Source organism: Convolutriloba macropyga, chromosome 15, assembly GCF_964194025.1.
Source record: "Convolutriloba macropyga chromosome 15, txConMacr16.3, whole genome shotgun sequence".
In the NCBI taxonomy this organism is placed as follows: domain Eukaryota; kingdom Metazoa; phylum Xenacoelomorpha; order Acoela; family Convolutidae; genus Convolutriloba; species Convolutriloba macropyga.
Window position 1 is genome coordinate 8,823,430 of NC_134482.1, and position 144,179 is coordinate 8,967,608.

Below are 144,179 nucleotides of genomic sequence, written 5' to 3' on the forward strand. Positions count from 1 at the left end.
TATTTATATTAAGGTCTGGTCGGAAATGATATTGTTCAACAAATTGGAGCTATATGCTGTTGTATTTATCAAAATGATTCGGAAAACGCAGCGTTAATAGAGAGTATAAAACTCATACTTTAGCAGAAGAAGATAAGAAAAACATTGCTGGAAATAAGAAAAAAATAAAAATAGAAAAAAATGAAAATATATGACAGGATATATGAGAAGTGAGAGATAGAATACAGAAGAACACTTTTTCTAAACCTTTTCCTACAAAGACATCTCAATACAAGAGCTAGTTGAATTGGGATAAATATCTGATTTTTGCTTGAATAAATCAAGTCAGATTTTTGGCAGCTAGACAACTGTTTGTCGTGATACAGTTTTACAAGATACCCGTCGAAACTGAAAAATTCTTGAGATATTCTTTGCTCTATGAAGCTTCCTTACAGCAGATGATATCTTTTTCAACCCAACCATACAAATTAAAAGCTTATGATAAAACCACAACCTATTATTGTCAATTTGTAGTGTTTTCATTTAAGGTGACCCATGTGCTTGCCGATTGTAAACTGATGAAACGAAAACAATTAACTAAAGTTTAGTAATTTTTTATCCTAAAAAACACAAGCTCAATTTTGATTCTGATTTTTTGTTAAATTCCCACTTTGGATTGACGCAAACTTCTCAATCTCAATTTGTAATAACTTCCTTTGCACCTCACTTTTCGTTGAGGACTCTAATCCATCGTTATTTGAGAACAGAGTGAGATTAAGGATGTTTCTAATTGCCAATTTTGAAGTGAACTTTTTTAAAGAAAAATTTATTATATTTTGTTGCTCAATTGAATGTAGATAATCTTACCCGTTGAGAAAAAGATAAGTAAACAGTTTAAAGGTTAGATATTCCTAACTTTTTTTTGTTCATTTGGAAAGCATGAAAAAGTTAATTATCCTATAATGGTAACTGTTTTTGTAACTGCTAAATTTGATCAAAATTCAAAAGACTTAAGAAAATGTTTGCATAAAAGTAATTTGAGTTGCCTATCTGGCAAGATACTTTTTTTTAAAAAAATCCAGATTACTGTTCTCGATTCCGCTTTAAAGCTGATAAACGTTATTTGCTTAATATTTGACAAGTTCTTAGTTGCGTCAGAGGGCCGTCCCAGTTCGACAAGGAACAGAGTGTTTTATATACGAATCTCTCATATCGCTATATTTATAGCCGTGTTACATGTAAGACTGCAATATGACGTCTTTTCCCGTTTTATCTGTTGAAACTCTTTAGACGTTTTTGAAACTTCAAAAACCTCATTTAGTACAAATCGTAAATTAAGTTCGAGAAATGTTTTTCTCTATTGAGTATCTACCGACCTTCTGGCTAAACAATGATAGAACCGTGGTAAAGTGGTAGAAATATGAATAGAATTTTAATATCAACCATTTTGCGCAAAAGCTCACAATTTCGAATCATATCAGCTTATTGTCAGAGAATCATGTGATCTTTTCGATTTTGTCTCTGGATCACATAGCCTGATCATATTCGCAGATGGTCGAATCGTCGATCTTTCGGTTCATAGTCGCAAAATGTCAAATAGTCTCGCGGGTAGAAACATAAACGCGTTTTGTCGGATTACTTGGTGGAATTTCGCCTTAATTCGAGATATTTTTTTCGTCTGGATCGTTTTTTGTTCTATTTTGCAAAAGATATTGCTTTCTAGCTAAAGATTAGAAAGTATAAAAAGTACGTTGATTTCGAGTGAACAGTTCCGACATATATGTTGCTCAACCATTTGCGCTCGAACGCCGCTGTGCAAGTCATACAATTACTGTCGAAAGGGACTTTGTACTCTATTGAAAACAGATGACGTCAATAAGGAGGATCTGTCTGCTGATTTGGATGCCGAAATGGTGGAGGATGCAGAATGCGTATATGGTGGTATGGCGCAAACCGATCAGCCGCATTGTAAAGTTAGTGAGAAAATTTTTTCTACCCAGGTTTAGTTGTGCGACCCTAGACTGCTCTGATCAGACCATTTTGGTCACAAACCGGTATTTTGGTGCAACATTAATTACAGGGAAACGGCTGCAGCGCAATTCTGTAAAATGGTCGCACTACGGCCTGATCAGAGGGCAACGACTGGGAAATGGTCTTATCAGAGAGTTTTTGGGTCGCACAACTAAATCTGGGTATAAGAAATAGTTTTATATATCTCAATCAAAATATTCGCAATAAAACGCCCGAGTGAGATGCGGATTGTTATCTTGTATATTCTTGTAAGATTCCCCGGTTGAGGTGCCATCCGGAAGTGACCTCTGATCATCCGATGTCCAATGCGCACGGTGTGTTCCCAGACCATAATTACAGGGTCTGGGTTTTGGTTCCGGATGGGAATGGTCTGATCATAGGTCACTTGCGGATGGGAATGGTCTGATCAGAACCTTACAAGAGGATGCATCGGTTACAAGATTTTCTTAAAGAATCTTACAAGATAAGTGTCATACGGACTGGATATTTATCATTAAAATATCCATTACTGTATTCAGTTCTTGTTTTAGTTTTCTCATTTTCAAGAGCAGTAAATTTAGATCATTTCATTAAATCTTCTTCATCCTTCATTTGCCTTGCAATCATCACTCATTCAGGTTCCAGACAGGAAACTGTCAATTCACGTTTATAAACAAATCTAACTTCCTTTTTTGTGTATGAACAAAATATGATCTCTTTTAGCTTCCTTTAATCTTAAGTTTTATAAATTTCAATTTCGTTTTCTCATTTGCGCTCAAACAATTCAGTTGTAATTAAATCTGGTCAACTGCTTTTCAATTCTAAGCTCAACAAGCAAAGTAGTAATTCGCGTCGCGAATAACTAATTTCAAAGGTGAGATTCTAAATCAATCTGGAAGGTTTGGCAATCGCACAGCAATTGCCCGATTCAAGCAAGCAGTGCTCAATTGTGGCTCAATTGACTTAAAATTCAGCTAATCAGTATAACATGGTTCAGTCAGCTACTGATTCCCGTAAAACTCCCCTGCATATCGACGCCTTCTGGGAGAAAGTAACCATCACACCACCTCTTTCGTGGGAGAAGTGGACACAACAACGGAAATTGGCATTGTTGGCAAAAAAGGGATCCAATTGGAGATTTTTGCCAATGAACCACCCACAACTGTCACATACCCACCTGGAGCTGTGTATGAGGGATCAGTAGAAAATCGCACTCGGGCAACTGAACGCTACAGTTTGACCTGCAATCAACAACTATAGGTGACGTGGCAAAATAGATGTAAAAAGGTTAACGAAATCGGCATTTCACGCGGCGATAAACGTTGGTAGCATTATGATCAAAAGGCAAAAGGGGCAGAGGGTCGAAGGGGCAAAAGGGGCAAACTTCTGAACATAACTTATGACCGTTTTCTTTTCTTCTTCTCGATAATGCAAAAAGAAGAATCAGTGGAGAATTTCTATGGGAGACAAATATAATAGGCAAAAAATTGTAGCTTAGGAGATGAAGAAACAACACGAATTCGAGATACTTTTTTTCTGAATTTGTCGGACTATGATACTCAAAAAAGGTTCTAAAAGAAACAGTGTCACCAACAAAAGCAATCGAAGAAGCTATTCATATGGAGGTGGGAGCTCAAAACCAGCAACAGATCAATCAAACTCCTAATAAAAACGCCCAATTGGTGAACATAGTCAACAACTTTCAGGGCCCTAATCACACGACGAAATACCAACATCAACAGAAAAACTTCACTCGCTGCCCAAATGTCCCACAAAACTACCAATATAATAGCATTTGCTCAAATTGCGGTCAACATTGGAGACATAATCACCGTCAAATATGCTCCGCAAAATGCAAGAAAAGCAATAATTGCGGAATTCTAGGTCCTTTTGCTAAAAAGTGTAGAAAACCAAAGAAACTAAAATCCCAAGCGTCACAGCCTCAACAAACGAATGTCAACTAGATCGACCCAACAACGACAAAAAGTGATGACCAAGAATCTGTCAACTACATAACCAGTTATCATCAACTTTACGATAAAGTATACGACTCCAACTACGACAGTGATTCCGATTACTACGTTGCTGCTATCTTCAGTGATGCACCACATCAACTTGAGCCGCTCAATGCAAACATTCAATACCGAAAAATTACCGCAAACTCGATGATCGACTCCGGTAGTGTGTGTAGCATAATAAAAAAACTCTGGCCAACAAAATTCTACAGAGTAACCCGTCTGCCCGATGGATATCTTCAAAATGTGAGAGGGACATCAAGACATTTTCAAACGAACTGATTTTCAAACATTTTCAAACAAAGTTAGTGGCAAAATTGCAACCACTGTTATCTATAACGACTGGATATGTGAGGACGCATGCCTTAATGTTGTAGAGGATGGCCACAAACTCATTGTCGGAAGGGAGTTTTTCAGTAGTCTTGGCTTGGCGGTGGTGCAACAACAAGCAAAACGGGGTAAATGTGTTAACAAAATTGATAATTCTACAAGCAATGTAAAGCAGTATATTTAGATCATTTCATTAAATCTTCTTCATCCTTCATTTGCCTTGCAATCATCACTCATTCAGGTTCCAGACAGGAAACTGTCAGTTCACGTTTATAAACAAATCTAACTTTCTTTTTTGTGTATGAACAACATATGATCTCTTTTAGCTTCCTTTAATCTTAAGTTGTTTAAATTTCAATTTCGTTCTCTCAGTTGCGCTCAAACAATTCAGTTGTAATTGAATCTGGTCAACTGCTTTTCAAATCTAAGCTCAACAAGCAAAGTAGTAATTCGCATTGCGAATAACTAATTTCAAAGGTGAGATTCTAATTCAATCTGGAAGGTTTGGCAATCGCACAGCAATTGCCCGATTCAAGCAAGCAGTGCTCAATTGTGGCTCAATTGATTTAAAACTCAGCTAATCAGTTTAACATGGTGCAGTCAGCTACTGATTCCCATAAAACTCCTCTGCATATCGACGCCTTCTGGGAGAAAGTATCCATCACACCACCTCTTTCGTGGGAGAAGTGGACACAACAATGGAAATTGGCATTGTTGGCAAAAAAAGGGATCAAATTGGAGATTTTTGTCAATGAACCACCCACGACTGTCACATACCCACCCGGAGCTGTGTATGAGGGATCAGTAGAAAATCGCACTCAGGCAACTGAACGCTACAGTTTGACCTGCAATCAACAACTATAGGTGACGTGGCAAAATAGATCTAAGAAGGTTGACGAAATCGGCATTTGACGCGGCGATAAACCTTGGGAGCATTATGGTCAAAAGGCAAATAGGGCAGAGGGTCGAAGGATTTCAAAAAGCAAACACCCGCATTTCCTCATCGAAAAAAAGTCGAAGAAAGAACTTTGGCGTGTGATGGAGGAATCATTTACAAAACATCTGAACATAACTTATGACCGTTTTCTTTTCTTCTTCTCGATAAAGCAAAAAGAAGAATCAGTGGAGAATTTCTATGGGAGACACATATAATAGGCAAAAAATTGTAGCTGAGGATATGAGGAAACAACATGAATTCGAGATACTTTTTTTCTGAATTTGTTGGACTTTGATACCCAAAAAAGGTTCTCAAAGAAACAGTGTCACCAACAAAAGCAATCGAAGAAGCTACTCATATGGAGGTGGGAGCTCAAAACCAGCAACAGATCAATCAAACTCCTAATAAAAACGCCCAATTGGTGAACATAGTCAACAACTTTCAGGGCCCTAATCACACGACGAAATACCAACATCAACAGAAAAACTTCACTCGCTGCCCAAATGTCCCACAAAACTACCAATATAATAGCATTTGCTCAAATTGCGGTCAACATTGGAGACATAATCACCGTCAAATATGCTCCGCAAAATGCAAGAAAAGCAATAGTTGCGGAATTCTAGGTCATTTTGCTAAAAAGCGTAGAAAACCAAAGAAATTAAAATCCCAAGCGTCACAGCCTCACCAAACGAATGTCAACTAGATCGACCCAACAACGAAAAAAAGTGATGATCAAGAATCTGTCAATTACATAACCAGTTATCATCAACTTTACGATAAAGTATACGACTCCAACTACGACAGTGATTCCGATTACTACGTTGCTGCTATCTCTAGTGATGCACCACATCAACTTGAGCCGCTCAATGCAAACATTCAATACCGGAAAATTACCGCAAACTCGATGATCGACTCCGGTAGTGTGTGTAGCATAATCAAAAAAACTCTGGCCAACAAAATTCTACAGAGTAACCCGTCTGCCCGATGGATACCTTCAAAATGTGAGAGGGACATCAAGACATTTTCAAACGAACTGATTTTCAAACATTTTCAAACAAAGTTAGTGGCAAAATTGCAACCACTGTTGTCTATAACGACTGGATATGTGAGGACGCATGCCGTAGTGTTGTAGAGGATGGCCACAAACTCATTGTCGGAAGGGAGCTTTTCAGTAGTCTTGGCTTGGCGGTGGTGCAACAACAAGCAAAAAGGGGGTAAATGTGTTAACAATATTGATAATTCTACAAGCAATGTAAAGCAGTGTATTTAGATCATTTCATTAAATCTTCTTCATCCTTCATTTGCCTTGCAATCATCACTCATTCAGGTTCCAGACAGGAAACTGTCAATTCACGTTTATAAACAAATCTAACTTCCTTTTTTGTGTATGAACAAAATATGATCTCTTTTAGCTTCCTTTAATCTTAAGTTTTATAAATTTCAATTTAGTTTTCTCATTTGCGCTCAAACAATTCAGTTGTAATTAAATCTGGTCAACTGCTTTTCAATTCTAAGCTCAACAAGCAAAGTAGTAATTCGCGTCGCGAATAACTAATTTCAAAGGTGAGATTCTAAATCAATCTGGAAGGTTTGGCAATCGCACAGCAATTGCCCGATTCAAGCAAGCAGTGCTCAATTGTGGCTCAATTGACTTAAAAATCAGCTAATCAGTATAACATGGTTCAGTCAGCTACTGATTCCCGTAAAACTCCCCTGCATATCGACGCCTTCTGGGAGAAAGTAACCATCACACCACCTCTTTCGTGGGAGAAGTGGACACAACAACGGAAATTGGCATTGTTGGCAAAAAAGGGATCCAATTGGAGATTTTTGCCAATGAACCACCCACAACTGTCACATACCCACCTGGAGCTGTGTATGAGGGATCAGTAGAAAATCGCACTCGGGCAACTGAACGCTACAGTTTGACCTGCAATCAACAACTATAGGTGACGTGGCAAAATAGATGTAAAAAGGTTAACGAAATCGGCATTTCACGCGGCGATAAACGTTGGTAGCATTATGATCAAAAGGCAAAAGGGGCAGAGGGTCGAAGGGGCAAAAGGGGCAAACTTCTGAACATAACTTATGACCGTTTTCTTTTCTTCTTCTCGATAAAGCAAAAAGAAGAATCAGTGGGGAATTTCTCTGGGAGACACATATAATAGGCAAAAAATTGTAGCTTAGGAGATGAGGAAACAACACGAATTCGAGATACTTTTTTTCTGATTTTTTTGGACTTTGATACCCAAAAAAGGTTCCCAAAGAAACAGTGTCACCAACAAAAGCAATCGAAGAAGCTATTCATATGGAGGTGGGAGCTCAAAACCAGCAACAGATCAATCAAACTCCTAATAAAAACGCCCAATTGGTGAACATAGTCAACAACTTTCAGGGCCCTAATCACACGACGAAATACCAACATCAACAGAAAAACTTCACTCGCTGCCCAAATGTCCCACAAAACTACCAATATAATAGCATTTGCTCAAATTGTGGTCAACATTGGAGACAAAATCACCGTCAAATATGCTCCGCAAAATGCAAGAAAAGCAATAATTGCGGAATTCTAGTTCGTTTTGCTAAAAAGCGTAGAAAACCAAAGAAATTAAAATCCCAAGCGTCACAGCCTCAACAAACGAATGTCAACTAGATCGACCCAACAACGACAAAAAGTGATGATCAAGAACCTGTCAACTACATAACCAGTTATCATCAACTTTACGATAAAGTATACGACTCCAACTGCGACAGTGATTCCGATTACTACGCTGCTGCTACCTCTAGTGATGCACCACATCAACTTGAGCCACTCAATGCAAACATTCAATACCGAAAAATTACGGCAAACTCGATGATCGACTCTGGTAGTGTGTGTAGCATAATAAAAAAACTCTGGCCAACAGAATTCTACAGAATAACCCGTCTGCCTGATGGATATCTTCAAAATGTGAGAGGGACATCCAGACATTTTCAAACGAACTGATTTTCAAACATTTTCAAACAAAGTTAGTGGCAAAATTGCAACCACTGTTGTCTATAACGACTGGATATGTGAGGACGCATGCCTTAGTGTCGTAGAGGATGGCCACAAACTCATTGTCGGAAGGGAGTTTTTCAGTAGTCTTGGCTCGGCGGTGGTGCAACAACAAGCAAAAAGGGGGTAAATGTGTTAACAATATTGATAATTCTACAAGCAATGTAAAACAATCTATCGCATCGAAAATTCCCGACCTAGTTCCAAGAATCGGCTTATCAAAGACACTAGACGTTAAATTAAAGTTTCATCAAAAGGTTAAAGCAATCATCAAAAAGGTTGTCGCGTTTCAAATAATCTCAAACCAAGAGTTTGCGTTGAATTCGATCGATTACAAAAAGAAAGACATATCTAAAAGTTATCTAGTTGCGTTGACAAAAATTTCATCTCACGCATAGTAATTACAGTGAGGAAAGACCGATCTATAAAATTAGCCTGAGATTCTGAAGTCCGCAGCCAATCCATTCACAAAATTAAATATCAAATGCCTAACATAGAAACGTAAATAGATTCCACCTCACATTATCTATCTAATACATAAAACGGTCAGCAGGCTTTTTTCAACCATAGGCCTCAAATAAGCACATAGTCAACTATAAGCACATAGACTACAAATACACAAAAACACTGCAAAACCTTGTAACTTCAATATTAATGGAGGCGATTTTTCAGGTACATACAGATTTAAAACTGTATTTTATGGCCACACGGACATGCGAGGTGAATTTCAAAAAGCAATGGACTGCACACTTGTAGGCCTTCATAAAACATATCGTTTTCTAGATGATATCGTAGTAGTTAGTACCGGATCCGAATCTGATCATACCAACTATATCATCAAATGCCTCAAAAATTTAGACGAGGATAATCTGCGCATCAATTTCCAAAAATGTCATTTTGCTGAGACAGAAATCGACTGGCTCGGTTACAAATGTACCCAAACCGGTATATCACTACTAGAAAATAAAACTGCAGCTATTTTAGCAATATCACCAAAAAACACTTGAACATTTAAGATCTTTCCTTGGATCCGTACATTATATAACAAATTCATACCAAATCTAGCTCAACTTTGCCATCCCCTTAGACCAATGTTTAAAAAGTCTATTAATTTCATCTGAACTGAGCCCAACTAAACATTTCAACATTATTTTCGACAAAACAACAAAAAGCACCAAAAATTGCCACTATAATCCAAATTTTGACGTCCGAGCAAAGAGCGACGCCTTTTGTTCTGAATTTGGCGCAGCACCTGAAAAAAATGCTCCTGGAGGGTGGAAACCTATAGCATTTGCTTTACGATGTCTCAATACTACAGAAACCATATACAATGTAAACGAGTTAGAACGATTGGGACTCGTACAGTCAATTGATTACTCAAATACTTCCTCTACGGTAAAGATTTTACAGTAAGTACAGACCATTGAACACTATTGTCAATACGTAAGGAACGTCGCTCAAATAAATCTGAAATAGACAATATTACAGATGGTTTGATTGCCTATTTCCTTAACATTTTGCCAGGGAACACATACCAGGAGCGAAAATGAGTCATGTAGACTACATCTCTAGAAATCCCTTTGCAAAAGCAAAGAAAACTTCATCTTACAATGAGCCTTTTGTGGTGGCATTAATATCCAAAAACCGGAATTCTTTTAAACACCATTTTAAACGAAAGCAATTTGCACAAAGTAAACTAGTATAGCATTCTAAAGTCTAATTCACTCATACCTAAACCGATAAAGCAATTTGCACTGCCAACACCCATTCTCATAGGAGAAAAATTACAAATACAGAATAACTGATTTGCATAGCAATTACCACACTCTAATACATTATTGCCAATTGCATCGCAATTTACACTTCAACATAAGCCTTTTAATCCCAACTTAAAAACGCCAATTGCGTGGAAAATGTCCTCATCACATTCAAACGCACAATTTGCGCTAAATACTCTGCCATTACATAAATCATATTCCATTAACAAGTTTGCTGCAATTATATTTCAAAAGAAACACAGCGAATAACTTGAACAATCCGAACAATTAAGCCCAACAAGCCCAATAATTGAAACCAAATCAATTAACCACCCAAAAATTCTCTAAATTATGCGCGAAACTCAAAAATTCCTTCTAGAAATACACAGCACCCAAAAAAACTTTCCGATAAAAATTAATCTACAATCAATTACTCTGATAATCACTCCATAATTTCTACCTCAAAAATGCCACGAGGAAAAACTGCAAAATATACACCGAATAAAGCCCGAGTAACATTTTCGGACAATTCACCCACTAATACAAAGCCAGGGACCAACTCTTCTAATACGGAGACAACACCCTAAACGAGTGCACTGGACACCGCGGATGATCTAAGGCTCTCGGAAACAATAAGTCACATCTTTTCAGCTAGAAGCCATTAGAATGGACGCCATTCTAAACGAAATAGGGGACTGCGTGATCAGGAATGACGAAGAGAGGCTCAAGGACATCAGTCCCTCCATACCTTTATATTGGCGCGGTATGGGTATCAAACACGGGTGTTTATGCGTAAACGAACAAATAGTCGTTCAGGATAGCCTTAAATTGGTAGCTTTTATGGATGCCGTGACAGAAGACATCCATTCCACCCATCCAGGGAGCTTTGCTATGCTTTCTCTGGCTCAAAAATTTGTGGTGGCCATGTATTCATCACGACAAGCTAGCTAAAGCTAGTGAGTGCAAAGCTTGTACGGAAATCGGTAAGAACTTAAAACCAGTGATTCCGCATAGCAAATGGTCACCATTACCTAATTGCATTGAATCGAATGACGAACTCCAAATGGACTTTTTCAGACCTAATATTAACGAAAAAGGAATAGAACAATATTTCTGAACAGGCATTTATCGCTACTCAAAATAGCCCACTTTAGAAATAGTAAATAACGCGTCCAGTCCAAATGTAATTAGATTCCTAAATACATACATATATAATAACTGAGTACCTAGAAAAATTAGATTAGACCAAGTTAAATGTTTAGCAGGCAAAACGTTTGAAGACTTCTGTTTAGAAAAAATTTTGAGCCAATATATGCCCCCGCACATTGAGCAATAGGCTTCGTTGAACGTCTCCCTCAAACTATTAAACGACAATTATCATGCATGAAGCACATTTGTATAAAAAATTCAATTTACAACATGCAATAGATGCAATCATTCAAAAGCTGCGAATAACTAAACAAAAAACAAGGAATATAACACCAATTGAAGCACATTTTTGCAGACTATTCAAAACTCCAGCATCTAATCTAATATTACAACAAAATCAAATAGCGAAAACCCAAATTATAACATAAAACTAAAAATTATTTAGACGAAGATACAATACCAGGCCGATCGTACCTCAGAGATGAGCAGTGGGCCGATACCGGGATCTGCTCCGGCGGCGAGATAAAAGAAATCGTTTGCGCTGCAAATGCCCGTGCTCATGAGAAGCAACAGAAAATGAAGGACTAGGAGAACAGATTAATGTGGTCTGAAGGTATTTCTAGACCTATGCCACGAAGTGAAAGGAGCGTACAGGTCAAGATCGCCCAAAAAATGCACACCGCATATCTACAAATGAAGGCCCTAGACGTGCTCTAGGAAGTTTTGGCGCGAAGATGACAGTTGGAGAGGTCAGCCCAACACCCAGCATAATGAAAGAGCCGAATAAGCCTGAAGTACGAGTACGTAACTCTGATATCGCTAAATTTGGAACGAAAAACGAGCGAAAAACAGAATTAGCACACAACGAGAACAATTGGACAACCAAAAACAGCGAGAAAACTTTGGAGTAAAAGATCCAGAATCACAAGACGCATTTTTTGAGAAAAGATCTTGGTAGCAAAAAGATCAAGTGATCAAGGGAGCAGTCTGATGACGTCAGCGTCATATCATCAGGCCGATAATGTATCTCAAACTCAAGTAATGTGGCAAGAACTTTAAAAAAGTGAACCCCCCCAAAAACTCACAAGCACGAGGCATTTAAAAACCTACCAGATTTAACCCAAATTCTACACTCCAGTCCTGCCCAACCAATCGCAACTCCGCCGGCACAACCATCGTCGCCAGGCCCATCCGTGTCGCAATTAAAACCAATAATCAAAAAAGAAAAGCGATCAATTCAAGTTAGCGATGCGTTTGATTCGGACACATCTTCAATTAGGCGAAGCAAAAGCCAGCTCAAGAAACAAAAGAAATAACCGAGAGAGCAGACACAGAGCGTAATCCAGGAAATACAGGATACGCAAGGTTATTCGACCGAACTTCCTGTATCCGATAAACCAATTTTAGGCACGGTTTCCCCATGAAACCCTAACGAGCGTTGGACATATGATCCAAACCCAAATCTCCAACTAAGAGAGATGACTGTTATTGAAGGTTAGCAAAATCTGATAATTCTGATTAAAATTATCTCAAAGTACATAAAACTTCAAATAATCAATTAATATATTAATATTTTTTGATTTTTAACGGATAAAAAAATTATAATTTTCTGATTTTATTCTATTATTCTTTACTATTTCTTCAACAGAGGGAAATGTCATACGGACTGGTATTTAAAATACTGTCATTAAAATATTCATGACCGTATTTAGATCTTGTTTTAGTTTTCCCATTTTCAAAGGCAATTTATTTATTTCATTTCTTTAAATTTTTTTCATTATTCATTTGACTTGAAAGCATCATTTGTTCAGGTTCCAGACAGGAGATTATCCATTCACGTGTATAAACAAATCTAACTTCCTTTCTTGTGTATGAATAACATATGATCTCTTTTAACTTCCTTTAATCATAATTCGTTTAAATTTTAAATTTTTTCTCTCATATGCGCTCAACCAATTCAATTGTAATTAAAATTAGTCAACCGTTTTTCAAATCTATGCTCAACAAGCAAAGTAGTCATTCGCGTCGCGAATAACCAATTTCAAAAGTGAGATTCTAAATCAATCTGGAGGGTTTGGCAATCGAACCGCAATTGCCCGACTCATGCAAGCAGAGGTCAATTTTGGCTCAACTGACTAATTACTCTGCTAAACAATATAACAATAAGCATTTGTCTTACAAGATTTCTATGAGGTAAACATTTGTCTTACAAAACTTTTACAAGTTTAAATCAAGTCTTACAACAGATTCGCAAGCCAACCAATGGTTTTGCAGAAAAACAGGGCTTAAAAAATTTGGAGATGATTGTCATTACGAAAAACATGTAAAAGTTTTTCAATAGTAAACTTAGAAGTCAGTAAATATCTTTTTGGAAAAATACATTAATACCCGGCAGTATTTGGAAGGTAAGAATAGAGGTACTTTTTCTGTTTCTCAGTCTGAATGTTATTGGAAAACATCTATTTAAGGACTACTAATTCAGCAACTTGTTTTTCTAAAAAGTAAAATAGAAATTTGAAAAAAATGAAATATAAGGTATAATGATTTATTTTATGCTTTGAGAAGCTTCAGCTTTTGGCAGTAAATTAAAATAAAAAGTAAGAATTTTGTACTGAGGCAGTAAAATTTGAGTTTGCTAAAATGAAAAGCAATTTTCAAATAAATTTTGTTCAAATAATTACTCAAATATACGCAACCTTTTCAAAGTTTCCAATGCATTAAATGAAGAACAGGATGCACAGAAGAACCAATGAGGGTGCAACTCAACCGGAACAAGCGTGCAAGAATATACAAAATAGCCATTTATCTAATAAGATCTTACTAGATAACCACCTTTTGTAAGAATTTTGTTAGAACTTATGACATAACATTCTATTTATAAGACTCTTGCGAGATCTTACAGGATAGCCGTTCACTCTCGCCCAGGGCGTCAACACTTGAACAAACTTGAAAGATCGTGGTAGTAATGTGTATATGGGTACCTCCGCAACATAGAGCCGCGATACGGTACCCATATACACATTACTCTAATTCACTTTATATATCCACTACGCTATTTTCACTTCTTTTATATTTTAATTCTATCAATTCTTGTCTCACTTAGTGCAAACCACTAGTACAGAGTTAAGCTCGTAATCAACCGTTATCAGACGGATAGTTCGGGTTCTATCCCCACTGACTCCAGTGGACGTCCCCAGATACTAGTATAAAACTAATCAGTGAAACTGCTTCGCAGATGAGACCGTGTAAAAAGCACGTAAAACCAACTTGCGAAAAAGTTGAACTAAAAAAACCAGCTTAACTCTTTTATAATTTTTTTTTAAATTTTGCTATCATTTTTTAAAAATTAATTATCTGAGAAGCAGCTTCACTGGTAAAACCTAAATTCACCATTACTATCTCTAATACCTTTATCATCAAATGGATCAATAGGTATTTCTTATTGTTCTTTAGTTTCTAAATGATGTTTGTTACTATCAATAGTATAATTAGTTACATATTTACTGACACCAACATATATAGCATTTTTATAATCTTCCAAATTAATTTGGTTTTTAATAGTAGCCTTAGTTATACCTTTTAACTTTTTCTCTTTTTCTCTTTTAACAGTATTGTAACAAAATGCTTTAGCTTTAAGAAAACAAGCTTCCATAATAGTATCATTAGGTATTTCATCTTTCATCTTTCCCAACTGATTATTATGTAAAATATCTTTTATCTTATCCATTTCCTTTTCTATAGTACTATCTAATGGAATATTTATGTTTATAAATATACTATCTGTATCTGTGTATTGATAACTACAATCTAACTCTTTCTCAAAGTAATCATATATAGCTTTATACATAAACAGTTTAGCTTTTTCTAATATAACAAATCCAATATAATTAAACTTATCTAATTTAACATTACCTCTCGTTTTATGTACGGCTACTAAATCATCATCAAACTCGACAGAATATTTGAAACCAATATTTTCTACTAATTTAATATATCTATCTATATCATTAACTAACTCTACATCTTGTCTATTATATACATTCTCTATTGTTTTTCCATAGAAGGCATTATTCATTAACTTAAAGAATACATCCCCAAATTTATCACACTTAGCTTTAGCTTCTTTTCTTTTCTGAATATTAAACTCAATATAAGGCTTTAACCACTCACTCTTACTATACTCTAGCTTTTGCTTAATTGTAATATCTTCCAACTTCAAATCACTAGCTAAATACCAATCTAACATCTCACCATCAATTACATAATCGTTTTTATCCGTTAACTTCAACATTAACTTCTCATTGGGTTTATATCCTTTCTTTTTATTTTCATTTTGATAGTCTGTAAACTGATTAATGTTAGCTTTTGTCTTTTCAGGAAAGAATGGATATTTCTTTGTTTTCTGTTTCAACTCATCATTATACTTTATATCAATGGTATAGATACATCCAGTATTAGAGCTAGATCTAGTATATACTGTATCTGCTAAGCCAGTTTCTGGATCTTCACATGCTTTGATCTCACCAGTAGGTAAAGCTTGAACCATAGCAGAAGCATATAATGAGTTGAAGTCTAAAAACTTTAAATAATTCTCTTTACCAGCATACTCAGGATCTATCTGTTTATTCATACATTTTACTTGACAATCACCTAATACTGAAGCTAACCCACCTCTAATACCATGTTGTTTTGTATCATAAATATTAACTGTATTTTCTTTATAATACTTAAGTCTAACATTAGTATATTTCAACCCACACAACCAGGTTAACCCAGGAGTAGAATATGTGTAACATGGATCTATTTCATAATATTCTAAACAGATAGCTCTAAATTTCTCAAATACATCAAATGATAACAATACATCTGTTTTAAGATACGACATCATATAATCCTTTATTGTCTCACATTTAGTATCTTTCCAACAATCAATTGCTTGCTTATATTCTTTATCTGTAAAACCACTTTGTTTCAACTTAGAATAGATTGCTTCCTTGGGTGGTAAAGTTGTTTCATGTAGTTTATCTATACTATCAAACCATTCATATGGGAATATACCTTTACGTCTTTCTAAGCCACATTTATTTAATGTTATACATTCTTCATTACTCAATGTTTTACTTATAGCATCTAAGCTAAGTGGATGGAAGAACCTAAACATATCTAATGCTTTAGAATAACCCATATCAATACTAATATAATTCTCATCAGTTTTAAATAATACTTTTAGTCTAACTTTCTTTGCTAGTTTAGTTATAAATAGATGATTATCATAATTAGAAGAATTGAATGCATACATTGGTACAAAAATATTCTTAGCTTGGAGGTTACATTTGTTGTGAGCATAACCTCTGAATTTAACATTTAGATTATCATGATTTCTAACGATGTCTTCACCCAAGTTCTCATTACAATAATAACATCTACTATATAATGGAGTAATAGTCTCTTCTTTGAATGGAATTTTTATACTAATTATGTCTTTAAAAAATTTATTATATTAATCTACCCTTTCTACAAACCAATCAACTACTTTATCACCACAGTTACATTCATACTTATCTTCTAATATATCATGATAGTCACTTTTTATATTTAAACCACAAGCAATAGGAATGTGTTTACCATCTTTTATTATACATTCAAAATCATAATACATAGCAAATGGTACTCTGTTTTTATAATGGAACTTATCAAACTTTAAGTAATCATCTTTATGGAATGTTCTTCTACCTATATGTTTCTGTGTATTACATAAATCCAAATGTTTATTTGATGCAACTCCTGTTCTAAATGATACACAACATTTTAGACATCGATAACATATATGTTTAGATGATTTTCTTAGTGAGAATGATACATTTTTACATGGGAAGTAATGATTACCCCAGTATAATATATTACATCCTTTAGGATCGTTATGATTAATTAATACAGGGGTAATAGTTTTATTTTTATTTAGATTAAACACATTGAATAATATTTTATCTTTATTTAGCTCTTGTATTTTCTTTAAGTGATAATAATCATATGGGGGTGTAACTCCTATTGGTAATTTTATCTCATTAATATATTCTGGTTTATTATAATTACTAACTATACTGGGATTATGTGGCGCAGGATGTAGATAAGCAGTTAGACACCATAGTAAGCACTTATTATCACTATTATGTATATTAAGTATATATCTAGATGTGAATGGTAACTCAATATCACATCCGCCACTAGGATAAAACCTATGTATATACATTGTCCTTTTAACAAATCGTTGCATGCTCCATTCAGATTGATTCATTTCCGGTTCCTGCATTCTTGTCTCTAGTTCCCCATTCAATAAATCCAAGTCATGTGCACCATTATATTGCCTAGTCATTAACCTAAAGGTGAATTCGTTTTCTTCGATGTTATCATCTGTAGGTTTTGTATACTTAACTACATCAAAGGTATTAAACTTAATATGGGGATGTATGTTATGCAATGACTCCAGTATATTTAAGAATATAGGATCTTCATAATTACTACTAGTTATTATTATTTGATTATGCTTCATGTTATGATCTAATCCCAACTCACTAACTTTATCTCTCCACTTCTTATCAACAAGTTTTTTCTGTTTAACATTTTCTTTATGTTCTTTTGATTCATTGTGTTCATTTTTACTGTTATATCTAGTATTACATATATTGCAATATCCTTCAGTTATATTCTTATCTATATCCTTATCCTTATCCTTATCCTTTCCCTCTACATTATCTAGTTGCATCTTTATTTTTAAATGTTGGTCAACACTATATTGACTCAGACTTGTCTAACATATCACACAATCAAACTTACTTCCATTCCTTACTATTTCCCCAGTAACCAATCTCTCATTATTCCTATGTTTTAATGTTGTTACATGTTTATTATAAGCAGTATTATTATTAAGATACATATCACAACTATCACAAAACTTTATTCCTTCTCCTATATTGGTGTAACCACTTCGTGTATACTGTTCATCCAATTTTTGTTCTATATCTTCATTAGTAACTTTTATTCCATCCTCATTAGCACTCTCAATAATTTTATTTCTATTATACATTCGCTCATTTTTTTTATGTTTAAGTGATTGAATGTGCCTGTTATAATTCTTTCGAGTCATCTCTTCATCACATTCTTCACATCTAACCCTATTTGTTTTAGGCTTTTGAACATAGACAAAATCATCAAATGAGTCTAAATCTGAGTCCTTATCTTTATCAGAATCTACATCTTTATCAGAATCTACATCTTTATCTTTATCCTTATCCTTATCATAACCACTTCGTGGATCTAAATCTGAATAATAATTTGCTTCTGCCATTCGCAATGACTCACGCATATCTTCTTCTCTTTGTTTTAATATTGCATCCTGTTTATCATACGACTCCTTTATTTCTTCATTTACACGATTAAACCTTCTGATTGATTCTAAAGATTTTTCTAATTCTATCTTTTGTCTTTCCTTATCAGTGAAACTGCTTCGCAGATCTACTGGTTTATTTTCATTTTTCAACATTTGGACCGCCATACTAGAAGCACTAGATTGGACTTGTCCATGGGATTGAGCTTGTCCATGGGATTGAGCTTGTCCATGAGATTGGACTTGTCCACTTCCAAATTGGACTTGTCCATGAGATTGAGGTCGCTCACTTCCAGATTGGACTTGTCCATGAGATTGAGCTCGCTCACTCGTGGAATGAATGTAACCGGTAAAATCTTGTTGATTCATTTTTATATGCCAAATTTTGAAATAAAATTATTTATATAGCTTTTCAATTCTATAAAAATGATTAGTACCAAATGTGACAAATGTAAAAATAAGGCTTGGTGTTGGAGTTGTGATAAATGTCAAAGTAAACCATTCCAATGTTTCATATGTAATGAAATCATAACATATAGAGAAAAACATAATCATATGGTTGTTCTTTTTAATGATCCCAATCAATATTTAGTACGCAGAATGTGTAAAGTAAATAAACACATCTCTCAGTATAGATTTAAACATTTCTATTGTAGGCTATGCATATATCTCCATAGATATAGGTTTCATCATACAAAACAAAGATTCTTAGCACATGCAAAGAAATATAATATCTGCGAAGTGGTTTCACCAATCAGCGAAGCTGGTTTCCAAATCAGCGAAGCAGTTTCACTGATCCACAAAGGTGGTTCCCAGATTGAAGTAAAGCAATAACCAATTATATTAAGTTTATTAAAGAATTAACAATTAATGATGATAGAAAGAATTAAAAATTAATGATGATGTTTGTGATAATTTTTTTAATAAAAATGACTAAACTAGAAACACTTAAAATTAAAATTTTAAAACAATATAGAAACACAATAAAATTAAACAATCTAGAAAAACAAAACAGAAAGAATAGATTAGAAGATAAATTAAAACAACAAGAATTTTATGGTGAAATAGAAGAGTTATTTGATCCCCTAACCAAAACTATCAGTGAAACTGCTTCGCAGATAAACGCAAACAATGAACAGAATCTAGCATTAAGTGATCAAACATTAAGAGCAACAGATTGGCAAAATCAAGAGTTATATAAACAAACTAAGATGATTGGTGAAACTGCTTCGAAGATTGAGCAAGCTGGTTCCCAGTTTAATGAAACTGCTTCCAAGATGGGTGAAACTACTTCGCAGATTGGTGAAACGTTAAAGGGGACCATAAAGCAAACTCAAGATATAGCACCAGTTTATGTTGATACAAAGACAGCCAAACTTATTCATGACATGGGGGCGCAAACTAATCCTCAATTAAAATTAGAACTCGTAGACTTACCTAGTAGGAGATATAAAATGAATGGTGTTGATATAACTCTAGAGCAGGGTGCATTTTTAGTTAGGGATAAAGTATATGAGTTTTCAGAAGGATTTACTGATTTTCTTACTAAATCATATGTAACATATGATGATAAGGTTGAGGAAGCTGAAATTAAAATTAAAAGGTTTTTAAAGGATATTAGATATGATTTAGGAAAAGGGGATAAGAAAAGCGCTAGATATAGAACAATAAAACGTATAATGGAGATAAGAGATGATATATTTGGCAGATGATTAAATGACAACCCAAAAAATTTAGTAGAAAGACTAGAATTATTAATACTAGAAACAAAAGCTGGTCATGATGGGTTATATGATGAAATGCTAGATATATCTAAGCAACTATTATCTATGAATATTATTAATCAAGAGCAACTAGATAATTTTGTTTTTAACTATGGTAAATAAATACTGATAGAAAAACAACAACAACTAGCTAAAGAAGTATTCAGTCCTCAAATAAAAAAGTTTAGAAGACAAAGAATAATACCATTATATAAAGATGAAACATGGTCAGCTGATTTAATTGATAAGTCATCTCTAAGTAAATACAATAATAATTATAAGTTTATATTAACAGTTATAGATATATTCACAAAATATGCATGGGCTATTCCTTTAAAGAATAAATCTGGTTTATCTATAACTAATGGTTTGAAAATAGTTTTAAGTGAACATCCACAAGGTGGCTCTGAACCTAGAAAACCAGAAAAGTTATGGGTAGATAGAGGTAGCGAGTTTTACAATAAAACTTTTAAATCTTTACTTAAAGAATATGGAACCCGCAAAACCGCTTCAGGGATAGAGCTATATTCTACTTATAGTGATTTAAAGGCTGTACACACAGAGAGATTCAATAGAACATTATTACACATAATAAATAAACCTATGTTCATCAATGGCGATGGTAATTGGGTAAATATATTAAATGATGCTGCTGTAACATATAACAATAACTTTCACTCAACAATTAATATGACACCAGTTGATGCTTCTAATAATCCTGATAAAATTAAATACACTTTTAGTTTTAAGAATATTAAACCTAAACTTAACGTTGGTGATTATGTTAGAAATGTAGATAAATGTAATATCTTCTCTAAAGGTTACACTTCTAATTGGAATAGAGAATTGTTTAAAGTTAATGAAGTTCTAAAAACACATCCACCAACATATAAAATAGAAGATATTAATGGAGAGATAATAGAAGGCAAATATTATGAACAGGAACTATTGAAATCCGAGTTTGATTTTGAATCTAATAATAAAGTTTTAGAATCATTAAGTATGTTTCTTAAAATAAATAATGACAAGAAATAGATTCAATCAAGCTAAGCATAAATCAACATTAACATCAACAAACAACATAACACTAAGTAAGGCTCGTGGGTTATTCCTAGAAGATAATGATGATATTGATATGAAGGATACCTATAAAATTACAAATGTTCATCCTCCTAGAGATGAAAAGGATGTTGTTAATACAGAGTTTTGTGACAATAACTTATTACCCTTTTCCAATAAAATAGGCATTTTAAGTAAAAACATAACTGAACTAAGAAAAGGTGAGTTTGATAAAGTTACAACTAAAACATTACAACTAAATGAAACACAAGTTAATGAAGAACTAATTAATGAGTTTATTGAATCAACAAATGAAGTCTCAAATACTGTTAAGTTTTGTAATAAAATTGCTGCAGATACTATCTCTAAATATAATCAATTAAAGAAAGAAGTTGATAATAATAAGTTTAATCAGAATATCACTAACATACAACTAGATGAAATGTTTACTAACGGTCTGAGAGAAATGAAAGAATACAATAAGTCTCTTAGAGGTGTTATAGTACAATATATAATTGCTATACTTTTACAAAGTAAGTTACTTGATAATAAAGAGAAAGACAGACTTGAGATGCATTATAGTTTTAATCAAGAAGATATAATGAAAGAAATAGAAAGAATTTTTTACTAATGAAAATAGGCAAAGCAATGGCCAATCCAACAGCACCGAGTGAGAGATTACTATATCCAGATTTGTCATCAGTATCAGAAAGATTGATAAACGAAAAGATTCAAGCTAAAAATAAATTTAACAACAATATCAACATTATAAAATATATTAGAAATTATTATGAAACTGAAACTAATAACTATAATAAGAAGTTAAGGAGATATAAGAATTATATTAACATAGCTGAGGTAACAGAAATAGTATTATCATCTATAGCAACAACTGCAACAACAACATCAGTTTCATTAACATGTATAGGATTACCTTATTCTATACCAACAGCTTTTGCTACAGCAACTGTTTGTGGTTCATTATCAAAAACAATTAATACTAAAATTAGAAATAAAATTATAAAGTATTCACAAATGTATATTTTAAGTAAACAGTTTAGTGATAAGTTTAATAAACTATATACTAAATCAATGAATGATAATAAAATAGATAATGATGAGTATAATGAATTTGTTAAGTTATATGAGGATTATAAGAAGAATAAGAAAAACAAGTTGAGTATTTTTTTAGATTAAAGATATTAGTGCTTAGTAATAGCAATGTTTTTAGTAATAATAATATTAGTATTAATAATTATCGATAAATATATAATCATAATCATAAATATAATATAATCATAATCATAAACATAAATATAAACATAATTATAATCAAATAATTATCTTTTCTTTGTACCTAAGTATAACCCTCTACCTTTCTGTACTACTTTTATGCCTTCACCAGTAGTTGCAAACTTAATTAAATCGGGTGTGGCTGATAAAGCAGCTCTAGGGTTTCTAGATGCAGCTGCACTTCCTATTTTACTTGCTATTTCTAATGCTCTTACTGGATTATTAGCAACTTTCTTTCCAAAATTAACCGTAGCTTTACCAACACTTTTAAAGAAATTTTAAGTCCTTCTGCTTCTATTGTTGCATCAGATACTGTCATTGATTTATTCCTTCTACATAAAACACAATTATCTTTTAACATCTTAGTTCCTTTTGAAGTAATAGCTCCTCTTATATTAACAGTACCACTATAATGGCTACCTCTAATACAATATGAATTAGTTTTGAACTTATTGAAAAGAATCATTTCTATATATAAAAAATAATGGAAGTTAAAAAGTATAATCCCTTTGTTGTTATTAAGCCTAAGCCTAAGATTAAGCCCAAGCCCAAGATTAAGCTTGAAGCTAGAGGCTTGGCTCTAGAGAATAAAAAGAAATTAGACATTATTTATGCTAAAAGTTTTGTTAATACTAATAGGAAATAGTTAGGTATTAACAAGAGTAACAATTAGAGCTGACTAGCTATAAATATAAGTATAAGTATATGGTTATGTATAAGTATAAGTATATAATTATAACAATAACTATATTATACTATAATTATATTTATTGCTAGAGTTATATCTAAAATTATAATTGTCGCTAGAGTTATATCTAAAATTATAAATATCGCTAGAGTTATATCTATGACTTAAATTATATCTATGACTTAAATTATATCTTTGGCTTAAATTGTATCTATGATATTATGTCCACCATCTTATTACCATCACTATTTGCACTAATAACCTTTCTAGTTAATACTAATGCAAGACATATAACATCTGCAACTTCAGCTCTAAATTTAAAATTAAGTTGTATTGGTTGTGGACCTATATGATCTCTTTGATATCTAGTATCGAATACATATATTCTATAATTACTTTTGAATGTTCTATGATTTATATATGGTTTTATATTATGTGGTAGCCCATTATAATCTTTATTAAAGCTAACAATCTCTCTAAAAGCCCCATTATAATTATTGCTTCCATAAGTAATATTCATTCTATCCTCGGGATAAAACTCACTACCAATCTTACAATAACATTCAGTAACATTCATAACATAAAATGTACTTGCATCATGAGTTTGCTCATTAAAATTATTATTTTCAAAACCAACTATTATATATTGTGGTCTTTCCATCCCACTTTCCATACCTAGATCAAAAAAGAAGTTAGTAGCATTGGGAACATTCTTATAAAATGTCTTTCTTTCATAATAACTAAAGTCTACATTATTCTCTTTATTTAATCCTTTCTGCACAATAATTCTATCATCATTACTAGGATCAATACTAGGTCCACACCATGATATATCTCTAATTTCTATATTACCATCATTAGCAACTGCACCAGGATTAGCATTAACTCTATATAGAGCTCAATCATTACTATTTTTTTAATATTAGTTTAAATCCTAAACCATATATAATCTTTTCTGAATCATTTACGATATCAAATAGATCTCTCATCTTAAACATCATATACATATGTCCTCGTTGTGCAGCAATATGGTCACCTTTAAGTTGACTATCTCTATTGCCCTGATTTCTAACGAAACCACTCTCATATTCATCATCAGTACTAGGTAATAACTTATACATCAATAGATTAGGATGACAATGATCTATATATTCAATAGTCCTACCACCACTAGTTTCAAGCTTAATTGAACTAAACAATGCCATCATACCATAATTAACTAATCTAATATTAGCATCATTAGCAAATACACCACCAGCGTCATCTGATACAACAAACTCTATCTCTAGATATGAATCACGCAAATTTAAGTGATTCTCTTCTCTATTGAGTATGATATTAATATTGGTATTAACCGTATTCATTGTTGCCAGATTATTTGGTTTATACTTTATGATCTTACCTTTGTGTATATCATTATTGTAACCATAAGTTGTATCTAATTTAAAATCCATTTTTATTGGATAAAAAATGACAGACAACTTGATTCTATATGAACTACAAAATATACACGAAGCTTTAACAAAAACTAAAGAAGAGCATACACTTAACTTTAGAATGATAAAACCAACAGAAAAGGTTAACTTTAGTGAACCTATACTTAATACAACAAAATTAGGTTTAATTAGATTATCTGTTTATAATTCGGTGTTTAATGTGAATAGGAGAAATAATCAATTCTGATATGCTAGTACTGTTATAGAAGATGATGAAGCTTTACCTCGTTCTCTTAGCTCTGACCCTAACCTTAACCCTATCTCTAGCTCAAGCCCAAACATTACATCTATACTTAATTATAATTATAAAGGAATCCCATTGCTATATTCAACTATTACACCGGGAGCATATGAGTTAACTGATATAGCAGAATTAATAAAAGAAGAAACTGATGGTAATGTTATAATAGAACCTGATAAAAATACGATGAAATGTTTAACGGAAATAAAACAAGGAGCACTCAGCTTTGATGTAGAAAACTCACTAGCCTCATTACTAGGATTTAGAAAAATAATTTATAAAAAAGGTAGATTTATGTCTCAGAAAGATTTTGATATTATGGGTTTTGGTACTATTAACATTCATTGTAATGTGATATCTGGAGCTAAAGATAATGGTAAAGATACAGACATACTATATACTTTTAATCTAACTGAACCACCAGTTTACTTGATAAATATTATACCAACTAATATCTTGTATCAAAATGTAACTAAAGATAGAATAGAATATATAGAATTTCATATTAAAGATGAGCATGGAAGATCTATAGACTTTAATGGTGATGTATTAAGTTTTACTTTACATTTGATTTAGACTTATACTTATACTTACACTTAGACTTATCTGTGAACGAGCTCTGCTCGTGGTAAGCCAAGCAGGTTCCCTGATACTTATACTTATACTTATTTGCGAAGCAGGTTCCCGATACTTATACTTATACTTATACTTATGCTTATACTTATACTTAGACTTGTACTTAGACTTACACTTATCTGCGAAGCAGGTTCCCGATACTTATACTTATACTTATACTTATACTTATACTTATACTTATATTTATACTTATACTTATACTTATACTTATACTTATACTTATACTTATACTTATACTTATACTTATACTTAGACTTGTACTTAGACTTACACTTATCTGCGAAGCAGGTTCCCTGATACTTACACTTAAACTAAACTACAAAACTCTCCGATCCCAATTAATTCTTAGTTTACCATTAATATTTTTATTTTTAGTTTTATCAATGACAATATAATTATAAGGCTCTTTCCATACCTTATTACATATATTAGCAAAATCATTATAAATAAGTTCAACAATATTAAAGAAATCTTGATATATAGATATGAGGACTTTACCTCTCTGTTCAAATAAAATAAATAGATTACAGTTCTCTCTAACACTCTGCCTATCCAGAGAGAACAGGTTTTGATTAAGCTATATCATATTGCAATTATTATGGCTACCTCTGCAAAAGTATTCATTAATAACTGGTTCTTTGGCTCTAACATCATCGAATATCATTAGTTTTTTTAAGTCTTTGGGTAGTTTATCGGGAGATGGTAAATCTTTTATATCTTTAATAAATTCAACATCTGCTTTTGGGTTTGATTTTCTATACCATGGTACTGATCACCAGTAGGTCCAATGATGTATAGCTTATCAAAGTATGTACTAGCTAGAATTAGTTTTTTCAATAAGAATGTCTTACCACATTCACTAGGACCAGATATTATACATCTAAAGTTATCTGGGAATGCGGCTTCAGTAATTATATCATCATCATTTAGCCAAGAATATAGATCATCATTTATGTTTACAGATATCAGTGAATTTGCAAAACAACTCTGTTGAACCACTTCACGGATATTATTAGTAGGAATATTACTAATGCTATTACTATTGCTATTCCTATTAGATTTAATCCTTTGATATTTTTCATCAAATAGATATATAAAATTATCATTATCATTATCAATATCATTATTATTATCATTATCATTATTAGCAAAGATACTTCGTAGATCATTATCATTATCATTATCAATGACATTATCCTTATCATTAACATTATCATTATCATTAACATTATCATTATCATTATTAGCAAAACTACTTCGTAGATCATTATCATTATCATCTGCGAAGCAGGTTCCCTGATTAACACTAACCTCATCATTATCTTTACTACAACCTAAACAAAAACACTCATTATTTATTCCCGGATATTTACATTGATTAACTAAAATATTCAAAGCACTTTTAATTCTAAATCCTCTATCAATAAGATAGATCATATATAAACAATAAGCCCCACAATAAGATTGATCATATTGTTTTATTCTCTCATTAGAGCCTAGATCAACATATTCCACTAGGAAAAATGGTGGAGTTTCTACACCAAAACTATCAAATTAATATGTTGGACCACCTTCTCTTCTTATAACTAAAACCCAATGTGTACCTTTAGTTGGATGTAGATTTACAATAATGTTAGAGTTAGGTTCACTTACCATTTCTGGTTTATCATCTCTCATTACAATCTCAATTGGTGTTAGACTTATATCTTTACCTATAACTTTTATTCTAATATCACTCATAGCATTATTATCAATATTAAATTTATTATTGAATTCCTCAAAAGTTAGGATGAGCATTTTTATATAATAAGTTTATAAAATCTAAGTCTAATTATAAGTCTAAGTCTAAATCTAAATCAAATCTATATTTATTATATAAAAATGGAAACAGGTAGTGCAGTTTTTATTTTTATTTTTATTATTGGAATTTGTTATATAATATATGATTCAAGACCAAGTAAATATACAAAACTAGAAGAAAACTTTGGTGGATTTATGAATAGGAGTCTAGTTAGATTTGAATATGAAAAGTCACCATTACATACTATTGTTTATGGTGGAACTGGTACATGCAAAACATATTTTATTAGACAGTAATTAAAATTATACTCAGTCCAAAATCAAGATCAAGATCAAGATCAAGATCGAGATCAAGTTCAGGATCAAGCAAAAATTATAGTTATAGTTTGTAAAGATGACAGAGACTGGATAGATCCTGAGTCTAATAAGTTTTATACTGGGTTTAATAAATGTGATATAAATATGATCACAAAAAATAATATGCATAAATTTCAAAATTGTGTAATAGTACTTGATGATATGGGTGATAGGTTAAATAAGGATATAGGTTATTATTTTACTGAAGGTAGACATTATAATATTCAGATGATTCTAATGTGTCATAAACCAGCTCAAATAATTAATACAGCAAGAATGAGTTGTGATACTATTTATTTAACAACTTATAATGGGCCTGACCTATTTAAAAATTTAATGAGAAATATAAATGTGAACATGACTTCAATAAAATAATTAGTGAATTAAATAGTAACTATTATAATTGTACAGATGGAATGTCAGATGAACTTCGTTATGGTATAATTAAATATAATAAAAAGGAAAATACTTTTATTATTATTAGTAGTAATAGAACAATGATATATGATTCAAGAGTTGGTTTCCTTGATTTAAAAGCTCTTAGTTTGAAAGATGATTTAGAAAGAGAAGATATAAATAAACTTATAGCATATATGAAACCACTAATGATTAATGCAACAGATAGAAATGTTATTAATCATGATAATTATCAGTTTTATTTTAATAAAATTCTTACTTTAAATAATATTAAAATACAGAATGATGTTCTAACTAAAGAAATGATTTTGGGAAAGGGTATGAAAGTTTTATCAAATATTGGTGGAATTATAGGCACAGGTTTAATTATATTTAGTTATATTTATCCCGATTTAATATCAAGAAATGCTGGAACTGTAGCAATGGGAGCAAGCACAATGTTGAGTAGGGTAAATACATTAGTTAATGTTGGATATGGAGAAGAGTTGGAAGGTGAAGCACGAAGTGGTTATACTGATCAGTGTAACAGTGACTTCGTCAATGAAGAGATGGGAATTTTGAATAGAAAGGGAGGAAGGTTTTTAAACAAAATATATGGAAATAATGAAGAATTTAGAGAAAAGGTTATAAATTTTGTTAAAGATAAAAAAGAATTAGACCTTGATTTGATCTTAGATAAGAGATGTAAAACTAATACACTCAATACTTTAGGAAATAAATATTTAGCAGAGTGTATCACATCTAAAGATAATACTAAAGATTTAATTGAAATCATGGCTAAATATTACCCTGTGAAGGATTAGGCAAATATTAAAGTTTACCCTATTATAAATGCTTTTACAGTGTTTAGAGTGTAACTATAAATGTGGAAACATTGCTGTTTTAAAATATCATTATGAATCATGTCATAAAGATAAAACTGATAAATGTATGTGTGGTAATATAATATTAGGTGGTATTTGTGCTAATGATTTTTCCCCATGGGGTTGTTCTTTAAAAAATGAATCTAGTTCTAGTTCTGGTTCTAGTTCTAACCCTAGTTCTAATTCTAATTCTAATTTTCGTTCTAACCCTTGTTCTAGTTCTAACCCTAGTTCTAACCCTAGTTCTAACCCTAGTTCTAGTTCTAGTTCTAATTCTAATTCTGGTTCTAACCCCAGTTCTAGCTCTAGTTCTGGTTCTGGTTCTATCTATGACTATAACTCTAACTCAGATCCTAACCCCAACCCTAACCCTAACCTTATCCCTAACCCCAACCTTATCCCCAACCCTATCCTTATCCCTAACCCTAACCTTAACCCCAGCTCAGAAGTATTAACTAGATGTTGTAATAAGTGTAATTATATAAAACCACTAAATAATTTTGATGGGGGTAAGTATACATGTAGAAGTTGTACTTCAGCTAAAGTTAATTGTCCATATTGTAATTCTGTTGTGAGATATGATGGGATACGGGCTCATGTAAAGAAACAAAATCCAGATATAAAATTGACTAGAGGATTTAGTAGAAATTTAACAGAAAGATCGGCGAAGCTGGTACCCAGATCAGTGGAACTGTTTCAGAGACCTGATATTACCCAAACTGGGGAAAATTGTTCATGTAAATATTATAATTTTGTATCATTTCTTATTAATAATGGAATAAATATAGAAAAAATAAAAGAAAATATAAATTTATTGAAAAGTATAGATAATTTGAAATAAAAGTATAAAAAAATAAAAAAACATCAAAAAAGAGGGAATCACTCTTTAAGAGCGAAAAAGAGCGATCTTTTGCACTGTGGTTCACTCCGAATAAGAGTGAATCACTCTTAAAGAGTGAAATGTAAATTTTGCTTTGATTTTTTTGTTTTATTTTGATTTTGGAAGATTATACTAATGCTATATATGAAGGTAAAACTAAATATGTAACTAATTATACTACTGATAGTAATAGACATCATTTAGAAACTAAAGAACAATATAAAATAGCTATTGATCCATTTGATGATAGAGGTATTAGAGATAGTAATGGTGAATTTAGGTTTTACCAGTTAAGCTGCTTCGCAGATAATTAATTTTTAAAATGATAGCAAAATTTAAAAAACAATTATAAAAAAAGTTAAGCTCGTTTTTTTTTGTTCAAGTTTTTCGCAAGTTTACGTGCTTTTTACACGGTCTCATCTGCGAAGCAGTTTCACTGATTAGTTTTATACTAGTATCTGGGGACGTCCACTGGAGTCAGTGGGGATAGAACCCGAACTATCCGTCTGATAACGGTTGATTACCAGCTTAACTCTGTACTAGTGTTTTGCACTAAGTGAGACAAGAAATGATAGATTTAAAATATAAAAGAAGTGAATATAGAGTAGTGGATATATAAAGTGAATTAAAGTAATGTGTATATGGGTACCGTATCGCGGCTCTATGTTGCGGAGGTACCCATATACACATTACTCGTGGTATGTGTATCGATATATAAAGTTTTGCCATGACCTCATTAATTAATTGATCATGCTAACCAAAAATTAGCTTGACAAAACAAGCCCAACCCTGGTCGAGAACGGAACGCTATCTTGTAAGAAATTGCAAGATTCAAGAAAAAAAACTTTTATTGCAAGATTTTGTAACATTAAAGGTGAAATTTTAAGAGTACAAGGTTATGTAAGATCGAAAGTTACCTTGCGATGAATCTTGGAAGACAGAAGTTCGTTCCATTCGAGCTCTGATTGGTTGAATTTTGGCGTTTATTAATAATTCTTTGCAGATTCCACTTTTCCGAAATCGGCGGTAATCTTGCAAGAGTCTTGTAAGATTCTTGCGAGATTATAAATAATCGCACTAGAGTTTTCCAAGATTTTAAAAAAATTGCAACATAACCGCCTTTTTGACAAGAATCTTTCAAGAGGGACTCTAGCAAAATAACCTTGCGTCAACCTTGCATAATTTTTAGAAAAAAAACATATTTAACATTGATAGCTAATAAATTAGTTTCACTTAGGAGATTTGATGTCAGAACATCAACGTATGACATAAGAGGTGTCGCTCGGCAGTCGCTGAAATCTTGAGAAATTTGAGGCTAAGTTGCTGATTATATTGGCACACCTCCTCCTCTTCAATTCAGTGGAAACTGACAGCAAGTCAAGTACATTATTTCAAAATAAATTTACTGCTGAAAATTTTCTTATATACTCAAGCGCTGGAATAACACAGTGTCGTTCATTTAAATTGCTTAAAATGATTTCTACAATTATGCTTTGGCATCTTTGAGAACTAAAATTAACAACTACACATACAGGATCAGATAAAATTTTGACACAAAAAATGCTCGTTATGGAACTCGTTTTAGTTTCCATAGGCTACATAGTGATTTGAGAAATTTCACAAAAAAATGGAATCAACAATTTTTGTCAAAAAACAGTTATCCTGTTAGAGTTTTGCAAGAAGACGGCTGTCTTGTAACTAACTTGCTAGAGTCTGACAAGAGGTCGTTCTTTTGTGGAGAACATATGCCAGCACATTGATTTCTTCATTGTTGATATAGGTATGTGACAAAGAGACACTGAATTGTTTAGAAAAAAATTTAAGTTTTTGTGATACTGCGCATATTACAATGCAAAAAATGGTCAACAAAAAAGCTCTACCAGTATTTTTTTCACACTTCTCAGAATAGTCTAATGAGTTTATCGAACCATTCACGTAACAATTGATTTTCTTTTCAGATTTTCGCAGCCTGTACCAAAACTTTGCAGTCACTTTTTTGCTTTCAAACGCTTGAATTTATCTTCTATATATACACACGTACAAATATGTTCTATATAGTGTACACAATTCAGAGTCTGAGAGGATTTGCATACTATAGCGGGTAGGCTAGCCGGAGTTTTGAGTCTGAGCTTTCGTGTTTCGGGTCTGACAGATCCGCGTAGGTTCTCCACCAGCCGTCATCTCTTCATCGAGGGACCCTTCGCTGAATGCACTTTTCCTCCACATCTGCCAAGTCCAGACACTTCCCTCAAGGGTCCTCACCACCAGGAGTTTGCTCGTGCACTTTGGAATATCCAGATCCACAAGCAGCCTCGCTGTCTTCGGTGCTAGTGCCCCTCGCCAACTGGTGACAATTCCACCCAGACTGACTTCTTGTGAGCCCGTTCTTTCCCTGATTCAGTACTTGACCTCCCCGGGTCGAGGTTTTGACAAAAAATAATGTAAGATTAGCGGTGAATAGCGGTGAAAAAAAACTTTTTTTTCACCGCAAAGCGCCCGCATCTTTTAGCGTTGAATGCGCTGAAAGCGGTGAATTTTTGTAAGAATAGCGTTGAATTTTGCGGTGAAAAATTTTTTTTAACCGCATTCACCGGAATTCTTACAAAAAAGAAACTGCCGTACAAGGGTTCGAACCTCTACCTCATGCGTGTGACCAACTTCGTAATCCACTGCGCCATCTGTCACTTACTTCAATGATATTTCCTGTGAATATAACATAAGCGTTGAAATTAGCGCGGTAAATTTTTGTAAGATTTGCGATTTTAGCGGTGAAATTTTTTTTTTTCACCGCATTCTGCTGGTAGCGGTGAAAATTTTTTTTCACCGCATTCTGCTGGTAGCGGTGAAAAATTTTTTTTCACCGCATTCTGGTGGTAGCGGTGAAAATTTTTTTCACCGCATCCTGCTTGTAGCGGTGAAAAATTTTCTTTCACCGCTTAAGCGCTGAAAAAAAATTCACCGCTTAAAAGTTTTTTTTTCACCGCATTCATCGCATTGAACGCAAATCTTACACTTTTACTCAAATTCACCGCAAATCTTACATCTTTTAGCGATTTTTAGCGGTGACACCTCGACCCGGGTCATCGGTGTTGTAGTAGGCCGTCTTCTGGTCCGCCGCCAGTCCAGATCCGTGTTGTCGCCTGTGACCGCCGCATCAAGTATCCAGCTTCTCCCCTCTTTTGTGGCCACGAGGTCTGGTTTTCTGATGCCGCGCCCTGTCTTGATGATTGGTTCTTCTATGGTCTCATAGCCCTTTCTTTCCAGTGCCCTTCTGATCAGCTCAACGATGCGATTGTGTCGTTTGATTCTTGCGCCGCAGCTCCTTGGACATGTCTGGAGGCAGTGTGCCAGCGTCTCTCTTCTCCCACATGTGTCACAGCTTGGTTCTTGCTGGTGATGCCACCTCGTTTGCCTGGCTTTGGTCATCATCAAATTGCCTCTGATCATAACACATTAAAGACTTGTCAGACTTGGCAAGTCTTAAAACAATTGTGATAATAAAGTTCCGTACGGGGATCGAAAGCACGCTCTCCATGTCCTTAGGTGTTTGTCCTTCTTACAGCGCCACCGTGACTGTTGCAGTTTTGTCTTTTGCGCCGTAAAAGTACGCTTGAAAGAAGCAAATTTCAAGCGAAAAAGCGAGCAATTTAAATTACACGGGAGACTTGCATTTACAATTGCCCAGTACTGATTAACACTTTTTGGAGTTCGGTATGGGCTTGCACTGCTGTTTATGATTGCAAATTTCTTTTTTTATAAATTGATTCCTTTAAAAAACTCTTTCAACTCACAGCAGACAGCAGAACAGCTTTTCGAAAATCAATTATCTCACAGAATATGGGCATAGACGGAAGCAATATTTTATATTTTGGGGAGCGAATGATCAGTTTTTTCACTAGGTTTTTCACTAGGACAAAAGTCTCTAATATATACGAGAACTTTGACTAATTTTTGTTTTTTTTAAGTGTAAATCACTTGTTACAGTTTTTCATACGGATTCAGTGTCCTGATAATTCAAACCATTCCAGTTCATTTCCTGTCTAAACTGTTTCTTTTAGCGTTTTTCATACCACGTAAATTCAGTGGACATCAGCGCAATTCCAAAGATTTTCTAAGCATTTTTACATTTTTGGGATTTTTCGTATTTGTGCATACCGTACGGGGGGCATAAACGGAAAAGATCCCATTATTTTTGTATGTTTACTTGAATAAAATGCTGATAGTCTGCAGTGCCAGAATTTATACCAGAAGTTGCTATATACATGGCGGGAAGCTGATTTTCATAGACTTTCGTCATTTTAAAACGTTTAAGTTGCATTTTTTAAGCAACGTTACGTGACTCTGCAGAAGTCACTTCAAAATTGTGACTCAGCGTCTCAAACCATTGTGCGATTCTCGATAATTGCCAGAAACTCTTAATGACTTCAAGCAGAGTCACTTAACCTATTCTTAAAGTGTGGACAATATGCCGGACGTTCTCTGAAAAGTTATCAACTTTTAACTTGCGAAAGCTGTTTAACTTTAGGATAAAGGAGTTGAGATAAGTGTTCAAAACGACACAGAGAGTGCTCAAGAAGTGTGTCGTCAGATCAATTTGAAGAGGGACGATTGTTACTATGGAGATTGGGAGTTTCGTACCGATTATTTGGATAGAGCCGAAAACAACGTCATCAAGCACTTTCGCCTCAAGTGTTACTCGTGGACATATAAGTCACATGGAGGTAAATAAGATTACACTGTGGACGCACCAGGTTATATTATGTCCCATAAAGTTGCAACGCAATCGAACGTTCGAAAAACTCTCGACATAAAAGTGAACAACGAAATGATGATCTCTGCATGTTTTAAATGTGAACTTTGACCATTAAAACGTTCGATAGCGTTGCAACTTTTATGGGACTGACTATATTAAGTCTCATAAAGTTGCAATGCAAGAGAACGTTTCAAAAGCCACATGTTAGAGTTCAAAGGTCAAAGTTCAAATTTAAACCATAGAAAAAATTGATGAATGAAAACTTAATGGAGAAAACGTTGACATTCAAATGAGCTCATTTTGATGCTCAATTGCAGGTTTTTTGGCGTTTTTCAAACGTTCGGGTCATTTATTTCCACTTTATGGGACAGGACAGACTACAGAAAGTCCCATAAAGTTGCAACGCAACGACCGTTCGAAAACCTCGGGGCATGCGAATGGTCAATGTTTTGCTACATATCTGCATGTTTTAAAATCGAACTTTGACCTTAGAAACGTTCAATAGCGTTGCAACTTTATGTGACTGACTATAATGCACATAAAGATTGGATGCACAAAAATTAAAAAAATTGTCGCGCAAATTGGTTGCGCTTTTCGTGGGTTGCGCAAAAATCATTTCATCGAGCGAAAGTCTAGGAAAAAACGCTTCGATCAATTCTAATATTTGTTGTAATTTTATTACCTAGTACTTTTATTTACCACCGCAGATGCTTAAAAAGACACCCGCTAACGTTTAACAAAATTGCAACAAGGTAAGCCAGCATAAAGATGATTGAAAAGTGAAAAGTCGACCAAAAAATTAGGAACTAAAAAACAGGGAGACAATGCCATATTCATCATTAAAGGAATATGATAATTAACTGCAACAGTCTAATTCTCGATAGCCACGATAGTTGTTGCTATAACCAGTAAATAGAGCGACTAAGCGAAAAAATATTTTGTCATTCGTAAGCTTTATGTAAAAAATCAAGTATTTAAAAATTCGTCTAGAGTGTTGCAAAATGTTTCATCAAAAACGTTCAAAAGCATAAGTTGCATGTAAACCGCTACGATACTAAATCAATTGGACTCCTTTTAGGCTATTTATTTTTTTTTCTGGAAAACGTATTAATCACGGATATTAGATCTTGGAGTACGACATGTAAAAAATTTTTTAATAAAATTGCCTTTGTGCTTAATTGTTTTTGGCGCGACGTTTTCGAGTAAACCTATTATAATTATTATACCTATTTTAATTATTATTATACTTATTAATTATTATTATGATTTATACCTAATTATTATTAACCTATTATCTATTATTATAAAGCTTACAAAATTTCACTGCATCTACTTTTGTGGCAAATTAATGTAAGAAATGCGGTGAAAGCGATGAATGCGGCGAAAAAAAAATTCACCGCATTTCTTACAAAAATTCACCGCATGCGCTTTCCAACGTATACTCAATCTGATTTAAATTCACAAGAAATATCAAGGATGCAAGTGACAGTTGGTGCAGTGGAATAAGCAGTTGGAACTTTATGTGAAAATAAACAGTTCACCGCGATTAACCGCATTCACCGCAAAAAGATGTAAGAAATACGCGGTGAAAAGTATTTCTTTTCACCGCATTTCATCGCATTTCTTACAAAAATTCACCAACCAAACCTCGACCAGGTTATCAGTCAGGCCTGCTCAACTTTTTAATGTCAAAAGCTACACAAAGTTGAAACTAATGACCTAATATTTAGCATTACAAACCAAAATATTTTAAAATTGTGATTAATAATTTATTGAAAATGTTATTAAAATCTCAAGAGCGTTACTAAAGTCAACAATTATCTTTTCATAAGCAAAAAGCTTCGGTTTTTTTCTGGAGATAAAAAACTAGAGAGCAACAAGGAGGCTCAGTAATGTGCGTTCGCACATAAAGTTCCGAACCCGCTCATCCGCAATTTTGGCATGTCTCCCAAATGAGGAACAGATAGAAAACCCCAAAAATCTAAGTATTTTTCAAAAAAATGTGAACAAAAGATTGCCTCCAACGTAGATAACTCAGTAGAGTAAAAAATGCCGCATTAGATTGATGATATGAGGCATTATTAATAAAGCAAGTCGCCAGTCAAGACAAACAACAACATCAAACAACAATAACATCAAAATTTAATAACATCCAAAATTTATGTCGATCTTTTCCATGAAAAATTTTTATTAGCAAATTCAAAATAGCGTCAGATAAAAATAAAACCAAACAACCAAAAACATCCTTTACTTCACTAGAAAAGACATGCGATCACTCCATAATAAGGTTCGTTAGCAACTAGACAAAAAAACAGCAAAGTTAAAAAAATGGCATAAATTTGTACGGACAATTAGCTTCAAAGTAACGAAAACCAGTAGATGGCGATTGAAAACATCCGACAAATTTATGATCGGATATGATTCTAGGGGAGGGTATTAAGACTTGTCTTTTTTAAATTTTTCATGCGGTTACAAAAAGAAGAACAAATAGAGGCAACAAACAAAAATTCAATTAAAACCTACGAGAAAACGCTGTCGAAGCCGTAAAGGCATATTTTGACCCTCAAAAAATGTTCAATTGAGCCTTTCGCGACTGCAAATAATGTGGTATGCGGGGTCTCTTTAATGTGAATAGGTAATAAGTAGACAAAAAAGAAAAAAATTCAAAATTAATTAACACTTGTTTTTCTTAAAAAGAATTAGTTTCAAAGTCAAGAAAGCCATTAGCTAGAATATGAAATAAATAAATACGTTCATTTATTTGTCCAAGGGACGCGCTTGACACCTGTAATTGGTCAGAATATGTCTTATGTCTACAAAGGAGCGTCAAATTTAGCAAAAACATGAAAAATTAGTTTAATTATTTTTGCAAAAACTTGTCGAAGCCTTTAATTTCATAAAAACATCTTTTAGAACATTAGAACTTTTACAATTGCACTTTCTCTTGACAGAGAAATGTCATATGTGACTTGCAATAAACAAGACTAGGTAATAAATAGACAAAAAAGAACAAAAGTTAAAAAAATATATATTTTTTTGATAACAATTGTTTTCAAAGTCAAGAAAGCTATATACTCAAAAAAGAGTATAGGCTTATTTTTCCCTCACAAAAAAGCCAATAAGAGCTTTCAAAGTCCAGGAATATTCATACGACTAAAAAGACTGAGTAAAAAAGACAATTATTAAAATTTAAAATTATTGGAGAAAGGGGTGTCAAAGCCGTTAAAACCATAATCCATGCCTTTAAAGTTTTCTTTATTTTCAATTCTACTTTTTTTAAGGGCACTGGAGTAATATGTGAACTTTAAATAATGTGATGATGGGACAAAAAAACCTGAAAAATGTGCCAATGCCTAAAAATCCAAAAAAGAATGTTAAATCTAGTAGTATCAAAGCGAGAAAACCGGAACTTAGCGCGCAAAAATATTAAATTTTATTTCAGTAGATAAAAGATGAAAAAGAAGCATTCTCTCTTTGCTGACACTCAGATACAAAATTACCAAATTAGGAAAAAAAGTGGCAAATTCAAATGAGAAATTGTTTATTTAAAAGTCAATCATTCTTAAAAGTCAAAACCACCACAATCTTCCGAGTAAAGAAACTAGATAAATTAATTTGAAACTTCTTATGGAGCCAATTGGGCCTATCAACACTGAGCTTTGAGAATTGTTGTTTCTTTAATTAACAAAAAATTGATCGAAAAATTTTTGTAAAAAAAGACCGACTTATTACAATCCGAATTTTTTTGGATTGTAACAGTCCAAGATTGGACCAAAACCCGCCCTGCTATTGCTGTTTTTCAATTAAGAACACCAATTTGTATCGAATGTTATAGATCTAGATAAATTGCTAATTAAAAGATTTGTTGCGTTTTCGATAATCATGTAGTAAAGTTAGCACAAACCAAAAATATTTTAATTTGAGGATACTCTCAATAAAATTTGAGCTAAGACTAGCTCCCTTTGAAGTTTGCAAAGATTTTGTTGGTTGTTTTTGGGTTTGTACTTCCGGCAAATTTAATCAAAGTGGACTAAAGAAGCTTATTTCGGGCAATTTTTGATGAAAAAGGCTAAATTTTGAAATATTAAATCAACAATTAAATCAAAATAGTCAACAAAACTTTTTTGTCTTCAACATTAAAATCAACACTATCATTGTTAACAATGTGTACATATTTTAGCAAAATGGACGAAATGTTAAGCAAAATTTCCGAACATTGAATAAAAATGACCCCAACCCGTCTAATATTCACAAAAATTCAAACCACGATAACTCGCTCTAATTTGACGAAATTAAAAAAACCTTTTTAATTTCAAATTCTACGCTGGACAAACTTTTTAATGATACCACTCACAGCTCTCTACGATGAATATATCGATCGGTCAAAATTGTCTGAACAAAAAACCCAGTTGAGTATATAGTGTGGAACAATAAGTGGTGGAACAATAAATACTGAGTTTTTACCTAAATATATCAAACAGAAAAACTATTATAAGTCCATTCATGCTTCTAAACAAGCGTATCTAGAAAAACTTAATTGAATATTACCCCTAAAAAGTTCTAAGTTACATAACCTGAATTTCTAAGGACTGTAGATAGCTTAACAACTTTTGTGAGTCGAAACTTAATGCAATTAAAATCATGTAATAGTCATAAGCAAAAATTTTGCAAAAAAATCTGCTCGTCAATTCATAATTGTTGGAAACTAATTAATAATTATAATTAATAATTTTAATTTTGGTTCATGCGTAATCGCAGCGGAACAGCATTACCCGGGACGAGGATTTTGGCCAAAATTATGTAAGATCAGCGGCAAGTAGCGTTGACAAGTCGGAAAATTCACCGCAATTTTCTTACATAATTTTACGTTGAACTTTTGTCTTTAAATTCAACGCATTCAACGCAAAATTATGTAAGAAAATTGCGGTGAATTTTCCTAATTGTCAACGCTAGTTGCAGCTGATCTTACTTATTTAGCGTTGAATTTAGCGTAGATCTTACATATTTAGCGTTGAATTTAGCGTAGATCTTATATACTTTGGCGTTGAATTTAGCGTTGATCTTACAAAAAATCAAAGCGTCCACTTGAACTACTAACCTCCAGTTGCGAATGGGACTCGAACTCCTGACCTCCTGTTTGCTTGTCGCTTCTTCTACCATTGTGCCACAGTATCTTTGTTTTCTTATGAGCCGCAATTCTTATAAAGCGTAGATCTTACACATTTTGCGTTGAATTTAGCGTAGATCTTACATATTTTGCCTTTATTTTGCGTAGTATTTAACTTAGCATATTCAATGCATTTACCATGTGAGGCGTACTGGGAAAAATTTAAATTTTTTAAAAAAATTTTGAAAAAAAAATTGAATTCCTAAACTGGTCGGAAATGGTTTTTGTGCACCGTAAGAGAGCACTCAAACATTTTTTTTGCTGGATTCATTTTTATCACTTGTTTGAAAAAAATTTCATTTTTCGAAAAAAAAATTGAAAAATTTGAAATCGCAACAAAAATTCGTTGAAATCGTAAAATGGTTTGAAATGGATTTTGCACTATGAAAGAGCACTGAAAAGTGATTCTTTGCTGACCTCATGTTTCTCACCTCTGAAGTATAGGGGTCGAAACAGTAAAAAAATTGACTTTTGGAAAAAAAATTTGAAAAACTTTTGAAATCGTAAATTGGTCTGAAATGGAATGGAAAGATTAGCGTTGAATGCGTTGAATTTATGTAAGATCAACTCTAAAATTCAACGCTAAATAAGTAAGAACTACGCAAAAATTCAACTCAAAATTATGTAAGATCAGCGTTGAATGCGTTGAATTTATGTAAGATCAACGCTAAAATTCAACGCTAAGTATGTAAGATCTACGCCAAAATTCAACATATGTAAGATCAACGCTAAACTTCAACGCTAAATATGTAAGATCTACGCCAAAATTCAACGCACAATTATGTAAGATTAGCGTTGAATGCGTTGAATTTATGTAAGATCAAAGCTAAAATTCAAGGCTAAATATGTAAGATCTACGCCAAAATTCAACGCAAAATTATGGAAGATTAGTGTTGAACGCGTTGAATTTATGTAAGATCAGCGCTAAAATTCAACGCTAAATATGTAAAATCTACGCCAAATTTCAACGCAAAATTATGTAAGATTAGCGTTGAATGCATTGAATTTATGTAAGATCAACGCTAAAATTCAAGGCTAAAAATGTAAGATCTACGCCAAAATTCAATGCAGAATTATGGAAGATTAGCGTTGAACGCGTTGAATTTATGTAAGATCAACGCTAAATTTAAAGCTAAATATGTAAGATCTACGCTAAAATTCAACGCAAAATTAAAATTATGCTAGATTAGCGTTGAATGCGTTGAATTTAAGTAAGATCAACGCTAAATTTCAATGCTAAATATGTAAGATCTACCCCAAAATTCAACGCAAAATTATGTAAGATAATCGTTGAATGCGTTGAAGTTATGTAAGATCAAGGCTAATATTCAAGGCTAAATATGTAAGATCTACGCCAAAATTCAACGTTAAATTATGTAAGATTAGCGTTGAACGCGCTGAATGAATGTACGATCAGCGCTAAAATTCAACGCTAAATATGTAACATCTACGCCAAAATTCAACGCAAAATTAAAATTATTTTGGATTAGCGTTGAACGCGTTAAATTTATGTAAGATCAACGCTAAAATTCAACGCTAAATATGTAAAATCTACGCCAAAATTCAACGCAAAATTATGTAAGATTAGGGTTGAATGCGTTGAATTTATGTAAGATCTACGCTCAGGTGTAGATCTTACATAAATTCAACGCATTCAATGCCAATCTTACATAATTTTGCGTTTTTTAGCGTTGACACCTCGGCCCGGGTAGGCCACAGCGGTCTGTTCTCAGCTGCCTTTTTTCATATTATTCCCCACTTTTCAGACTGATCTTTTTATGAGCAGCATTGCTCTTTTTTTGGTGACGATGGCCACTTTTTTTTGCGTTTCAATTTTTAACGTGGTACCATCATTTCAGCCAACATTGGTCAGGCTATGGTCAACCTGAAGCTATGGTTAAGTAAGAGCTCATCCTCACACAGAGAGCTTCACGCGTTAGTAGGATTATTTACATAACGTTTTCAAGGTCATCCCTGTGCAACAAGCAGGACTATTCAATTCACTAACTGGATTCAGTGGAATATGAGTCATTTGGTGTCAGACATACAAGATGCTGAAGACTATTGCAACCACACGTACGGTAGCTTCTTTGTCATGGAAACCAGCACACGATTCATGTCGTTTGGTGGCATTGTAAAGAATCAACCCAACACCCTTTTCCTCGGAGCAAGGTTGGACCCGTTGTTTTCAGGTTCCTGGGTCGCAGTGTTTGTGGTTGAAATTGAACAAAAGAAGTAAACAATTGACCAACGAGTCTATTTTGCATTGTAATAAATATTTATCGCATCATATATTTCCACACAAATCAAAAAATTATATTTTTCACGGTTTTATGAAAGTTTAGGAAACAAGGAGGCTTGTTAATGTGCGTTCGCACATGATGTTCCGACCCGAGCTCATCTACATTTTTGACTTAATTGTCAACCAAATGAAGAGATAATCAAAAATAGATGTTGAGTTTTAAAAATCGTTACCCACAGCGCTGACGAGATCTGCCAAAATTAAACAAAATAAGCAAACCTAAAAAATGAACGGCAAAAACTCAATATCTAAATTTAAGAGCACCTTGTAAACAACGTCAAATGCTAGGTAACAAGTAAAAAGACGAAAAAATGAGGCGCTATTCAAAAATTAATCAACATTTTTTAAACCAAGTACTTTAAAAATCATTACCTTTTAACAAATTAATTCATGAAAAAATTACTAAAAAGTCAGTACGAATCTGTTAGGATTTGTGTTTGGTTAGACTAATCAAATGAAATGGACTAATGATGCAGAAAAATTACAAACAATATGCGAAAACACAAATTATTGAAGCCATTAAAATCATTAGCTTTTATCTGAATTTTTTCCCAAATTTTATCTATAATAATTTAGCTAAAACTATGTGAACGATTAAATGTTCACTTGGGACTCATTTGAAAATAATTGGGATCTGCTATTACGAGAATCTGCTGAAAGATGAAAAAGAAACATAAATATTGACCACTCACAAAACATTTATTAGAACGCATATTGTCCAACAAACAAAACATCAGTTACGGAGCAATATCAATAGAAAGTTATATTTTTCAATTACAATGACTTGAATGGGACCTCTCAATGACGAGAATAAGTTATAAGTTGACCAAAAGAACAACAAAAACTGAGAAAATGAAAATTTTTGAAAACAAAAATTATCATTAACTTTAGAACTTTTCGCTAAAAATTGACTGGAAAGTGCTATTTTTTTCAATCCTTGATTAGAAGCCAATGAGGCCTCTCTGCATTTACGACTATATAAAGATTAAAAAAACAGCAAAAACAGAAAAATAAGAGAATGAGAGGAAAGTGTCAAAGCCAATTAAAAAACTTCAGTGAAAACGTTTTCATTCTCAATTAATTTTCTGACAATACATTTTTACGTCTCACTTTAGCGATCAGACTTAAAAAAGTTAACAAATATGAACAAGTGTTTTAAAACCACGAAATTTTTTGAGAAAACCCGTATTATCAACGCCCTTAAATTCAATAGCATTCATAGAAAGTCAATAAATACGCCAAGTGATGCCTCGATGGGAAAACAATGACTGTTTGTCTTTCATAGGAAATCAATAAGACATCAGATTATGTTTTATGACCACCAATACAAAAAATAATTTACGCAAAAACCGAAAACTCAGTAGAAGGGTGCAAGAAGAAAAAGTCGAAGTCTTCTACTCATAAAATTTGCTCCGAAAACTTTATCGTTGATTCATTTAACGTCTTGTCTAAGCCAATGGGAACGATCAATTTTAAGATAATGTGATAAGATTTCAAACAGAACCAAAATTATGAAGAAAGTATCCAAAAACTTAAAAAACATATAAAAAACCGTCGCATCGAAGCCATAAAAGCGATAGTTAGAAGATAAAACGGCTAACCAGATAAATACTAGTTGCATTACAAAAAAGAAGGTCCTGTCATCACTAAGACAGACTTACAGTTCACAAAATTAGGTTTAAGATTTGTTAACATTAAGAAAGTTTTTGTAAAAAATCTTTTAAAATCTTAACAGCCATTAGCTGTCCACTCAAAACACTAGATGGGTTCAATTATTGCTCATCAGGAAGACTATTGCACTTTTAGTCAGCGAGTATATAACACAGGACTTCAAAAATTCCAAAAAATCTCAAAAAGAGAAACAAAAATTGGTTAAAAGATACGAACACTCAAGAGTCAAAGCCAAAAATACATGAGCGGTTCCTTGGGCACTAATTATCTGTTCATTGGGCGTCATTGGACTGTAAATGAACTTTTTCATTAACGGAGCTTCGATATAAAAAGTGACTTAAAAAATAAAAAAAAATTGTAAAAAGTTTTCTAAAAAACAGCTCTCAAATAGAATTAGAGTTTTCTTGACAGTAAACTTCCCTATAAGACCAGAACTAGTCTTTTAAATCGTCTTTCCCTACTGGAACAACAACTTGAAACATTTTGTGTGAGGCGTGAAATGTAATTTTTACCTAATAATTTATACAGAAAAAATTTCATTTCGAACAATATTTACGCTAAAAGTGAACAAAATTGAACCAAATATCCCGTGTTCACACAAAGCTTTAAACCTCGATAACTCCTAGAAAAAAACAAAATTTGAAATAAAATCTTTTTAATTTTGAATTCTACGCTGGTTGAGCTTTTTAACAATACCAATCATATTTTTCTACGATGAATATATCGATCGGCCAGAATTGTCTGAACAAAAAAAACCTATTTGAGTATATGGTTCCTCCCTCCACAAGTGGGGTCGGAATATTAAAGCTGGATAGTAATATTTTTAATATGCAGCTTTATCTCATAATTTTTTAAGAGTGAAAATAGTGAATTTACAAGTTAAAAAGTAGAAATAAGATCAAACGTTTTTGTGTGCGGAAAGAGCTGATGTCAAAATTTATTTGTCTAGTGAGAACAAAAGTCTAGTCGAGATTCGGACCTAAAAATATGGCAAATTAAAATTTTGCAATTATTTAAAAACCCTAGAAACTGTTGCATCAGCTTCAACGCGCTATCAGCCTAAAAAACTTCCACCGTCGCAAATGGTCGCTGCAATTACGCCAGATGTGGCACCTCGGAGTCTTTTGTTCGGTGAACTATATAAGCAGATCAAAGCAGTTTCATAACAACAACTTAGACCAACTGTACCAAGATTTGAAAAATTATAATATTTGCGGAGAATGCTGAAAGCATATTCGATCAACGCAAAAGTTGTATAAATAGTTAAAATCGGCGCAAAAAAGGGCGATTGTGTGTTTTAAGTGCTTTAAGCGTTGACAATGCATAATCTTAAAGTAATCCGCGTCAATCTAACAACTGTTTCAATTTTTCAGCGTTGACATCTTGGATTGGAGAGTTTCCGACGTTTGTTTTTTTTGTAATTAACAAGTTTTGAAAACGAGATGGTTAAAAATAACCACAATATTGCAGAAGCAATAAATATAGTACACAATTATTTATGTCGTGGAAGCCTCGTAGTTGGTTGGAGAAATTGAATAATTATTACTTTTATTGAATCATGGCTTAGCTACCGAATCAAGTCGTTGTTACTATCACGTGTGTTTATTTCCATTTTCATCATCGCCAATTTTGCGGTAGTTTTTAAAGGCACGATCTTGTTGGTAATAGTCCCCTCGTTTTGGCGTTTTAGGCAAAAAAAGGGTTATTGATTTGTTGAATGTTGTGAAAGTGGTAACTGCTTATCAAACTGTTTGGTAACTGGCTTGCTACGAAGTTGTGGTCTGTTTCTTAGTCATCAATTACTAGTGCCAGCTGTTCTTCTGGTCGTGTTTGTTTTCCTAACTTCTAATTTTGCACGATCTAATTTTTTCAACAATGCTGTGAAACATCTTTTCCAAAATATCGAGGGGCCAAATACCTCGTGGAGTCATGTCTTCTAATATCCATACAAGGTGAGAAACTTCGAGAGGCTTTTTATCTTTTATCCATTTGCGTCTCCTAGCCATTGTGGGTATGAACTCGCGCAGGTGTCGTGTCCAGAACTGCTGTGAAAAGGTAATACACTTCCTCCAGTCCTTGTTGTAATCATTAGTCATGTACAATAATGACGGAAAATTTTGTGGGGTCGACCGATAAGGAAATATTTTAGGGTGATTGGTTGATAAGACAAACCGTTGTCCAGAAAGTAAATCAGGGGCCTGCTGCAAAAGATTTCTTATACTTGAGTTCGGAACGAGTGCAAATTTTCTTCGATCGAAATTTAAGAGCCAATCAATGTCTAGAGAATTCGTTTTGAGGACTGCAAAAGTCTTTCCCATGCTTCCCCGAAGTGGGATGCGTATGGTGGATTAGATTTCCGTTCGATTGTCTATTTCAGTCATCGGTCACCGATTTTCTGGTGGTTGGATTGGTTTGTTTTTGTAAAAAGTTCGCAAGAGGCATCAGCGAACTTTCTACGATTATCAGAGACAACGAGGCGAGGGTTTCCTTGTCAGGCAGTAAATCTTAGTATTGCTTGAGTGAAAGAATCAGTGCTAATTGATAGATGAACGGCTCTTGTGGTAGGGCACGTGAATATGCAGGCTTATCTTTTTGGAGACAGGTTGTTGCTGGCCTTTTCTGCGAATGAACAAAAAAAAACACCTCTAATTTTGAAGAAAAAGTTTGCAGTGTTTGGATTTCTAAAGTCTGAGGTGCCATTTGTTGTTGAATATATGATGCGTTTTGTTGACGGCAGTAAAATTATTGTTTGCAATGTGTAGCGACGGCTGACCACAATAGAGGACTGCTGAACATTGAAGCGGCAATGGTGGAGTCCTTTATGTCCATTGTGACTATGAATATCTCTAAGCATAAGAAAAGTCATATGTTCTTTGCCACTTAGAATTTGTGGTGTTTGCATGCTTTCGACAAGTTGATTTGCATTAGCGAGGAGTCCATTTGCTCATATAACTCCGTAGTCGGAAATAAAAGCTAAAAAATTATTGATTTTAGTGTGCTGAACTCTCTTGTCTTTGCAAAGACACTCCAGTTCTTCCTCGAATGAAAGTTCTTGGGAGTGCCTATGTAGATAATTTTGCTTTTCGAGACTGTCTTTATGGTCAAGTGGAATCTTCTTGTTGTAGTTTTGAGAATGCTGACAAATAAAAATACAGAGGCGAAAACACTTTTGAAATTCTCGAGGATCAATGAATGGCTGGTTTGCTTTTGAGGGAGCCATTGAAGCTATCAAAAAATATTTTGGGAAGTTTGTCGAAGGCCACTTTGTTGGCTCATGTTTCAGGAAAAAAGGCCTGTTAAATCAACCAACTTCTGTTTTAATTTTTTTAGTTAGGGCCCTCTTGTTTCGTCGTCAGCTGGATTGAAGACTCCTGAAGTATTACGGCAGTCTGGCCGTGAAGATCTGTCACAAATTTTGGCAACTCTGTTTGCTACGTAAATTTTGTTTTTCTTTGGAATTGAAAATCCATTATAGTGTCATTGTGGTGTCTGACCAGAATGTCGATTTACCGATTCTCACATTGAGTTGTTGCTTTAAGAAAGGGGCTACCTGAACACCAATGACAGCTGCTGATGCTTCTAGTTTTGGTGTGCTTTGCTGTCAAATCGGGGAAAGTTTTGCTTTGTCCATGATAAAACTGATTGAACAAGTTAAATTGGTATACTCTGTTCTTAGATATGCTACGGCACATATTGCTGTTGGAGAAACTCAGCAAAAGATATGTAAAGTAGATTCTTTTTTCTCTTTGAACAGGAATCGCGGTATTTCGATGCTAGAAACGTTTGTGGTATATGTCATGAGTGATTTCAGGGTTGCATCAAAACTTAGGTGAGGAGTTGTCCCCTTGTTTTTCTAAAACCCAGTTGTCCTGCATGGTTGTTCTTAACCGCACTGTGAAGTGCGTAATAAAGCCAATTGATCCATAGATCGATGAAACACTTCAAAATCTTTCTCTGTGTGGGGTCCTCGATATCAACTTTTTAGGAGCTTTGCTGTTAATAACAAAAAGTCTATAGACACAGACCACTGTTTTCCTAAACTCTTTCGCTGTCAGTTGTTGATAGTTGTTTGTCTCTTTCTCCATGGTTCGGCATAGGCAGCAGCATTGTAAATTTTTTTGTATTGATGGAATTCTGAACTTCTTGAGGGACTGATTTTATTGTTTCCAGTGAATTGTAAGACAATTCGGTTAATATAAAACGTCCAAGCAAAAGAAAATTTTTCAGATCTTTTGAAAGGGAAATTCTTCTTTGATAGTGTCTGTTGAGTGATAAAGGTTATCCATGTGAACGGAACGTAAGACCACCTTAGACGCTAAAAGGTACTGCTGACAGCTGTCCTCTGCTGTTCGATGTAGCGCAAAAATGCACTACGTTGGCGATAACCTCGCTCCAAAAAACTGCCTTTTAAATTGGAAACAAACTGTCTTTTTGTCGTGTTTCCACAGAAATCCTTAAAATTTCTGATCCTTTGGTCCAACACCTACTTGCATCAACATGCCTTCAATGTTCGCAGATATGGCAAGCTTTGTCTGCTTGAATCTGCAGAAAGCACTGGTCTGGTTTTGCATCAAGTCAGGCCCTGGCATGAGCTTACTATTCAATAAGACTCTACGATATCTTGATGCTGCGTTCGAAACCTTTCTAATTTTTTCTTTGTTAGTGTTTATGACAGGGAGATGCGGTATGTGCTAAACGATTGAATTCGTTTTATCTAGGGGAATATCTTCAATGTAGTTCTTTTTCTGATCTTCTGTGATGGTTTTTTTGTATTTCGCTAGCAGTTTCGGATCGTGCCTTCAAAAACTCCCGCAAATTTTACAATATTGAAAAAGAAAATAAACACACGTGATAGTAACAACGATATGATTCGGTAGCTAATTTTGCAATTTGCGGGACTTTTTGAAGGCACAATCTTGTTGGTAAGAATTTATTTGATAAAATTTTGGTTTCTATTAGAACACACCATTGTTTTCTCAACCGGTGACTTTAGTGTGGTCGTTCAGGTCAGTAGTAGAAGAAGCTGTCTAGAACCTCAACGGGGGACACTATGTATTAAGATAGGGAATGCAGAAATTGTCCCCCCTAGGGGGACACTTGAGGGGACATTTAATGAAATTCGCACTAAATGTCCCCCTAAGCGTCCCACTAGGGGGACAATTTCGGCATTCCCTATCTTAATACATAGTGTCCCTCCGTTGAGGTTCTGCTCAGCTCCGAATTTTTTTTTTGAAAAATGTCTTCTATTTTACCTTTCGGCTGATTATAACTCTGTCCAATTTGTTTACAAGCATGACCCAGTTTTTGTTACGGCTAATTGTTTGCGTCGGTGTGTGTGTTTGTTTGTTTAGAACAAGATACAAATTTGCACTGTCAATGCTAGCATTGCTATTAGATGTTTGTGAAAGATAAAAGTATAGAGAAACAAATTTTCAATTCGAAAATTTTCACATAAGGGGTGTCGTCACATTTTTGAAAAACCAGCTTTCATCTTCAGGAGTCGGCTATTATAGCGCTCCTAATTTTGTTTTTTACTTCGTAGAACTAGTACATTTTCGCATTACCTTAGTTCACAACTTGTTCGACATTTTGCGTGAAATGTTTTTGACTTCTCTAGGGAGGGTAATTTCGCTCTTCACTCATTCAGCTCAAACTGCTTTTAGACTACAGTTGCTCAACAAGAAATTCAAAATGAACACAGTCAGAACAAGAAATCGAAGTCATAAAAGAAACGGGATAAAACCGTAAAGCTCAATTTTAGATGTCCGCCTCTTGAACTATGTTCTTATAAGTTATAGTTGCCATCTCTAATGATCATTGATACTATTGATAGCCCTGTAGCTTCTCACTGTGAAAAAAGGAGTATGCTCAACTACGAAATGAAATATTATATCACACTTAATAAATCAAATATAATGATGTTTTTGTTTAAAAGTCTTTTTTTTTCATTCTTTCAATCCGAAGCTTGGTATCGGTAATCAATGGCTGCTATTTACAGTAACGGCGGCTATAATAGTCTGATAATCAAAAGTCACATGTATACATTTAAGGATGAAAAAATTGGAGCAAAAAGACATTAAGCTCATTCAAGAAAAAAAATCGCCATGACGTTATTTGTTTATAATCAATTAAAACATAGTACATCAAAAAATTTATGGTTAAACAATGAAATGTCCTTATGATACGAATCATTTGAACTCTTTAATTATTATAGTTAAGAATGTGAAAAAGCAATCCAACTAAACATTTGTTTTACAAATATTTTATTCCTTTAATGAATTTTAATGCTGTGTTCAGTGATGAAGCCTTCAGCTGAGATTTTAACCAATCAGACTTGAGAAGGTTTGTTTACAACATGATGACTCAGACTTCTCGGGTACCTCCTTAACTATAGTATATGAGGTCGGCTATAACCTATCTTTATACATGTAGTGGGCCGATACTAATCTTAATATATGTACTTGCTAACATTAAAGTTAGAAAAAATTGTTATTGCGACTAATTACATTTACAGTAACTAACCCTTTTTCCGTAATCTTTGTAATAGAAAGTTGAAACTTTTCATTGTCATAGCCAGGTTATAGGGCTACAATTTGTTGGAAATAGATTTTCTTATTTCGATTGGTGGTTAGAGTTATTAATAAAAACTCAATAAAATTTGATTATTTTGACTTAGAATTCTTTTGATTTTTTTTAAGTGAAGTAAAACAGTTAAGTCAGCGAAGCTGAACGATTAGTTACAGAGAGTCAAGTAATGCAACGGTAATGTTGAGTTCAGTAACGAAATCTTCAGCTGATAATTTAACCAATGAGATTTGAAAACGTTTGTTTACAACATGATGACTCAGATTTCTCGGGTACCTCCTTAACTATAGTATATGAGGTCGGTTATAACCTATCTTTATACTTGTAGTCGGCGGATCCTAATCGCAATACATGTACTTGCTAACATTAAAGTTAGAAAAAATTGTTTTTGCGATTACTTACATTTACAGTAACTAACCCTTTTTCCGTAATCTTTATAATAGAAAGTTGAAACTTTGCATAGTCATAGTCAAGTTATAGGGCTACAATTTGTTGGAAATAGGTTTTCTTATTTCGATTGGTGGTTAGAGTTATTAATAAAAACTCAATAAAATTTGATTATTTTGACTTAGAATTCTTTTGATTTTTTTTAAGTGAAGTAAAACAATTAAGTCAGCGAAGCTGAACGATTAGTTACAGAGAGTCAAGTAATGCAACGGTAATGTTGAGTTCAGTATCAAAATCGTCAGCTGATAATTTAACCAATGAGATTTGAAAACGTTTGTTTACAACATGATGACTCAGATTTCTCGGGTACCTCCTTAACTATAGTATATGAGGTCGGTTATAACCTATCTTTATACTTGTAGTCGGCCAAACCTAATCGTAATAGATCTAGCAAGTTATACCTAATCATAACACGTGTAGGTGGTTATAAATAATCTTATTACATATACTCCGCTATTCTCTATCTCGGTACATGTAATCAGCACTCATAATTACAAACTTATAATTACTTATGCATACAGACACGCTCCAGCCCTGTTGAAAAAGGAAACAAGTTAGTGTGTAGTTGTGTACACATTTGCGATCAAGCACATGTATATTCTTGAATGCGTAATTACAGACAACAAATTTAAAATGTCTAACCTGCATGTGGCTGTTTAAATTAAAAAATGATTGACCCGAGGATGGAGTAAGCAGAGAAAGAAAAGATCGTGTTCAAACATGTTCAGTGTAAGAAACACTTTAGAGTTTGAGGAACAAAACCGACCAATCAGAATAGAGGATTTAGTTCAAGTTGACAGCCAATCATTTTTGAATAAAAAAAACTTTCTAGCTCCAAGACCAAGCGTTCAGTATACACTTAGTAATGAATACAATTGGAATAAAAGACATAAAGCTGATTCACGAGAAAACTGTATCACTGAGAGGTAATCAAAATTTTAGTCACATTTCACATCGTCAGTTATATTTTGTTGCAGCCTGCGTGTTATTAGATCCGGAAATTGACGGAGAAATAGCACTTAAATTCAGACCCTATGGTGGTTCAATGGGAGTTGATAATTCACGACTAGATCCTTTACTGAAGTATAGCAAAGTTTTACGACTTCATGCGGCCTTAAACGATGCAGCTGGATTCGTAAAAGATTGTAGGAACAAAGGTACTGCATATGTATACGCTTTCCGTTATTCAACAATAAATAATTGTCTTTTTAGACATTTGACAGGAATACTGTTTGTGCTATCAGTGAAAATTTTCCATTCTCAATTATTCCGTGAGCTGGAATGCTAAAAAATTTTGGAAGCAAGTCCGCAAATATTGTTGTTCTCGATCTCGAAGATGTCAAACTGAAGTCAATTGGATTCATTATCAAAGAACTCAGCTTGCGTTGCAGTTACTACGATACAATATTTTTCAAACCTCCAGTTAGCTATGCAGAATTACCGGCACACGATCAACAAACTGTTATTTGGTTGACAGACAACCTGCACTGCCTCGATTGGGACGACGGCGATACACCTTACAGTGACCTGAAAGTAGTTTGCTTAAGTTTCAGTTTCCAATTTACCCGGAAATTTTTTTTCTGCGAAAGGCACCGAAAAGTGTGAGGTCCTCAGCAAGTTGTTACAGAAAAAAGCTTACAATCTAGAAGATTGAAACTGTCCCCAAATTTCTGAAATACTTCCAGAGGAAACAGCTGCTTCTTGCAGTCGACATTCCAATATTTTACAGCAAACTGTCAAGTATTCAATCATTGTGCAGAACGTAAAGCCAGAATGTTTTCAGAGTGGACAAAAAGTGATGCACTGAGACGGCAACACTGACCACCTATCTGTTAGACAATTTGATGATATTTACTTGCTTGTCTCCTCTTGACGATCAGCCGATAGTAATATTCAACAGAGTTCAAGATCCCAGTGTACCAATACAGAACAATTATTCAGTTGATCAACAGAAGCGAGAAAATTTTTTCAACAGCATACTTGGCGTTGCACAACAACCCCGCTACAACCCGCTGTATAGCACAGCAGCAAAACGTTACTTCGCAAAAATTACGCTATCTCCAGAAGAACTAGACAGCTTCAGAGCTTTCCTCCCTGTGATTGATAACTTCTATCATTTCCAATTGTATGTGAAAAATAAACAGAGAGCTCGCGAACAGCAGAATCAATTTAATTATGGCTACAAACAAAACAACCGAGAAGCCACCGCTGCCACCAAAAGAGCAGCGAATTCCTCGTTGGAAACAATGGGCGGACAGAAAAGTTCCTCCCTTTAGGTTGAAAAATTTACTGCCGGAATGTGATCTAACTCTGAAAGAGATGCCAAATGAGTTGCGAGTTTATTTCTTGGAGCATCCCGAAGTTGAGAAAGTCTTCAGTCAACCATCGTATAAAGAAAACGACTCATCAACTGTTTGTTATAAACTAGAAACAAAAAGTCACATAAAAGGTTTCAATTTGTTTGAATTCTAGTATATGAAACAGTTGCCCATTGAAAACAGTGAATAAATTACATATCTGATATTTTGTATCGTTCTTGTTGCAATTAACTTTTGAGGCAAAAAATTATTTCAAATGCATCAAAGAGACGAGGCTGATGGGGGTATCAGCAATTTAGTGTTTGATGTAAGCAACAAAGAGAGACCTCCATAGCGTTGCTGTTCCAACTCATCGGTGCGGTAATATTTTTTGTTCAAGTCAATATCATAGTTCTGATGATCATCCTTTGCTTCACTATGCTCTTTTTTTGGTCAGAAAGTTGTGAAGAAAATTCAATTCGGATTGCATTGTTGTCAAGCTTAATTGGTTATATTTTACCAAATCCAAAACTATGAACAAAGTGATTCTGACACATGACAGGATATTCATGTCAATTGTTGGACCCAGCGGTTCTAGTAAAACTGAGCTGATGTTTCACATGCTGCAGTTGAAAAGTTTTTATCCGCGCTTAGAGAAAATTTATTACTTTTACAAGGAGTTCCAACCACTGTTCAGAGAAATGCGAGGTAGAATAGCACGCGTTGAATTCATCAAATATTCAGGATTGGAGATAACGAAGAATCTTTGGAACTGTCTCCTTATATTTGACGACTCATGAGAGAAAATTTTTAATGACAAAGAGTTACGTCTTGAATAGCTACATCTGGACGCCATCGTAAACTTCATGTTATATATGTGAAGCATAATTTGTTTCATCAAAGCAAATGGTTGAGAAGAATTGAACTAAACACCACTCATATAATTTTATGCAAATCAATGCGTGACATTCAACAGATTGAATACCTTGGAAAACAGTTGAACTGTCTCCAATTACTCAAGGACGCATACAAATTAGCAACAGCTGAGCCATGCGGATATTTAATCATTGATCTGTATCCAAAAACAAGTCAAGGTTTACAATTTGCCTCACAAATTATTGGACCTGATCCTTCAATACTTTACATTCGTGCACAAGAAGCAGTCATCACGCCAATTACGATTGAAAAAGAGACACTTGCTCATGCTCAAGCAATGGGCAAATAGTACAAACAAAAACTCCAACATTGATTTCAGACTATTTAGTGACAGTGACTTCATTTGGTTTCTGAGTGATTGTGTGATGAACGTACTATCTGGAGTTGTTCCAGTCAATAGAAAAGATCTGAAAAAATTTGAAAAAACTCTGCGTCAACTTTCAAACAGGAAAGTAGGGAAAACGGAACGATTAAAACTGATTAAATCTCCCTCGGGCACCAATCTCATTCAACTCATAGCATTACCCTGCATCGAGTATCAGGAACAAAATACATACTGAAGAGTTTGTGTTAATACCTAAGCAGATGCATACAAGAGAACAACCTCATATATCTCAATTACTCAGCAACAAAGATGTTCACAACCCAGCCAAGCAGATATCGCTTCTCCAAAGAAACAAGTCACCATCAGCTCCCCCTGCCTCGCAACTGGATACAGAGCAACAAACTGACGCTTCAGTGGATGATAGAAGTGCAATAAACGAGTCTCTGGAAAAATCATTTATGAAAGAGCGAATAAAATACTGGAGATAATAGAGGAATCCGATTCTGTGTCTTTGGACTCATCAAAAAGATTGCTTATCGGAGGTTCATATACAGACGTTCTTGATGCTACATTTCTCTACACTCTACAGCAAACCACTTGTAAAGTATCTTTCGAAAAGTTCAGTATATTAGCACTTCTCGATATTGGTTCACATTTGACTTGTAACACATGCGCCAAAAAGTTTCTAAAATTATCATCTGAAGAGAAACTGCTATTTTTGGAATATGAGTCAGACAAGGAAGTTGCTTCAAAATCCCGCAGAAAAAAGCAAAAGCTTCTGACAAGGACGAGGGAAGCTTTGAAGAAGCAGAAGAAGAAATCAAACCAACCAGCCTCTGGGAAAATTACTTCCTACCAAGTTAAACAGTTGGACAAGTTGTACACTAAAGGCAGTGCTGCATTTGGTAGTATTGCTAATTTAAAGAAAGCTAGTGGCTATAACAGAGGTAAAATTGTTCGCTATCTTCAGTCGAAAGCCCCCAACACGAAATACAGACAATTCAGGAAAAGTTTCCACCGACTGAAAGGTGTTGCATACAGAATTAACCAAATCTGTTCGGTTGATGTTGCGTATATGGATAAAGTTGCCCAACACAACAATGGCGTAAAATATTTATTAGTGACTGTGGATTTTTTATCGGGTTACTTACGAGTTCAATCAATGAAGGCTTTATATTCAAAAGATGCTGTTGAAGCATTCAAAAAAATGATCAAGAAAAAACAGCCGGAAAAAGTATGGACAGACAAGGGATCAGAGTTCAAAGGAGATTTCAAAAAATTTTGTGAAAAGACGGGAATTCATTTATACACAACAGAAAACGAATTCAAGTCAGCATTTGCGGAGAGGAACATTCGATCGCTTAAAAACATTATTTACAAATATTTGGAGGAAAAATGGACTTGGACGTATATTAAAGATTTGCCCCAGTTTCTAAATATAGTAAACAGTCGTGTTAACCGTGTTACCCAATTAGCACCTAATAAAGTGTTCAAAAAAGATGAACCATTTTTAATATCACTAGCAATCGACACAAAAAAGTACAAACCAAAATACAAAGAAGGAGACCTTGTTCGGATTGCAAAGCCTGACGAAAAATTCAGAAAAAGTTATAAACAAAATTACACAAATGAAGTTTTTACGATATTCAAAATTGTAACTGTGAGTCCACCAACGTACAATCTTATAGATGCAGACAACGTTATAATTCAAGGTAAATTTTATGAACCGGAATTAGTACAAGTAAACGTGTTGGACGAATAAAATATATGCCACTAAAGAATTCACAATCGACATTATATCCAACGCATCAATGGAAATTTTCAGTGAAAACACAATGGCAAAATTTTGTAACCAGTTAGCTCAGCCACTTATGTTGGAAGGAGAATGGCAAGTAGCTTTATCTTCAATATCCTTCCCATCAAACATTAACAACGTCAATTCAAACGTGTTGGTCGTTTATGTAAACTCGGGAGCCGAACTCGATGCCTCAAATAATCGAAGTGGACACCTTAGAAAAATTCGCAAAGGCATTTACACTAGCTTGGATCAACTCATGGATGAACTTAGGCGAATTGCTCATTTGAAACAGTTTGATTTTACTTTTGACAAAATTACTCATAAACTGGTTTTACAATTCGGAGCAGATGAGGGTTTACCATTTGAAAACGAAGAAGTTCCAACTATTCTCGGCTTCAAGGGTATAAGAGACAACTGTCTTGATGGATACATCCATATTGGATACAAAGCAGACAAAACTCTCAACAGACACCAGAGTGATTTCCCAGTCGATATAACCTGTGGCTCACAATTAATATTTGTCTACATAGACATCATAGATTATCAGAATATAGGTGACGTGAGAGCTCCTGTAATTAAAATCATTGAGTCTGAAAGACGTTTGAGAAACGGCAGCATAAACATCGTTACACCCATCCATCACAAGTCATTTACAATTCTGGATTACAAGCCCATACTTTCTAAGAATATCCAAAACATTAAAGTGGAGTTGAGGAACGAAGCCGGAAAACTCATTCCATTTACTGGAACAGGAAAAGTGATAGTAAGCTTAAAGTTTCAAAAAAATCAAGTGAAATGGAAGCTTACTACAGCGACCAAGCATCACAGTCAATGCCACATTTCTCCGGTCATTATCGTCAAGAGGAAGCGGCTTTGGAGCTCTCGCTGCAGGTATTAGAAGAGTTGCTCTACCATTGGCAAGAAATTTTATATGGCCCACTGCCAAAAGAATTGGTCGAGAGCTTTTAGTGCAGGGTGCACCTGAGTTGGTTGAAGTAGCAACGAAACGAAAGTCGGCAAAGCAGGCGTTGGAAAGCACGATTGCAAAAACAGCCCGCAAACAAATTGGTGGTTCTCTCCATTCACGCATAACACGAGGCCGGCAAGCTATTAGACGTCGAAGACAACACTTTGCTAAACCTCGACTGTACAAAAAACGTTCCACTAAAAAAATCATTTCTCGAAAACCAAAGCCAAGAAGGAGTCGACTGGATTTATTCTCTCGAGTCAGAAATGCTAACTAATATTGTAATACCTTCCGAAGCCACTCAAAGCTCATTGGACTTATTTGAAAAACCGCCTTTGCTTGTTACCTTTGATCAGTCATTTTAATAAAAAACTAGACCACTTTATTCTCCCTCCGGATCGTCACTTGAATTTGAAGTGGTAGGTGATCGCAACATTTTCATTGACTTGCAAAAAATTTATTTGGAATTCAAATGCCGAATACAAAATGTCGATGGAACTGATTTACGATATGACGCAGGTGATCCCGCTAATACTGATTCCGCATTTTTGTGAATAATGTCCTTCATTCCCTATTTGCTGACTGCACTGTTTCTGTAAATGGAATAAAAATCTCTTCTGCCAATGGACACTATGCTCACAAAAGTTTAATAGAAACCGAATTCTCGCACGGGACAGATGCAAAGAAGACTTGGTAAGTGTCAAGGTTATGAGTATGAAGCAAACCCCAGCGCAATTGCTAATGCATTAAAAGATGCAAGAAAGCAGGCTGCGAGAGAATCAGCTCAAAGTACCCTTTATGGAAAACTAGCTGTTGATTTTTTCTCGTGCCAAAAACAATTAGTAAGCGGAGTTACGCTGAGAATTTCTTTGCGAAGGTCACAAGATGATTTTGCCACTATAAGTGAAGCAGCTGGCAAAAACTACAAAGTAAAAGTTGACGAAGCCAATCGTTTTGTAAGAAAGTTGGCTGTATCAGACAACGTAGTCGGAGCCCTTGAGAAAACACTTTTAAGAACACCTGCAATATTTCAATACATTGAAGTGATAACAAAAACTTTTCTTGCAACAATGCGCAGCAAAGTTGGAAGCACGAAGATTTTTTTACAAAAGAACCCATAAGATGACTTATAATTGCATTGTGTGCTTGTGATGCTTTCAATGGAACTAACACAGTAAAGCCCTTCAACTATCAAAAATTTGGGCTGCGTGAGATTACAGTGTTCCGAAACGGTTTCGCTACAGCCGGCACACCAATGTCAACAATTGACAACAAGCATTTGTACTACAATTCAATGAGCGCATTAGCCTATGTAGAAAACGGTCATGGAATACCATTGAGTGAATTTTCAAACCATTTTATAATGGTTTTCGACCTGACTAGTCCGCAAGATGCCACACATGATTTTATTCATCCTGAACTAACAAGTTCGTCTATATCGGTCGAGCTAAAATTTGATACAGCTTTAACAAATAACGTTGAAGTTTTTCCTCGGCGAAAAATCATCTACGGTGTATATTGACTCTGCAAGAAACGTATCCAAAAATATTCTGCCTATGAACGCATACTAATGGATGAAGATCAAATATATATTCAAGTTCAAAAGTGCAAGCATCTCAAATACAAATTTAGAGGTGTTTATGCCGCTGACATTTATCCATTAAATTTACCTGTTAACAGTTTTATAATTATAAACGCATCACGAGCTGATTCCTTTGGAACGCATTGGGTGATGCTTGCCAAACGCTACGCATAACCCGTACTATATTTTGCGGATCCGTTAGCACTACCTCTGACTGCCTACAAAGATATTTTCTGCCGTTTACAGCAATGTACTGATTTGCATATGATGATGGATGTTATGGAGCACAGAAGAGATATTCAATCCCCCCTGCAATCAGCAGACTCACAACTGTGTTTTTTTTGTATCTATATTGCGCACTATTTTTATAGCAGGAAATTTCCTTTTGTACCAGATGTAAATGAATTGCAATTGCTAGCTTTTGTAAAACATATGGAGCAAAATTGAAATAAATTTTTCTGCTAAAACACTTTTTTAAACACTAGAATTTTTACAGAATTGGAAGTTTATTAAATAATCTGAAGTCACTCGTACAAAACTTGTCCGCTCAAAAGAATATCCATAATCTGATAGAGAGTAGATGAATTTTCACCAAGCATAAGTTGACAAAACCGTTTTATAGTTACGTCAGGATTTGGGGAAGGACGCTTGTTAGAAGTTGTAGTAGTAATTGTTGAAAGCACTTTTTCACGAACAGGTGATGGGAGTTGTTTTTTGATTTTGTTTATTGAAAGTTGATTTTGACAAATACTCCACGGCAATATGTAAGCGCGAAACAAGAGCACCAAATGTAACAAAGTTTTTCTCAGTAGGCAAATTAAGAAATTTGAAACAGGTCACGAGACAAGGTATCGGCACAGGAGCATACGGAGAAAAAACAATATGATCTTCCAAACTTGTATCCTCAAAAATAAGATGCCAATGGCTGGAACCAAAGGAACAACCTTCAATTACACTCGAAGATGAACGATGACCGTACGCATGATTTTCTATTCCAGAATCTTGCAGTTTTGGTTCTGTGTCACAAATAGTGTATTTGAATCGTTTTCGAAACTTTTCGAAGTATTCAGGACTGTTTTCGTACATAGCCTCAACCATAGTAAGACATTAAACTGAGTGAACCACTGGTGATTTACCTCTATGAATTAGTGGGTTTTAGTTGAGAACACTGTGTAAACAAATTTTCAAGGTCGTTCTAAGTTGAAAATTCATTAAGTTTTGTTTATTTTAATTGCTTGTAAAAAATTCTGTCTAGACAATAAGTAAACAAATCAAGGCTGACCGGTTTTTCCGAAGCACCGCATATAAATCAAAGCTGTCGAATTTTCCCGAAGTTCTACAATCTTTAACCTGAGGTAAACTTTTGGTTGTTTTTACTGCTTGTGAACACATTCTGTCTAGACATTATGTAAACAAATGAGTGCTGTCGGAATTTACCGAAGTTCTGTACACGAAAAATGGCTGTCGCAATTTCCCGAAGTTCTGCAAGTTTTGCTGTGATTGGTTGACGACTCGAATTAAAATCTATTTTTAGTAACAAAGAAATTTCAACTTCAATGTTCGCATGTAGTCATGAATACACTTTTAATTTCTGCAGAACTTGAGAAACATTTGTTTATCCATATTTTACGGTTAAGTTGACATTTCCTTCCGACAAAAATTAAAAAATCTCTTTGCTTCTTCCATAGTTGAACTTACCCAGTTATAACAAAATGCCAGCAAAAGATCAAAATCTACCCATCAACTGTGAAAAATGTGAAAAATCTGTTGTAAAGGCCCATGTTGCTCGCCACAGGAAGACATGTATGATGGGCACTTTTTACTATAAGAAAAGGAATTGTAATTTCGCAACAAAAAATGCTGCAGAATTGTCATACCATATTGGGAAGGCTCACGGAGCAAAAATTCGTAATACACTGAAGAAGTGTGTTGTCTGTCAGAAACAGTTCCCAAGTTTCTACTCACTTCAAATTCATCGCAAAAAAGTACATCAAGCTAGCACAAAAATTGGGTCCTCAAGTACAAACCGTGTTCGTGAGATTATGCAGAAAGTTGTTAACGATAGCGAGTCATTGAAGGAAGAACTGACAGCGATTCAGCATTTATTTGACGATATGCATGCTGAGCACGGCAGACAGGAAGTTTTCAACTTCAGTTTATCTGATTTGGACACCAAGGAGATCAATAAAAAAACTTGATAAAGTTTTTGCAAACCTCAACTGTGCTGCAAAAATTAACCTAGCTTTAGATTTTCTGTTGCAAAATATAGAGACAAACGATTACCGATTGTATTATCCGCCTGAAAATAACTTACTGTTGGACCGAGCTTTTCTGCTAAGCAATAAAAACGATTTATTGAACCTGCAGAACAAAATTGAGAAACTTGACTTGGTTGAAACATGTACACAAGAACGTCAAAACTCAAAATGGTGATTCACAGTAATTACAACGGTTACCGTTTTTGTAGCGCTTCCTGCGAATATACCTATGGGTTGCACAGATTCGCCTCTTCCAGACCCCCTGTTAAAGAATCTGAAGTAAATTGTCTTGTTTCAAATGGACACAATGAAACATGTAACGATAATTTGTGTTTATTCCGTGCAATTGCTATTCATTTATTTGGATCAGTAGATGTTGAACTACATGCAACTGAAATATTTCATAATTTTATTACTGCAAGTGGTTGCCAGCCTGAAAGTTTCACAGGTGTTTCTTTTGATCAAATTCCAATAATTGAAGAACTAATCAAACAAAACGTTTTCATCTATGATTTTGACATTGAAAACGGTGAAATTATTGGTGAACTTGTTCGACGCAGCGTTGAACGATATGACAAAAACATTAAACGGCTTCGATACAACAATCATATCTGTTATGTTAATGATATCAACAATTTCTTCAAGAAGTTTCGTTGTCCCAGCTGTGATGTCTTTTTCAACCATTCAGGAAACTTCAACTGCCACTTGAAAACTTGTATAGAACGAGTGGAAAATGTCTATCCGAGAGGTGCTTATTTTTTGCGGGAAACACTATTTGAGAAGCTTGACAACTTCTCAATCGCTTATCCAGAAGATCATACCCTCTTCAGAAATTTTGTCGTCTTCGACTTCGAAGCAATATGTGTTCAATCGGTGGAAATCAATAAAACAGCGACAACATCATGGATTGGTACTCATGTACCTGTATCGGTATCAGTTTCTTCAAATTTGTTGGACGAACCTGTTTTCTTATGCGAAAAGGATCCCAATCGTCTCATCATATCCTTTGTAGCTCAACTGGTAATACTAACAGCAAAAAACAAAGCGGACTTGAGACCCAAGTTCTTGGCGGTGGAAGCAGAGATCAAAGCTAGTTTGAGTGATATTTCCTCTAGACTGCAAATTGCTTCCGAAATCAACCGAATATCAGTAGTGAAACAGAAGATATTAATGTATCTAAAAGCGTTTTACAAATCCAGCAAAAGCAGCTCCTTGATCTCCAGCGTCATTTCAACAATTATGTTGACACTCTACCAGTTTTTGGATTCAACAGTGGAAAATATTACCTAAACTTAATCAAAGCGTATCTCAGTCCCCATATCCTTAACGACAGAGATATTCACCCTACGGTAATCAAAAAGGCCAATCAGTTTATTTCTTTCAAATTCGGTGATATTCAGTTTCTCGATATTTTGAACTTTCTTGCTGGAGCAACATCTCTGGATTTTTTTCTGAAAGCATATCAATCTCAGGAGACGAAAGCTTATTTCCCATATAAATGGTTCGATTCGTTTACGAAACTTGACTGCAATCATCTTCCACCCTATGACTCCTTCTTCAGCAAACTGAAAAATCTAAATCCTTTGGAGAAGGACTTCATTCAGTTCAAGAAAATGATGGAATCTGGAAACGAGGAATTAGATGTTCTCCGGGAACTGGGTTTGAATGAGAAGCCTTTATCTGGAAAAGAGAATTATGCTTTCCTTGAAAAGTTGAGGATGATGGTGAAAATGATAACTTTTCGCGATATCCTTTGCTGGTATAACAACAAAGATGTTGTATCAACTCTGCAAGCAATGAATAAAATGATGAAAGTCTACCACGATAAAAAAAATTGATATGTTAAAGCTTGGGTGTACACTACCCAATTTAGCAAAATCATAAATCGACTGAAAATTTTACCCTTTCATCGAAGCTGACAAAGACTTGCATGAGAAAATACGAAGTGAAATGTCTGGTGGTCCATCAACAGTGTTCACGAGGAAAGCTGTTGTAGACAAAACGATCATCCGGAGGTCAAACAATGTCTGTAAAACAATAGTTGCATTAGATGCTAGTCAATTGTATCCTTTCTCCATGTGCCAAGCGATGCCAACTGGACTCTACACTAGATGGGAGTTTGATACCAATCTTCAAAAGTTCAAAGCTCTTCAAAACAAAATCAGGAAAATTGAGAACATGGTAATATCTTTCTATCAGGCAACCAGACCCGAATGTACTATTGAGAGTTTCTATACAACTGGAAAACAGAGAAAGAATGATTCTTGTGGTCATTGCCAAACAATTTTTGAAGCTCTTGGATGCTAATACCGTTTCTGTCCCTGCTGGGAAACTCGACCAAATCTTAATGAGAATGAATTTGAGTTTGGTATCCGGAAACGTGAATCTGATAAGTTACAAAAGCTTTACCTGGAAAAGAAAGGATATAAAGTTATAGAGATGCGAGAGTGTGAATGGTGGGATCATGTTCAGGAGAACTCGATGTTGAAGAACCACATTAGAAAAATTTTCCCCTACTAGTTACCTTTGAGCAAAGAGACACTGTTGACGCGGATACATGAAGATAAATAATTTGGATATGTACAATGCGATTCAGAAGTTCCTGAGGAGCTTCGTGAACGATTTGCAAACTTTCCTCCAATTTTCAAAAACTGCGATGTCGGAAGAGAGAATATAGGTAAATTCATGCTGGAATATGCTGGAAAAAACATGTTATTGTTAAAACCCCAACGAATATTGATTTCGAGTTACAAATTAAACAATGGAATAGTCATAAAACCATTATTAAAGTTTTCTTTGAAGCTGGGTCTACGATGTACCAAAATCCACAGATTCGTTGAGTATACCCCGCAAAAATGTTTCAACGGTTTCGTACAATCTGTTTTTGATGCAAGGCGAAAAGGTGATAAAAATCCGGACTCTAACGTTGTTGCTGAAACTATGAAACTACTTGGAAACAGCTCGTATGGTTATCAGATTATGGATCGAAGTCAGCACACAGAAACTCTATATCTTAACGATGAAAAGATGCATGAAGCTATTAATAACCGTCTTTTTAGAAGGTTGAACAGCGTTTCGACAGATTTATATGAGATTGAGCTTGTGAAAAGCACTGTTGAGCATCGTGAACCAATAATTGTTGGATTCTTTCACAGTATGCTAAACTGAGAATGTTGGAGCTCTACTACAACTTCTTTGACAAGTTCTGTGATGTTCAGAATTATGAGGAGCTTGAAATGGACACTGATTTTTTGTAGCTGGCACTGGCTCATGAATATCTCTATGATTGCATTAAACCAGAAATGAGAAGAATTTGGAATGAGATGAGAAGTAATGACTGTACAGATGTTTTCCATGCTAATAGTGCAAGTATATTTTTTCCAAAAACTTGTTGCGATAAACATGTAAAACATGGCAAGCGTGAGCCTGGATTATTCAAGGTGGAGTTCCGTACTGAAATGCTATGTTTTGTAGCAAAACGTATTGTTGCTATAATTCAGTAACGAACAAAACTAAGTTCAGCAGCAAAGGACTCAGCAAGAGTGTTCTGGAAGAAAACAGTGATGGACCTCTACAGAAGTAGAGACGAGTCCTGGATGATGCAGTGAATATAGCCTCAACTAACAAAGGATTCAGAACTATGAATCACCAAATTCTAACCTATGAGCAAACTAAGAAAGGACACTCGTTTTTCTATCCAAAACGAATTGTGGATGCAGATGGAATTCATACGACACCTTTGATGATCTAAAATTTCTGATTTGTTTTTCATGCATCTTAACCATTTAAATTAATTGTACGCTTGTGAACATGTGATTTTAATAAAGTTTTGTCAAGTAGATGAGTCCACTGTTGAAAGTAATCATTCTTGAAGAGAAACCTGAACCGGGTTTTTAAAGTTCAAACTGAGTATCTAAAAGTTTTCTGACTCATTTCTCAAGGTGTTGACCAGATCTGTAGACAACCCTGGATGAAAATATTGCTAATATGGACCCCTTGCGACCCTGGATGATAATATGGACCCCTTGCGTGCCGTAAAATAAAGATGGAAAATGATACAGAAGTGAGTTGATAAAAGTTATCGCCGTTGCCTAAAAAGTTTAATTCAAAAGAGGATGTTTTTGGGTGCAAAAACTGTTCCACTGCCGAGGTTCGAACCAATGACCTCCTGATCAACAGCCCGTTGCCTTAACCACTAGCCTGTCCGGACGTTACAATCTTTCTTCTTACAATCAGTTTTGATTTAGCAACAGAGGACTTCTGAATACGCGCAGTTTGGGTCGCGCAGAAGGCGTGAAATCAAGCGTGAAAAAACCGCTTAAACAGTGACGAGACAGAATGTTCTAGAAGAAATGTGAAACGAAAATAGACGACGAAAAAAAACCAAGAGCACAGCATTATAGCTACGTTCAGCTTACAGCTTGGTAGATATAATAACACAGCTTCATTTTCCAATTTGCTATCTGTTAGCTTATTCTTATTTTGTGATGCAAAATTTAATGAAAAATCTCATACATAAGACCTATTTACTATCCTAATTGGCTGGTGTCTTGTTTCATATCTTGATACGTGTAAAATCTATTACCTATCTTTGTACATTATTGTCAAAAATCAAATCTTAATACATGTAAAATCTATTACATATCTTTATACGTTGTTCTCATTAATCTAATGTCAATACATGTAAAATCTATTACCTATCTTTATACATTATGGTCAAAAATCAAATCTTAATACATGTAAAATCTATTACATATCTTTATACGTTGTTCTCATTACTCTAATGTCAATACATGTAAAATCTATTACCTATCTTTATATATTATGGTCAAAAATCAAATCTTAATACATGTAAAATCTATTACATATCTTTATACGTTTTTCTCATTACTCTAATGTCAATACATGTAAAATCTATTACCTATCTTTATACATTATGGTCAAAAATCAAATCTTAATACATGTAAAATCTTTTACATATCTTTATACGTTGTTCTCATTACTCTAATGTCAGTACATGTAAAATCTATTACCTATCTTTATACATTAAGGTCAAAAATCAAATCTTAAAACATGTAAAATCTATTACATATCTTTATACGTTGTTCTCATCACTCTAATGTTTATACATGTAAAACCTATTACCTATCTTTATACATTACTGTCAAAAAACAAATCTCAATACATGTAAAAACTATAACCTATCTTTATACATTGTTCCCATAACTCTAATGTTAATACATGTAAAATCTATTACCTATCTTTATACATGGCTGCGATAATTCAATGGTGACCAAAATGATTTGAAATCGCTATATCCTATCTTAAAACATGGGGGTCACCCCCCCCCGGGGGTAGCTCCGCTCATCTATATACTACTCAGGTCAATAGTTGGAATTGATTTGTAAAAAAGTTGATTAAATTTGAACGGTAAAGATATTAACAATTTATACTATATAACGTTTCTATATGAAGATAGAAAGACATTTAATGGGTCAAATGCTAGGAAAAACTTGGAAAATTGTTGCTACTGAAATAGATTAAATACTGTCGTACATAGATGATAAAGGTTAAATACTGTCGGAAAAAATCTACAGAACAACTTTTTGAGATTTTCTTGTTTGTTTTGGGTGTGTTCCCCTCCTCCTTCTCTCAACCGCGGGCTGGGGACCGGCTACGGCGGAGTTACAAACAAACAACTATAGGAGAATTGAGTCCGAGCAAACGGTTAAAATCCGCGCTCTAAGACTCACCAAGTAAAAACAAACAAAAGAAAACAAATTCTAACATAATATAGCTAAAATTATGTCGGAAAATCATCTCAAGTTGATTCAAAAAACCAACTTTTGAGATAGTCAGGAAAACGTCAAAAATACCCAAAAACCATGAAAATGCTCCTAGTGATGTTGTTCGACATTTGCCAAATCTGAAAAATCAAGAAATGTCGATTTTAGACCAAAATTCGGCTTAAAACGGCTCATAAATGGCTGAAAAACGGCTGAACACGGTCCGTAAATACCTGAAATGACCCGTTTGGACCTCCCGGAGGTCCTGAAGTAGTGTCTGGCACCCTTTCGTACGAGTCTGGTACCGATTTTTAGGACCCCGGGAAAGCGGCGAAACATAAACCTGGAAATCGTGGCACGTTATAAAATTTTTCGGAATTCGAAATTTTCACATGAATTTTTTTGAGAAGTTAATTTACACTTGACAGTCACTTGCCAAGTGTAATTCAAGTCTGATATGACTAATACACTTGATATTGTACTGAGTCAGTACTGATTTTTGTAGAAAGACTTGCATTTATAATGGTCCAATACTGAAACACAGTTGGAGTTAGGTACGGGGATGTCACCGGCAGGTTGTTTCATTAGTATTGGTTATTTAGTTCAAATCGTTCAGAAAATGTTGTGTAAATTCTTTAATTTCCTCAGCCAGTTGTTTTGCAGAGACCAATTACAAATTAAGTGTTGTTATCTAGCATTTTACTAAGAAAAAGTAGCACATGAGCTTGGGGGACGTTAAATTTATGCTCGAAAAATTAGCTCGAACTACAACAAAATTATCCAAAAATCGCGTTTATGTTTCAACTCTGCGGGACTGTCAAAAATTTGCGACTATGCATCGATTATTCAGTAGGCCCTAGACCGGATGATCAAGACAAAAAAAATACAATGCCCAGATGCTCATACCGGACCTTGGCATGATTCGAAATTTTGCGCTTATGTCTGAAATAGTGCATAATTGTTTGAAATTAGGCAATTTAACGGAAGGATGGCTTGACAACTGACACAGTGAAAATCAGACAAATTATAACGCATGCTGAAGTTCTGGTGTCTCAATAAATCTTTTCTTTTATATTGCTTTTTCAACAACAGCTACAGAAACAGGTTACTGAAAAAATTACGATTTAAACTTACGATAACTTATGATAACTAACTAAACATTAAACAAAAAAGGATAACAATTTTTTATTCTGTTTGACTTTTTTTTATAAATCTTCAACAACTCACTAAAATAACAAAAAGACTCAATACATAATTCCATAATCTGAAGACCGATTTATCGCTTCCCGGGGTGAGGTGATGGAAGTATGAACCGGGTGATCCAGACAAAAATCGGCCATGATCAGACAATCCAAACAAAAATTTGGCCAAGATTCGAATTTTTACGAATTACTGCGAATTACTGAAAAGTTTTTCGAAAGAACGCGTTCATTTCTTGACTAGGCCGGACCACGCAAAATTTGGCGACTATGATTCGAAGGTGCGACAATTTGAAATCGTGCGACTATGATCAGACAAAAATCTGTCAAAATAAGGTCCCTAGTTATGAGCGGATATAAATCTTGCAAGAAACTGAAAGATGATTCAAAACTTGCAATATTCTTGCAAGAATCTTACAAGATATCAATCAAGGCAAAAAAATAAATAAGGGTACAACTGTTTTAGAAAATATCTTTGAAGTATGCCACTAGTTTTTAAATTTTCTCTCAGTTCTTTTTAGATCGGATTGCATATAAAGCATGTAAAGATGTTAAGACGTTGGTTGTCTTTGGATATAACAAAGGCAAATTCGTTCTTAATAAACGCTTCAGCGGCGTTGTCCCAATTAAAACTAGGTCTTCAGAGCGCCCTTCTGTTCAAATAGTTTTCGGTTCAAACCGCTGATAGTTTTGTTGAATTCAGATTGGATTTCAGCTTCATATTATTGTCCTCTAGGGAAGGTGCGAGTGTACAAACTATAATGTTTTTGAAGAATTGGTTTTGAAGTTACTGGCTTCGACACGCGTTTTTCGCAAAAGAGTAAACTAATTTTGATTTTTGTCGATACTTGACGTTCTTTTTCTAGACGTAAGACAGATTCTGAATAATTACAGGTCTCAAGCGCTTCTTTTGAACGAATAAACAAACCTATTTAATTAATTCGTGTTTAGCTAATGGTTTCCAAGACTTTCAAAATAATTGTTTCCGATAAATACTAAAGTTTTACTTGATTTCGTTGTTTTTCTCTTTTTTCTCATTAATGAGAGGTTGCATACCACATTATTGGCGTTCGAGGAAAGCTCAAATAGGAACCAGTTGCACTTTCTAAAAACTACAGAAGGACGTTACAGTGTTAATGAATTAGAGTTGTTGGGAATAGTACGGTCCATCGATTAATTCAAATATTACTTATATGGCAAATATTCACAGCAATAACTGACAATCGCTCATTATAATCTATATTTAAAGAATATAGATCAAATAGATCTTACAATAGTAGACTTTTACGGTGGATTGATAGGTTACGTCCATATAACTTCACTATTGAACACATGCCAATAGCAAAAATGGGTTCATTCAATTATATTTCTTGAAATCTATTCACCAAAGCAAAGAAAATCTCTACATAAGACTAACTCTATGAAGTAGCAACTATCTCAAAAATCAGACAACCATTTAAACACATCATCAAACTTATATCCTTAGCCTTACAAAAATTCAGCACCACAATACAACGCAATCTCCCCTTTCAAATACAGATATCGCACGGCAGTCTACACTTACTAAAACAGGCAAACAACTACACTTATTAAATTTAAGTCCACAGCATCAAATGAATACCAAACTCGAAACATTCACTGTCAATTGCAACGCAATAAACCTCTTCCACAATCGCATTATACATAACTCACGTACGTCATTCGCTTTGCAATTGTCATTACCTCATTCACAAAATCAATTCGCACTACATATTAAGGCTTCAAAAACTCATATTCCTTTAACGAATTCAGTGCAGATGCCTTGCAAAATTCAGACAGTAAAGAATGTAATCAATCTGAACAATTAGGCCCTCTAAGCACCAGAAATGTTACCAAGTCAACAAATCACTAACAAATACCTCAATTAAGCGCGAAAACTAAAAATTCCAATAATAGAAACAGCAGGTAAATCTACCTCAATTTTTGCCCATAACTCTTCCAGAAATTTGAATCTTGTGTTTTGAAGATCTCATGGTGCGGTGAGAGTTTTTCGGAGATGAGGTTTTCAAAACAGCTTTTTTCTCATTTGCTTTTGATTTTTCTGGACATAAATAACTTTGCGATGAAAACTTCTTTGAAAGCTTTCGGGCGTCGTGAAGATTTTCCGAGCTCAAAAAGATTTCAAAACCTAACTGTTTTTCAATTGAGCGCTATTAGAAAACCTTTTCGAAATATATATCATGTTTTTGAGGATTCTTATCTTGTGTTTTGATGATTTCTTAGTGCTGTCAAGTGTTTTCCGGACCTCAGGTTTTCAAAAAATCTAAAACTTCTTTCATTTCGACAAAAAGAGTTACGCAGTTTCGATCCGTGGACATCCGAGTGACTGTACATAATCTGGGGTAGGTGTACTTCGTGCCTCAAGTGGCCTTTCAACACAATCAGTTTGCAACTGGATGCTTCATTTGTGATGTGACTGCAGGAACAGAGAACAAACTCAAGACTGACACCAAACATGTCAAAACAGCCAAGTAGCAAACACCTTATGATGATTCGGTCAATTATTTTAGTTTTATGAACTCAAAAATAATAAATCAAAATTTCAATGTCATTTAAAAACATCTGTGGCTGATCAATTCAATTATCCCATGAGGATTTTTTAACTATATTTGAGTACTGCTTCGGCAAACTTTTTAGGCGTTCCTAGGAAATGACTATGAGAGAGATCTAACCAGGCTATGGTTCGGCACATTTTTTCAAAGTTTTATTCGATTATGATACCAAAGTAACCAGACTATGATTCGCACTGTTGCGATTTTTCAAGCTCATATTTCGAAATAATGCGAATACGAGAGGGAATTAATCATACTATATTTTGCAGTGTTTTGATCGTTTCAGCCCATTTTTTGAAATAATGCGACTATGAGAGAGAAGTAATCATACTATGATTCGCACTGTTTCGTTCATGTAGGCTGTTTTTCGAAATAATGCGACTATGAGAGGGAGGTAATCATACTATGATTCGATTTTTCTCGATTTCATGATCCGAGTTAGGGCTATTTAGGTTGATTTTGTGGGACTATGATTCGGTTGAGTCATTATTATTCGATTTAGGGCGTGCACATCAGACTTTTTGCAACCATGATTCGTTGATGCCAGGCTATGAGTTGAAATAGTGCGACCAAAAAGTTTTTTGCAGACCGTGTATTTATCGTGTGGGAGGGGGTGCCCCCCAGTCAAAAAATTGTCGAATCATATTTCGACCACCTCAACTTGGTTCTATCAAAAATCAAGTTTTTATCACAAAACTGGCTTTCTGTTAAATTGCTGCTCCAGCCAATACGTTATCTGAGCTATCCTTCTCAGTTAATTCACAGAAAATAAGAAAAAAAAACTTTTTTTTTGTATATTGGAACTATGAAGCGTATTCATATTATGAATCGAATTATTGCGTTTTTGTAGACTTATGATTCGACATAGCGCTCCTATGACTAAAAAAAGGCGCATCAAGACGTATGGGCCAGAGCGTGTAATTAATGTCTGGGGGGGGGGGTACTTCCAAGCAGACTCTTCAACATAAATTGTCGAATCATATAGCGACCACCTCACACTGGGTGGAATCCTGGGCCAAATGTCCACCCGTATTCCACCATCATTAAGCGACAATAAGGCTATAATGCATTTTCCACTCTTAAATAGCAGAGAAAAGAGTGTAACAGCGTAATTTTGAGGAAATTACACTTTTTTGCACTCTTAAAACTCCCTTATGATTACACTCTATAGATCCAATTTTGTTTTCTACAGGTATAATTCTACCTCTCAGCGCTGGACTGGCAGGACGGAGGGAACAGTGAACCAATTCGACTTTGAAGGATTTTATAGCAGGGCCACTTTAGGTGGTGGAAACTGTTCGTGTATATCAAATAAACTCAAACTGTTTTCGTGCCCCTGTTCGGGCAGTACATTGAGAAGCTTCGCGTGTCAAGCCATTCACGGGGTGAGAGACAAACCTGATTGGCTGTCTGTCAAAAAAACATATGAATGTGATTATGATACGACTAAGGACCTCTAAATATTTCTATCCCTAGTACGGAAGACCAGACAGAAACGACGAACCATTTGAAAGAAATTTTTGGCCTGTTTGGTTCAAATGATAAACCCGAATATATCTAAACAATTGAAACTAAACATGCATTTACCTAATTGCGACTGCTAGAGACTTTTGAGTGCAGTCATGTTCTACAAACTGCTCCAAAACAAATTGAGATCTTATCAAAAATCACATATGACTACTTCTAATCATATCAATGACAGCGAAATGTGAAAAGTAAATTTAATACGATCGTTCAGATGATGTTACGTAATTTCTTTCATTCATCATTTGATTTAATAATGATTTTACCCGTGTGAATGGACAAAGTTATTGCATGATTCAATTTTCTTCAAATATTTTTTAAGATATTGAGTTCTTTTTGTAGGTTTCTGTTTACTTCATCTCTAATTAGTATTATTTATTACAAAAAACAGGATCGATTATTTATTTCAGTAAAATGGGCATTTATAACGTTGAAGTGTCAAGTTTTAGTACCAAAATAATTGTTCCGACCCCACTTGTGGGGGGAGGAACTATATACTCAAATGGGTTTTTTTTTGTTCCGTGAATTTTGACCGACCGATATATTCATCGTAGAGAAATGTGCATGGTATCATTAAAAAGCTCGTCCAGCGTAGAATTCGAAATTACAAAGATTTTTTAGAATTTCGTTGTTTTCGAGGAGTTATCGAGGTTTAAAGTTTCATGTGAACACTTGATATTTGGTTCACTTTGGTTCACTTTTACCGTAATTTTCTTTCGAACTAACGTTTTTTCTACGAAAAATTTAATTCAAAACTAGATTTCACGCCAAAAAGTAAATCAATTTTAGGTTTTTAATAGACGAAAGGAGATAATAAAGACTAGTTCTAGTCTTAGAGGGAAGTTTAATATATAAAAAAAAATTCGAATTAGGTTTGGGAGCTCTTTTTTTAGAAAATTTTGCAATTTTTTTGTTTTTTCAAGTCACCTAGAGACTACTAGACACATTTAATATCGAAGTTCTGTTAATGACTAACCTCTTTTACGATCATATGAAGCCCAATGAACAAAAAATTGGTTTCAAAGGGATCGCTCATGTTTTTTTTTGGATTCGTATCTCAAATTTCGTAATTTCAAATGAAATTTTGATTTATTTTTTGAGGTTTTACTAAAGTTTTATAATCCTATGGCATAAACTTGTTGACTAAAGGTGCAATAGATTTGCTAATGAGCATTAAATGAACCTATCTAGTGCTGTGAGTGGACAGCTAATGGCTGTTAAGACTTTGAAAATTAATTTTCAATTTTTTTTAAAATTACTAAATCATAAACTTACTTTTGTGATCTGTAAGTTCGTCTCAGTAAAAACAGGATTGAACTCCTTCCTACCACTGCAACATAATTTAATCTCATTGGCGGCTTTATCTAATAACTATTGGTTATACGTCTTCAATGCCACAAGATTTCAATTTTTTTTAAAAATTTTTTGGTTATTTCGTTTTATTGGTTCATTTTGAAATCTTATCACGTCATCCTAATATTGATGGCTACATCTTTCTTTAGTGAAGACGTCCAAAAGATCATAGATAAAATTTTCTGGGAGAAAAATATGGTTTAAATGGCTTCAGCACTTTCTTCTCCCATTTTTCTAAAGAAATTTTGGTTTTTGCCTGTATTTGTTGTTTTTTTTTCATAGTCATAAGACATATTGTGATGTCTTATTGATTACCTAGGCATGATAAACATCCTCGTATTCACATCGTGGCATAGCTGAGCGTATTCATTGAATTCCTATGAAAGCTTTTGAGTTTAATGGCTGTTAAGACTTTAAAAATATTCTTTTTTTGAAATTTTTTGAACATAAATCAATCTTAAGCTTGTTCTCGTGGATTGTAAGTCAGTCTCGGTAATGACAGAACCGCTTGTTTTACATCAACAACAATTTATCTAGTTAGAGGTTTTGTCTTCTAACTATTGGTTTTTTTTACTTCGGTGCACGAGTTTTCATAATTTTTATAATTTTTGGATTTTTTTTTAGTAATTTTGGTTCCTTTTGAAATCGTATTACATTATCCTAATATTGATATCTCCCATTGGTTTAGTAAAGACGATCAATGGATTGTTGGAAAAGTTTTCAGAGAAAAAAGCTTATGGTTTAAATAGCTTCGACACTTTCTTCTCTCAACGTTCTACCGAACTTTTGGATTTTGCCTGTTTTTGTTGTCGTTTTCATAGTCAATGACTTGTTGTAATGTCTTATTGATAAATCTTGAATGACAAACATCCTAGTCGTCACATCATCTAGGCATAGTTTAGCGTATTAAATGCCTTCCGTTGAAAGCTGTAGAATTTTATGACTTTGATACTATGGGTTTTCTCAAAAATTTCGTGGTTTTGATGTATTTTTTCTTTGTCATACGACTTATTGTGATAAGTTATTGATTTGACCTGAAAGAAACCTATGATTGCTATTTCATCGAGGCAGAATTTAGTTTATCTAAATAACTCCGTTGAAAATAATTGAATTTAATGTCTTTGATACTAGGGCGTTTCTCAAAAACTTCGTGGTTTTAATATCTTTGTTTATATTTGTTGTTTTTCAAGTCATTTTGTAACAATAGAAACAATCACCTTGCTGTTAAAAAACAAATTGAAAATAGAAGAGTTTAGACTGAAAAGTTCGTTCTCTAATGGCTTTGAAACTTTTCTCGCTTAATTTTTGTGAGTTTGCTGTTTTTGCTTTTTTTTTATTTTTAGGTAGCCGTGAAATTCTGATCGGTCTCATAAACCTGTAATGTTGCCTGTAATGTTGCGCATAAACTTGTAATGAGTGATGTTACGCGAAGCAGTCAGCTTAAATCCAATAGTCTTAAAAATTATGATATTATACATCTTCAAATATTTTTCAAACATTTCATTTTTTTTGTTCTTTTCGTCAACTTATTCTCGTCATTGAGAAGTCCACTCCAATTCCTTGAATTTCAAAAAACAACTTGTCTAATAATATTATTTCGTAACTGATGTTTTGTTTGGTGGACATTATGCGTTTTCATAATAAATATCGTGAGTGGTGTATTTGTGTTTTTTTTTCTCTTCTTTTAGATTATTCAGTTAAAAACAGATCCCATTGGTTTTCAAATGTGGCCCAAATGAACGAGCTTCTTTTCTCTTTCAGTATAATTTTAGCTGAATGAGTATAAATGTAAACTGAAATAAAATTAAATAAAATTAAGATAATAGCTAATGATTTTAATGGCTTCAATAATTTATGTTATTGTTCGTAATTTTTTGAGATTTTCTGCGCCTTTGTGTAAATTGTTCGTTTTTTGAGATTTTCTGCGTATTTAGTTTATTCCTATGGTTTAGTCTCAGTAAAGACAGGTCCCATTAGTTCATATTGCCTTTTTTAGTAAATTTATCAAGAATTATTTTGTCGAAAAGCTAAAGATTTTCTTAGACTTTTGAAATTATTTGGTTTAAGAAATGTTGATTGATCTTTGACTTTAACCTCATTTTTTTCTCTATGTCAACTTTTTACCTCATCTTATTATGAAAAACATACATCTGCTGTATAGTTAGCAAAAACTAAATTTGTGGAGTTGAGGTTTTATCTGATTGCATTTTGACGTTGTTACTAGGTGCTTTTAAAACTATATATTTGATTTCTGCCGTGAAAATTTTGTTTTGGCATATTTTGTTGTTTGCTGTATTCTCTCGTAGTTTTTTTTATCGGTAGATCTCGTGAGCGCTGTAATGAGAGATGGCATTATGTAATTCAATTTGTAGTTAGATTTTGTAGCATTTTTTTTTTAAATTCAAACATCTGTTTTTGTTATCTCTTCGTTTGGTTGACAATTAAGTCAAAAATGTAGATGAACTCGGGTCGAAACATCATGTGCGAACGCGCATCAACGAGCCGCATTGTTTAATACCTTCATAATAGCGCTAGATTAAATAGTGAACATGAAAAGTTGCTTCAAAAAGTTTACTTTCAGAAAAATAGGCAAAGCACTTCAAAAAGAGACAAAAATAGGGCAACTTTGATTGAAATTACCCCATTTTCTTTTTGAGTTCGAACTCAAAATACAGATGCATCGCATAGAAATTTTCCGCTCTCTCTCTCTCTCTCTCTCTTTCTCTCTCTCTCTCTCCTCCCTCTCTCTCTCTCTCTCCCTCTCTCTCCTCTCTCTCTCACTCTCTCTCCTCTCTCTCTCTCTCTCTCTCTCTCTCTCTCTCTCTCTCTCTCTCCTCTCTCTCTCTCTCAAAAATGCAGTATGATCAAAATCAAATCTTTTCTCTCTTCAATTCGTTGAGCCGTTTTACTTAAACGTTTAATTTTAAAGTTTGGCATTGACTTTTAAATCCTGTTTTAATTAAATACGCTTCAATAGTTATCGATCAAAAACAGGCTCCTAATACTGCTCGAAGAAGAGTATTGATAGTTTTTTTTTACCCTGCTTCCCGATACCCTGACTCCTCAAAAAATAGCATGCTGTGGATTAAGCTATAAACCTACTATGCTGTAAAAAAGCAGAAGGTCCGAAAAAAGAAGAAGATCGAAAAAGAAGGGAATCGAAAAAGAAGAGGACCGAAAAAGAAGAGAACCGAAAAAAGGAAGACCGAAAAAGAAGAGGACCGAAAAAGAAGAGGACCAAAAAAGAAGAGGACCAAAAAATTTCAGAAGGACCGTTTTGTGAATGTTTGTTGTTTTTGTTTTTAGTGACAGAGAATAGCCTACTTATTTCATCATAATCACGTAAAAAGTGTTTACCAAAAAGACATGAGTTTTTTTTATTAGTTAAGATATGAGTTTTTTCTTATTAGTTTTTTTAAAAATAATTAGAGTTATGTCCGGAAAATTGTTCTCGAACGACAAGCGATACAATTTAATTCAGGGGCTGTAGCCTAGATAAATTTTTCTTTATGCGTTTACAACGCGTTTACAACAATTGCTGCGAGCTTCGTTCGAGAACAATTTGAAAATAAAATGAAGTCGCATCAAAATCGAGAATATAGCGCATCTCCCGGGCAACGGCTGCTTTCCCATCTTTTTTGAATTTTAAAAATATTAGGAGCGCAAAAATATCCGGTTGATAAGATTAGGGCGGCTATTAAAAAGACCAAATTATCCCATCAAGAATAATGCCATAAAAATACCGTGACCAGTGGGATACAATTTTCCTCAGCTGCTGTTTATCTCTACTTGACAGCTGTAAGAAACAAGTCTAATCTGACTTTTTAACAGTTCGGGGGTGGGGGTCTGAAAAGAGGCAGACTGTTTCGAGTACCTCACCTTTATAATGCCTATCATAAAAATGCACATCTGTAATATTTTATTTTAAGCATCGGATGTACAATTATACAAACAATTAACGGAATAACTTGATGAAAACAAGAGGTTAGTTGATTCTCGTTCTCTCTCTCAAAAATGCACAATTCGTTGAGCCTTTTACTTAAACGTTTAATTTTAAGATTCGGCATTGACTTTTAAATCCTGTTATAAATAAATACGCTTCAAAAGTTATCGATCAAAAACAGGCTCCTCCAATACTGCTCAAAAAAGAGTATTGGTAGAGACTTTTTAATTACCCTGCTTCCCGATAACCTGACTCCTCAAAGTATAACATGCTATGGAGTAAGCTATGAACATACTATGCTGTAAAAAAGCAGTAGGACCGAAAAAAGAAGGGGACTGAAAAAGAAGAGGACCGAAAAAGAAGAGAACCGAAAAAAGAAGAGGACTGAAAAAGAAGAGGACCATAAGATTTCGGAAAGATCGTTTTGCAAATGTTTGTTGTGTGTTTCTTTGTGATAGTGAATGCGCCTGCTTTTTTCATGATAATCACGTAAATAATGTTTACCAAAATTTTTTTTATTAGTCATTCAAAATATAAACGTTTTAATGTTCCAAAAATTATTCTCGAACGACAAGCGATGCAATTTAATTCAGGGGCTGTAGCCTAGATAAATTTTTCTTTATGCGTTTACAACGCGTTTACAATAATTGCTGCGAACTTCGTTCGAGAGCAATTTAAAAATAAACTGAAGTCGCATCTGTTGCCAATGCTATTGCAACTTTCAATATGATTCAAATATCCGGTTGATCAGACAAGGGCGGCTATTAAAAAGACCAAATAATCCCATCAAGAATAATGTCATAAAAATAATGTGATCAGTGGAATACAATTTTCCTCATCTGCTGTTTATCCTTACTTTACAAAATATAACATGCTATGGAGTAAGCTATGAATCTACTATGCTGTAAAAAAGGAGTAAGGCCGAAAAAAGAAGGGCACCGAAAAAGAAGAGGACCGAAAGAAGAGAACCGAAAAAGAAGAGAACCGAAAAAGAAGAGAACCGAAAACGAAGAGAACAGAAAAAAGAGGACCAAAAAAGAAGAGGACCAAAAAATTTCAGAAGGACCGTTCTGTGAATGTTTGTTGTTTTTGTTTTTAGTGACAGAGAATAGCCTACTTATTTCATCATAATCACGTAAATAATGTTTACCAAAAAGATATGAGATTTTTTTTATTAGTTATTCAAAATATAAACAGACCTATGTCAGAAAAATTGTTCTCGAACTACAAGCGATGCAATTTAGTTCAGGGGCTGTTACCTAGATAAACTTTTCTTTATGCATTTACATCGCGTTTACAATAATTGCTGCGAAATTCGTTCGAGAGCAATTTAAAAATAAACTGAAGTCGCATCAAAATCGAGAGTATAGTGCATGTCCCGGGCAACGGCCGCTCTCTCATCTTTTTTTAATTCTGAAGCCGTTAGGAGCGCAAAAATATCCGATTGATAAGATGAGGGCGGCTATTAAAAAGACCAAATAATCCCATCAAGATTAATGTCATAAAAATAATGTGATCAGTGGAATACAATTTTCCTCATCTGCTGTTTATCCTTACTTTACAAAATATAACATGCTATGGAGTAAGCTATGAATCTACTATGCTGTAAAAAAGGAGTAAGGCCGAAAAAAGAAGGGGACTGAAAAAGAAGAGGACCGAAAGAAGAGAACCGAAAAAGAAGAGAACCGAAAAAGAAGAGAACCGAAAACGAAGAGAACAGAAAAAAGAGGACCAAAAAAGAAGAAGAGGACCAAAAAATTTCAGAAGGACCGTTTTGTGAATGTTTGTTGTTTTTGTTTTTAGTGACAGAGAATAGCCTACTTATTTCATCATAATCACGTAAATAATGTTTACCAAAAAGATATGAGTTTTTTTTATTAGTTATTCAAAATATAAACAGACCTATGTCCGAAAAATTGTTCTCGAACTACAAGCGATGCAATTTAGTTCAGGGGCTGTTACCTAGATAAACTTTTCTTTATGCATTTACAACGCGTTTACAATAATTGCTGCGAAATTCGTTCGAGAGCAATTTAAAAATAAACTGAAGTCGCATCAAAATCGAGAGTATAGTGCATCTCCCGGGCAACGGCTGCTCTCTCATCTTTTTTTAAATTCGAAAGCCGTTAGGAGCGCAAAAATATCCGATTGATAAGATGAGGGCGGCTATTAAAAAGACCAAATAATCCCATCAAGATTAATGTCATAAAAATAGAGTGATCAGTGGAATACAATTTTCCTCATCTGCTGTTTATCCTTACTTTACAAAATATAACATGCTATGGAGTAAGCTATGAATCTATTATGCTGTAAAAAAGGAGTAGGGCCGAAAAAAGAAGGGGACCGAAAAAGAAGAGGACCGAAAGAAGAGAACCGAAAAAGAAGAGAACCGAAAAAGAAGAGAACCGAACACGAAGAGAACCGAAAAAAGAGGACCAAAAAAGAAGAGGACCAAAAAATTTCAGAAAGACCGTTTTGCGAATGTTTGTTGTTTGTTTTCAGTGACAGTGAATAGCCTACTTATTTCATCATAATCACGTAAATAATGTTTACCAAAAAGATATGAGTTTTTATTTATTAGTTATTCAAAATATAAACAGACCTATGTCCGAAAAATTGTTGTCGAACTCCAGGCGATGCAATTTAATTCAGGGGCTGTAGCCTAGATAAATTTTTCTTTATGCGTTTACAACGCGTTTCTAAAAATTGCTGCGAACTTCGTTCGAGAGCAATTTAAAAATAAACTGAAGTCGCATCAAAATCGAGAATATAGCGCATCTCCCGGGCAACGGCTGCTCTCCCATCTGTTTTGAATTTTAAAAATATTAGGAGCGCAATAATATCCGGTTGATCAGACAAGGGTGGCTATTAAAAAGACCAAATAATCCCATCAAGATTTTTGTCATAAAAATACCGTGACCAGTGGGATACAATTTTCCTCAGCTGCTGTTTATCCTTACTTTACAGCTGTAAGAAACAAGTCTAATCTGACTTCCTAACAGTTTGGGGGTGGGGGTCTGAACAGAGGCAGACTGTTTCGAGTACCTCACCTTTATAATGCCTATCATAAAAATGCACATTTGTAATATTTTCTTTTAAGCATTGAATGTACAATTATACAAACAATTACAGGAATAACTTCAGGAATAAGAGTTTAGTTGACTCTCTCTCTCTCTCTCTCTCTCTCTCTCTCTCTCTCTCTCTCTCTCTCTCTCTCTCTCTCTCTCTCTCCGTCTCCCTCTCACTCTCCCTCTCTCATTCTCTCTCAAAAATGCAGTTTGATCAAAATCCATTCTTTACTTTCTTCAATTCGTTGAGCCGTTTTACTTAAACGTTTAACGTTAAAATTCGGCATTGACTTTCAAATCCTGTTTTAAACAAATACGCCTCAAATTTTAGCTGTCAAAAACAGGCTCCTCCAATACTGCTCCAAGAAGAGTATTGATAGAGCCTTTTTAATTACCCTGCTTCCCGATACCCTGACTCCTCAAAATGTAACACGCTATGGAGTAAGCTATAAACCTCCTATGCTGCAAAAAAGCAGTACGGCCGAAAAAAGAAGGGGACCGAAAAAGAAGAGGACCGAAAAAGAAGAGAACCGAAAAGGAATAGAACCGAAAAAAAAGAGAACCAAAAAAAGAGGACCAAAAAAGGAGAGGACAAAAATATTTCAGAAAGATCGTTTTGCGAATGTTTGTTGTTTGTTTTTAGTGGTAGTGAGTGCGCCTGCTTATTTCATGATATTCACGTATATAATGTTTACCAAAAAGATATGAGTTTTTTATTAATCATTCAAAATATAAACGGTTTTATGTCCCAAAAATTGTTCTCGAACGACAAGCGATGCAATTTAATTCAGGGGCTGTAGCCTAGATAAATTTTTCTTTATGCGTTTACAACGCGTTAACAATAATTGCTGCGAACTTCGTTCGAGAGCAATTTAAAAATAAACTGAAGCCGCATCTGTTGCCAATGCTATTGCAACTTTCAAGATGATTCAAATAAACCACCAAAATTGCAACAAAATCTCGACTCTTTTGTCCAACAACGTGAAACTTAGACGTGCTCTTTTAACCAATAATTAGACTAGAGAAAAATGTTTTAAAACATAATTTTGGCAACCACCCGCCTTGATAAAAAGGACATAAAACCTTCTGAATGTAATTTAATTTTTTTTGAAACAAACAGGGGGCATGAGCGCACCCCAAGACTAATATCCAAGACTACGACAGAGGAATAGTTTCTTTTTGCAGACGAGCCAACCACAGACGAAGAGTTATTATTCAAGGGTTTTCAGACGTCACCCGACCAAGAAGGCCTGTCATTTTTTTCTGGTTACAGACATCACCAGGAGATGATCACCCGAGGTTCCAGACGTCACCTTAGAAGTACTTTCCCCGGTTAGACGTATCCAAGAAAACGTGATTTTTTTGCGACAAAAAGTCTCAAACACACAAAAATTGTCCCCCAACGAGCTTTTGTTGATGGTTTATGAATGAAATAGCCATGGGAAACTATAAGTCAGCAATTATCGAAAAAAAACACAAATTGCACGAAAAAAAAACGATATAGCGTTTTTTGCATCGGAAAAACTCAAAAACAATTTTCTCAATTTGTCGCAAAAAATATACATGAAAGTAATAATTTTATTTGAATAGAACACTTCAGTCGAACCTAAAATCAACTTTATTTTGGTTGAACTCCTTATGTAAAATTTTAGCTCAAAAAATGAAAAAGTCGCAAAAGTGCTTTTTTGAGCGTCAAAAATCAAAAAACGTTTTTCTAACGTTTTAATGAAAATTTTTTAATAAATCCAAAAAACCCATGGATTAGCCCCCCTTCGTTTGTTGGCAAAGAAGCTTCAAAATCAATTTTTCGCTTTTCCAATTTTTTGAAGAAGCAACTCAATTTTGACAAAAGTTGCTTCCTTGACTACAAAAAACCAAAAACCGTTTTTCTAGCGTTTTAATGGAAACTTTTTTAATAAATTCAAAAAACCCATCGAAATTATGCGTCACAGTCAGTTTATCGGCTATGCATTTTACAAAAGAGGCGACTCAACCTTGACAAAAATTGCCTCTTTAACTCAAAAAATTCAAAAAACGTTTTCCTAACGTTTTGAATAAATCATTTAATAGTTCCACTGAAACCCTTTGATTAGCCCCCCTGGTTTTTTGGAAAACAAGCTTCAAAATCAGTTGATTGAATATACAAGTTTGTAAAGAGGCAACTTGAAATTTGCAAATTTGCTTCTTTTACTTAAAAAATTCAAAAAACATATTTCTAAGGTTTATTGGAAATTCTCAGTAGATAACAAGAAAGCGTTCGGAAAAGCCCCCTCTGTTTGTTTGAAAACAAGCTGAAATTTACTTCATCCCCTTGCAAAACTGCAAAGAAGCAGCAGAAAAGTGGCCAAATTGTTTCTCTGTTATATAAAAATCAAAAAACGTTTTTTCTAAGTTTTTTTTCTTATTAAAAAAAATCAATCAATTTTCAAAAAAAGTTATTTGATAAGCCTCCTCAATTCATTACATAACAAGCTGGGAAATTATATAACCATTCTGCAAAACCGAAAAAAAGACAGAGAATTCCTGAAAAGCTTCTGACAAAAAAAATCTACAAAAATGTTTGTTTTCTTTGATCTTAATTGCATACTACTAGCCGCGAGCCTAGTTAATGGGTAGTATGCATTCCTACGAAAAGCCGACATTTACACTAATTTCGTTTTCATTTTGCATACTGCTAGCCGCGCATCTAGATAATTGAGTAGTATACACTGAAAATACCTTCTCAAGAGAAATAAAAAAGAGAAGATAAGATCAAAAAGAAGGAAATCAAAAGCTCTCGAATAATTCCCCACTCAAATTCGCTCATTCATATAGTCCCTTTAGGTTGGAAAACTCAAACGTTTCTTCTTGTTTGTTCGCGGTCTCAGAAGTTGCCGAAAGAAGTCCCTTTTTCCCCTTTGGTCTCATTAGTCACCAACTGAAGAAGAGTGTGTTTCCTTTGTGTCGCAGTAGTCACCAAGTAAAGATGAGCAATTCATAGGTGGCAGATATTATCCAGAAATGAATACAAGCAGTTTAATGTAGCAGTTGTCCTTAACTTCAAAAGAATCGCAAAACAGAACTTCTTGGAAAACAGCTTCAAAATAGGCCCAGCATTTAAGCAACCAGTTTTCTCTGCTTTTCTGTAGCTCACGTTGCCTCGTCGCACCGCATTTTAAATTCTAAAAAAATTAACTTTTTTTGCAGAAGTATCAATATAGGTTTAGTTTGTTTGGTTTTTAGGTTTTTTTGTTCCTAAAACTCCACACGCAAAAAAAAAGAATACACTCCAGTGAAAAATTTCTGGTACCTTGATTGTGATTAAAGGAGAACTAAATCATACAGGAGAATCGTTGCAAAGTCATATAAGTAAAAAAAATGAAAGCAATTATTTGGTCCTGTTCAACAAATCAACGGTACACACGCCCGAACGCTTAGTTTTCCTTTTTTAAGCAAATTTTAGCTAGATTTAGCACCAAAAAAACACATTTAGGACTCTTGTTTTCGTGAAAAATTGCGTTGCTACTTTTGAACAAAAAAAGCTAGGCTGATTAGCCTACATAAACATAAGAGATTTTTAATTTACCAAAAAAGTCGTCGCTCCGTAAATTTCGAGCCGTTCTTTACCTTTACTTTAAATACGACAGAACCATTACGAGTTGACCACAGCCGGTTCATCAAGATGACAAAAGAAAACAGCCAGAAGTTACAATACGCATTGAACAAGTTCAAAATGGCTGAGCTCAACATGAAAAATCAGCTTGATCTCTTACAGACATCCGTTGAGCAGTGAAAAAGCTTCCGCACTCTATCTTTGTTGATCAACAAAATCAAGGAGAGCTGAAGACAAACCTTGACAGCATCATGATGAAAAAAGTAAGCTCTAATAGCATAAACTCAATCATGAAACGTCAATCGAACTTGATCTCTCGTCTAGAAAAGTTGGAACTAGAAGTCAACAGTCTCGACGATGATGGTCAATTGAGTCAATCATCAACTCGAGTGCGCGATGACATCAGCTGCGTCTCACCTTCCTCAAGAAGACAACTCGCGTCGCAGCGATTGACAACGGTTTCCCAAAACTCAGTAAAAAACGATATGACAGCAAAGAAACTTGCCAGCGATGTTTCCCCTCCAGTGCCTCCAAGACCGGCGAAACCATCGTTTTTCCTTCCGCAAGGAGAAAATAAACCCAACATCCTCTCAAAATTCCTTCAGAGCAACAGACAATTTGCGCAAGATACTAGAGAATTGACAGAAGAATCAGTAAAAAATTCTATGACGGTTTAAAAGATAAATCAGTTAATGTCGTTGTTAGCAGACCCAACACCAGCATCAACCCTATTATCCAGAGCAAACATTCAGGACAGATTTGTCTTGAGTAATCCTCAATCCCCAGAACACAACGTTATTCTCAGAGAGCAAGAAAACACTTTTAACCAGTTTGCTTCACTTCAACAACCCAACTTTCCAGTGAATCAAACTGCAGTTATCTTTCCTGTTGAATCTATTGATAACCAGCCGGAATTAATTCACTCATCAATTGGAGAATTGAACCAGTTCTCTAGTTCAAAGTTGATCACATTGCCCGTTATGCCAATGAATAAACCAGCAATTGCCACAGTTAGACCAAAAGAAATGTCTTCTGTTCACTTAATTAACAAAAGAGAAGATCAAAGCATGCAACGTCTTGCATTAGATTTACAAAACTCACTTCAACATAACGGCTCAGTTAACAAAACCAATACATACCAAACATCAAGTTCACGCAATTTAAATGTGCAAATGCTTCAGCGTCAATTTCATTCAGAGAAAGGAACAAATAGAGTGACCAATGAGACCACGCCAAAACCATATTGTTACGAAGACATTCGTCATAATCCCCTACATTTTGACAACAATCAAAGTGCAACTGCTCAAACCGTTTCAAACACTCAATTTTCAGCTGTTCCAATAAGTGAAAACGAGAACAGCGGAAAATTGGCGTAAGCAATGTCGTTACCAACAATAGCGCAAACAAACGTTTCCCATAAATTTCAGAACCCACATTACCCAACTGGAATTCATTTTAGCAATGGAAATCAAACGGAAGAACCAAACGATGGAATTGTTCCCTCCCCCCAATACAACACTCAACAACCAAGGTACCAACCTTGTTTGCTGTACATCATCTCAGCCACTTAATTTTCCGCTTACTCCGGAAAATCCATTTACAAACTAACAAAACAGACATTCATCCCCCCATTACTCAACATATTAGCCAACTAAAGTTTTCGGGAAACTGGAAACAAATTCCAAATTGGTCTTTTTCTGGAGAGCAACTGTTTCAGCCACGAACTGAAATGCAAACAGAAGCAATCCCCTTTGAAGACAATTTTAATTTACAAAACACAAACAAAAGTTCCATTAAACTTCCTCCAATAACAATATCAAAATTCAATGGTAACCCACTGAAATACCATGAGTGGATAAACAATTTTTTCAACCTAGTTCACAGCAATACTAGCCTTACGGATACACACCGAATAATATACCTACAGAACTCGGTCATAGGAAAAGCCAAAAAAAAATTCAAGCCTACTCGTGTGACCCAGCTTACTACGCGATTGCTTCGAAAGAGCTTATGGATCAATTTGGAGATCCCATTATTATTAACGCTTTCATCAATCAACTGGAAGCCTGGCGTGCGAACAATGACTACAACAAACAAAATTTTGTATCTTTTGCTTCTTTTTTCAAACGCTTAGTGAAAGCTTTTGAATATTTAGGCTTCCAAGCTGACTTGCAAAGTTCAACATTGATGAAAAAGGCAAAAGACAAAATTCCAAATAATATTCTGATAAAATGGACAGAGTATACAATAACATCAATTGGTAATCAACCAGCCGTCTCTGATTTTCAGAAGTGGCTTGAAGTACAGGCCCAAGTATACGACAAAAAACAGAGAAAATATTAATAAATACGTTTAATAATTGGAACACTTTCGGTCAAAACAATAATAACATTAGCCGAATAAACAACAACAATGATAATAGGAACAGCAACGCTAAGAAACAATTTTCTAATATTTCACAAAACAATTGGAAACAGAATTCATTGCACTCAAGTCGCCCTGCAAACCAGCATGGTCAACCACCCTTTCTTCCGCGTAAAGATGCTGATCGGTCAAACAAGTCTTGCGAGAATTGCAAAGGAAGTCACATACTCGCAACATGCCCTGAATACCAGAAATGTGCGCCAGACCAAAGGTGTGACATTGTGAGCATGAACAATCTCTGATCGAATTATATAAGCAACAAACATTTTAAGCAGTCATGTCCGTCCACAAAACGATACCAAACATGTAAAGCATTTCACCACACAAATTTGCTTGATCCGAAACAAGTTAAGCGGCCCACCGATGCTTTCTCAACAAGCAATCCCAATCAGCCGACACAAAATCTAGCAAGCCCCCAAACCCCGCTATCCTTTCAACAACAAAACCAAAACAAAAGTACTGACACTGTCAGCAGTAAAAAGAGCCAGCACACAAGGTATGGTCAATCGTTCTCTGGTAAACATAAATCACAACAACAAAATATTCAATGCGCCGACTTGGAAGCTTCGAATCCGACCCAAAACTTCAGTATCAACCGAAATACAATTCCTCCTCCTGAATGGTGTGAACAACTACAAATACTACCAGTTTCATTTGTAAACGGAAGTAAAGTGTTTGATACCTACGCCTTGATCGACCCCGGAAGCCAGTTCACCTTCCTGCTGGATAAAATTACTAGCTTTCTTGAGCTTCCCTGCAAAGCACAAGCATCAACAACTCCGCAGTACCTAAACACTGAACATAAAATGCCACTGTCCAAAATAAGTGAAACAGCGAGAGTAACGCCTTTTGACAAAGTCAATCAGCAATTCAGCATTGCAAGAGCCTATAGCACGACATGTCTCAATGTTTTACCCGCTAACGTTCTTGAACTCAATCAATTATGCAACACCATCAAGTAACTTAGTCACATTTTTTTCTGACATAGCCAACGGTGCAATAGGCGCCCTTCTTGGTGTCAATACGTTTGCCTTCACAAATCCAGTCCATGTAATCCAAGGTAGCAAAAAGCGTCCATTTGGCGTCAAAACAAAGCTTGGTTGGACTCTCGCTAGAGAGTATGAGCTATCTCATAAAACAATGAACCCAAAAAGCCCCCGCGCCAACCATTCATTTATCATGTCTGCCGAAAAGACATTGAAGAAGAACCGTTGGACGAATTGGTTCAAAGATTATGGAAAAATAGAAGCTGAAGGTACATTACCCGAACAGAATGAAGACAGCTCACTAGACCAATTAGCAGTGCAAACAATGGAAAACTCAATCTGTCACAACGGTGAAAGCTATCAGATTGGCCTTCCTTGGAAACCCGTAAAGAAACTCCAGAATAACTATTTCTCAGCAGTCAGTCAACTCAAAAGTCTACAAAAACGACTACAAAACGATCCCGGTCTCAATCAGAAGTACAACCAGACACTCCAAAAATACTTGGATAAAAATTTTGTCAAGCCAGTCGAAATGCAAGCACCACCTCCAGAGTTAATATGGTACTTACCTCATCATCCAGTCACTAATCCAAACAAACCCGGAAAAGTGAGAAGAGTTGCCAACGAAGCATCAAAGTCCCGCGGTGAATCACTGAACTCAAATCCTCTAACTGGTCCTGATTTGCTGAATAACTTAGTTGGAGTTCTGTTGAGATTCAGAGAACACCCGGTTGCTGTTTTGTCACACATCAAAGGAATGTTTATGCAAATTGCCGTGAGACAAGAAGACCAGTCTGCTCTTCGTTTCCTTTTGATCGTAGACAACTCCATTCGACAATTCCAATTCGCTAGATTAATCTTCGGCGCAACATGTTCACCATTTTGCACAATTTATGTGCTCAATAAATGTGCAGAAGATAACAAAAGTAAATTTCCAGTCGCCTTGAATGCAATTAAACACCACTTTTATATGGATGACTACATCCAGTCCCTGACAACAATTTCAGAAGCCAAAGAAGTCATATCACAGGCAACAAGAGGCCTGAAAAATGGTGGCTTCAGGTTGACAAAAATTGTTTCAAACGAACCAGATGTACTCGCTGAAATCTCTTCCGACGACAAAGACGAAACAAAGGAGATCATAAGAGTCCTTGGTCAAAAATGAAACATAACAGCTGACGATTTTGTCATGTTTCCCCTACAACAGTTTCCTAAAGATGCATCATTGTACACACAAAGAAAAATATTCAGTTTGGTATCTTCAATCTTCGATTCCTTTGGTCTGCTGTCTCCCCTGACAATTAGAATAAAAATGGTTCTGCAGCAGATTTGGAAACTTGGAAGAAAATGGGATGATTTGATACCACAAGAACTACACAATGCCCTCCAGAAAGTCCCAAACAGCTACTTTGCCATGCCCAAAATCCGAATACCAAGAACTGTTCACAATTTCAGTAAAACCACAAGCAGCCAACTCCATATATTTGTGGATGCCTCAATGGCAGCTATGGCAGCCGTTGCTTACCTCCGCACAACTAATAGTCAAGCCAATCCACCACAAGTGTGTTTTCTCATGGGAAAGTGCAAAGTCGCTCCCATTAAGCAAATGAGCGTGCCAAAAATGGAACTAGAAGCCGCTGTTATAGGAGTTCGCCTTCTTCAACTGATCCAAAGAGAAATAACAATGACAATTGACCAAAGTTTTCTCTGGTCCGGCAGTCAAATAGTTTTGGACTGGATAGCCTCAAATAAGAAGCAAAACGTTTTTGTATCAAGCAGATTGCAAGAAATTCATAACAGTTCTTTACCCCAGCAGTGGCATTACGTCTCAACTTATCTCAATCCCGTCGATCACGGAACTCGCGGCCTTGAGACAAACGAAATTCAGCAGAAATGGTTAGATCCACGCTAATTTCGTTGCGAAAACGATTCGACCTGGAATGAGATAAACAAACCAAGCGCAACATGTGCGGCAGTCACGAGAAGTCCCCAGACATATAAATCTATAATCGATCCGAGTATATTTTCAACATGGAACAAACTTCTTCTGACAGTTGCAACAGTTTTTAACCTAATTCATCGTGCAACGAAAATGCGAACGAACAATCACCAATACACAACTGAAGACATTCAATTATCAAGAAATTATCTCCTGAAATTATCTCAGGACAGTTTTTTCCATTCGACCGTTAATTCCTTACAACGTGTAATGAAACTAGATTCCAAGTGCAAAATACGATGCCTAAATCCTCTGTTGGATGAGAACGGATTACTCAGATCTTGTGGTCGTTTCCAGTATGCACCAACACAACTGGATTTGGAAAACGTCCCATAGTTTTGCACGCCAAAGACAAAATTGTTCGTTTGTACCTGGAACATGCCCATCAAATATGTATTCATCAGTCCAAGAGCCAACAAAAGCAATCATTCAACAACGTTACCATGTGATTGGCCTTCGGAAAGCGTTAGCAGGCGTACGATTGCATTGTTTCTTATGTCGACGCTTTGACATGAAAAACATTCAACCAATTATGGCACAATTACCTAGTTTTTTTTCCGACAGCAAAAACACAGTTCCCTTTTGCTAATTCTGGTATAGATTTCTTTGGACCCTTCTATATCGAAGATTCTAAAGACATTATAGAAAACCATTATGGTCTGATATTTACATGCATGGTGACGCGTGCAGTTCACTTAGAAACATGTCCAGACCTAAACACAGATACGTCTCTCAATGCCTTCAGAAGATTTTGCAGTCGTCGATGCCAGCCCCAACTTCTCTACAGCGACAACGAGAAATCTTTCGTTGGCGCTTCTGAAGAACTGAAGAAAACTGTTCAAGCCTTGGACAATGACAGAAGCGACAAAACTTTAGCAGTAGCCAATACAACGTGGAACTTCAATCCCCCATACGGCCCTCATTTTTGTGGTGTCTGGGAGCGTTTGATCCAGAGCGACAAAGGAACGCTCCTCCTCATTCTAGGATCCAGAAGACTCTCTATTGACACTTTCCTAACAATCATGGTGGAAACAGAATCAATCCTCAACTCCAGACCACTGACAAACGTTGCTGAGCAGCCTGACAACGAGGAACCTTTGACTCCAAACCACTTTCTTATCCAGCGTCGCTTCAATAGCTTGCCACCAAGACAATTTGGAGACCAGCAACCTGCAAGCTTGAAAACATGGAAGAACACGCAGAAGCTGATGAACCATATATGGCGACGCTTGGTGAATGAGTATCTGCCAACCCTTAGCCGACGGTCAAAATGGTCAAACAGCAACGATCGACCACTCAAAGTGGACGACATTGTTTGGGTGTTGAAATACCAAACACCAAGAGGCATTTGGCCACTGGGAAGAGTCATGGAGACAACGCCAGGGCGAGATGGAAAAACTCGTTCGTAAGGGTAAAAACGGCTTACGGCACGTTCGTTCGCACCGTTTCCGGTCTCGCACGCGTTTTTTCTCCGTAGTTTTTTTTCGAGTTCTCTCGCTCCGGTTTTAGGCAACATGAGTTACCCCTCTCCCACAAACTGATGTAATGATGATATTGACAACATTTCAGCCTACAATTTCAGAGCTAATTTCAAAGAAGATAACAAAAGACTACAATTGATGCCTCCAAACCACTTGATGCCCCTGTCGTGGTCGATAACACGGGTCAAGCAATTCAATAAGTTGATTTTTAAATTAAATTTTGAACTGAAAATATACAAAAATTAGCTTGTATTTATAATGGTTATCTATGCGAAAATATACAGAGAAATTTTAGATCAGCTAAAAATATTTTACATGATTGGCATGTGAATAGATCTTAACTCCAAATCCCGGAGGTGATTTTCTATTTTCATCAACATTTCAAGAGAATCATATATGGCTTGGGTACAATCGAGTTCATTAGTTGGAGGTCGGTGGATGTTAAAATCAGGTTTCTGTTGGTGGGAGAATTTGCTTCTGACACATGATTGATAGGTCAATAAGATAATGATAGCGCCAAAACAAAATTAGAATTGAGTTTAGTTTTGTGGCCATTACATATTGACACAGCAATAAAGTTCTTCAGGTAAGTTCTTCTTTCGTTCTTTGAAACTTTAATAAAGAAAGCTTCTAAGTTTTTTGAAGTTTCTTTTAAACCATCACATCCTTCCTCCTTTTTTAAGCAAGTTTGGGTATAGGTTCTCCAAATCTGTCGGTTTGTTTTCTGTTTCTTGTTGATGTTCGTGAAGGCTCTGAGGTTTCGGGTTGTTGGTGCTCTGCAGATGATGTGGCTGCAGAAGCTTCATCTTGAAGTGAAGGTCCCACATCTGTACTCTGAAGTTGTTGTTTTGATTGAGATATGGTCTCCTCCACTGCTGGTTCAGTTTTCACATTGTCCTCGTCTAGTCTCGCAATTTGGTTGTCGCTCACTAGAATAGTCCGTGCTGAGTTTTCGGGCTGTATGAAAGATGTGTTCAAGCCCTTCCTGATGATGAAGGTAGCAGGAACTGTCTTTGTGTTTTCGTTGGCCTTGAATACAATCGGTTCGCACAAGTCGAAATCTGCTATTGCTGGTAGTCTCACTCTGCGTCCCAACAAGAGTTCAACTGGAGTTTTGCTCCTCGTCTTTGAAGTGTTGCGATGTGTCATCAGTGCCCTTTTCAGGAATGCTCCAAATGACACATTAAGGTTGGGACTCCACGCTTGAAGTGCCCGCTTCACTGTCTGAACTGCTCTTTCAGCTAGTCCATTAGCTCTTGGATGATAGACGGGTGATTCTATTTTGTTAATTCCCAGTGATTCACACCACTGTTTAAGGTCACCACTACGAATTATGGACCATTATCAGAAACTACAGTTTTTGGTATTCCAAATCATGCAAAGATTTGACTAAGATATATTTTAACTGTTTCTGATGTTCTATTTCCCGCGGGGAAGGCTTCTATCCAACCAGAACCCGCGTCAACAATTACTAAGATATTGCGTTGGTCCTTAACATAACCCCAGTCCATGTGGAGCCGTTCCCAAACGTCGGCTTCTGGCCACGTAGAGACCGTTTTTCCCAGGCTAGGCCTGTTCAATTGACAATTCTTACATTTACTAACAAAGTGTTGAACGTCTTGGGTAATGCCAGGCCACCATGCTATCATTCTGACTGATGCCTCAGTTGCATTCTTTCCGAGATGTTTCTCATGCGCCTTTGCCAAAACCAAGTGTCGTAGTTTGGGTGGAATGAAAGGAACAACACCTCTGAAGATGATTCCATTATGTAAAGTAAGTGCATCTTTCTGTTGTTCGAAACCTTTTTCCGCTTCTGAACATTGTTTCCAATTGCCGTTTTTGATTCGTTTCATTATGTCCTGGAAGAGTCTGTTTGTCCCAAGTTCAATTTTGATTTCTACTTGGGTCACCAAATCACTGTGGGCGAAGTAGATGTTATTGATTGCGAAGCACACTCGATCGTTGTCCGATTCGTCTTCGCCAAAATCCATTCTGCTCAAAGCATCTGCATGGGGTATCTGCTCTCCTGGTGTGTACCTCAAATCATAGTCGAATCCCATTAGAGCTATTGCCCATCTTGTGATTCTCGCTGATGCCGTCTTCGGGATCTCCTCGTCTGGTGCAAAGAGATATTTGAGTGGTTTGTGGTCAGTCTGTAGGATAAATCGTCTTCCAAGAAGGAATCGTTTTAGTCTTGTGACCACAAACACAATTGCTTCCCGTGCTTCCCGCACCAGTGCTTCCCGCTCTATGTTCGAGTAGTTTTGCTCCACTGGAGTCAATTTTCTCGATACATATATGACTGGATTTCCTTCTTGCGAAAGAACCCCCGCCAATGGCTTTTTCGAAGGCGTCAGTTGTAACTGTTGCTTCTTTTTGTAGACTGTATGGCTGTACTAGTGGGTTAGCACATAATTCTTTTTTTTATGTCTTCAAAGGCTTTTTGTTGCATTTTGCCCCATGAGAAATCGCTATTTTTCATGTTATTTAAGGGTAGCATTTTTGTTGCAAAATTAGGAATCATTCTTCCGTAAAAATTAGCTAGCCAACAAACGATTCGAGTTGTTTATTGTTAGTTGGTGCTTTTGCACTTTTTATTTTTTCAACATGTTTGGGATCTGGTGCTATTCCATCCTTTGAAATGGAGTATCCCAAAAAGCTAACGCTATCAACTGGTTTTGAGTTAGATTTTTTCTCATTAATAGTAAAACTTTTTTCACGTAGTCGACTCTTGACTGCAAGCATTCTCTTGTCGAACTGCTCCTTGGTAGTTCCATACACCAATACATCGTTTTGAAAGATCACAACACCTTTAATTACTTTGAGTGTTGATTCGATGCAAATCTGGAAGATTGAAGAAGAGTTTTTCAATCCCTGAGGTAGTCGGCACATCTTGAACAGTCCCTGAGATGTGTTGATTGTGCAAATATCTTTAGCTTCTTCGTCAAGTTCAATTTGATAGTAGGCATCTGAGAGGTCAATTTTGCCAAGGTATGAGGCCCCATGTAAGTTTTGGAAGATCGTCTCCATGTCCGGTATTGGGTAGTCCTCATCCATGACCTTGCCATTGATGTGCACTTTCAAGTCCTTGCAAAGTCTCAGTTCTCCACTCTTCTTTCTCTGCCACACCACTGGAGATGCATTAGTGATTCCTCCTGGCTGTACCGGTTCAAGGATGCCTTGTCTGACAATTTGTTTCAGCTTCTCTGTGAGCTTGTCTTGAAGAGGTAGAGGTATTTTTCTGGCTTTGCAGAACTTTGGCTGTGTTCCTGGTATCAACTTCACATGAGCTTTGTAACCCTTCACAGCAGGTAGGTGCTCGGCTGTGATGTTGTTTTTGACTGCAAGTTGTTTTTGAGTGAGCCTGCTTCCGTTCCACTCAACGTCACAAGTAAGTGATCCCAGAAGCGTTAATTGATTACCATCATAAGCTTCAAGATGTCTTATCTTACTATCCAACTGAGGTTTACCAAGCTCAGTCCATATTTTTGATGATATCACTGTGCTATCTGCACCTGTGTCCACCTGCATTTTTAATTTGCAGTTATTTATTGAGATATATTCCCATGTCACAGACATGCTAAAGATTTGTTCTTTAGTATAAAACATTCCCATCTCCGATGCTGGAGATGCTTGCTCTGAAGAGACATTTTCTTCTTCGCAAAAGTTATTTTGTTTATTGTACTTACCTGAATTTGGTTGGGGTCTGCTTCTACACATTTCTGAGAAGTGTCCCACTTTTTCACAGGTGTTGTTTTTTTTACTTAGCGCTGGACAGGGTCTACTAGAGTGTGGCTTACCTCCACATCTAGTGCACATGTTGTTGTTTTTATCAGCCGTAATTTTTTCATTTGGTTTTCGAAAGGTCTTTTTGAAGTTGAACCCAACTCCTTCTTTCACATTAAAGGGCTTATTACCTGATGAAGAACATGCAAAAGCCATTGCTTGACTTCTGAACTGTAAGCTCTCGGTCATTTCAGTAACCGACAATGCTGGTTTTGCTTTAATACCGTCTAGTAGTCTAAGTTTTGCTTCAGGGTCCCTCAAACCTGAGATAAACTTTATTTTTACAAACTCCTCTTCGGGGTTGGCCGCTGTTTTCAGTTGTTCGAAGTCACAATAGCGTGCTTCTTTTCTAAGACGTGCTAGGAAGTCATCGTCTGACTCCCCTACACCTTGTATAACGGACAGAAATTTAGCCCTTTCTGCCGTTACTACTCTCTCTTTAGGAGAAATATAGTTTTGAATCGCCAATCTGATGTCTTTATACGGAGTGTCTATCAAATTCCTAGGACTCATTAGGCTCCTAAGTTTAATAATTGCATCTTGCCCGCACATAATAAGGAAGAGATTGGTTACCTGTAGGTCCTGTACAGTACCGTCGTTGTTGACCTTGTCCTCTTTCTTCTCTGCGCGACATTTCGCCACAAAAGACATAATCCACGCAGTAGCTGATTCTGCATTCTGTAGATCCAAAATTTGTCTGTCTGTAGCTGGTTTGGACACCATTGCGTGGTCGATAACACTGGTCAAAGAATTCAATAAGTTGAATTTTAAATTAAATTTTGAACTGAAAATATACAAAAATTAGCTTGTATTTATAGTGGTTATCTATGCGAAAATATACAGAGAAAATTTAGATTAGCTAAAAATATTTTACATGATTGGCATGTGAATAGATCTTAACTCCGAATCCCGGATGTTATTTTCTATTTTCATCAACATTTCATGAGAATCATATATGGCTTGGGTACAATCGAGTTCATTAAATGGAGGTTCGTGGATATTAAAATCAGGTTTCTGTTGGTGGGAGAATTTTCTTGTGACATATGATTGATAGGTCAATAAGATAATGATAGCGCCAAAACAAAATTAGAATTGAGTTTAGTTTTGTGGCCATTATTTATCGACACAGCAATAAAGTTCGTCAGGTAAGTTCTTCTTTCGTTCTTTGAAACTTTAATAAAGAAAACTTCTAAGTTTCTGGATGTTTCTTTGAAACCATCACAGCCCCCTTTGTGCCCTTGCAGCACGTAGCCAATGCTATTTCAACTTTCAAGATGATTCAAATAAACCGCCAAAATTGCAACAAAAACTCGACTCTTTTGTCTAACAACGTGAAACTAAGACGTGCTCTTTTAACGAATAATTAGACTAGAGATATGTTTTAAAACAGCATCAAAATCGAGAATAAAGCGCATCTCCCGGGCAGCGGCTGCTCTGTCATCTTTTTTCCATTTTAAAAATATTAGGAGCGCAATAATATCCGGTTGATAAGATGAGGGCGGCTATTAAAAAGACCAAATAATCCCATCAAGATTAATGTCATAAAAATACCTCAACCGCTGTTTATCCTTACTTTACAGCTGTAAGAAACAAGTCTAATCTGACTTCTTAACAGTTTGGGGGTGAGGGTCTGAACAGAGGCAGACTGTTTCGAGTACCTCACCTTTATAATGCCTATCATAAAAATGCACATTTGTAATATTTTATTTTAAGCACCGGATGTACAATTATACAGACAATTACAGGAATAACTTGATGACAACAAGAGGCTAGTTGAAGATTATTTACACTAAAATGGAAGAAAATTGAAAAGTAAGTTTATAACTATTCTATATTCTGAACAATAAAGGATAAAGGAGCTCTTTTGGCCTCAAAGTCATAATTTTATACCCCCCCTCAACCAACGCCACTTGTTAAGATACAAAAAAGCTTCTTGGTTGTTTGTTTTCGTTCCCAAATTTCCATATGATTTTTAAATGCAATGTTTTCCGCAAGTCTTCAGTATTTTCCACAAGTCATATAGTTGTAGCTATTTGTTAATCAATAACTACCAAAATTTGTTCAGATTTTGTTCAGAACTTACAGCTCAGATTAAAATTCATTAAAATAGTGAGACTAGATAACTTTCTGCTTGTAACTAGTCAAATAAGCATCGTCAATTGCAATTGTCCACCAGAAGAGCAAAGGCGTTGGTGACGTCAGAATGTGGAACATAGAATGCGCATCGTAAATCCACTTATACGGGGGCTGCCATTCGAAATACTTCCCTGTGAGTGGACCTACGGCAAAACTGAGGTAGGTTAAGAGATAGTACTTGCTATGAGGCACCGTTTTAAAGTTGAACAAAACCCAAATAATCCAGAACCCGAAACCCAGAACAGCTATGGCAGTACATACCGACCAGTGTAAGGTATGGTCGAACTTGACAAGTTCCATATAAAGCACGTCAGAGACAAAACTGGCACAAACAAAAGCAATGGCTGCGTAGAATAATGGCTTAAACTCCATGTAGAAATTCCGGCAGACGAACCAGAATAGAGGGATGAACACAGAGACAAAAGCACCGTAGTAGTCCATACGTTCCAGAATGAACAGGTCTGGTCTGATGTGGAAGAGGGTGGAGGAGGTCCACGTGAAACAGTTCACCCCAAACATCACCCGATAGCACCACTGGTACGGCGACACCACCCCGCCCCCTCCCCCTCCCCCTTCTCCACCCATGTCAACAACACCCACTCCTCCCCCTGTCACTCTTTGAGATGATGTCTTAGAGTGAAGCCACCAAAATCCAGCCATAGAAGAGAGAAGAGAAGCGAAGGATGCCAGAGATGAAGCTGGTTCCAACATTCCAAAGTATCGGATCAAAGGCCAGCGACCGAAGAATTTGGGCACGATTCCCTCTTTCTTTACGTAGAGATGAGTGAAGTTCCACATGCATCTGTGCTTGCATTCGTCTAAGCAGGTCCAGCCGAAAGCGGAGTCGACTTTTTTCGTGATTGGGCTGCGTGATTCCAGCATTCGGTTGCACTCTTGTTCGCTGCTCTCGCAAATGACAAGACAGCGCTTGTAGAAAGGATGACGATCAGCTAAAAAAAACGTTTTTTCTTCAAGACGATGGCAGAATGTTAAATAAGCTTTCTTGATTTTTTGGCTGGTGACTAATACAGACACCCAAAAAAACGTAAATTAGGGAATATTAAACATAATGTTTCTAAGACTCGCACATTATTAAACCCACCCCAACAAAAATATAGCCCCCCCCCCGTATGGTATATTTACAAAAATGGTGAATTTTCTATGGATTGTAGCTCTGCAAAACTGGGGGCGAAAAATGTACACCTTAATTACCCAAAAGATTCCGCAATCGAAAACAAATACTAACCCCATCACAGGAAAAACTAAAGCTTACTCGGCGTATTAATAAACATATTATGGAGTAACCTGTAAAACTGTAAATCATGCGGTTAAACGACAAAAGATGCAAAAGATTAGGACCGAGAGATATATCTGAAATACCCGGCTGCTTGATAGGTGATCTCTCCTGATTATTTTATGGTAATCACGTTAAGAACCGTAGTTATACACCAATAATGTATGGGATTTTTTTGTCTAACACAGAAAAAACATAGCTGGCCGATAGCCGCAATAGCGTTGTAAATCTGCAGTCTCAAAAATATATAAAAGACAGACTAAAAAAAGAAGTTTATTCATTTCATTAGGGGCTGATAAATTTTGATTAAGAATATGTATAACTTATTGCTGTTTCCAATAGCTGCTCTTAAATACCCTTCAATTAAAGTGATATACACTCCCTTGACCCTATCTCTCTGAAATAAAGAAAAGAAAATTTAGTTTTAGAGTGAGGATGTCATTTTTGAGAGTGAGGTAAGTCACGTATAACCAAAAACTTAATCAGACGAATGAAAAAAAACTCGCTCCAATAAGAGTAAAAAATGATGTCACGCACGCAATTCAGTTGAAATTGCAGAAACGAATGAACGAAAAGCAGATTTGAAATGATTGTTGCGTCAAATGATTGTAATAATTTACTAAACAAATGACTAGACCTGGAACGGACTAAGAGTGAATTGGGAAAAACTTTTCCAAAAACAATCGGATCAAAAAGTTAAAAAAACAAGAAACTCAATGTTAAAATGCCGCATGTGAACAAAAAACCACTAGAGAGAAAAGTAAATTTGGTTCAAACAAAACAACAAGGCATAGAATGAATAATGAATGGATTGGAAAAACCATGAAGAAAAAATTCCGATCCAAAAAACCGAAAAAAACAGTGAAAACCAAAGTGCAATTGCCGCATGTGAACAAAAACCAAATAGCGAGAGAGCGAATTTTTATTCAAACACCGTTCTCTGAACCAACTCTAACATTAGAGCAAAAAATTTCACGCCGAAAAACCACTCGCTTTTTCGCTCAACTTCTTGTTTCGGCGACCAAAATTACTTCTCCAATTTGACTTCAAAAATCATGAATATGTTTGAACAGATTGTTAAAAAAAAGACAGCGCCCCAATTTAATTCAAATTCTTTGAATTGTAAAAAACCAAGAGAAAGCCAAAAATAGCCTCAGCTATCGCTGGATTGTTGGATGTTGAAAAATACTTAACTCGCAAATTGCCCAAAAATAGCCACCGTTGAGCCACTTGACGCACATGGGGATGGAAAGAGAAAAAGAAGAAAATAAAAGATAGAAATTGAAAGAACTTTGCAAGGTGTCAAAACGTTCTTATTTGTGTGCAAATCCTATCTATTCAGTTAGACTCTAAAGTAAAATTTTTTCAGCTTCTAAAATCAAAGCAATCCCTAAAACAAAATGACTGCAAAAATCATGAAAAAGTGTGAACAATTTAAAAACGGCACCCCAATATATAAAAAACGGCGCCCCAATAAAATTCAAATTCATTGAAGTGTAAAAAGCCAAAAAAATACCAATAATAGCCTCAGCTACCACTTCAAGGCTATTAAAAATATAAACTGAGCCGGCGAATTGTCCATAAACAGCAGCCGTTGACCCGATTGACGCAAATTGGGATTGAAAGAGAAAAGTAATAAAATAAGAGATAGAAATTTAAAGAATTTTGCAGGTTGTCAAAACGTTTTTATTTCTTTGCAAATTCTACATATTCAGTTAGACTCTAAAGTTACACTTTTTCAGCTTCTAAACTCCAGGCCCTTAATCATGCTACTAATGGCAACTAACAGGCACTTCGATGAATTTTGATAACCAAATGCACTATGACTTAATGGCCGGGCTTTATATGTTTATCCCATTCCTTTTGATTGCGCTCTTTTGACTTTGATTGTATTCACGTAATTCATCGTATTTCAATACAAGAAAAAATTTAAAGTCCATTCAATTGATACAATGAGTGAGGTAAATCAGAAACCAAGCGTGAGAATTGTGATTTATGTAAAACGAAAAACGAGATCAAAATCTAGAAGAAGGAAATGAAAACAAAAAAAACTAAACCTAAAATGGACTATGAAAAAATTGGGAAAACTATTTAACAAAAGATCAAATCAGAATAATTAAATACAAATTAAAAATCAATGACAAAATGTCCTTGTGAACCAAAATAACTAGCGAAAAACCGAACTTTTGTTGGAACACCGTTATCTCATTCTACTTTAGAATCAAAGGCAAAAAATTCACGCCGCACAACTTTTCCGCTCCACTTCCCTAAAAACTATGCAGTAAGACATTATCAGTCCCTAGGGTTGAATTTATGGCTAGTCATATTGGGTAATGTATTGGTGGCGCAAACGGAAAAGATCCGATTATCGATCGTTACGCCCACCACCCCGATACACTTGATTTTACATAGTATACTGAACGTCAAAAGTAAGTTAGCACCCCCTAGTTTTACGCAGAGAAAATCAATTTTTGAGGCAATATTACTATAACTTGGAACCGAATTTTGAAACCTTTATTCAAATGATTCTCTACACTACTCCATCCAAGTATCACAGTAAAAAGAAAGTTGTCAAAAGATGTGTTATGTTTGTCGGATAATCAATTTGTCGGATATATTCTGCTTGCCCACCCCCCCCCCCCTGTGATTTTGCCTCAATCCCCCCAGTTAGAAACAATATGTTGTTATATAGCACGTTACTATGTAAAAATAAGCATGTGCGCCTGGTGGGCGTACAAGATGTGAGCCCACGCAGCGGGGGGGGGGCAAAACAGAGTAATTTGAATTTGAATTTCTCCTGTTATTTATAAAGCACGCAGAAGTTGTAGACACAGCAGATTCCACTATCAAAAAAAATATAAATCCAAAGTTTCATCAAGAGTGGACGCTTGCAAATAGTAACGTATCTTAAATAAGCGCCCTGACTTTATTTAAATACAAGTTTTTTTAGCGTATCGTTTTGAATAATCAAGCTATATTGGAGTGCATTGGCTAGTTTTTTAACTTTCATACAGGACACGGTTTCGTTTCCAGCTGAGGTAGTATTTTTTGTTTCAGTAGAATATTTATCAAGATTTTACCGCGATAACCCAGAGATGTCCGAGTTGAATTTCTTTTTGAGGTTATTGTTTGTACAATGCGAGTGGTTTTCGAACGAGTATTGTAGGAAAAATTTTGATTTGCAGTCAAAATCTCATTCATCATTTTGTTTGAATGTAACCCAAAGTATGATTTGAGGCTGAATGAAAGCAGATGTTTTTTGTATAGTTCAAAAATTAATGAAATTTCGAACTCGAATAAGGTATCAAAGATGGAGTCACTTGGTTTTATCCTAAAGAGATTTCTCAAATTCTTTTTGTAACTGTTCAATTTTTTCAGCTCATTTAACGTTGTTCCACCATAAAAAGGAGGTCCATGCTCAAAAATTGGTACCACCTTGTTATGTGGAACATCAAAATGGTGTTGCGACTGCAATTTTTCCTTAGCCTTGCAATTATTCCGATCTACTTCTTTAATTTTAAACAAATGGATTCCACATGTGCTTCGAAAGTTAAATTCGAGTCTAAAATTACTCATAGATATCTGTAGATATTGCTCTTCTGAACTGCGCAATTTTGAAATTTGTGTTTGCCTTAATTTCAAAAAAATTCATTACAAAATTTTTGACTCATTTAAATCCAATTTATTTTGGTGTAGCCAATGTGAAACTGAATGAATTTCAGTATTTAATTCTTCAGAAGTTGGTCTTCTTTTGATGAAGAGGTTGGTATCGTCGGAGTGGATAGTTTACGAGCGACCACAAGGTCAATAAAGTACAGTATAAACAATGAAGGACGCAGAACAGAACACTGTGTTCTTGGTTTGAGATATGAAGAAAACCAGCTTAAAACCTGACACCTGAATCCATAATTTTCTAATTTTTTCAACAGCAACGAGTGATTTACATTGTCGAATTCCTTTTTCAAATCTAGGAAGACCATTGTGCTATTGTTCCCTTTTTCTTTTTCCAACTTTACGTTTTCCACTACATTTACGAGTGCATCAACTGTTGATCTCCGATTGCGGGTACCAAACTGAATTTCACGAAGAACTTTGAATATCTCTATGGAGTCGAGATTTTTGATTTTCATAATATTTTGAAATATTTTTCCAAAAGCCGGCAAAATCGAAGTTGGCCGATAGTTATTGACATCTGTTTTTGATCCCGTTTTGAAATGCGGTTGGATAGTTGCTCGTTTTAGTGTATTTGGTGAAACACCGCTCAAAAATTATTCGTTGATATAATTAAATAAAATGGGACTAAAGTTCTGTCAAATCTCTATTAGGTGTTAGTGATCAGATCCACACCATGCGAAGAAGATTTTTGTAGGCTTGCTGTTTGTGAAAGCACTTCTACTAAATTTTTTTCGTGTAGCATCATAGATTGTTCTTCAGCATAATTAAATGAAGGAAAGCTTATTTGAGTTAATTTGTTTACTATTTTGACTGCAACTTTTACAAAATGTTCATTGAAATAGTCAGCTATGGTACTGGGGTCATCAGTTCCAATATTATTGAAAACAAGGTTATAACTCACATCACTTTTGCTGTTTCTGCCTATCAATTTGTTTATGATTTTGTACATTTTCTTTGAGTCCCTACCACACTTGTGATTTTTGTTTGATATAATTGTTTTGCGTCGTTCAAGATTTGAGTGCGCTTGCTTTTTAGTTGAAGATATCTATTTTTATCGATGTTACTTTTTGATCTCAACCATTTTGTTCTTGCATTGTTTCTCTTCGCAAAAATTTTTTTTACATCTATTTGTGACCCATTGATTCCTATTTTTCTTTTGTTTGATTTTAACCAAAGGCTGGTTTTTGTCGACTACAAAATGTAAACAAATACAAAATGTGGCGGAAGTTTGATGGGTATTATTGTTCTGAAATATTTTTACATTATTTTCCAGTTCTTTTTTTTTCTATTTTTCAGGCAGTGTTTTTTTGTTGTTCGAAATGATCAGACTCCAACGTTTAGATGTTTTATCTTGGGTTTTATCAGATTTTTGTTGGACAAAAAATACGGGATAATGATCTGTAATGTCGTAACTGATAGAATTTACTATGCTTTGATTTTTATTGATATTTGTCAGAAATAAATTGAGGGATGTTTTTGTTGTTGACGTTTCTCTAGTTATACCCGAATTTATTAGGTTTATACCATTACTAGAGTTAACATCTTCAAATCGCTTTTTGATAGAAGTTAGAGGTAGTTGATCTATATTGAAGTCTCCACATTCGATAAGAATTTGGTTCGCACCCACCAGAGTCTCAGGATAGATGTCAATTTCAGTCAAGAACTGATTTTTATGAACCTTGGGGGAACATATTATGTGATCAAAGTATAGTATTTGTTGTTTTTTCTAATTTTTATACCTGGGCTCTCATCGTGGTTCGTTGCAAAGCTTTCTAAGAGAAGAACATCCTCCCTGCAAAACATGGCTACGCCTCCACCAATTCCCATCCTGTTTTTAGCTATTATTTTCTGATTACGTGATATATTGAAGTGTTCTTCATGAGAACCCTCCTGTATCCAAGTTTCAACTAGACAAATCACAGTTGGTAGGGACTCAAATCTTTGCAAAATTCCTGAAGTTCCTCAAGGTGTTTGTTTGGAGACCGGATATAAACAAGCAAGACTGTGAATTTTAGTTTCTTGATGTATAAGTTTTGTTTTGCTGAAATGAAACACCGTACAAATGTTGTTTTTTGTTCATAGATACAGCACTTCCATTGTTTGTTGCGTCCATATCAGGCGAAAAAGCATAGGTTCTTTTGTTATTTAAGATTGGAGTACCACTATTTTGTATAGTTTGCAAAACCTTTGTTGTCTCCTTTGATAATCCGAGAGCTCGCTGATGTCATCAATTGGTTGATATTTTTCACCATCAAAAGCCCATAAGTGTGATTGCTTAATTTTATAGTGAATGTCCACTTCTCGAGCTTTTTTTCCATGATAACATCCTTTTTCGCCAGTCGTTCATGAATATAAATGGGATTCCCCATTGCATTTCTCAGACCTCTTAACCATGAAGCACGTTTCAGAATTATGTCCCTTTGTTGCAAATACAGAAGTTGAACAATAACAGGCTCAATGTTTCCATTTTTAAGTGCGTGGGCAACCAAGATTTTGTCGGGATTCAAAGTAACCAGTAAGTTGTTGTCTACTATCTGTAAAATTGGTGCAAGTACATTACCATCAGCTGGGATGTCGATGTTAGTAAAAATAAGAAACGGTCTGTTTTGATACCTTTCTACTGCTGTTAGTCGTTTTTCTAACTGATAGATGTTATTTTCTGAAGTAATTTTGTTATTCTCAAGTTTTTCGAGACGATCCGTAAGATTTTGTATGACTAGGTTTTGCGTTGTTACAGTATTTGTAAGTTTTTCAATAATTTGTTTCAATTTGGAAATGTTTCCTGTAGTAAGGTTCTCTTGGATGGACATTTTTGATAATGAAGCAGCGTGAATTTCAAAGCTTTTGAATGGCATAAAAAGAGCAAGAAAGTTGAACGCGACAAGAACAACTGCTTTGTTTCGCTCTGTCGCGTTCAACTTCTTGCGTTTCTTTCCAAAACAGAAAAGATCCAAATTTTCATTGGGATTTTTGGTGATTGAACGTTGAGCTTTATCTGAATTTCATTGGCAGGCAAGAGGACTAGCGTAGGGGACCAATGGTGCAAAAAATCTTTTCGAAATTCGATTACAAAGTAGAGTGATATTGCGTGAAATTGAATTTTTCACTTCGTAAAACTCAGGGGTGCTAACTTATTTTTTCCCGTTCAGCATAATATGCATAATACAAAACACAATTTGTAAGTGTCTGTCATAAACCTCGTGGTGGGGGGAGCAACAGAATGAATCCACATGAAATGCTGTATAATGACACATATTATGAAACAGGCGGGGTGCAAAAAATACCGGGGATCAAGATCCGAAGGTCAACAAAACGGAACACTAACCCCAAGAAGATTCTACGCTCTTTGAAATATAGAGGACCAAAACAATAACCATCACTGTAGCCATTCTGGTCATTGAATATCCATCAATCATTTTGGTGGACATTTTGGGTCAACTTCAGGAAGCAAATTCGAGGAAATTGCTTGTCAACAGGGTCCCCTTCTGCAGTAAAACGTCAACAAATAATCAAAACTTCATCAAAAACAACCGGGCGTGACTTGAATCTGAACAAAAATAATTGCGCCTCAATTTTTGTGCGCTAATTTGATATCGGCACGTAATAATTGAACCAAAAAGGCATAAAATAAAGTCAAAAGTGGGAAAATAATATTTTCAAAATTAACTTCTTGTGTCGACAAATTAAGGTCCTGTTGCTCAACACTAACGTGCAAATTTTGAAATGCTGCAAATTGACAGAGCTCAAAGTTCCGACATCAAGGAGACGCGGTTTTATATTGATATTTATTAGAGTTCAAAACTGTTTCCGCCTCCCCCTCCCCACTTAAAGCATGTTGACCATATACAACTGATATATATTGAGCCCCTTCGATTGTGATGGGTAATTCACGTTCTAATTAGGCTGTTCAAATCGCCATTACAAACTAAAGAGCTATCATTTTATTTGTACTCGCCCGCTAATCCGATGGCGGCCGAAGTAGGTGTACACAAATATGAAGTTCATAATCGGGCAATTATTGGCGTAAGAAATTGAATAAACTTCCAACTAAATGTTGGTTTAACTAAAACGATCTTGGTTGCCTTTCGCCTGCAATGGTTTTCCGCTCTTCCCATTATAGCACCCCCTCCCAAATAAAACCAGTTGGCACGACACAGCCACCACCGTGGTAGTCTAATATTAGATCGAATCTATTCTGTTCCCCCCCCCCCAGCTTAGTGAGCATAAGTTTTTCAAGACCCCCAGCCGCACCTGCTATTTTTTTTTTACATAGTAACGTGCTATATATCAAGATATAATTTGTAACTGGGGGTCAAAAAAACATTGGGGGGGACAGAATAGATCCATTAGATCTTTCCCCGAGTCTTTCCCATTATAGCCCCCACCCCCCCCCCCACCTCAAATTATAGCATCAATTATGGTATATTTATCTGACCACTGAGCTGGGGGGGGGGGGGGGGCTATAATGGGAAAGAGCAGAAAATCATTGGATTCGAAAGGGGCAAAACAGTTTATAAAAAAGGGGTAGGAAACAGTTTCCATTTGAAATTCGCCCTGATCTCGTCCAGTATTGACAAGATGAGTGGGCGGGTGGAAAGGGGTAAAGGAGACAGTATGAACTAAATGGTTTCAAGATTTGCACGTGCGTGATCTAAATTACGGCTGATCCGACTCAAAGCAAGAATGTGATGCTGTTAAATTCGGGCAAAGAACTGATTTCTCTAATTATTAGAACGTAACTTCTGTGACTTCAATAGAGTCCCATAAATGGTCTTTTCTTATCTTTTGAATCACGATCACAACTAAGTTATATTTTGAAGCAAAACTCTAGTCATGAAGTCTATATACACTTGTTAATAAGATACAAATCAAGTTTATCAAACTGTTAAATAAATAATGAAATTAAGATAAGGAAACGTTTCAGCCTTATTCTTTGCAGAACTCTCTAAATTGAATGAAAACTAAACACGTATAAAGTCACTACTCTGATTATGTTAAATGGTTTGCGTGTTTGTTCGTGGTTTTACTTTCAATAAGCAAGCTAATTGTATTGGCTTCATTTTTTCTTATTATGCAACGTGTTAGTGCATGTATAAAGAGCATATAAATTCGTAATTCCTGCCACTTTTTTTGCATTTTTTGCAAAAAGTGTTGATTAAGTGACATCAATTATTTTACAAAAATTGTAGGTAATGTTCATGTACATTTGGATCATTGTTTCTGAATGCCTAAAAAACAAATTAGAACAATTTTCACGCTTGAGGAAAGAAACTTTTTCACATTGGTCTTGCATTTAACGAGTATCGGACACTCAAGCCATGCCAATTATTAAAAGATTTGAACCATTGTCCTAATATGGCTAAGCGTGGAAATGATATGAACAAATCTTACAGTGCTAGAAATATATTTTTTTTCCAAACACTGGTCATGTTCACATAAATTTTTTGCTGAAGTTTTTTTCTAAATCTTTTAATTATTGCTGCACAACAATATATCGAATCGATGATAATTTTTTTGCGTTTTGAGCACAAATGATAATAATTGTCTCTTAGAAGATAAACCTGGTCGAGTTCGATTGGTTAATTTGTAAGAACTTGCAAGTTTCTTGCACGTTCTTACAAGGCGATGCATCGCCTTGCAAGTTTTTCTTCCAAAAACTTGAAGGATCTTACTTGTTAAACATTCGATTTACAAGTTACTTACAAGTTAACCATTAGGCTTAAAAGGCTCTTCCAAGATAAACCTTCAACTTATGAATGGTTATCTGGATCTTTTCCGTTTGTGCCCCTCCCCAGCTTAATGGGCGAATATTTTTTGAGCCCCCAGACTCACGTGCCATATTTTCACATAATGCTTTACTATGCAATGGCACGTGCTATATAACTGGGGCGCAAAACGTTCTGGAGGGCAAAAACGGACAAGATCCGGTAATCTCGTAAGAACTTGCAAGTTCCTGGCAGAAACTTACAAGGCGATGCATCGCCTTGCAAATACTTCTGCCAAAAACTTGCAAGTTCTTAAAAGATAACCATTCTGCCTATGCTGTAAGAAAAAATGAATACTGTAATTAATTCAGTCTTTAACAGTTTTCAAAGATATATGAATAAAACTATTTCGCAAAAAAGTTAAAAATGAGGAAGAAATTTACTTTCGAGACTAATTCGATCAGTAATTTTCGGCTCTATGAAACAATTCCAGGTCTTTATTAAACGATCCTGTTCGACACAAAAGTTGCAGGTTCCTGACAAAACAAATCGACATTTCCGAGAGAAATTGGGTTTATTCAAACGTTTCTTTCAAGTTATTAGCACATATGATGTGACAAACCGTTTTTTGTTATGAAAATTCTCTCAACAATTATTTTTCAATTTTTGTCAGTTGAAACAGAATAGTTTATAAAACTTTGACAAGTTTTGTCATTTCATCTTCGATGACATCCTTTGCCCGTGGCAGAGAATGAAGTAATGAGAATATGCATTCTAAGTACAAACAAGATTCAAAGGTGAGCAAATTTTTTGATGGAAACGCCACGTAAACGCCATGTGAACGCCACATTTCTAGTTGAATAAACAAAATACCCTAAGATTTAAAATGAAACTCACCTATCCCAAAATTCGTCGCATAAATAGTTAATGATTGCTGATATTTAAACTATAGCATGCTTTCATGAAAATCATGAAAATGTCTTAGCAACCGAAAAGACCCTTTGATTCCAACTGATCATTCTAAACAGTAGGGTTTATTGTAATCTCAGCAAATATGCTCCAATATAATTTTTCCAATAAAAAATCAGAAAATATACTGAACTGAAATATTTTTGAACCACTTTTACGCGCCCGGGACCAAGTTAATTTCTCCATTTCTTATAAATCAAAATTAGTGATGTATAGATTTTTAATGTGCACACATTGTCGTTATAGTTTGCATATCTAAATTTGGATCTTTTCCGTTTGTGACCCCCCGTACGTTATGCTCCCCCCAATTACAGAACACGTGTCATTACATGGTAAGTCTTTATGTAAAAATATTGCACGTGTTTCCGGTGTGCAAATAATATGCACCCACTGAGCTCGGGAGGGGCACAAACGATAAAGATCCCTAAAGTTTTTACTATCTTTTTTGCATATGTGGGCACATTCTTGAAGAGCAATTGTGCTCATTTTGTGTCCTAATGGAATTGTATTTGGATATGATTGTTTGAAATGTTGCCCAATACTCTCAAATTGAACTAACTATTCTATTCTCTTCTATATCAGAAAATGTGGGTCTGATAAAAGCTAACAGGTTTTTTCAGGAAAAGTATCATACAAAAGTTGATTTTCTGTGGTCTATATCAAATTATTGCCAATCACTTTAATACGACAGCACTCACAAGTGATTTTTTTAGTACTTGCATATTTGTCTCACCATATACACAAAAATTAAAGACGAAGGTTAAATTCTGTTGTTCTGTCACTGCAATCTTCAGTTAACTGTTATTGTTCCCGAGAATACTTTTTTGGGGGCATTGCTCTTATGGAACCTTAAATATCTTAGTATGGTTACTGAGATTATTTATCCCCTGTTCCACCCACCATCTCCCCCATTTCTACATTATTTGATATAGTCTGTTCCATAAAATTTGTATACACAAACGTTCGAAAAATGCCAAAACAAGCAAATGAGCATCAACGTGGACATTTGAATGCTATAGTTTTTCCAAATAATTGATGTGGCATTCTCTAAACGTTCAAAAGTTGAACTTTGAACTTTGAACTCTGTCCCTATTGTATTTGAACCGATCGCTTCTTTCAATTTTTATGAGACACGCTATATACAGATATGTTAATATGTGGAACACATTCAGTAAATGAAAACAAAATATCAAAATTTCCAATGATTTTTTTCCCGCGGAGCAAATAAAGAACATGGGTTGATAACATTGAATAAACAGATCTCTTCTGCCCCCCCCCCCCGCGTGTTTTTATTACCCCAATTCACAAACTAGGTGTTTTTATATAGCAGGTTACTCTGTAAATAAATTGCACGTGCTTCTGTACTTCATGGGTGGGGGGGGGGGGGGTAGAATTGATCTTGAAAGTCTTGCGCGTCACATTTATTGTGTTGAGCGCATTGGGCATTTTCCGTACTAAAAAGTTGCTTCTAAGTGACTTCCAGGTGTGATACAAAACCTGGACATATTCTGTTTCGCCACCCCCCCCCCCCCCCCCGCAGTGTTTTTTACGCCCTCCAGTTACAAATTATGTGTTGTTATATAGCACGTTACTATGTAAGAAACTATGCTCCTGAGGGGCGTAAAAAAATGGTCACTAAGGTGGGGGGGGGGGGGGGGGGGTTGTTATTACCTTTTTTGTAATAACAAAATATTTGGAACCAAAACAGATCTTGTTTGTGGTAAAAGAAAAGATAGCGATCTGAAGTAATAATGTTTGCAAAAGGAAAAGAGTTCACGCGGTAATTAAAAAACCAAAGATAATTCTAACGTGATGATCAAACTATTCAGCCCAGCGGGGTAATTCGGAAGTGCTTCCCGTTATATCACGTCGCGTTTGTTCACAAGCATCCCAGTTTAAATTTCCCGAACAGAGGGCTTGTAATCCTAGTTCATTACTCAGGGGCATACAAAAGTCGGTTGGGCTAAAAAGTGGCTTGAGGGGCTAAATTAAAAGAGGCTAAAAGAGAGAGGGTAAAATGTACCTGGTGAAAATTGAGATTGGGGATAAATGTTTCCTCGATTCTTCCCTATCTAGAGGAGTAATTGAACTTGGTAGTTGACTGGCGACCTGTTGAATGCTAACAAGCTAACAAGATCCAATTCCCGCCGAATTCCTTGTAAGTATTATGGCGGCAGTTGCAAATTGGCAAATTGGCAAAATGCGACAGGCGCGGAGGGTGGGGTGAGGGGGGGGGGGTGATGCGGTTGTAATTGGTTCATGGGCGTAAAAACTTCGGGGGATCGGTTGATATGTGAAAAAGAGGTTTGTCAGGACTGTTACAGAGAGTAGGGAGTTGGTGATTGTGATGGTGGTGGTTGGGTGGGGTTAACGGGAGGCAGGGGGAGGGTATAACGGGGGGGGGGGGGGGTTGGGTTTGAATACTATGCAATTTAGTTGATGCGCACATAAGACGGGTAAGTAAGAATGCATGGAAAGCAGTTTAACTTGACAAGAGTAAAAATGGATAATTTTCCTTCATTCTAAATGGGGAGGAGGAGGAAGAGAGTGAACAGATAGAGTAGTAAATTGAAGAGGATATATTCTCTTAGTAACAGTATTAGCTGATAAGGCGGCGGCGTCAGTCAAAAAGAGCAATCATATTGCCTATACTGAATGCTTAAACATAGAAAGAGCTTCTTTGGCAGTCATGCCGCCTTCGAACGTGCACTCAGTTTTATAGAAATAACTCGAACAAAAAATTGCTCGAAGTATAGATAATTTCATTGTCAAATTTTACGAAAACTTAAGAGCTCCTTGTTTTTTTATAATTGCAGCACTCGAATTTTTTCATGCTCAGTGTAAGCTTTTTCTTATTTCAGAAATGTGATTTGAAGACGCGGAAGATATTTTTGAAAGGATATTTGTAAAATCAAAATTTTTGACTTATAATTCCGGATTTCGATTGCGAGTAGAGTAGATTGTTTTTGAGAACGTTCCATTAACGTTACCCTATTTTCGGCAACAAGATTTCAGATTAGAACCGTTTTTGAAAAATAGTGCCATTGCAGCCCAGCATAAAGAGGATAGCGATATTGTGAGGCGGCTTGTAATAATTTGGCAGAAAACTCTGTCAGATTGCTACAGATTCTATTTTTGGCATACTCCCAGAAGTGAACCGTTTTTTGACTAGTTTTTTGTTTACTAAAAGATGACCTTTTTCCCTTCTCCTGATTTCTGCACCCGTTTCATTACGTTTTTTTGGTCGGATTTCTGAAGTGAATATTGTGGAGTCTTCAAATGGAGTCTTATAATATGACTAGATCAGATTTCGAACTTCAAAAGATTATTGTAGCAGCTGAATGATAAATAAGAAATCAAAACTTTCCTCTAAAGAATTTTAAAATAGTTGGAATGCAAATATTTTGAAACAATTTCTGCTATACTTTTTTGTTGACCAAAGAGACTATTGCTGTATAGGTGCACCATGAAATCAAACGAAAAAGACAATGAAATAACTTTCCAAAACACAGCTCTTCTACAATATCCGATAACCGCAATATAATGTCGGAACAACTGTATCAAATAGTGAGAAAAAATGTTCACCGAAAAGCATTTTAAATTCAATTCTGAAGCGAGGTTATTTTCGGTTCAAAAATAAAAGTTTCACAAAACCGACAAATTGTAATTTTTTCTTAATGGTTTGAAATAAAAAAAATTGCAGTCATCTGGTTAACGCTAGTTTTCAGTAAGCTAGCTCAATCGGTCATTGTTATAGCAATGCGCGGGTCTCCAATCATGCTGATAGCAAAAGATGCAAGTTTATAGGCACAAATGAAATGCCGGCAAGCCGTTAAAATTTTCCCTTTAAGAAAAGACTTCCTGGTAAGATTTATCACCCAATGAGTGAGGACAATTGATAGTGATGAGTTTCTTGATAACTCAATCAATGAGTGGTGAGCTCATTTTTTTGTCCGATTGTGTGGGCGGTAAAGCACTGATAACAAACTCTTGGGAGCGAGAACAGGATAAACACCCCGATAAATTTTTCATATAAGTTAGTGACAGTTATTTCATTATTGATTCAAATTAAACTATAAATGAAAACAAGTTTCATTAATTCTTCTCAGCTCAAAAAATTGCTTAGGTAAGCTGCATGCTCGATTTCCTTTTTCTTGTATTTGAGAGCAAAATTTAACAGAATTCGAAAACTTATCTGCTGCCTACTGTCTGCCTTTCTGACTTGACTTTTTCGAGAGATAGGATAGGTTTTCAAGAGGGTACTGCTCAAACCGTTTGGTGGAATGTTTGAAAAAAAAACAAAATTACTTGATAAAAAGCTTTAGCTTCTCAGCAGTCACCTTTATTCATTCATGTAGCGGTCCTTGATTTAGGCTGAAGATTTTACGTGATCTGAAATTTATTTGATTTCTGTTTTCTTTTGCTATTTAGTTGAGAGTAAATTCTCGAAAATTGATTTATAAGTTCCAGTTATGCCTATTTCTAAAAATGTGTGCTTTTATTGAAAGCCACGTTATATTTTTAATGTAGAAAACACTGGAAGAATTTGTATCAGTTTTTTTAAAGCAAAAACCAAGAATTTTCATCAAAGGATTAAAAAAGGATCATTTGTTTTAGAAGTTTCGCTATACTCTTTGTCCATAATTTTTGCACAGTTAAGGCAATGATTTTCCAATAAGAAAGGTATAGCTAAAAGAACTTGATCTATAGCTTAAAAAATACAAAGACTGCACTTCCTCGATTTCTGCACAACACTCGTAATACTCGGGAAAGGTAAAAACTGAATCGATCAAATCACAATAAACAACATTCAACCAAATATATGAAACTACTGAAAAAGTACCTGAAAGTCCAATTGATTTTCTGAAAAGTAGATTGTTAAATGCTTCTTGATAAAATTTGAGAAATTTCACGTCAAAGAGCAATGTTTTTAATGTAATTTACTGTATCTAAATGATAATTGACGTATAAATATTTGAAAACTATGTGGAACGTTTGATTTTGAAATGCCAGTTCATATATCTTTTTAGTTATCTTGGAGTTATCACTAGCACCTAAAGTGATCTTTTCTTGAGACGAAATTTGATAGGGTTCAAAAATAACGTGATAACCGCTCAAAGTGCAAAAAAGTTTACCACTATCTAAACTTCCCGGCAACTCCCCTTTCCCGACAATTGTTGTTCTCTTTCGATAAGGACAAATTGGAGACCATTTATCACTGCAAACTGCAATTGTCACAGAACCATCTAACTGGAACTAATGCTTACCGTATGTCATGGATGTCAATTAAGGGAACAAAACAGTCAAGCGGTATTAATCGAAACCTCCGAATCAATTGTTGATAATAATTCAGATTGTGGAAAACTCAAATTGACACCTGAGTGACAATGGAGTTGATTTTAATAAACAAAAAGGAGAAAAAAGTGTCGATCCAGTTGATTTATTTAGTGTACCAGAAAATCATGATCTGAGTAAAATTTGCGGCGAAACGAGCAGCCTCTTCGAAAAATTTTGAGTGCAGCTCAAAAAAAAAGATAGATTTGCATATAATGGGATGAAAAATTTTAAAAAAGTCTGAAATATGTAAACTAAAATCACGGCGTAAAAAAGGATTATTCAAAATTTGTATCTGAACACACACACTCAGGTTCAGTTTGTTCTTTTTTTCTGGCGAAGAAATTGAAGAAATATATAATTTTTGTTTACTGGGACAGTTTCAATCTATTATTAAGCACTTCATCAATGATTTTTTATTTAAAATTGCTTTTCGATTTTCTTTTCTTGTTTTAATGCTATTTCTAACCCCGCTATGAAAGAAATGTCTTAAAAATACTCAATGAAACTAATCACCCAAGACGGATTTGGATGTTAATCTTTCACGATTTGAGCAGGAATCATAAAAGATTTTGCAAAATCAACATTCTTTTTGCAAGAATCTTGCAAGATGAACAGCCCGAATGACTCTTTTCTGCTCTGCAGGTTTCCACGCGAATTTCATACTAATTTCCCGGATTGGAGTACCATAAAACTTTACCATGAGTCCCGGATTGTAGACTCAGGGTGAAATTCTGAGCTTATTCTGGACATAATGAACTTATTCTGCGCTCAGTCTTAACATAATGAATCGAGTTTCCAACAATACTCTGAACCGGCGGCTTTTTAGCCTAAATTTTGTCTATTTAGCATGCAAATTACATTTTTCCGTTTTTAGTTAAAAAACAATTTAGGCAATGTAAAAAAATAAGACACAAAAATGTTTGCTAAATAAGAAATTTAAGCATATAACAACTGTCACAAAAAGCAGCTTTAGCCAGTTAGTGGAGCAAGCTTTTATTTTAGCCATTTGTTTCTATTTGAGTTCATTTGAAGCCAGTTAAATAAGTATTTGAGTTGTCTGTGACGCCAGCTGGCTACCTGCATCCTGCGACACTCCAGCCATCGGCTGAAGAGGACGCTGTTTTAGACTTCTGCTCGATCCATTCCTGCTGACCACTATCTACGTGTTCCACCAGAAAGCTAAATGAGTGTAAACATCAGAAAGAAACAAACAAACAGGCACAGATAATAAAATCGAAGGTGTATAAAAGAACTTGGCAAACATTGATAAATGATGATATGAACAATTATATAGTTAATGAGAAACTCTTGATTAGTTAATTTTTTGATCTCAGTTCAGATCAAACGCAGATTCCAGGGCGAGTGGCTCAGACCAAAATAACTTCTGATCAAACCATCTTCGAGCACACGCTTGCACATTGTATCTTGAGCTGGAATTTCCCTTTTACACATGTACCAGCATATTCTTTTCATTTTTTCATAACGTTAGCAGACAAATAATTGTAACGCGTGTTTTTACTATTTTTCCGTTTATTTTTTTAGGATTGGATTCATGGTACAAGATCCATCAAATCGTTTACCAGTATCGGTAATGCCGGGGGTGGAAGGCTGATTGGCTGGTGGATGGAAGGCCAGGGGGGGGGGGGGGGGGTGGGTTGGGTTGGAAGGCTGAGCGGCTGCATCCCTGGCGGATGGATCACTGCTCTGGATCTCCCCTCAATACGTACAGAGGAAGGGAATAGTTTGGATTTGGAGCGGAATACAATTTTGCATTGTTTGCTTAAAAACAGCATCTTCATGCACAGTCAAAATATTTTTGATTAATTTACAGATTTCATTTTTCTTCTGAAATTTCTCTGAACATTATGAAAAACCTAAAATATCACATACAGTCTATTTTCAGGAAAAAAATTCGGGGCTCATACTGCACACTAAGTATGCCTAGTTTACTATGATTCAGTACTGAATCAGAGATTTAGTATTGGGATATATTGATTCAGTGCTGATATGCTTTGGCACAAGGGTCCGGGTCCACTATTGAATATTTTAAAAATGTTGCGTTATTTTCCGTCCCGCGAAAATACTAACCTTTAATTTCCCAAGAAAAGTGTTGTAGAGTATAATGCAAATCATTGCAGCACGAAATAAAGGAAAATAAACACGGTCAACACCTTCTCATTAATAAATAAACCGCGAGCTTTAAAATTTTAATTATATCTTCTCACTTTTGCGCGAATTGTTCCCTCATCTCATACGCAGGAAATAGATTGATTAAGACATCAAACGTTTTCGATATCCATTTGCGGCGAAATGAAGTAACTAAAATAAAATTTATACGTATAACGTCAATTAGTTTTTAAAATATTCTGGTACCAAATTGACAACGAAAAGCATATTATTTTCAACAAACGGAAATAACTTATAATGGATAGTGCACATAGAGCTTTAAAAAGTAATTAATAATTAAAAGTGTGGGAGAATTTCCTACTGAAAAATAATCCGGGACAAGAATTTGTTCAACAAAAGTACCAATTTTAATCCCACTCAAAAATGAATAGCTGAAACGTGTGTGAGTGTACGCATATGTTTGTTAATCTCAATTTCAATATATTTAATACGTGTATTTTACGTTTAATGTAAAAAATAGGTCGTGTTATGCATACATTAAATATGTGAAACAGCAAAAAACATTAGAACACTATATAGCCTTCTGTTTAACATGGTTAAATTAGCAAAAAAGGTATATAACATTCATATTTTCACGAGATAATGTATAGATTAAATGAAGCACTTCCTTCATTTTTGGGCTTTTAGGAGGAAACTAACGCAATAAGTTGGCGTCAAAACGGAAAACTTAATCAGCAGTTTAAAAACGCGCAAAGAAAAAAAATGAAACGAATAAAATTTTTTTTGTGTAGCTGCTGCTGAAACTTGGATTAAATAGGAACAGAAAGTGCGTCACAGAACTTGTGCAGTAAGTATTATTGGAAAAGTGAAAAAGGAGGAAACGATTCTGCTTTTTCCCTCTAAAAGTACCTTCAATAGCTTTAAACGCTAACAGATGACATTTTCTTTTCACGCTTTTTTTGCTTTCAAAAAAGCTTAAAAATTTATAAAGAGTATTACAGTCCTGATATGAACAAAAAATGCCATCAAAAGTAAAATAGAAGAAAATAGAGTGACATAATGACTAAAAGGGGATTTCAAGAGGTCAGCGCAGAGTTCTTGGCGTCACTAGAACCAGCAGTTTATTTTTCACTTTATTCAACCAATGATTAATCGAAGATTATCGGTGATGAGCAGTCGCACATATTGTTTCAGCCCGGGTTGAGGTTTCAGCGCTAAAAAATACAAAATTGCGGCAAATGCGGCGGAAGTCTGTAAAAATTGCGGTTTTTAGCGCGTACAGCGGTGAAAATTAAATTTTCACCGCTAACATCCGCACCACTGGTCCTTGGGGTCATTTTTTTTTAAAATGGGACAAATTAAGTGAAAATAAAAATTTTACCGCTAAGAATTCAGCAATAAAAAATTCACCGCTTTCAAAAATTCACGGCTAAAACCGCCAATCTTTCATAAATTAATCGCTTTGTACCGAATTTACCTCTAAAAGATGCGGGCGCTTTGCAGTGAAGAATAAATATTTTCACCGCTATTTCACCAGAATTCTGACGTTAATCTTTTACCTAACATTTGCAAGGAACCTATCTAATGAAGCGCAATATTTGAAATTTTAACGATGGATAGCTAATGGTTATCATCTCACCTACACGTATTATTCAAACACCGTTTTAATTATGTTTCCCAAATAGGGTACCAATTCGTTTTTATTTAATTTAAAAATCGTCTTCAAAGCAACTTATGATTTTATTGACGTAAAGGATTAATTAAGCGCCTCACTCATCGAGCGACACACCAAAATATATTCCGAAAACTGTCTTCACCTTTGGTAAGCAGTTATGAGTTGAAACTATTGCTCGCATTTAGTTTTTAGCCTATGGTCTGGATTTTCCAGAAAATGAAATTACAGCTGAACCTTGTCTTCAGTAACTGAGACTTTGCTGATTGAGAGAATTCTGTGATAGTTTCAGAGAAACATCAAGAAACTTAGAAGTTTTCTTTATTAAAGTTTCAAAGTACGAAATAAAGAACTTACCTGACGAACTTTATTGCTGTGTCGATAAGTAATGGCCACAAAACTAAACTCATTTCTAATTTTGTTTTGGCGCTATCATTATCTTATTGACCTATCAATCATATGTCAGAAGTAAATTCTCCCACCAACAGAAAGCTGATTCTAACATTCACCGACCTCCAACTAATCAACTCCATTGTACGCAAGCCATATATGATTCTCATGAAATGTTGATGAAAATAGAAAATCACCTCCGAGATTCGGAGTTAAGATCTATTCACATGCCAATCATGTAAAAAATTTTTAGCTAATCTAAATTTTCTCTGTATATTTTTGCATAGATAACTACTATAAATACAAGCTAGTTTTTGTATATTTTCAGTTCAAAATTTAATTTAAAATTCAAGTTATTGAATTCTTTGACCCGTGTTATCGACCACGACAATGGAGTCCAGACCAGCTACAAAAAGACAACTTTTAGATCTAGAGAATGCAGAATCGGCTACTGCGTGGATTATGTCTTTTGTGGCAAAATGTCGCGCAGAGGAGAAAGAGGACAAAGTCAACAACGATGGTACTGTACAGGACCTACAGGTAACCAATCTCTTCCTTAGTATGTGCGGGCAAAATGCAATTATTAAACTTAGGAGCCTAATGAGTCCTAGGAATTTGATGGACACTCCGTATAAAGACATCAGATTGGCGATTCAAAATTACATTTCTCCCAAAGAGAGGGTAGTAACGGCAAAGAGGGCTAAATTTCTGTCCGTAACACAAGGTGTAGGGGAGTCAGACGACGACTTCCTAGCACGTCATAGAGAAGAAGCACGCTATTGTGACTTCAAAAAACTGAAAACAGCGGCCAACCCTGAAGAGGAGTTGGTAAAAATAAAGTTTATCTCAGGTTTGAGTGACCCTGAAGCAAAAATTAGACTGCTAGACGGTATCAAAGCAAAACCAGCAATGTCGGTTACTGAAATGACCGAGAACTTACAGTTCAGAAGTCAAGCAATGGCTTTTGCGAGTTCTTCATCAGGTAATAAGCCCTTTAATGTGAAAGAAGAAGTTGGTTTCAACTTCAAAAAACCTTTCGAAAACCAAATGAAAAAGTTACGGCTAATAAAAGCAACAACATGTGCACTAGGTGTGGAGGTAAGCCACACTCTAGTAGACCCTGTCCAGCGCTAAGTAAAAAATGCAACACCTGTGAAAAGGTGGGACACTTCTCAAAAATGCGCAGAAGCAAACCCCAACCAAATTCAGGTAAGTACAATAAACAGAATAACTTTTGCGAAGAAGAAAATGTTTCTTCAGAACAATCATCTCCAGCATCGGAGATGGAAATGTTTTATACTAAAGAACAAATCTTTAGCATGTCTGTGATATGGGAATATATCTCAATAAATAACTGCAAAGTAAAAATGCAGGTAGACACAGGTGCAGATAGCACAGTGATATCATCAAAAATATGGACTGAGCTTGGTAAACCTCAGTTGGATGGTAAAATAAGACATCTCGAAGCTTATGATGGTCATCAATTAACGCTTCTGGGATCACTTACTTGTGACGTTGAGTGGAACGGAAGCAAGCTCACGCAAAAACAACTAGCATTTGTGCAGTCTGATAAAGAATTTGGACTACTCGGTAGAGACCTTCTACCCAAGCACGGTGTGAACTACATCACAGCCGAGCACCTACCTGCTGTGAAGGGTTACAAAGCTCAATTGAAGCTGATACCAGGAACAGAGCAAATGTTCTGCAAAGCCAGAAAAAAACCTCTACCTCTTCAAGACAAGGTCACAGAGAAGCTGGAACAAATGGTCAGACAAGCCATCCTTGAACCGGTACAGCCAGGGGGAGTCATTAATGCATCTCTAGTGGTGTGGCAGAGAAAGAAGAGTGGAGGACTGAGACTTTGCGTGGACTTGAAAGTGCACATTAATGGCAAGGTCATGGATGAGGACTACTCAATACCAGACATGGAGACAATCTTCCACAACCTACATGGGGCCTCATACTTTGGCAAAATTGACCTCTCAGATGCCTACTATCAAATTGAGCTTGACGAGGAAGCAAAAGATATATGCACAATTAACACATCTCAGGGATTGTTCGAGATGTACCGACTACCTCAGGGATTGAAAAACTCTTCTTCAATCTTCCAGAATTGCATCGAATCAACACTCAAAGGAATCAAAGGTGTTGTGATCTTTCAAGACAATGTATTGGTGTATGGAACTACCAGGGAGCAGTTCGACATGAGAATGCTTGCAGTCAAGAGTCTTCTAAGTGAGAAAAGTTTTACTATTAATGAGAAAAAATCTAACTCAAAACCAGTTGATAGCGTTAGCTTTTTGGGATACTCCATTTCAAAGGAGGGAATAGCACCAGATCCCAAACATGTTGAAAAAATAAAAAATGCAAAAGCACCAACTATCAATAAGCAACTCGAATCGTTTGTTGGGCTAGCTAATTTTTACGGAAGAATGATTCCTGATTTTGCAAGAAAAATGCTACCCTTAAATAACATGAAAAATAGCGACTTCTCATGGGGCAAAATGCAACAAAAAGCTTTTGAAGACATAAAAATTGAATTATGTGCTAACCCACTAGTACAGCCATATATTCTACAAAAAGAAGCAACAGTTACAACTGACGCCTCTGAAAAAGCCATTGGAGAGGTTCTTCAGCAAGAAGGACATCCACTCATATATGTATCGAGAAAATTGACTCCAGCGGAGCAAAACTACTCGAACATAGGGCGGGAAGCACTGGTGCGGGAAGCACGGGAAGCAATTGTGTTTGTGGTCACAAGACTAAAACAATTCCTTCATGGAAGACGAATTACCCTACAGACTGACCACAAACCACTCAAATATTTCTTTGCACCAGACGAAGAGATGCCGAAGACAGCATCAGCGAGAATTACAAGATGGGCAATAGCTCTAATGGGTTTCGACTATGAGTTGAGGTACACACCAGGAGAGCAGAAATCCCATGCAGATGCTTTGAGCAGAATGGATTTTGGCGAAGACGAATCGGACAACGATCGAGTGTGCTTCGCAATCAATAACATCTACTTCGCCCACAGTGATTTGGTGACCCAAGCAGAAATCAAAACTGAACTTGGAACAAACAGACTCTTCCAGGACATAATGAAACGAATCAAAAGCGGCAATTGGAAACAATGTTCAGAAGCGAAAAAGGATTCGAACAACAGAAAGATGCACTTACTTTACATAATGGAATCATCTTCAGAGCCTTCCCCGCGGGAAATAGAACATCAGAAACAGTTAAAATATATCTTAGTCAAATCTTTGCAAGATTCGAAATACCAAAAACTTTAGTTTCTGATAATGGTCCATGATTTGTAAGTGGTGACCTTAAACAGTGGTGTGAATCACTGGGAATTAAGAAAATAGAATCACCCGTCTATCATCCAAGAGCTAATGGACTAGCTGAAAGAGCAGTTCAAACAGTGAACACTTCAAGCGTGGAGTCCCAACCTTAATGTGTCATTTGGAGCATTCCTGCGAAGGGCACTAATGACACAACGCAACATTTTAAAGTCGAGGAGCAAAACTCCAGTTGAACTCCTGTTGGGACGCAGAGTGAGACTACCAGCAATAGCAGATTTCGACTCGTGCGAACCCATTCTATTCAAGGCCAACGAAAAGACAAAGACAGTTCCTGCTACCTTCATCATCAGGAAGGGCTTGAACACATCTTTCATACAGCCCGAAAACTGAGCACGGACTATTCTAGTGAGTGACCAAATTGCGACACTAGACGAGGACAATGTGAAAACTGAACCAGCAGTGGAGGAGACCATATCTCAATCAGAACAACAACTTCAAAGCACAGATGTGGGACCTTCACTTCAAAATCAAGCTTCTGCAGCCACATCATCTGCAGAGCACCAACAACTCGAAACCTCAGAGCCTTCACGAACATCATCACGAAACAGGAAACAACCCGACAGATTTGGAGAACCTATACCCACAAACTTGCCTAAAAAGGAGGGAGGATGTGATAGTTTCAAGGAAACATCAAGAAATAAGAAGTTTTCTTTATTAATGTTTCAAAGAACGAAAGAAGAACTTACCTGACGAACTTTATTGCTGTGTCGATAAGTAATGGTCACAAAATTAAACTCAATTCTAATTTTGTTTTGGCGCTATCATTATTTTATTGACCTATCAATCATATGTCAGAAGTAAATTCTCCCACCAACAGAAACTTGATTCTAACATCCACCGACCTCCAACTAATGAACTAGATTGTACGCAAGCCATATTTGATTCTCATGAAATGTTGATGAAAATAGAAAGTCATCTCCGGGATTCGGAGTTAAGATCTATTCACATGCCAATCATGTTAAACATTTTTAGCTAATCTAAGTTTTCTCTGTATATTTTCGCATAGATAACTACTATAAATACAAGCTAATTTTTGTACACTTTCAGTTCAAAATTTAATTTAAAATTCAACTTATTGAATTCTTTGACCCGTGTTATCGACCACGACAAATTCTACTCTGGACTTTTGTCATACACATTTCCATAAAATCTGTAGATCGTTCAGTGGAAGTAAAAATTTGGAAAGTGGGGTTTGGAATAAATTTGTTTTAGTTTTTTTTTGCTACAGCTCCTGTTGAATAATTCTGCACATCCACAGTTTTTGTAGTACAAAGAACGAAATTGCTGATCACAGATCAGAGTTATAGGCCAACCTCTTTGACAAATTGTGTATATTTTGTGTTTTCAAAAACTGGAAAAATTTAAATGGTTCATCGGTGATCTCGAGGCATTCAAATTGATCTTCCATATTACAATATCAAAGGCTTCTCCAACAAACTTAGTGTTTTATTAATCATATGAACAGGAATAGCATTCGTTTCTTATTTGTATTTTGCCCTTACAAAAATTGAGCAACAAGGACTCACTAAATTTTTTCTGAACAGTGACAGCAGTTATCAAAGCATTTTTGCTGACAAGAGTAAATGAAGCTGGCTGCAAAAAAAGGACAACATACAGATTTATTGAAAGTTCAGACGCTGGCTTCTGAAATGAAAGCAACTTCTGAAAACACGTATAGCCTATTTGGAAAACAAATGCATCTAATTTCAACAAAACATTCCAATGCAGTTGATTAGGCACAGAAAAGTTTTCTAACCGCAAAAATTTGAAGCAGAAACTCTGTATTAATGAGAAAACTTAATATAAACTTAGTTTGTGCGATACTTTTTCTCTACATTAGTTCCAAAGTTAAAAAGCAGATAAATCTATTGAAACCTTTTTTTGCAAAGGATGAGCTTTCTTTTTGATAATTGTGATTTTCTTCTCCGTTTTTATTTACTTTATGAATGTGTCTTCCACACAACGTACGACTTGAATGATGTATAGGAATGTTTATGCTCCCCACGGATCAAGCAAAACGTAAAAAAATTAAAATTCGAAAGCTGTGCGAAATGCAGTAATGAGTTCAGGGTATGAGTTGCAACTTTTAATTTTCCGCCTACAGTGTAGGAATCAAAATTACAGAGACTTTGCTGTTGGATTGAACCTTTCAGAGAACCCTACTCGCTAGAATTTCATCAAACATATCTTTCATAAAGTGGGTTATGTTTGAAAAAAATTTGGGGTTCTTTCTCTCAGGCTTGTTAGAAAATTGTTCACATCCACAGTTCTTGTACCAAATGTAACAAAAATGAGCAAAAATGACTTTCTAAAATTATATCTGAACAGAGATAACAGTTTCCAATGCAGTTTTGATCACAGGAGTATCTAAACTGGCACGAGTTGTTAAAATATGAAGAACCTGGATGCAGAAGAGGGACTTCAGACAGATTTATTGGAAGTTCAAACGCTGGTTTCTGAGATAAAAGCAAGTTTTGATAACATCTTTGGCTTTGTTGTATAACAAATTCATCTATCTTCAACAAAACATTAAAATCCAGTTGAATAAGTAGAAAAAGGTTTTCTTCAGTATCCAAAAACTTGAAGTAATAGTTCTGTTTTGATTCAAAAATTTTAGTATAAAACTAATTTTTGCTAAATTTACCCCCCCCCCCCCCAAATTTTTAAATAATTTTAAAAGCAGATAAGGCTATAGAACTTTTCCTAAAGAGGTTGAGCTCTCTGTTTGATAAGTGTGGTTTTTTTAAATAGAAAGTTTCACAATATCACTATCTCTGCAACTCCTTTGATCAATTCTTTTTTAAAAATTGAACTTTGCCCTAATCAGCTATATAATTTGTTTTGTGTAGATTTTTATTGGTTTTACGTAATTTTTATATTGGTGCAACTTTTGATAACTTCATGTGAATTTTTCAATAGGGCAAATTTGTTATTAGACAAAATAATGACATCAAGACAAATTTTTGCGAGCGTCAATCTTCAAATTTTTGTTCAGCAGCAAAAATTTTAATGGTCTTTTCAAAGATTTTAATTTAATTTACGGTAAAACTTTACTTTTTAGTGATACAACTTTAGTATTTCTCAGCAAAAGATACTTATCGGCCAAATTTGACTGAATAAAGGTTCAGGCACATATAATTCTAAGTACTTATAAACCCTTTTTAAATATGGCTAGTTGGAAGAACGCAGGCAATGAAATTTGTTCAACCTTTTAAAATAGTTTCACTTGTTCCTCTAATACGATGACGTTCTTTTAAGTACAGTATCAATTTTCAAACGGAGGAAAACATGAGTTTGCTTTTATGACCATAACTACATTTTTTGATTTTTTTGGCTGTTTTATCCAAGCCATAAACAGTTCAATCCAAATTGTTGTCTAAGGAACATGAGATCCAGATAATAGAGATGTTATTTGATTGGAATATGGGACGAAATAACAAAACGCGGGCAAAGTTTAAAACCCTCATACTTTTTACGTTTACCAGGGTCAAATTGGCAACTGGCGTCAACGAACTGATGGTCCTGGATAAATAAGCATAGTTCTTTTTACGATTCCAATACACGGAAGTTATCATTTGAAAAACAAGCTTCGAGTAAGCTTCTATGTCTGCCGTCTTTGAGCAATTATTACTTTTGATACCTTAATTTTACTAATGTCCCAATACTTGCCGCATGTATTATAAACGGGAAAGTCGCGAGATAATAATAATAAATTGTTTTCAAGTAAGTTGGCATTGCTGTACAAACTAGGCCGCACAGAACCGCCACTTACGTGATAGGTCGTCAAAAGGTCCGATGGTCCTCTTCAAGTGATGCCAGTAGCAGTACTAAGAGACTTTAAAAGACAGATTGTCAGATGCTTAAGATGCAAAGGATTTGAGATGATCAGCTCAATATATTAACGAAACTATTTGTTGATTATTGCTAATGTAATTGTCTCTAAAACTATACTGATGACGTTTAAATTCTTTTTTATTCAAGTTTTGTACATCTGAAATGAAATTGGGGTTAAATTTTAATATAAAGTTCAACAGTTTTCTTATTCTTACTCCTAACCGTTTAGGGCTAAGTCCACTCACGGCGTTTGTACTTTTCAACTGATGGGATGATGTTCTTTTTAACTCAACTGACTCTATTTCTTTCTCTGTTATAAGGAATTTTAGACTATTTATTTCGCATTCCGATCTAAGTATCTCTGTTAATTTTTTAAAAAGTTCAAAAATGAGCAAATCTTTGATCGAATGCATTTTATAATTTTCTCGATTTTGCACTGTTGATTCCGTTTTTCTTTTTTTAAACATGATTCTGGCAATTTTTTTATTTTTGCTTCTAGAGGCTGAAGTGTTGTCTTGCTACTGGTTCCATAGACTAAAACACCATAATTTAGTATTGGTTGTACGTAAACTTTATATGTTACAAGAAGCTGTGCAGTTGTCAAAATTGATCTCAACTTATAAAACAATCCAGAAAATTTGGACAGTTTTGCACATAATTCGAGGATATGCCTATTAAAATTAAGTTTTTCATCAATATGTACTCCTAAGTATTTTAAAGACGTTTTTTGACTGATCGCATCATTCTGTAAAATTATCTCTTGTTGAGAAGATTTTCTGATTGCGTTCAAATTCACAAGGTGCGTTTTTTCTAAATTGAGTGTCAGTTTGTTTTGCAAAAAAAGTCGGCTACAGATTCTAATGACTTCTCAATTTTTTCTTTACTTGAATACACAATTTGCTTCAAAACAGCGTCGTCAGCAAACAAAATTGCAGTTTAGTCACCGCAGAAATCCTGAATATCATTTATATAAACTAGAAAGATAATGAATTAAAGTAATTAAATTTAATGTAATTGAGTTAAATGTAATTAAATTTCAGGTTGACCATAGCCTGACCAATGTTGGCTGCAATAATGGTACCACGTGAAAGTTTCAGACGCAAAAAAGTGGCCATAGTCACCAAGAAAAGAGCAATGCTGCTCATAAAAAGAACAGTCTGAAAGAAATGTGGGGAATAATAAGAAAAAGGGCAGCTGAGAACAGGCCGCCGTAGCCTAATGCTGTTCCGCTGCGATTACGCAGGAATCAAAAATTATAAAAATAATTATTAAATTGTAATTGAAGGTCATTTTGATGTACAAAATCAGATATGCTGTAAAGTGTCACTTCCACCCTGGGCAACATAACTAAGTGCCCATCAGCGCTTAGTCTGGCTATTTTTTTGCAGCGCCTCGATTAAACCGCAACAAGTGAGATCCTTCGATTGTAATAAAAACCAGTTGCTGTCATCTCAACACGCCCGGTTCGAGTTGTCAACGCTAAAAATTGCTAAAAGATGTAAGATTAACGGTGAATTTGAGTAAAAGTGAAAGATTTGCGCTCAAAGCAATAAATGCGATGAAAGAAAGCTTTTAAGCGGTGAATTTTTTCACAGCTTAAGCGGTGAAAGAAAATTTTTCAGTGCTACCAACAGATTACGGAGAAAAAATTTTCACCGCTACTGGCAGAATGCGGTGAAAAAAAAATTTTCACCGCTAAAATCGCAAATCTTACAAATATTCACCGCGCTGATTTCAACGCTTATTTTATATTCACAGGAAATATCATTCAGGTAAGTCACAGATAGCGCAGTGGATTACGCAGTTAGTGACACGCAGGAGATAGAGGTGCGAACCCTTGTACGGCAGTTTCTTTTTTGTAAGTGTTCCCAATGACCTTGGGAACTCAAGAAAAGCATGACATCTGCTGATGATTAAAAATACCGCCAAAAACCTGAGAGTTACCCTTTCCCAAAAACATCTGACAACAAGTCGCAACCAAATATGAGCAACCAAAAGTCTAGAATATATGTGTCATTACATAAAATGGAGACCTACCTCCGTGATTAAGAACCAATCGTCTACCTTCTGAACCGGATATTTTTTAAAACAAAGAGGGTGACATCACCCCACACCCCCAAGACAATTAACAGTGCTGAACCTACACCTGCAATCAGAACAAGCTCGCATTAGCAGTTCTAGAGAATCAAACCAAGCTCTAGAGAAGCCAACCAAGAGTCTGAGAAACCTACCCAGCCTGCGCAGCAAGAAGTGACCAAAAAGTTCAGAAGAAGAGATAAGATACGTCTTCAAAACATCAAGAAAAACCCCCAAGACGATTTTTCTCGGTCTCAGACGTCACCAAAGACGGGGAGATTTTTTTCAAGGGTTCCAGACGTCACCCAATCAAGAAGGCCTGACTTTTTTTTGGTTGCAGACGTCACCAAGAGATGATAGCCCGAGGTCCCAGACGTCACCTCAGAAGTCCCTCTCCCGGTTAGACGTATCCAAAAAAAAACTTGAATTTTTTTGCGACAAAAATCTCAAAAACATCAAAATTGTCCCCAACGAGCTTTTGTCGATGCTTTATGAAAAAAAGAGCCATTAGAAACCACATGTCAGCATTTAGCAGCAAACAACACACAGATTGTACGAAAGAACGATATAGCGTTTTTTGCATCAGAAAAATTCGAAAACATTTTTCTGATTTTGTCGCAAAAAATCTACATAACAGTAAAATTAAAAGTTGAGTAGAACAACTCAGTTGGACCTTAAATTGACTTTTTTTAAAGTCTAGTTCTTTATGTAAAATTTTTGCTCAAAAAACGAAAAATTTGCAAAAGTGCTTTTTTGAGCGCTAAAAATAAAAAAACCTTATTCCAACCTTTCAATGAAAACTTTTTCATAAATCCAAGAAAAGCTATTGATTGGGCCCCCTCAGTTTGTTATTATACAAGTTTTAAAGTTAGTTTATGGGTTTTGCATTTTAAAAAATAGGCAACTAGAATTTGGCAAAATTGCATCTCTGATTTTAAAAATTCTAAAAACGTTTTCTTGACGTTTTGATATAAACAATTAGTAGATCCAAGAAAAACTGTTGATTTGGCTCCTCAATTTGCTATAATACAAGTTTTAAAGTTAGTTTATGGGTTTTGCATTTTAACAAAGAGGCAACTAGAATTTGCCAAAAATTGCATGTTTGACTTTAAAAATTCAAAAAACGTTTTCTTTACCTTATGATATAAACAATTAGTAGATCCAAGAAGACCTATTGATTGGGCCCCCTCAGTTTGCTATTAAACAACTTTCAAAGTTAGTTTATGGGTTTCGCATTTTAACAAAGAGGCATCCAGAATTCGGCAAAAATTGCATCTTAGACTTAAAAAATTCAAAAAACGTTTTCTTTACGTTATGATATAAACAATTAGTAGATCCAAGAGGACCTATTGATTGGGCTCCCTCAATATGTTATAATAAAAGTTTCAAAGTTAGTTTATGGGTTTCGCATTTTAACAAAGAGGCAACTAGATTTTGGCAAAAATTGCATCTTATGCTTAAGAAATTCAAAAAACGTTTTCTTTACTTTATGATATAAACAATTAGTAGATCCAAGAGGACCTATTGATTGGGCTCCCTCAGTCTGTTATAATAAAAGTTTCAAAGTTAGTTTATGGGTTTCGCATTTTAACAAAGAGGCAACTAGATTTTGGCAAAATTGCATCTTTGATTTTAAAAATTCAAAAAACGTTTTCTTTACGTTTTGATATAAAAAATTAGTAGATCCAAGAAAAAGTATTGATTTGGTCCCCTCAGTTTGCTATAATACAAGTTTCAAAGTTAGTTTATGGGTTTCGCATTTTAACAAAGAGGCAACTGGAATTTGGCAAAATTCCATCTTTGACTTTAAAAATTCAAAAAACGTTTTATTGACATTTCGATAGATACAATTACTAAATCCATAAAAACCCGTTAATTGAGCCCCTTCAGTTTGCCATAATACAAACTTTAAAGTTAGTTTTTTAATTTTGCATTTTAGTAAAAAAGCAGCTTGAATTTAGCAAAATTGCATCTTTGACTTTAAAAATTCAAGAAAATGTTTTCCTGACGTTTTGAATTAAACAATTAGCAGATCTTAGAAAACCTATGCATTGAGCCCCCTGAGTTTGGTTTAAAACAAGCTTCAATTTTAGTATTTCGATTTTGCATTTATAGAGGCAACAGAACATTTGCGCAATTGCTTCTTTCACAAAAAAAATTGCATAATACTAGCCGCGAGCCTTTTTAATGGGGTAATCTGTATTCCTAAGAGACCAGACAATCACATTTTTTGTTTTCAATTTGTGTATACTACTAGCCGCGCGCCTAGTTAATGGAGTAGTATGCATTGAAAACAAATTCTCAAGAAAAACGAAAAAAAAAGAAAATTAAAAACTCTTTTTTTTAGCTCAAAAGCAAGAAAATCAAAAGCTCGAAATAACTCCCCTCTTAAATTTGCTCACTCAAATAATTCCTTTGAGTTGCAAAACCCAAACGTCTCTTTCTTTCTGTCCGCGGTCCCAGAAGTTGCCGAAAGAAGTCCCCTTGCCCCTTTTCGGTCTCAGTAGTCACCAGATGGAAGAAGAGAGCATTTTTGGTGTCAGTAGTTACAGTAGTAGATGATCTTCAAAACTTAGTGTCAGCAGTTACAAGAGCGGGAAGAATATTCAAAGTAAAGATTTCAAATGTTTTGAAAAGAAAACAAGAAGCAAGCAGTTCAACTTAAGAGGAAAAAATTTCAAACGAGCCCCAGTACAAATCGAGTTGTCTTGTCTGCTTGTCTGTAGCTCACGTTGCCTATTGCACCGCATTAAAAAAACCAAAACTTTTAAACTTTTTCAACACATGGTCTACGTAGTAGCAACCTCTAAGCATTTTTTTGTTCCTTTTTCAAAAATGGTTTGTCCTTGTAAAAGATTGTAACAAAAACTATTCAAGAGAAATACACTTATTCTATTTATAAGAAAATTTTGTTTTCCCCAAGTTGTAGCAATTATTTGGTCGTGTTTATTGAAATAACGGAACAAGCGCGCGCACCCGGTTATTTTTCTGTTTTTAGATAAAACTAGCTAGATTTAGCACAAAAAATCTTTAGGATTCTATTTTCAGATCACTCAGATCACTCACCCTGCTCATCAAAAAAGCAAAAGCAAATGTTGACGAGCTGAAAACAACACTTGATGCCGTTTTAAAGGAAAGTCCGAACTCCAGCATCACTTCATCTGTCATGGAACGATATTCAAACCTTCTGTCACGTCTAGAGAAGTTTGAACACGAAATTGACAGTTTAGATGACGATGGACTACCCAGCCAATCTTCAACTAGGATACGCGATGATGTCAGTGTAACAACTCATACGACTGCCAGATATCCAACCACACGGAGATGCTCACCATCAATGAACGAGATTCCAGAAGCAAGCAACCCAGAACGTTCATCATTCTCCAACAAAACACCACCTTTACCACCGAGACCGGAGAAACCATCACTGTTTTTGTCTCAATGCCACACGACCAAACCAATGTTGTCAAAATTTTTAAATGGCAACAATGAGAATGCGCTTTCTATGGGAATGAGTACAGCAAGTTTATTCAGACCAGTTAACATCGATAACACATTGGAATCCAAAACAGAAGTAAAACACTCGGATAAAAATTTTACGAAAACTGAGACGACCGTCGCAAAAACTCTCGATCGTTTTGCTCTCAGTGATACAACGTTATCTGCTGTTGATAATCTTACAGTCAACCAACAGCAGCTTAAAGCAGACAATGATTCAGTCCACCCGCTTTGTTTTGTAAGCACGCAAAATAAATTTCAAAACCATTTTCCTCAGGAAAACTTTAATAATCAATTTCAGACAAAAAACATGCTTTCTGAATTTTCTCGAGATGTCGCCGAGGAACGGTTTCAGACACAAACGTTTGAACCAAAGAGCATGGGTTGTTCCAAATACCAGGGAACACATATTTCCCGCTTGATGATTCCCAGTTCTGTCAAATATTAGAGTCAAGAAAACGCACGGAATCTAGATTTTGATCCGCAACAGACAAAACAACCAATTGAACTGAGCAACACAATGAGAAACTTTAATCAGTTCTCTGAAAATTCCTGCCAAAACGCAAACAAGTTTCAAACTTCTAACATATTTTCTTCACCATTGCATAATGGACAGGAATTGAAAAACACAGAGAATAAAATTTTACCAGGAAACTTTACTCAATTCCAGCCACAGTCACAAGTCAAAACCGTAGGCATTGAGCCTCTCAACCCATTCGGTTTTCAACAAACCACCTGTTCAAAAACAATAACTGAAAGTGTTCCCATTGCTCATTCAATCTCAACGTTTCCCCCACAAGCACTGCCTTCAGTAGAGCAAAATCCCGAGTCGCAATTACCCCATTCACATCAATTTTCCAGCGTATTACATCCAATATCAAATGAAAGGTTCAGACACCCTTCATTTGAAATCAATTCTTTACCTTGGACCTCAAACACAGCTCCATTTTGGCAGAATCCAACGAGTAAACACTCAATAAAATTACCACCTCTTACAATTCAAAACTTTAATGGCAACCCATTGAAGTACCACGAATGGATAAATAATTTTTTGCCTCGTACATAACAAACCAATATTACTGGCACACATCGTATCACCTACCTGCAAAATGCAGTTACTGGAAAAGCAAAAGATGTCATCCAAGCGTATTCGTGTGATTCTGCTTATTATACCACAGCTTTAAACGAACTCATGTCATATTTTGGTGATCCTACAATAGTGGTGAATGCCTTCATAAATCAACTGGAAAACTGGAAATCAACTAATGACTATAACAAGCGAAATTTGTAGCCTTTGCTTTGTTCTTGAAACGTTTAGTGCAAGCTTTCCAATACCTGGGATACACAGCAGACCTACAGAGCTCAACACTTATGAAGAAAGCTAAAGAAAAACTCCCGCATAACATTCTCCTCAAATGGACAGAGTACACCGTTACATCAATCGAAACACCAGCTACTTTAGTTGAATTTCAGAAATGGTTAGAAGTTCAAGCACATGTGTACGATAAGATAAACCGCTAAACATTCCAGCAAAAAAACCTTCGTAGAAACAACTTTAATAAGTCTGGAAACATGAACAACAGCGATAGTCACGAAAGAAATATAAGTACTCAAAGTTCAGGCTTTCTAGCACAGCCGACTAATCGAAATCAGTCAAAAACAATAAGCATTAGCGGTACTCCGAAACTGCCTAGCGCCCCTCAAAGCGTTCTTGCGAAAAATATCGAGGAAACCATATGCTAGCGACCTGTCCCGATAACCAAAAATCCAGCCCAAGCCAGCGATTTGACATTGTAAGCAAAAGCAATCTCTGTTCGAACTGTTTGAGCAATAAACACAAGAAGCAAAATTGCCCATCAACAAAACGCTGCCAAACGTGCAGCGGATACCACCACACAATACTTCATGACCCCGCTAAAATTATTAGGCGTCCGCCAGCTGCTTTTGCCACCAGCAATTCCACAGTTACAAATTTTACCAACCAAGGAAATCAGCCAGTCAAACAGCAATGTGAGGCAGGAAGTAACAACAACGCAAGTGTCTCATCCAAACCACAAAAGAGCCGCTAAGGACAGTCTTTTGCAAACAAAAATCAGAATCAATTTCAGCGCGCTTATTTGAACAATGCCAACCAAATTTTAGCGTGAATCATCTACAGTCTACACCAAAAGAATGGTTCGAACAACTTCAACTTATCCCAGTATCTTTTCTAAACTGCAAGAAAACTTTCGATACGTACGCTCTGATCGATCCAGGAAGCCAATTTACTTTCATACTTGACAAAATCACAGAGTTCCTTGCTCTTCCAAGCGAAGATCAAGAAGCCACTACGCTTCAGTATCTTAACACAGAGCATGATATGCCACTTTCAAAAATTTTTGAACAAGTGACAGTTGCACCCTACGAAAATTTGGATCAAAAGTTTCAAATTACAACCACTTATAGCACTCCTTGTTTAAATGTAGCACCAGCTAATACATTTGAACTCAACCAGCTTTGCGATGCATTCAAAGAACTGCGTCACATTCACTTCCCACAAATAGCTGAAGGCAAAATTGGTGCACTTTTGGGAATAAACACTTTTGCTTTCACACATCCAGTTGAAGTCATCCCGGCAATTAAAAACCAGCCTTTCGGCGTAAAGACGAGGCTTAGATGGACCCTAGCTGGAGAGTATGAAAGAGTGCAAAAGCAACCCAAACAACGATCTCCCCAGCAGAAACAGTACATGTACTACGTATCACGAAGAAGCTCCGACGATCAGCCTCCTGATGAATTGCTTGAGCAATTCTGGAAAATTGAAGCCGAAAGAACTCAACCGGAGCGTGAATCTAAAAATCCCGTTGACAAGGAAGCCCTTGATATATTGAACAAAACAATCAGCTACAATGGTGAGAATTGAAAATAATTATTTTGCAGCTCGCAGCCAGCTGAAAAGTCTTCAGAAGCGACTCAGTAATGAACTCCAATTGAAAGAGATGTATGAGCAAACTCTCACAACAGATCTTCAAAAATTTTATGTCAAGCCAGTTGAAATGCAGCAGCCAGAACCCGAGAAAATTTGGCATTTGCCTCATCACCCGGTGGTTAATCCAAACAAGCCCGGAAAAGTGCGCAGAGTAGCAAATGCTGCGGCCAAGTTTAGAGGACAATCTTTGAACTCCAATTTGATCACAGGACCAGATTTGCTGAACAATTTGGTAGGAATTCTTCTGAGATTTCGTGAAAACCCAGTTGCCATTCTTTCTGATATCGAAGGCATGTACATGCAGATAGCAATAAGGCATGAGGACCAATCTGCATTACGCTTTCTCTGGCCCAATGAAGAGATGATTAACCAATATCAGTTCACCAGATTAACTTTTGGAGCAACCTGCTCCCCAGTTTGTGCAATTTTCGTTATGAACCGTTGCGCAGAAGATAATGCAATTGAATTTCCAAAAGCAGTTAATGCAATAAAAAATCATTTTTATATGGACGACTCTATCCATTCTTTGCCTTCGATAGAAGAAGCAATTGAAACCATTAACCAGACTAAAGATAGCCTTCATAAAGGTGGCTTTCGCTTGACAAAATTTGTGTCAAACAAACATGAAGCCCTAAGGTTCATTGAACAAGAAGATCGAGATGAACTGAAAGAGATCAGTAGAGTCCTCGGTCAGAATTGGAATACCAGAACTGACTGTTTTCTAATGAAAATATTAGAACAATTTCCCTGAAATGCAAGTGAGTATACACAAAGGAAAGTGTTCAGCTTATTATCAACAATTTTCAATCCCCTAGGATTTTTGTCCCCGCTTATTCAACAATTAGAATCAAAATGCTTTTACAACAAGTCTGGACGCAAGGCAAGAAGTGGGATGAACCACTTCTCGCAGAACTTCATTCCAATCTACAAAAAGTGCTCGATAGTTACTTTGCAATGCCTGATATCGAAATCCCCAGATGGTTGAACTCCTCAACGAATCAGGAAAATAATCACCAGCTCCATGTCTTTGTTGACGCCTCAACCGTTGCATTGTCAGCAGTTGCTTACATTTGCACCCAAAAACAGGACGAAATCTTTCAAACATCTTTTCTGTTTGGAAAATGCAAAGTTGCACCAATAAAACAAATTAGTGTGCGAAAATTAGAACTCGAAGCAGCCGTTTTAGGTACACGCCTCCGCACATTTATAGAAACTGAAATGACATTAAAATTTGAAAAAGTCTACTTGTGGACTGATAGTCCTGTTGTCTTAGATTGGATCAGTTCAACTAAGAATCAAAACGTTTTCGTCTCAAATCGACTCGAAGAAATTAAGAAAACAACTAAAAACTGATGAGTGGAATCATGTCCCAACTAATTTTAATCCAGCCGACCATGGAACGCGTGGCCTTGAGCCATCAGAAATCCCCCCGAAATGGCTTACAGCACCATAATTTTTGCAAAACACTGAAAGTTCTTGGAAAGATATGAAAAAGATTTCAACCGTAGGTGCCGTAGCTAGAAAAAAAATCGGCAATCACACCTGTTATAGAAGCTACATTTAACCCTCGCAACTGTTTTCAATTTATTTTACAGAGCTAAAAAGAATCGTTCCAACGAATGTCAGTACACTAAAGATGATGTTTGATTATCTCAAAATTTCCTGCTCAAGTAATTCTCAAAACAATTCTTTCTCTTCAACAATCAACGCATTAAAAAGAAGACAAAAGTTAGACGCCAAGTGCAAATTGAGAAACTTAAATCCAATAATTGACCAAAATGGACTCCTACGATCTAGTGGCCGTCTCGTATTTGCCCCAACAGAATTGGAGATCGAAAATTGTCCAATAATCTTGGACGCAAAGGAAAAGATTGCGAGACTATACCTTAAACATTCGCACAGAATTTGTGCTCATCAAGCAACAGAACCGGTCAAAGCATTCGCACAACAACGGTACTACGTCATTGGACTTCGAAAAACACTACTTTCAATAAAATACCGATGTTTTCTGTGACGCCGTTTTGACACTCAAAATATACAAACAATAACGGCCCCACTTCCTGCATTCCTCTTCCCCACAGAAGAAACCAAATTTCCGTTTGCCAACACAGGACTGGACTTTATTGGCCTGTTTTATATTGTGGACAAACAAGTCAAAATCGAGAAACATTATGGACTTATTTTTACATGCCTCGTTACGCGAGCAGTCCATTGAGAAATATGTCCAGTTTTAAATACAGACACCTTCCTCAATGCATATCGACGATTCACCTTCCGAAGATGCCAACCTATTCTATTGTACAGCGATAACGAAAAACATTTGTCGGCGCCTCCGAAGAGCTGAAGAAGTCGGTGAAGACTTTAGACAAATACAGGATTTATAAAGCCCTAGCTTTAGTCAAAACCACATGGAAATTTAACCCACCATACGGCGCTCATATTGATGGCGTGCGGGAGCGATTGATTCAGAGCGCCAAGAGGACACTCTTAATCATTCTAGGATCTAAGCGTCTCTCCTTCGACATCTTTGAGACAACAATGGTTGAAGTCGAAGCAATCCTGAATTCCAGACCCTTGACAAACGTTGCTGATCAGCCTGAAAACGAAGAACCACTCACTCCTAACCATTTCCTCATTCAACGCCCTTACAGTTCTCTGCCACTCGGAAACTTTGGGGACCAACAGCCAGCTAGTTTCAAGAACTGGAAGCACGTGCAGCAGTTGATGGACCCCGTGTGGCGGCGTTTGATTAAGGAGTACCTGCCGACATTACTGAAGAGACGTAAATGGACAGACAACAACCAGCCTCCTCTGAAATTAGGAGATGTTGTTTGGGTACTCAAGGACTTGACGCCGAGAGGAATCTAGCCCCTTGGAAGAGTTGTGGAAACATCCCCTGGACGAGACGGTGAAGTACGAGTTGCCAAAGTAAAAACGGCTTACGGCTCGTTCGTGCGTCCTGTCGCCGGCCTCGCACGGGTTTTTTCCCCGTAGTTTTTTTAATTCAAATTTTTTGCTTCTGTCTTAGGCAACATGAGCTACATCCTTCCCCTTTGATGTTATTGCCCTTACAGTATTTTCATTCTAATTATATAGGTTCAAGGATATCGGATCAAACGACAATCAAGATGATCTCCAACCCCTGCCCTCCTTCTTGGAGCATGTTCCCAATGACCTTAGGACTCAAGAAAAGCATGACATTTGCTGATGATTAAAACTACCGCCAAAAACCTGAGAGCTACTCTTTCCCAAAACATCTGACAAGAAGTCGCAACCAAATATGAGCAACCAAAAGTCTAGAATATATGTTTCACTACACTGTATATATGTAGAGAGTTTGCGTCGAAAGTGATCAGATCACAGTTAATAAGGAATTTGAACCACAAAGTAGTTTTTTGTACGATTCGATAGTTTGCGAGAAAACTGTTTTGAAGTGAGCAGAGCTCTCAGAACTCAAAATTATAGATTTTAAATTTTCGATATAGCCTCTGTTGTCATATGCTGCAAATATTTCTTTCTTTCCTTCTTTGTTGCTATCGAATAGGGAAACTGGGAAAAACATGCAGCTTCAAAAATGACTTCATCGAAAATTTACCGTTTATTATAAAAAGAAATACAAGCAGAAGAAAAGGACAAAAATGACTTTGAGTGATTCAGCTCAAGTTGTACAAACATAACCGACTAACGTCGGACGAATTGCTCTCAAACGACCGGCAAGCAATTGACTTCGTCAGTAGCTAGCCACGGGTTATTGAGACTAGCTTTAGCTTGATTCGACTCAACAATTTTAGTTTTCTAGCCTTGTTAGTTAAAAAATCAAATAAAATGATATTCTAAAAATTCGCAAAATATTGCAAAATTCAAAAGAAAAACTTCCAGACTTCGCTGTGGAAATGTTCAAAACTATTTTTGTCTCTGGAGTTATGTCAAGTAACCCATCTGCAAGACTTGAAAAGTTTCGTTGGCCAGTAATGATCGTTAAACTCAGAAAAAGACGAAAATAAACAAAAATTTTGAAAACAATCGCAAATTTTAACAAAATCTTGCAAAAACTTAGGGTATTAGAATCATTAAAACCATTTTATTGTCTCAAGAGACTATTCAATATCCCTATTTCCCTATTTCAATCTTTAAGTAGTTTCACTGGCTCATAAAGATCCATAAACTTGGACCATAATAATTTTCCGTAGAATTTGAAAAAAAAATTTCGAAAAATAGCTAAAGATGGAGTCATTAAGATATTGATAACCATTCCATTGACTCAACAATTTATGCAACAGCTTATCACCAAACCCTGGAGGAGATCCCTAGGACTCTGGTACCGGATAAAATGATAAAAAGTTCAAAAAAATAAAAAAAAAATTGAAAAATTTGCAAATATTTTTTTAAAATTGCGGATATTAAAATCTTGAAATACATTTCAATACATCTAGAAGCTATGTTTTAACCTATAATCAAACCCTAGAGATAATTTTGGGCTAAAATTTGTCAAAGCCAAAAAAACGACAAAAATTTCAAGAAGACGTGAGAAAAATTGCAAGTTGCTTTAAAAAAGCTAAAATTTGTGATAATAAAAAAATAAATCTAATTCACACTAAAAAAATGTTTCCAGTAACTTACTAACAAACCCCAAGGGACATTTGTCGTTAACTTTTGTTAAAAAAAATCTTAAAATCTTGTTGTTGAAATCTTAAAAAAACATTCCATTACATTTTGAAACGATGTATTAACCTATTGTCAGGTCTAAGAGGAGTTTCGTTGGCTCCTGAGGATAGAAACACCTAAAAAAGACTAAAAATTTCAAAAAAATTGAAAAAATGGCAAATTTTATTTTAAAAAATTGCTAAAGTTTGTCATAATAAAATATTGAAAGCTATTCCATGACAAAAACTTTTTTTCAGTAACTTATTATTAAACCCTTAGGGACGTTTTCGTGCCCCTGCGTCTGGAACGAGGCGAATAATGAAAAATAAATGTAAAAAAAACTCAAAACACTTACACTATTTGTCAAAAAACGCTGAAACTCGTGATGTTGAAATGATGAAACCATTCTACTACCACTAGAAACTATGTAGTAACCTAATATAGAACCCTAGAGGAAACTCCTTGACACCTAGAGCTGAAAACATTCAAAGTTGAAAAAACTGTTAAAATAGTATAAAATTGCGTGTTTAGAGCGATCGGTTGTTCGAACGAAGTCACGGGGGGGTTGATGAGCAGGGAGGGGTGGGAAACAGTGGGGGGGTTGATAAGCAGGGAGGGGGTGGGCAACAGTGGAGTGGGGGCAACAGCGCGGTGGGGGGGGGGGGGGGGGAGGTTGGGGTTGGTGCAACAGTGGGGGGGGGGGTCATTAGTGGGCAGTGGGGGAGTCTTCAACCTCTAAGAGCCGCCCTTCACACCATCAGTATAAGTCTCAAACACAGTTTGAGCTGAAACAGAGCTGAATGGATCTAAGATTATTTAATGCCCGCTGGGCACTACCTGCTTATCCCGTTTTTGAGGACGAAATGTCAAAAGGGTCAGAAGAAAAATCGGCCAAGCAAAAAATCACATAAATAATACCGACAAGACTAAAATAATTGCTGCAAACTTCGTTTGAGAGCATTTAATTAATGCATATTCGTTTTGAATTCGTTTTAGTTTTTGGTGCGTTGTACCAAAAAAACGTTACCAAAGACGTAGCCAAAAGGCTTTGATGACTGTGATTTTTGTTTGTACATATTCCCAGGTTGAGATCCAGACTAAAAAGTTTGTCTGATAAGACTTTACGGACCAAAATTATCTCTGATCAGACTTTCCAGACGGAAACTCACCCTGATCAGACATTCAAGACCCAAAATAGCTCTGATCAGATATTCCAGACGCAAAAGGTCTCTGGTCAGACTTTTCAGACCTACGGTGTTCTGATCAGACCATCTTCAGACCATGCTCCAGACACAAATTCTGACCATTGCCCAGACCTTAATCAGAATTTGATCAGACTCAAGTGCGCTCCAAGAGATTAAGATTAGAACCAGTTGCGCTCGACGCACTTATTGTCATACACAGTTGCGCTTGCAGCTATTTATGATCAGATTGATGTGCGCTCGCAACCAGTTCTGATCAGACTCAAGTGCGCTCGAAATAGTCTGATCAGAGAAAAATTTTACTTATGAAAAAATCTTCTAGTTTTGCTATAATATATTCTTTTCATAAAAACTGATGTTTGCAGTATTTAATTTATCTCAGGAAAAATTAATTAAAAAAGTATTGCTAACGGAAACGAAACCCAACTGTTGAGAACAAATTTTATTTAGTGTACACTTTAGTGTATGTTTTCTGACTCAATGCATGAGTTTAGACAGCTTTCCATATGAAACATTGTGGTCTCCAGTTGGTCAAAGTTTCTTCTGCAGGAGACTGGCCTCTGCTATCAGCTGGACTCCTTTTTTCTGATCAGAGCTATCGGACTTATGATGGATCTCTGATCAGAACGCTGCTTTGTGGCTGCCTCTTGGCAGAGCCAACATCTCTCAGTAAAAAACAAAAACAAATGAAAAAAAGTGCTCGAAATGGTCCCTGATCGGACCCAATTGCGTTTGAAAACATTTCTAATCGGGACCCAAGTGCGCTCGAAGAGGTTATGATCAGACCCAATTGCGCTCGAAGTAGGCTCTGATCAGACCCAAGTGCGCTCGAATCCGCCTATCAACAGACTTTTCAAACCAAATTGACCTCTGATCAGACCATCTCCAGACCATCGTCCAGACTGTAGTGCGCTCGAACTTCCTTCCATACTCTGTTATTTCGGTCTGGGAACACACGGGTGTGCGCTCGACTGGGTCTGATCATAAACCAATTGGGGTCTGGACCTCAACCTGGGTTGCAGCGCGGGAATTTGAAATTATTCAAGCAATTTTTTTTTCTGAAAATGACTTCTGTTGACACTTGGTTGCAAGTTTGCATAGCATGTCATCAAGGCGTTTTTAAAAAATTCCTCATGATAGTATTTGCAGACAAAATTGGGGTCTGGACCTCAACCTGGGTTGCAGCGCGGGAATTTGAAAATATTCAAGCATTTTTTTTCTGAAAATGACTTCTGTTGACACTTGGTTGCAAGTTTGCTTAGCATGTCATCAAGGCATTTTTAAAAAATTCCTCATGATAGTATTTGCAGACAAAACTACCCAGGTTGAGGTCCAGACCCAAATTAGTTTATGATCAGACCCAGTCAATCGCACAACCGTATGTTCCCAGACCGAAATAACAGGGTCTTGAAGGAAGTTCGAGCGCACTACAGTCTGGACGATGGTCTGGAGATGGTCTGATCAGAGGTCGATTTGGTCTGAAAAGTCTGATCATAGGCGGATTCGAGCGCACTTGGGTCTGATCAGAGCCAACTTCGAGCGCAATTGGGTGTGATCATAACGTCTTCGAGCGCACTTTTGTCTGATCAGAGGCAACTTCGACAGCAAATAGGTCTGATCATAACCTCTTCGAGCGCAATTAGGTCTGATTAGAATTGTTTTCAAACGCAATCGGGTCTGATCAGGGACCATTTCGAGCACTTTTTTTCAATTTTTTTTGTTTATTTTTTACTGAGAGATGTTGGTTCTGCCAAGAGGCAGCCACAAAGCGGCATTCTGATCAGAGATCCATCATAAGTCCAAAAGCTCTCATCAGAAAAAAGGAGTCCAGCTGATAGCAGAGGCCGGTCTCCTGCAGAAGAAACTTTGACCAACTGGAGACCACAATGTTTCATATGGAAAGCTGTCTAAACTCATCCATTGAGTCAGGAATATACACTAAACTGTATACTAAATAAAATTTGTTCTCAACAGCTGGGTTTCGTTTCCTTTAGCAATACTTTTTTAATTAATTTTTCCTGAGATAAATTAAATACTGCAAACATCAGTTTTTATGAAAAGAATATATTATAGCAAAACTAGGAGATTTTTTCATAAGTAAAATTTTCCTCTGATCAGACTATTTTGAGCGCACTTGAGTCTGATCGGAACTGGTTTCGAGCCCACTTCAGTCTGATCATAAATGGCTGCAAGCGCAACTGGGTCTGACCATAAGTGCATCGAGCGCAACTGGGTCTAATCATAATCTCTTCGAGCGCACTTGAGTCTGATCATAGTCTGATTAAGGTCTGGGCAATGGTCTGAATTTTAGTCTGGAGCATGGTCTGAAGATGGTCTGATCAGAACACCTTTGGTCTGAAAAGTCTGATCAGAGACCTTTTGTGTCTGGAAAGTCTGATCAGGGTGAATTTCCGTCTGGAAAGTCTGATCAGAGATAATTTCGGTATGGAAAGTCTTATCAGACGAATTTTTGGGTCTGGACCTCAACCTGGGTAATATCAAATTTATTAGTTATGCTTCGTAATTTCCTTCACTGATTATGTAAAAATTGTCAACAAATCTGATCAAATTTTGGAAGACATGTAAAACTTGTAGGTTAATTGCTCATTTGAAGGAAAGTGTTTTTTGAGAGCAGAAAACTGAATTTGGCTTAATAAAAACAGGCAGTAGAGTTCTCGCTATCAGTTAATGAAATCCGAGATCGGCCTGTTTCTGAATCTACCATTTTGTACTTAACACTGGTCTGGAATGTCGACATCTTTTCTGAGTGTCATTGCAACAAATGTATACGTCTCTGTCCATCCATATACCAACAGCAGAATCTGCTATTAATTGTCAGATCGAAAAAGGGAAGTTTAATTCGAGCCAAAATATCATTATAGTACTCTGTTACTGTTCAAGTTAACATCAAGAGAACTTTTTGTGGTATCAGCACTAGCGTTTTGTTTTCTTGTAATTTTTTGCTCTTTTTTTTGCAAAATATTCTTAATTCTTCAGAATGCCAGTTGATACTATGTCGAAGACTTTACACAAAACGCAATTTCTATATACTCTTCTCTCAAAATTTCTTGATTTGCACTTTATTTTTTTATAATCATATCTGGCAAATCATAGTGACAAATACAATAAACTATAATTAAAATAAATATTGCGTTACAATTTTTAACAGAAAAAGAGAAAATTTTCAATAAACTAAGTTTCGTTCTTGATAATATTCGTGAGCTTCTATCATGTGTTCATACTGCCTTATGCCGTGAACATTAACATGTTTAACTTGATCAACTCTTTCCTTATAATATTTATAACCAGTTAGAACTGCCGATCGATATTGAATATTAATCCGCGTTGTATCGTTTCTTGTGAAAAACGCACAAGAACCGATAAAAGTGTCTTCAAACTTCCAAAAACAGGGTTTTTGAAAATTCTCTTCATAATCGCGGGGGTCCAGACCTATACACGTATGAGGGCAATCGCGCGCTATTTCGTGCAAAGCGGGCATCGAAAACATATACAAAGGTCCCCCGCAATATGGGGGGTATGTATCCTCACTATATTCAGCAACCGGTATTTGCCAAGAGTTTTTGACTTTGTGATCCGGATCGGGCCGCTGGACTTTGTTCACCCCACAACCTCCCATGTATAACCTTGCGGGTAACCTTATAGGGATAACATTTGGGTTTTTGTTATGTTCTTTAACCCGCTGGTTAAGTTGTAATTGTTCTTCTTCGATAACTTTATCGAGAAATTTTATCCTAAGGTAATCGTCGTCGTCGGCTTTTATAAAGTACTCGGCGTTCGGACAGAAACACGAGACAAATTTCATACCAATTAGGATTTTAAGAGTCGTGTTGTAGTATCCTTCGGGAACATTCGCGACTACAATGTCATTGTATTTCTCATTCTCGGTTTTTATTGTATATTCTTCCTCTTCGTCATTCGGCGATCCAACAAGAAAGAACTTCGTGTAACTTCCAATTAGGGAACTTTTACTATATATGGTAAAATTTGACCACGTTTCACGAATTGCCTGTCGTAAATCACTGCGCGACGGTCGGTTTAGAACTAAAATGACTCGTAATTTTCGCATTGTAGTATCACAAATTGAATTTGACGCTGAAATAGAATGCAATAATTTGCTTTTAATCGGCATTGAATTTATGGGAGATTTAGGATGCGAAATAATTTTAGAGTTATCCTGATGCAAACATTCCCAGAAATCATCACTATTCAAATCTTTCTGGAAATCATCCATCTTTTCCGCAAGGTATTCGTAAGAATCATCATAGTCGAGTTGTTTATTGATAATATTGTCGGCTATGTATCGATAATGCATCATAAACCAGGTTATGAGAAATGCCAGAATTAAGAAATAACCA

The 144,179-nt window shown here is 35.6% G+C and overlaps 5 protein-coding genes across 6 annotated transcripts in view; 3 read left to right on the forward strand and 2 right to left on the reverse strand.

The window, feature by feature from the left end:
• The first annotated feature begins 1,892 nt into the window (after positions 1-1,892).
• Positions 1,893-72,797, forward strand: LOC142354035 (uncharacterized). Its single transcript, XM_075406298.1, has 4 exons — positions 1,893-1,952; positions 34,617-34,812; positions 41,979-42,183; positions 71,948-72,797. Exons 1-4 carry the CDS (start codon positions 1,923-1,925, stop codon positions 72,213-72,215), a joined length of 699 nt encoding a protein of 232 aa, XP_075262413.1. The 5' UTR covers positions 1,893-1,922; the 3' UTR covers positions 72,216-72,797.
• A 15,041-nt stretch (positions 72,798-87,838) lies between these two features.
• Positions 87,839-88,810, forward strand: LOC142354588 (uncharacterized). Its single transcript, XM_075406917.1, has one exon. The coding sequence runs from the start codon at positions 87,839-87,841 to the stop codon at positions 88,808-88,810; it is 972 nt and encodes a 323-aa protein (XP_075263032.1).
• A 1,508-nt stretch (positions 88,811-90,318) lies between these two features.
• On the forward strand, positions 90,319-91,053 carry LOC142354589 (uncharacterized). Its single transcript, XM_075406918.1, has one exon. It carries the CDS (start codon positions 90,319-90,321, stop codon positions 91,051-91,053), a length of 735 nt encoding a protein of 244 aa, XP_075263033.1.
• Positions 91,054-96,901: 5,848 nt separating this feature from the next.
• LOC142354742 (GPI-specific phospholipase A2-like PGAP3) lies at positions 96,902-107,677 on the reverse strand. Its single transcript, XM_075407124.1, has 4 exons — positions 106,663-107,677; positions 105,342-105,720; positions 97,686-97,997; positions 96,902-97,613 (listed from the first exon to the last, which is right to left on the reverse strand). Exons 2-4 carry the CDS (start codon positions 105,442-105,444, stop codon positions 97,027-97,029), a joined length of 1,002 nt encoding a protein of 333 aa, XP_075263239.1. The 5' UTR covers positions 105,445-105,720; positions 106,663-107,677; the 3' UTR covers positions 96,902-97,026.
• A 35,206-nt stretch (positions 107,678-142,883) lies between these two features.
• Positions 142,884-144,179, reverse strand: part of LOC142353883 (beta-1,3-galactosyltransferase 1-like) — a 5,308-nt gene continuing 4,012 nt past the window's right edge. The window contains exon 2 of one of the 2 annotated variants that reach the window (XM_075406113.1): positions 142,884-143,916. In XM_075406113.1, the coding sequence (XP_075262228.1) occupies positions 142,988-143,890 (903 nt within the window). In that variant the 5' untranslated portion in view covers positions 143,891-143,916 and the 3' untranslated portion in view covers positions 142,884-142,987. The other variant, XM_075406112.1, reaches the window with a different exon arrangement.

Bases quoted from the DNA above. Each gene is read 5' to 3' on its own strand.
- LOC142354588 (XM_075406917.1), top strand. From the start codon at position 87,839: ATGTCTGCCGAAAAGACATTGAAGAAGAACCGTTGGACGAATTGGTTC.
- LOC142354742 (XM_075407124.1), bottom strand. From the start codon at position 105,444: ATGTCCACCAAAATGATTGATGGATATTCAATGACCAGAATGGCTACA. The intron at 97,998-105,341 runs GTTAGTGTTCCG...CGTTTTTTTTAG, and splicing joins GAGCGTAGAATCTTCTTGGG to CTGATCGTCATCCTTTCTAC. The intron at 97,614-97,685 runs ACTCTAAGACAT...GAGAAGGGGGAG, and splicing joins GGCTGGATTTTGGTGGCTTC to GGGGAGGGGGCGGGGTGGTG.
- LOC142354035 (XM_075406298.1), top strand. From the start codon at position 1,923: ATGGCGCAAACCGATCAGCCGCATTGTAAA. The intron at 1,953-34,616 runs GTTAGTGAGAAA...GTTTAACTTTAG, and splicing joins CCGATCAGCCGCATTGTAAA to GATAAAGGAGTTGAGATAAG. The intron at 34,813-41,978 runs GTAAATAAGATT...AACGTTTTCAAG, and splicing joins GACATATAAGTCACATGGAG to GTCATCCCTGTGCAACAAGC.
- LOC142354589 (XM_075406918.1), top strand. From the start codon at position 90,319: ATGGTGACGCGTGCAGTTCACTTAGAAACATGTCCAGACCTAAACACA.